The 121,896-nt window shown below is 53.4% G+C and overlaps 4 protein-coding genes across 10 annotated transcripts; 1 reads left to right on the top strand and 3 right to left on the bottom strand.

Annotated features, from left to right (window-relative positions):
• Nucleotides 1-2,799: 2,799 nt before the first annotated feature.
• On the bottom strand, nucleotides 2,800-11,067 carry ISLR2 (immunoglobulin superfamily containing leucine rich repeat 2). 5 transcript variants are annotated; one of them, XM_086711194.1, is made up of 4 exons: nucleotides 10,503-10,601; nucleotides 9,944-10,058; nucleotides 7,757-7,863; nucleotides 2,800-6,300 (listed from the first exon to the last, which is right to left on the bottom strand). In XM_086711194.1, the coding sequence occupies exons 3-4, from the start codon at nucleotides 7,851-7,853 to the stop codon at nucleotides 4,052-4,054; spliced, it is 2,346 nt and encodes a 781-aa protein (XP_086567320.1). In that variant the 5' UTR covers nucleotides 7,854-7,863; nucleotides 9,944-10,058; nucleotides 10,503-10,601; the 3' UTR covers nucleotides 2,800-4,051. The 5 variants fall into 5 exon arrangements, with proteins under 5 accessions (XP_086567320.1, XP_086567322.1, XP_086567319.1 ...); XM_086711196.1 differs by lacking the exons at nucleotides 9,944-10,058; nucleotides 10,503-10,601 and adding an exon at nucleotides 10,924-11,067; XM_086711193.1 differs by lacking the exons at nucleotides 9,944-10,058; nucleotides 10,503-10,601 and adding an exon at nucleotides 8,474-8,873.
• A 13,425-nt stretch (nucleotides 11,068-24,492) lies between these two features.
• PML (PML nuclear body scaffold) lies at nucleotides 24,493-62,342 on the bottom strand. Its single transcript, XM_086711188.1, has 9 exons — nucleotides 62,062-62,342; nucleotides 59,496-59,962; nucleotides 44,522-45,102; nucleotides 43,222-43,292; nucleotides 36,986-37,123; nucleotides 36,333-36,591; nucleotides 35,227-35,279; nucleotides 26,791-26,941; nucleotides 24,493-25,729 (listed from the first exon to the last, which is right to left on the bottom strand). Exons 1-9 carry the CDS (start codon nucleotides 62,194-62,196, stop codon nucleotides 24,954-24,956), a joined length of 2,631 nt encoding a protein of 876 aa, XP_086567314.1. The 5' UTR covers nucleotides 62,197-62,342; the 3' UTR covers nucleotides 24,493-24,953.
• Nucleotides 62,343-62,350: 8 nt separating this feature from the next.
• STOML1 (stomatin like 1) lies at nucleotides 62,351-74,255 on the top strand. Of its 3 annotated transcripts, none has more exons than XM_086711191.1 (7): nucleotides 62,351-62,491; nucleotides 66,261-66,367; nucleotides 67,296-67,445; nucleotides 67,754-67,981; nucleotides 71,981-72,176; nucleotides 72,647-72,859; nucleotides 73,328-74,255. In XM_086711191.1, the coding sequence occupies exons 3-7, from the start codon at nucleotides 67,317-67,319 to the stop codon at nucleotides 73,519-73,521; spliced, it is 960 nt and encodes a 319-aa protein (XP_086567317.1). In that variant the 5' UTR covers nucleotides 62,351-62,491; nucleotides 66,261-66,367; nucleotides 67,296-67,316; the 3' UTR covers nucleotides 73,522-74,255. The 3 variants fall into 3 exon arrangements, with proteins under 3 accessions (XP_086567317.1, XP_086567316.1, XP_025774756.1); XM_086711190.1 differs by lacking the exon at nucleotides 62,351-62,491 and adding an exon at nucleotides 64,547-64,770; XM_025918971.2 differs by lacking the exon at nucleotides 62,351-62,491 and adding an exon at nucleotides 64,549-64,770 and having other exon boundaries at nucleotides 67,754-67,957.
• A 19,378-nt stretch (nucleotides 74,256-93,633) lies between these two features.
• Nucleotides 93,634-117,967, bottom strand: LOXL1 (lysyl oxidase like 1). The gene is made up of 7 exons (XM_086711187.1): nucleotides 116,481-117,967; nucleotides 102,346-102,454; nucleotides 99,452-99,589; nucleotides 98,816-98,972; nucleotides 97,900-97,995; nucleotides 96,130-96,245; nucleotides 93,634-93,974 (listed from the first exon to the last, which is right to left on the bottom strand). The coding sequence occupies exons 1-7, from the start codon at nucleotides 117,628-117,630 to the stop codon at nucleotides 93,968-93,970; spliced, it is 1,773 nt and encodes a 590-aa protein (XP_086567313.1). The 5' UTR covers nucleotides 117,631-117,967; the 3' UTR covers nucleotides 93,634-93,967.
• Nucleotides 117,968-121,896: the final 3,929 nt, after the last annotated feature.

The following is a 121,896-nucleotide window of genomic DNA, read 5'->3' as shown; positions in this document are numbered from 1 at the left end:
AAAGCAGCCACGCCCACTGCCTCCTTGCAGCCTCTCTTCTGCGGTCCTGTCCACAGCTCCCTTGCAGTGTGTTCAATAAACTTCTATCTCCTCTGTTCTGCCTCAGGTGGATTCTTTTCACCTCCCGCACCACTGGGTGCCACCCGATCATCATCCCACATTCAGGGACCCTCATCTGATCGGCGCAGACACGCCATTTAGACACCACACTCATTTCTGGATAAGCACGAGTGGAGGTCCTGCAACCACCTGACGAGGGCTCTGTAGAAAAGAATTGAGCCTCGGGGCGCCTGGGTGGCGCAGTCGGTTAAGCGTCCGACTTCAGCCAGGTCACGATCTTGCGGTCCGGGAGTTCGAGCCCCGCGTCGGGCTCTGGGCTGATGGCTCAGAGCCTGGAGCCTGTTTCCGATTCTGTGTCTCCCTCTCTCTCGGCCCCTCCCCCGTTCATGCTCTGTCTCTCTCTGTCCCAAAAATAAATAAACGTTGAAAAAAAAAATTTAAAAAAGAAAAGAATTGAGCCTCAAATTGGCAAGTCTTCAGGGTCCCTTCCAACCCTGGGATTTTATGAGACTCTCTGAGGAAGAAATCAGGGAGAAGAAGGAAAAAAAAAGAGAACAGAGAAGAGAGATGGGGAGGAAATGGAAATAAAATTTGAAAGAGACGGGAAGGAAGGCCAGAGGCTGGAAACCATTCTGTTCCTGTGCCGAGTTAGTACAGAAAGAAGCTGGTAAGAGCCTGAGGGCGCTGGTATCCTGACGGGCAGTCAACAGAGTCACAGCACCCTGGTCCTCCACCTCCAGCACCCACCTATTTCTGTCCTGAGAGCAGAGACTTCGGGCCTGGCCTGGCCCTGAGAGCACAAGGCCCAGCTGAGCAGCATATGTTCATCCAGTAGGAAGCCTGGCCCAGGACAAAGGAGGGGCAGAACTCTCAGCCACTCGGCACATCCTCTGGGGCACTAAGGATCCTAGGGGATCTGCAGGAAAACCCCCAATCCTCAGATAGAGAGGGCAGGAAGGATCCCTTCTTTTCCCTCTCCCTCCATACCCATGACCAGACGATCGGGTTAGACCAAAACTGCTAAGCACTCATCCGCCCAGTCAGGCCTCTGCCAAACGCAATCATGTGGGTGGATTCCTGAACCAGTTATAGAAATTGGGCCAGTCCCTGCCCCCTGCTCAAAGGCAGCATTTTCAAGTAGAACAAAGCTTTTACAATAAAAGATTGTATTTCTGAGGGGCGTCTCTGACACAGTGGGGTGAGGTGCAGGGGCAGGGCTCTCGAGCTGTCACTCTTCAGAGAGGAATTTTTCTTGGACACAGGTTTGCCAGTCTGAGCGGGCAATCAGGGCTCTGGCCCTGGGAAGTATCTCAGCCACAGCCTCTGCCAGGAGACAGGCTAGGATGGGAGACAGGGTGTCTGGACCTGGGCCCAGTCCCCAGCCTAGACTGGTCCAATTAGGAAGACTTAATACTCACAGACAGGGTGACGGAGGAAAAGAGATCGGAAGCTGAAAGAACAGAGAAGCTGAAAGAACTCTTCCTTTCCTCTTACACCTCCCTTCCTGGCCACTCCCTGTTTGGGGTGGGCGGGGGGGGGGGGGGGGTGTCGGGGGTTGAGATTCAGCTGAAACACAGTCAGCCCAACCCCAGGACTGTAGGCTGGTCAGGAGCACAACACGCACTCTTGATCCCTCTGTTTCTTCCCCTGTTCTCCACACAAGAAGCCTCATTTCTAGGACTATTAAATCAGTGTGCTTTCAACCCTGATTCTACATGTGCACCCACCTCAACCCACCCCGAGAGACTCACGGACCTTGTCAGTTGTCCATCGTTCACTGAGTACCCCCTCCCCAAACACATGCACACCCACAGGCACCTCCTCCCCAAACGCATGCACACCCACGGCACGCACTTGGCAATGCACACACGGCTCCTCCACTAAAGGTGCCAACTTGTCCTGTGCAACCAATCCTGCCTGGTTTCCCCTTTTCTGCTCTCCACCGTCTGCCTGCTCTGTAGTTTGCGTTATTTGTGACTTCTTTTGTGCCAGCCACAGCAGTCTGGCCCCTAGGAATGCCCCCACTGGCTTCTCAGAGAACTGAGGGACTGGAGTTGAGACAGATATGAGACAGTCCTCTCTCTCTCTCAATCTCTCTCTCTCACACACGCACAACCACACCCCATCCTAGTAAAAGTGTCAACCCATGGAGGATTTTGCACCTGCACAACACCCTCATGCACACACCCCGGGGCTCCCTCCTGTTCAGTCTGCAGAGACCCACCCCACCCTCCCCGCAAGCCCTCTCCATTCATTTCCAGCCTCCCCCATCCCACGTGGTTTCTCCCCCTCCATCCATCCCGGAGTTGGAGGCACCAAGAAAGAGCAGGCGCCGGGTGTAGAACCTGGCAAAATCACAGGACAGTCAAACCGACAGGCAATCACACAAAGGATCCCAGTGAGAGGATCCAGGGGCTCCTTCCTTCTGCGGTTTCCTCCAGCAACCCCCCCCCCCAGGCTTCCTTCCACTGTCCCGCGACAAAGAGTCACCGAGCCCAGTTCAAATCGATTGCTTTATTGACTGTTTACATACAGACGCCTTTAGAAAAGGGCGCGGGCTCCAGGGGGGCTACTCCGCCCCGGGCCGCACTTGTGCTGCGCTTCGTGGACAGGGGCGGTCTCGACGCCCGAACCCCCCAAACCCAATCCCGACGTGTTCCTTCAAGAACGAAAAAAGTACCCCCGCCCCAGTCGCCGCGCCGCGTCCACCCTCCCATCCCCTCCCTCTCCGCCCACCTGCCTGCCCGCCCGCCCCCCTACACTACAAGGTCACACTTTACAGAACACAGACTTCTCCTACAGAGCACGCTCGTCTAGGACTATACGCCAGGCAAAAACTGTTCCTGTGGAAGGAGGGGCGGGGCGGGGAGACTGGAGGACCTAGGGGCTTTTCTCCATCCGGATCCCGCTGCGCTGTCACACGCCAGCTTTGTGCGAAACAGGGTGCAAGCGCTCAAGACAGACCGCGTCCAGGAGGCCGCAGTGGGCTTCCTTTGTCACACTCCCCCACCCCAGCCCCCGCCTCGTCGAACCGAGGTCTGGGCCACGTGCCGCAGCGGAAGCGGAGCTGTCGAGTGCTTGGATCTCCGAAACCCCCAACTCACCCACAACGAAATTCACCCGGGACCAAGCCCACACTCTTCTCATTAAAAGGGAGGGCGGTTCCGCGGCGCTTAAGTTAGCAGAGAGGGAGAGAGAAAACGGATTTCCCGCCCCCCCTCCTCTCAAACACACCCAATTTTCCCAGAGGCTGGGAAGGGAGTGTTAGCACCAGACCCGGAGTGTCGTTGTCCTTTGGAAAAAAACAAAAAACGAAAATATGAAAATCAGAGTGCGCAGCTGAAAGGCGCCCCAGGCACCGGGCTTGGCTCCAGCTGATCAGAAGCGGATGGGGGGGGGGGGGGGGAACAGACGGGTTTGTTTCTGAGTCGGAAGGGGGCTTTGAAACTAAAACTAGGGAGTTGCTACGGAGTCCTGACTTCTGGGACGTGCACCCCGGAAAGGGCGGAGTAGGGGTCCAGGCAGGACCCTACAGCGGTCCACGAAAGGGACATCTGCTGAGGGTCCCAGAATGACTCCCTGCCACAGCGTTACCACCGGATGTTTCCAACGTCTTCTCCCGTTTCCTGTGGTTCCAGAGCCCACGGTGGGGCAGGCTGCAGAGCAGATTTCGCAGATAACAATTGCGGTGGGAATGGAGAGGTGTGGATTTCGCTTCACAGTCCGTGGGTAGAGCTAGTAACCGTGCTTGCGGTGGTAATGGAACTGAACCCACAAGGACAATGACAGTAGTGGGTGGCCTGGGACTGCTGAAGTCGCCCCACTCCCCACCAGAAGTCCCCAGTAGTGAAGGTTGGGTCTGGTAAAGGGGCGGAGTCAGTGAAGGTTGCGGGTGGGGGGTGGGGAGGCTTACGTCCTGCCAGCCCTAGGCTTCAGCTCCCAGGTACCCTAGGTGGGGGATGGGAATGGGCGGGCCAGTCAGGCTGGGGGTTCAGCCTGCCGTCTGCCTGTAGTTGCCATTAATCTCCTGGGCGATGTTGACCGCCTCGGCGCCCAGGGGCAGCCGATCACTGTATTCAGAGCCCGCCTCGAACTCCTCTTGGTTGGCCTTGGACTGGGACTCCACCAGCGAGCAGGCCGCCAGGCTCTCCTCCCTCTGCAGGTCCCCACCTGGGTCCCCCTGCTCCGCATCTTCATCAAGGCCCTCCCCGGGAGTCTCCTCGGGCTCCACGATGTCTGCCTCACCGCCTGCCGGGTAGCTTTTCTCGGACTCGAGGTAGGACGCACGGGGGTCAAAGTCTGCGGCTATGCGTTTCTCCATGGGGTCAGGGGCCTGGGGCCGCAGTATAAGACGATAGGGCTTACCCGGGTGTTTGGCCAGCAGATGGCAACAGGCGGCGCCCAGCAGGGGCACGGTGGCCAGCACCAGGAGGAACACGCTCACCGCCACGATAACCAGCAGCGAGGGCAACTCCTTCTTGGTGGCAAACACCACTTGCACGTGGCAGGCCTCGCCTGCCAGCGCCAGGCACACTGAGTAGTTGGTGCCAGGCCGAAGGCCGCGGAACCAATAGGCGTTGACGCCCTCCTCCACTCGCGACCACTGTACAGCTGCGCCGCCCCCCGCTGGGCACAAGTAGAGCAGGCGCAGCGGCCGCCGCCCCGGCCGCCCGGCTCCCCCAGCCCCGCTGGGCCCAGACCCCCAGCGCGCCGCCAGCGGCGTCAGCTGCACCCGAGCCTCACGCTCCGCCACGTCCAGCGCGATGACGCCCAGCTCAAAGACGTGCTGCTTGAGCTCTGCGCTCTGATTGAATGCGTGGTTGGACACGTACCGCGAGGGGTCCCCGTGGCCACAGCGTTGCTCCTCCACCGGATCTGCAGAGACCTGGTCTTCTGCTTCCTCTCCCTCACCTGCCTCCTCCTCCTCCGGCCCCGCCTCCGTCTCGCCCAGGATACTAACCCGGACCAGGCCTGGGCCTTTGATTTTGCCCTCGGGTTTGGAGGGTAGGACGCTGTTGCCCCGGCCTTTGGCTGTGGACTTGCGCTCAGAAGTAGGGGCCTGCCCATCAGAGTCTCCCCCAGAGCCAGGAGCGTGTTTTGGGGGCCCAGAAGCCGCCACTGCCACGCGTAGTGACGTGGAGTTGGCACCCAGCTCGTTGTAGGCCCGGCAGGTGTAGACACCTGCTTCCTTGGCACTCAGGAGCGGAACCAATAGGGAACCGTTTGTGAGGGCCAGGAAGCGTGGGTTGGCTGGGGGTGCGGGCCAAGCGGGTGCTGGAGTCGGGATTGGGGCCTCCGTCTGCGTTGGCCCGTCCCCATCTCCTTCCTCCTCCCCGTCTTCCGCCCCATCCGCATAGTCCTCCCCGCTCTGGACCGGAGGCTCTAAGACCACGGTGCCACCCGGGATCTGAAGTTGCCATTGCAGGCGGGGCGTGGGATGTCCTTCCGCGAAGCAGTGTAGCAGGAGCGCTAGGCCCGCGGGCCAGGGGCTGTCCGGTGCCTCAGGCGGTGGTTCAGCACTTAGACGCACGCTGGGTGGTGCACAGGACAGGGCGGGCAGGCGGTGCACCGGCACCCCCTGCAGCGCGGGAGGCGAGGCGCACGCGATGGAGTCGGGCTCGGGTAACGAAACCCTGGTGCTTGCGGCCCAGGCCTGCAGCCACACAAGGCTGCAACCGCAGTGGAAGGGGTTGTGATAGAGTTGCAGATGTGACAGCGCGCTTAGCGCGTCGAAGGTGCCAGGGGCCAGTGTACGAAGGCGGTTGTTGTTGATGCGCAGGGAGCGCAGGTCGGGCAGCGCACCCAGTGCGTCCCGGGGCAGCGAGCCCAAGCGGTTGTGGTTCATTTTGAGCAGCTGCAGCGCGCTCAGGTTACGGAGGTCGCTCCACGGGAAGCTGGATATGAGGTTGTGGCTTAGGTCGAGGTTCTTGAGCTGGCTCAGCACCGCCAGCGCGCCCGGCTCCACCGTGCGCACCTCATTGTGCGCCAGCCACAGCGACGTGACCTGCGTGACGTCGGCGAAGGCCCCACGCCGCAGCACGGTGATCTTGTTGGCCGACAGACTAAGCGTGGTCACGTTGGCCGGCAGTCCTTCTGGCACCTCGCGCAGCTCCTTGTAGGCGCAGTCGGCGAACTGGTGTGCATACTTGTCCACGCAGGCGCACGGCTCTGGGCAAGCTGCGGCCCCTCCTAGCAGAGCCCAGGCCAGCCACAGAGCCCGCAGGCGCACCATCGCGGATCCTGCAGATGGAAGCGGGGAGGGGGGGGGGGGGGGGAGAGGGGAGAAAGTGACTTATGAGCCCCAGCTTTCCTCCCCTTTTAAGCGCTGCCTCCGCAAACCCATCTAGGGCAGACCCTGGGGTTCCGGTAATCTCCTCTGTGCGCAGTAGTCTCTCTCCCACACGAATGGGGCTCAATGGAAATCTCAGGATTCAATGCATGCTCTCTCAGGGCCCTGATTTCCGTTTCCAGCGGATTTATGCCTCGCTTTCCACCCCCCTACTTGCTCGTTCAGTCTAGCAGTGGTTCTTCCAGAGGCTCTGCAGCTCACCTGTCTGTCTGCTCTGGGCTCTACCCTGGCCCCGTGTGATTCTGAGCCTTCGTTTAACCCCGTGAGGAGGATACACAGAGAAGGCATTTTTGTCCACGACCTGTCGTCCTTCCTCCAACTCTTTGTCCCACGCACAGCACTCTCGCGCACACACCCAGACAGCACACAGCAATACAAACACACGCTGGGGCACCGCCATCCAACCGCAAACTTTTACAGGGTTCACAACACATTTCCTAGCACAAAAACACAAAGACATGGACACACTATACTCTGGAGACCTCATTGTTCTTTCAGCTGAACTTTAACATCAGGACAGCGTTTTCCCTTGCGTGCTTTCCTGTTCATTGTGGGAGCTGACAGACACAAGGACACATGTCCTCACACGAACTGACCCACACTCAGGGACACAGGCGCGCACTTGCGCACAAAAGCCCTCCACTGAGACTGAAATCCCAGCGGATGGGCAATGCCCACCACTTGCGGTGGGTGGCAGGAGATGGGACCCCTGGCAGCAGACTCACAGGCCCCCCCTCCGTCAGACACCAAAGCAGCCTGCCCTGGGCTGCAACTCCCTGGAGGGGCCAGCTGAGGTTGCTATGTCAACTTCCGACTGAGGAAGGAGATCCTCCCCCAGGCAGGGACCTTGAGCTTTGAGGGGGATGTCACTAAAGATTCCCTTTCCCGTCCCCGAAGAACGCAGGCGAGGCGGCTCCCAGAGGGCATTGGGGTCCCGAACCGAACCGACAGGTCATGGGGGCTGCCACTAGCTAAGGAAGTAGGAGACGGTGTAGGATTCCGCCCCTTTTCTGCAGCTCCACGATGCCTGAGCAACCCCTCCCCACCCTGCAAAATCCTTCTTATCCCCAGCCACACAAACCCACTTAACGCAGACCACCCCGCCCCCCACCGCCCCCCCCCCCCCCCCCCCCCGGCTCCCCTCTAGGGCTCCTGGCAGGTTGGGCAGAGCCCCTCCCACCCTCCCGTCCTTAGGAATCCAGGTTCCCCACGCCGCCTTTGGTCCGGGGAGAGGGCCCCTCCCCACCCCTCCGTGGACTCCCCCTGACAGCGCCAGCGGGGTATGGCACCCTAGGCGGGATCTGCCCACACCGGGGTCGAGCTTGTGGGGCGGTCTCCGCGGCTTACCCGCTGCTGACTCTCTGCGCGCTGCCCTCGGGCTGCAACCCCTTCTCCAGACTGATGTCTCTGCGCCCAGACGATTGCCCAAGGGCGCTTTCCACATCTGTTGCTGGCTGTGGAAGACAGGGGAGGGGCAGAGAAAGGGACAGGTAATTGTGGGGACTGCCCGGGCCCTGAGGTCCTGCTTCAGTTTCCCTTTCGCGTCTGTTCCCCCACCCCCCGCCCCCCACCAGGTCTGTCTGGCCGCAGACTGAACAGAGTCCTCGCGCGCTCCCGGGCGCAGCAGGGACGCGCACAGCCTCTCCCGCCTCCCGCATCGCCCACATTTGTTAAAACCTTAGAGGCTCTCCCCGAGGCTGAGACGCGTTGGTCTCAAGGGGCGCCCCCACACCCACCGCCCTCGTCTGGGCTCTTCCCAGTTCACCGCACACGCATAACCCGCGTCCCTCCGCACTTACACATCTTGCAGGCATTGTCCCTGTGCCTAATCACACCGCCCCCCCCCCGCCCCAGGTTCAAACACATTCGTACAGACACACGCAGACCTTCACACCCTCCGCCCAGTCGACCTTCACATGTTAGAATTGTCCCTCATCCTGTAATAATAACCGAGTCAATGTGTTGAGCCGTCCTTGCGTTCACACTCATTTTCAAAGGCACGCCTTCACGCGGGACACTCACCCTCTCCCCCTCCCGCGCGCACACACATTCACGTTCACTCACCCTCACTCGCGGGTCCCGCCAGGGCCGGTGAGCTTCGCTGCTAATTGAACGCGAGCCGCTTTTACGCCCCGCAACACGTGAGACAAACCATCTTTGAGGAATTTGGGGGAAGGCAAGAAGCACGACTGAGGGGGGGGGGGCGTGTCTTTGCCTTTAAACTCTTTTTGCAAATGCGGGCTGTGGCACAGAGAGACCAGGAGTGAGTAGGGACCCGCTGAGCTGCGCGCAGCCGGGCTCGCGCGGACCCTTCCTTCCCGCACTCCCCTCCCCACTAGCAGCCTCCTCCCCGAAGCCACGTTCAACACGATGCATAATTGATAGTGTTAGCAGAGCGCCTCACCCTCCCTGCTATTTTTGCCAGGATCTGGGTGGATGCAAGCCCTGGTCTCCCCCGCCCCCCACCAGTCCAACCCGAAGACTGGAACGCACGACCCCGCGGGGCGCGCGGGGAAGCGACGCCTCCTCCCCAGCCCACCGCCACCCTGCCCAGCCTCTTAAGCCCTACTCTTTAAGTCTCATCTTTTGTAGCAAAACCAGCGCTTGAAGCCCACAGCCCCACACGCCTGCCTGTGCGCCCCGCGGGGTGCGGCGGGTGTGCGGTATCAGCCTCTGCCTCCGCAGAAGGCTGGCCTGGGCGCACCCACGCGCCTCGCCCTCAGGTCTTGCCAGCCACAGGCGAATGGGGCACCGGGGCTGCGGCAGACCGAAGCACCACCGAAAGGGATGGTTACAAAACGTCCGCTCCTCCCGAGCAGTGTGGGCTGGGTACTTAAGGCCCGAGGCTCTCTCTCCCCGTCCCTCCCTCGCCAACATCTTCACAGCCTCACCACCAAACGCGCCGTCAACCCCACACACTATCCCCCGATGCCTCCGCGGCCCGCCACCGCCAGCATGTCTCACACCCTCACACAACAGCCGGCCTCGGCAGATTCGAATACTCGCTGTTCCCGACTCTCGCTCCCTGTCTCTGGCGAAACCCCGACATTTCTTTTAGCGACGAGGAGGCGGAGGCGCAGGAATGTCGAGGCATTTGGCTGAAACTCGATGTGTGTCTCCCGCACTGCCCATAGCAGCCCTGGAGACAGAGTTGCTGGCCAGAATCGAGTAAAGGGGAAGGGAAACAGGCTCCCAGAGACACGCAAACGCCCCCCACCCCCCCACCCCCCGCCTCTTTCCCCGGTCCTTTCTGTAGACATTGAGCTCTCAGGGCACACGCGGCCCCCAAGCCCGTACCTCGGGCCGTAGGGTTCTCTGGCGGTGGGTCGATGGCGCGGGTTTGGGGCCTCTGAGGAGATCAATCTCCTGATTTGAGTGTTGAGCATTTTAATGAGCTAGGGAAGTGGGGAAGAGAGACGCACGAGGAGCGCTGCAGCTAAAGAGACCACCCGACCGGGCGTTCCGAGGATCCTTTGTAAATTAAATATGAACGGACTGGCGCACGCCTACTCCGCATCCCTCCCCCTCTCTTACTCTTGCGGCCGCTGCTGGCGGCGTAGCGGGCTGGGACCAGACAGCTCGTACGGATCAGAATTTAGAACCCAGAACTTCACTCCACTTCCTTGGGTCTGTGGTCCCCACGGACGACCTGGGGGGGGGGGGACACAGGGGAGCTCTGAGAGGGGAGGTGTCTTCAAGGAGGGTGGGAGGGTGAGGGCACCTTGACCCTGCGGTGGACACTGCGACGGCCCCCTAGTCTGGGGATGAGTCCCTGCGGTTGGGCCAGGGAGTGGCGCGGCTGGCTGGCCAGGCACAACCTCTTTGTCTGCAGAGCAAGGGGTGGGGGTGGGGGGCGGATTGGGAACGCTGAGGGGGCCGTTCTGGGAGCCTCGGTCCTAGAAGAGGGGTCTGGGAGGCCAGGGACCAGTAGCGAGGAGGGAGAGGCAGGCCCGGGATGGCGGGTCCTGGAGACTTGCTCGGGCCGGGGAGGGGGCGGGGGCGGGGGGGGGGGGAGGGGCGCCTGCCCTAGAGGCGGGGACCGAGGCTGCGACTCGGAGGCGCAGAGCTTGTGGAACCCCGACCCAGTTTTCACCTCTTTTTCTGGTTCTTTATGCCTTCGTCGAGGAGGCGGACAGGTAGGCAGGTGGGCAAGGGACAATCTGGAAGCGCTGATGGACTGGAAGACAGAGACTGGAGAGTAGAAGGGAGAATGGGCTCGCTTATTCTTTGCGGAGAGCTTCCCAGGACCGCAGGGACCCGCCCCTCCAGCGTCCCAGGAACCTACCGGGCCCACGGGCCAAATAAGACCCCTTTTCCTTGGCTCACTTGCCAGGGATGCAGAAGCCCGGAGAATTTGGCAGAGAGACAGGGCTCCAGGGGCCAGGAGGGCGCCTAAGGATGTGGTGGCCACCCAGGCGAGGGCGCAGACTCCCGCGGGCCCCTGCGACTCCCGCCCACTCTCCAGCAAGCGCTTTTGTTCCCCGAGCCTACCCGGGGGGAAAGACAACCCTTACCCCCGCCTTCGACCCCGAAGCGCCCAGGGCCTGCCCTGGCAAAGTCCGCCGAGGCCTGGGGTTGGAGCCACGACTCCAGGATCAGCCTCCGGGCTCAGCTAGGAGAGGACAGCGCGTTTCGCCCGGCGCCGCCCGGGCGCGCAGGAGCAGGTCTGATGTCTATACTGTTAATAATGGTACAGTTACTGAGGGGCTGGGGAACCGGGAGCGAACACACCACCCCCGCCGCCGCCGCCCACGTCTTTGATCGTTAAAGAAACAGGCACCTAATCAGGTGCGTGGAAGTAGGTGTGGGTGAAGGAGGGATTTTAAGGTTCTAAGCCGCCAGAGGGGAGGGCCCAGAATCGGAATCTGTAGAATCCAGGCTCAAGGTTTTTGACCAGGTTGGGGTCCAGACCCTAGACAGACGCAGGGGCCAAGAGCTGTGGCTCCGGGCAAATTTTTGCGAACCGACTTCTAACTTTGACTTTGCGGACCCGGACGGTCCGGAGGGTGGGGTGGGTTGAAACCCAGTGGATCCCCGTAGTCCCTCTCCAGGCTCTGTCCCCTCTTGGTTTCTGTCCCAGGCCTGGTTCGTGAGCGCCCCCTGCTGCACACCGCTGGCCGGTGCAGAGGCTGGGGCAAGGGCGGCCGGGGGCCTGCGCCGGGAGCGCGGAGGCTGGAGCCCTGCGCTAAGACGTGCTCTGTCCCGGGTTCGGTGGTCCCGAGGCGCAGTGTGCCGGAGTGGGGCAACGCTTACCGAGGGCACCGAAGCTTTCCTTCTCATGCCCACCCAGTCTACGTCCCCGGAATCTGCAACCTCCTCTCCCCTGCCCAATACGGACACAGCCCCCGCTTCGCACCCCATTGTGTTTCCGGCACCCAGGGCACAATAGGCACCCTTTGAATACTCGTGTAAGGAGTAGGCCCTGGCACGAACCGATGCTCTTAGTTCTGGGAGGAAACCGTCCTGTACGCCTCCCTCGCGGACAGCGCCCCCACCCCCACCCCCAGCACACACACCCTGGGCAGGGTGAGCGCTTTCTCTCCGAGAAAGCCTCTCGTAGGAGGGCTCTAGAGCACAGTCCTTAAGTCTTATGACTTTATCTGGGCCTAAAATGTCCGAGATCTGAAAAAGAAAATCTATTGGCTCTAAGAGGAGAAAGAAAACTACGAAGTAGGAAGTAATAGATGTTTAATGAAATGTTCAGGACAGGTAACATTGTGCAAACGCTTCCATTCCAACTGCATTGAGAGTTGTACGTGCCCCTGTATTTAGGGAGGCATGTGGGTGATTTAAGGGATGTGGGAAGGTCTCGGAAAGTCAGAAAACCAGGGCCCAGAAGGGCATCACCTACCCGCAGCATAGCGGCCTCAGGGGATCCCTCCCACAGCTGCACTCCAGCCAGAATCTCCAGAACACTCCCCACTCCCATCTTTCAGCTGTCCCCTTGCCTGCCAATACGTTCTTACCTCTCTTCCCAAGAAGCTGCTTTCTCTTTCTAATTTCCAGCAGAGAGCTCACCTTTCTGGGAAGCCAGTCCCTGTTTATAATGCCCCCTCCCACCTTCTCTCTCTCCTTCCCTTCTTGCACACTCTGTGTGGTGGTTAGGAGGAAAGGTATTAGCATCAGACTCCACCACGTACTAGCTGTGTGACCTTGGCCAAGTTACTTAACCTCTCTGTGCCTCAGGAGGAAAAGGGGCTATAAATAAGAATATCTACATTATTGGGTTGCCCTGAGGATTAAAGGAGTCAAGGCATGCAGTTCACTGAGTGCCTGGCACTTAGATAGCACTCAGAAATGAGCTATTATTTTTTACAACATTAGCCATCATTATTGCCTTCCAGAGTTGGGTACAAGTATAAAGAGATGTCTGCTCCACACGCCCCTACGTGCTTGTGTCCTTCCTGCCTCCCCCACAGGGAGAAGCAGCCCCCAAATGTCTCTCTAGTCCCTGCTCCCCCTACATACCATGGCATAGGTAGCGATCAGAATTACTACTACCATTTGTAAAGATGTCTAGTCTCATCTCAGATACTTAAAACTCGGATTCTGATGCCTGTAGCTGTCACCAGTGTGCCTGTTTGGAAAGAGAGACCAGCAGCTGCAGCCCTGGTGGAAGGTTTTTAATTAAAACCACAATCTGTTTAAGTATTTATTGGGCTCTGTGACTTTAATTATTTTCTAGGGAAAAACAAAAAAAAAAAATCTACATTTGCATATGGGAAGACTGTTGATTTCAGAGGAAAGTAGCAACCTGTGGCAGTTTGCTGGAGGCAACTGGGAGGAATTCCCTGAATGGTTCAGATGCGGCTCGACATTATTAATAATCTGGGATCCGGTCCACGACCTTCCTCCTAGTGCCTTCATGAAATTAGCCTAACGTGCTGGCGAGGCCCTTCCAGTGGCATCTCCTGTAATTAGCTGGGCCTGTGCTTGTCTCTGTAAAGATGGGGATCTCCTGCCTGGAGGAGGCAGCATGCTTAGCTATTCTACCGCCCAGGCAGGACTGGTTCTCCCCAGCGTGGGGGGGGTCTCGGGCCTCTGCAATAGGGTGAAGCAGGGAAAGGGAGGACTTCCATCTGCGGATAATAAACGTCTCATCTCAAAGTGTTTTAAAAACTGTATGTGTATCATCTCACAAGGAGGGAGGGCTGGCTTTAGGGCTGGTTGATTCGGTGGCCCAGACTCAGCCCCTCTCCTCTGGCAGCCTTAACAGGGCTTCTGCTTGAGACTTGTGTTCCTTGGTGCCCTTGGAGGGCTTCCGCAGCAGCTGGGGTAACATGCTTAGTGGTAACAGACTAGTGGAATAGAGAAACTGGGTTCTCCTTCTAGAAGCCACAGCCTCTCCTTAGGCCTTATGGACAGCTGTTGGCTCAGGCCTTCCCAACTGATAAAATGATCACTGGTAAAGGGAATTGAATTGATTGGCTCAGAGTAATCAATCATCTAGCCCGGAAATAGATGTTGAGGAGTCAACCCCAAGATTATCCACAGGCGAGCAATCCCCTTTAAGTAAAAGTGCTGGGGAGTTGCGTGATCAGAGTAATCTACTATTGTGTCAAAAGGAATTGAGCTGAAATGGACCATACTTGTAATAAACCATATTAGACATTAAACCATATTCGACACCTTATCTGGAGGTTAGACCAGTCTATGTCTACCATCCGTGACCACGATCAGGGCCCAGTGTGTGACCAGGATGAGGGAGGTCTCTTGGGTGGGTATACATACAAACTAGAGAATTCTGTGCTTTCACAGAATTCTTGAAAGGATAAAAATTTGTTCTTGGAAATGCCTGTGCTGGGATCCAAAGCTATTTTGGGAGCAGTAGAAGCTTGAGTCTTCAGTTGGATATTTATGAGCAGGAGATGTTTATGAACTCAAAGATGTTCCCACATGACTTCACATGACTGAACATGTCACCCGGTCCCATGGCGGAGAAGAGTGGCACTTTACTGTCGCGGTGGAAAACAGGAGGACGAATTGTACCCTGGCCTTGGGAAGAATGTGGAAGCGGTGCAAAGCTTCCAGCTTCACAAACTCGATTGTGTGACCTTAAGCAACTCCTGTCCTCTCTTCTTCAGGTCTCTGTGCTTGCGAAGGTAGGAGAGTAGGCTGGACGTGCTCGGGGGGCCCTTCAACTGCTGCTGCCCTCTGAGATGCTGGCTCTTGGATGCTGTGGCTTTAGAAGAAGCCAGTTTGCAGGTTGAGTTGGAGCATCTAGGGGGCCTCTGCCGGGGCTTCCTTTGGAAAGTCTGGGGACCAATGCTTGCCCTCTTCCTCATGACCCTGGGTGGCTTCTTTTCCCTCCCACCACACTGCAGCTGACTCATCAACATGGTCATCAGCACACTTGGGCCCAGGAGCAAACCCTTTCCCCCAAACTGTTGTGCATTGCTCTGAGGGCAGGGGGAGTCCTCTCACTACAAAACGTATCTTGAAGGCCCTACACACAGTCAGATTCAGGGGATGTGTGTGTGCACGCACGTGTGTGTGCAACATCATTAGAGATGAAATCTGATCACTGAATATTTCGGGAGCCTGGTGCATAGGCCCAGGAAGAAATGGCCAAGGCTGCCAGGGGCTCCCTGACTGGTGGGGTCATGTGGAAGGAAGACACAACTCTTCTTGCAGTTCTGGCTACTTCTCTCTGCTCTGCAGCCCCGAGTTCTCCATTGCCTGGTGCCATCAGTGGAGAGAGGTCACGGTGAGCACGTATTCTGAGACCCACCTGAGCTGCGCATTGGAGACCCCAAGGGGCAGGGCTGGGGTGGGGGTTGGGGCTCCTCCTCCTTTATCCTCCAGGCTGAAAACTCCTGGGGGGGGGTCGCCCAGAGCCTTCTCATCTACCGTCCCCATCAAAGCCGGAACAGCGCACGATAGTGCACATGGCAGCATAGAATAAACGGAATTTCCTGCTATCTTCAGTCTCACTGTCAACAGGCTCTTCGTTTGTTTTTGGAGATGGCTTCCGAAAGCAGAGCTGAGACCAAGATTCACGCACAGGCCGTGGATTGTGGAAATTTCTTCACAGAAACTGGCAGGGGAGAAGGGAAGCAGGAGAGGAAGGGGAGGAAGCCAAGCCAGGGTGTGATTTCAGGAAGTCGCAGCCTCAGCCTGATCCCAAGGAGCTCTAGGCAGAAGTCACACATCAGAGTTTGTACGTGTACTGATTTAGGCAGGGAAGCTCGGTCTTCCGTCTCTGGTCTCCATAGATGCACAGCAGTCAGACATTGACTAGGGGTTGCCCCTAGGGGGGGCTGTCCCCAGGCACTTAGGGTTCTCTCTCTCTCTCTCTCTCTCTCTCTCTCTCTCTCTCGCCTGTGGGAAGTCAGCTCCAGTAGCCCAAGGGCAGGCCTAATGTGAGCTCTCAGAAGACACAGAAGCCAAGGGATGGGCACACAGAAATGGATCTGCTATAGCATTCATTCTACAAATAGGAATGAAGCCTCCTCGATGTTGCCAGGTGCTGTGCTTGGCATCGGTGCAGCTGTGAACCAGGCAGACGCCGTCTCCGCCCTCCACCACCCAGCATGTTCAGGACTCCTTAGGTGTGTGAACTTTAGGGCTTCTGGCATCCCAGGACAGGCTCCGTCTGCTCCAGCAGGTCACCTGGGGCCAAGGCTAGAAGGTCTGTGATCCCGCACCTGTCTTAGAGGAAGGATAGACAGGGAGCTGTCCAGAGTCACGGATCATCAGAGCTTGGGGCCTGTAGGTCCCCTACCCCAGCCCCTTCATTTTATTGGAGGGAACACAGGCCAAGAAGTAGGTCACAGCAGGTGGGACTGGGAAATGCTCCCAGCATGCGACTTCTCTGAGATGCCCTCCCAGGGCAGTCTGGTCAAGGGCAGGCCGAGCTTGGTGGCCAGTGCTGACCTTGCTGGTTCACAGGAGGCCCTTGGGACTCTCAGGCAGATGTGGCCTATCTGATGGCTGTTTCTGGGTGGGAAATGTGCCTGCACTCAGGTCTTCTGTATTGGCCCCCTGTACCCCCCCCCCCCTCCAGTGCTCATGGGCCCCAGTAGCAGAACCCTACCCATGTCTGGAAGAGACGGAGGCTGTGCCCTTCCAGGCAGCTGGCTGGGGCAGAGATTTGGAAGAAGGTTAGCCCACCCTCCGGTGGGTCTTGGCGTGTCCATTTCTGCACCCAGGTAAGGCCAGTTCTAACGGCCATGTCTTGGGAACAGCCAGGCACAATTCAGTGTAAGGGGGTGCAGAGCGGGAGACCAGGGAGTAGGGGGCTGACCCTGCTTTTCCACTGACTTTCTGGGGGACTTTGGGAAAGTCTCCCTCCCTTCTCCATTTCAGTTTCTCTCTCCATCTGCCTGTCTCAGCTGAGACAGGAGCTTAGATCTGTCACATTCTTGCTCTCAGCTTGTCCCTGCCAAATCTAAAAGGGAGAAGCATGCTCAGTGGCCTCCCAGGAGAGACAGCCCCCTCCTGTAGTGCTCCACAGTGTCCTCTTTGAAGTGCCCCCAAATAGGTTTTCCCTGCGAAGCCAGGGACCGCCTCAGCCTCATCTCCCTGAGCCCTTATCTCCAACCCCAGCTGGAAACTTGATGTATTTATTTGCTTCTCCCAGGACCTCTTCTGTCCAACCCACATCTCTGCTGGTGCTGCAATGTGACCTTCTTGCAGATGGCTGTGTCTGGTAGCCAGGTGCAGGCCGAGGAAGGAAGGGACAGCAGTAAATCCCTCCATCTTTCCATCTGCAGGGTGACCCCACCGTTGGGGTAGAGGAGACAGTTGTGGAGGCTTGGAGAGGTGGAGACAGAATTCTTGGGAGAAGTAGTGGGGACAGGGTCTCTCAGATCTTAAATGGACTAGAAATCATCCGGAGAAGGAGAGGGAGAGGGAGAAAAGGGAGGGAAAGAAGGAGAGGAGGGGGAGGGGCCTGAAAGGGGAAGGGAGGAGGGGAGGGGGAAGGCCGAGAGAGGGGAGAGGAGGAGGAGGGGAGGAGGAGAGGAGGAGGGGAAGGCAGTGAAGGGAAGAAGCCCACAGGGCTTTGTGGGGTCAGCAACAGTGCCGTCTCTAGGGCGTTGGAGATACAGAGTTATTTTTTGTTGAGCATTGCCCATTCACAGTTTAGTCTTTATGTACATCATCTCATTTAACCCTTATCATTTTCGAAGTCTGTATTATCACCCCCAATTTGCATATGAGGCCACAGAGGCTAAGTAGCTTGCCCAAGGTCACACAGCAGAGCTAGGATTATGAATCAGGTTCCTCCAAAGACTGTGTCCTAACCACCACCCTGCACCCTTCCCCACTCCCAAGCAGACTCACTGACTGCTCCATCATGGGCCCAGCCTCACCCATCCTCTGCCTCCTCCTTGGTTGGTCTAATTGGCTGTGGAATCGGTCCATCCTGGTGTCAGCCAGGGCTTGGTGGCTCTAGAACTCCAAAAGAGGGTCTGCGAGGGTACATTCTATCCCCAGGCCCTCTGCGCTCAGTCTGGTCAACAGTTTCAGGCGATCAGACAGGTGGACTGGGTTTCACAATATCTCCTCTCACACTTGTTTGGCTGGCTAGCTTTGTGGAAAATTTCTGTGGTTAGCTAGCTAGCTTTTGTAATCTGCTTGGCTATCAAGTTTGGGATATTTATATTTATAAACTGACTTTAGCATCGTCCAGGCAGCTGGCCTTTAAAGAATTCCTCAGGGCTGAGTTTAAGGAAGTTCCTTGAGCCAAGAATGAAGGAATTTTCCCTTCACTTGTCAGCAAATGCATTTTGTAAGGGTGGGCAGAGACCTTTTAAACTTTCTGTTTTGTTTTTTTGAGAAGGGGAGTCAGGTGAAATTCTAGACCCTTCTCTCAATAGATCACCATAGGCATCTACTTAATTCAAATCCAAAGGGTCTGGAGCAGACACCTGGATTCGAACATAAAAATAAATGATGGTGTGGGGCGCCTGGGTGGCGCAGTCGGTTAAGCGTCCGACTTCAGCCAGGTCACGATCTCGCGGTCCGTGAGTTCGAGCCCCGCGTCAGGCTCTGGGCTGATGGCTCAGAGCCTGGAGCCTGTTTCCGATTCTGTGTCTCCCTCTCTCTCTGCCCCTCCCCCGTTCATGCTCTGTCTCTCTCTGTCCCAAAAATAAATAAACGTTGAAAAAAAAAAATTAAAAAATAAATAAATAAATAAATAAATAAATAAATAAATAAATAAATAAATGATGGTGCTGTCCCCATTTTTCCCCTAGCCCCAGACTCAGCCACTAGGCCCAGTCGGGACCGAGGTTAACCCAAGGAAGCCTGTCCAGACAGACCTTTGCTCAAGTTTGTTTCCATCTCCCTGCAGCCCTTTCCCACCTCATTCCCACCTGTGAACTGAGCCACAAGGAGGGGTTAATACCACCCTCCTCCCCAAGCCTTCTTACCTGCATTGTAACCGGGGCTGGCGCCTTACCCTGAATCATGCATTCTCAACAGGAGAAATATCAACCCGCAGAGGATGAAAATTGGCTCAAGAGGGGCACATTAACCACTTTAGATATTTCAGTGGCTTCTGACCTCCAAAGGACCACAGTACATAAACAGATATACCATACCTGTGCCTAAGGAAGAAGTAACATTGTTGCTATTTGCAGATGATGTGATTTCTTAATGTAGAGAATCCTGAGGAAACTACAGGGTCTCTATGGTATTAAAATTTCATTGGGGGGGAGTCATGACTGGGAAAAAATATGTTTAAAAGAAGCTCTGTATGGGAGAAATAAAAAAAAAAGAGAGAGAGAGGAAGGTTTGAGAAGCACTGGCCTTAAAGAAAAAATTAGGATAAATTCAAGCACTGGGAGCAGAAGGTTGGGATATTAGCCTTCTGAAGCTTGAATTTTTCATCTTGTGAGACCAACAGACCAGGAGGGTACAGGAAGGAGAGGGCGGAGAGCTGCTCACCACCCCCAGCGGCAGGGCAGTGCACCCGGCAGGCAGCCTCATGGGCACGGGTCACAGATGGTGCCAGTCTAGACACAGGTGCCCTGCTGGGCAAACCCCAACTCTGCAACATACAAATTTAATGACTTTGAGCCTGGTGCATGACCTTCCTGCCCCCCCCCCCCCCCCCGCCCTGTGTTCATCTGTAGAAAGACGGTGATGATGTCACGGCAGAGGGCCACTGGGAAGGCTCCATGAGGTTACCTGTGCTAAGTGAGAAGATAGTGTTTAGCACGTAGTTACCTTCCGGTTGTGTCAACTGGGGGCAGTATTCACCTGCTCGTGCTGGAGGCTCTCAGTCCTGGATTGGACCATCACTGTGCCTCCCCTATCCCTGGGGTTCGGTGAGCTCAGGTAGAACCCCTGTGGGGTGCTTCTAGAAGGGGATGCTGGGGAGGGAGGCAGACCACACTTAGGGTGCCATATGAAGGGGTTCTCAGAAGCTCCTGCCCATCTGTCCATGGTCTCATGGACTCTTCAGCTGCTCAAGTGACAAATCCCTGTAGCCTCAAGAGTGACTCTAATTCCTTTGCTATTGGTTCTTAACTCCATTGCTAACCTTCATCACCAAATGTGCCCCTAAATTTGATATTAGCCCCAAATCCTAACCTTAGGCCTGACCCAACTTCTAACTCCACCCCATCCCTACCCCAGTTCAAACCTGGGTCCTAACCTTAGCTCTAACCCTCATCCATAACCTTCACCCTGATTCCACCAGTATTTCCCGAAATTAAGTTCCTCCCTTCCACACAAGTTTTGCTACATCTGTGTTCCTTCTGAGATTGTAGTTACCTAATATATGTTCTTAAATTAGGCCTTTAAATAATCCCAGTTTTGCGTTATTCTGAGCATCTATATTCCAGAAATCACGGTTTTGATATGCTGGTCATATTTTTTTCTAATAGCTGTTAACAGAAGCACAACATGGTTAACGTTTTTGAAATGTTTTTCCACACACCATCCACCTAAAGCTACCTCCCATACCACCGGAAGTGCAGGGGGGGCGCTCAGGGAAAGACTGAGCTGCTCGGAGCCCAAGCCCCACGCACCTTCACTCCCCACCCACGTGGAGCCCAGCCTGACTGCGAGGCCCGGCGGGGCTGCAGCGCCCCCTGCCGGCCGAATCTGGGAGCAGCTCTAGCTCGGCTCCCTTCCCTCAGGGCGGGGTTCACCACGTGCTACTTTCTCTGACTTGCCATTTGGTGTCATTAACTGTGGAGTTCCCCTGCGAGGAGTGAAGAAAGGTGAGAGAAGACCCCTCTACTCTGGACTCAGGGGCTGGGGACACCTAGGGTGTGGGGTGCAGACAAGCCTGAAGTCAGAGGATGCAGGAACCTTGCAGGAGGTGTAGGGTGAAGGGTAAAGTCTGAGATAGGGAGAATTGTCAGGGTTGGGACTAGGGGTCAGAGTGAGTGTGGGGGAGGAATAAGGATGAAGTGTGGCAGCCGGGACTGGAGGAGGAGGGAAGGGGGAGGGCGACAGCAGGGCCAGGCACCAGCCGGGTGTTGTGCAGGTAGAAGGAAGAGCAGGCTTGGAGTTAAAGCGGATTTCTGAGGGGCTCCTGGGTGGCTCAGTCGGTTGAGCAACTTACTCTTGGTTTCGGCTCAGGTCATGATCTCACGGTTTGTGAGTGCGAGCCCCTTGTGGGGCTTTGTGCTGATAGTGTGGAGCCTGCGTGGGATTCTCTGTCTCCCTCTCTTTCTGTCTCTTCCTCGTGTGTGTGTGCGATCTCTCTCTCTCTCAAAAATAAATAAACTTAAATATATATATAATATATTATATATTATGTATTATTATTAAATATATATTATTAAATATAAACATAATATATTATATTATATAATTAAATATATACATAATATATAATATATATACATTATACATATATATTATATAATTACATATATAATATATAATACATATATATTATATAATACATAATATAATATATATTAATATAATATATAATAATATATAATATATAATATATATTAATAATATATAATATATAATATATAAAATATATATTAATATATAATATATAATATATATTAATATATAATAATATATATAATATATAAGATATAATACATGTATATTATATGATATATAATATATAATACATATATATTATATAATATATATTATATAATACATATATATTATATAATATATATAATACATATATAATACATATATATAATATATGTATGTGTGTATATATATACATATATATGTATATATATGTATATATATGTATACATATATATGTATGTGTGTGTGTATATATATATACATATATATGTATATATATACATATATATAATATATGTGTGTGTGTGTGTGTGTGTGTATATATATATACACACACAAGCAGATTTCTGAGTGATGATGTTCCTGGGAGTGTGAGCCCTTGGATCTCAGAAGGAGGCCCTGGAGCAGGCAGAACTGGCCATGGCTGAGCTGGTTTCTCTGCTTCAGGTGTGTGTGGTTGAAATCCCCCATTTGGCTGTGTTGGGGACACAGAGCCACCCACTTGTCAGCCACTGCAAGGTGGACTCCCCTGACTACCTTGGACCCTAGGACCCCCCACAATTGTCTGCTCTGTCCCAGATCTTGTTCTGTATTGCCTGAAGCCAAGCCCATGCATATTTTTTTGCTAAGATCTAATATCTGTTCATTTTTATAACTCACGAAGCAGTAAAGCTGTCATCTTGGTTGTCTGTAAAATAAGATCTTATATTTGTGTGGTTCTTCACATATTACATTGTTTTTGAGGTTTATTTCTTCTTGAGGTGGGGAGGGGCAGAGAGAGAGGGAGATGCAGAATCCGAAGCAGGCTCCAGGCTCTGAGCTGTCAGCACAGAGCCCGACGCGGGGCGTGAGCCCATGAACTGTGAGATCATGACCTGAGCCGAAGTCGGACGCTCAACCGACTGAGCCACCCAGGTGTCCCTGTGTGGTTCTTCACATATTAAAAAGCTATTTGCACATTCTCTCATTGGTTCATGCAAGCGCCTGTGAGGTAAAAATGATCTGTATTGTCCCATTGGATAGAATTGGAGCCCAAGCCTCAGTGAGTTTGACATACCAGACCAGTCAGAGGTTATGGAGTGAGAATTGAAAACTCAGTGAGTGCCCTGGCTTCCAGCCCAGCAAGTTCATGGTTAGTTGACATGGATGAATCTGAGATAGCATTCAAAGATGAAGCACAGGGGACACATGTGGACCTGCTCTTAGAAGCTAAAACTCCAGGGCCGGAATCTGGTCATCTGGGCCAGGTAGGTGGGGTTACGGGTGATGGCCTGTGCCGTGGGAACCCCTGCAGGTACTAACGTGGATTCCATTTGGGACACCCCAGACAAGACAGCCCGGACAGCGACACATTAATTACACATTGCTAACATCCTGGGCTCCCCTCCCTCTTGTTAAGGGTTTTACCACCTGTGACTCTGGGGACACAAACAGGGGTGTGAGATTACCCGGCAGGGGGCAGAGGTGCCGTTCTTACAGATGCTGGTCTCTGGCTCCTGACTCCCTCTAGAGGGTAATTCTTGAAACTGGCGCCTCTTTTCCTCCATGTGCCTCTCCTTTTGGGAGAGGATCCCTGACGGGCCCACCCTGGGTCTTCTCTTTTGGAATGGGGGCGGGGAGGGGCTCACAGATGTGAGCAACAAGGAGCTCTGGGCTCTGCTAAGCCCTGACAGGACTTCACAAAGTGCAACTCCCCCATGTTCGGGAACCTCCGCCCCCCCAACCCCCGCTCCCCGCCCTGCTTTAACACAGACAAGAAGCTGCTCAGTGGCTCCCGGGTGGGCTGAGCAGAGTTTGGTGCCTCAGACTTTGAGCATTCACATCTTTATTAAAGGCTGCATAAATGGAGAGAGGGCAGAAGAGCCCTTTGTTATAAAACCTGTGGTCAACTACATCTGCAGATGGCAAGCACGGGAGGGGTGTAAACCAGCGGGCACTGCCTCGTTCGGGGGGAGGCCGAGGGAAGAAAATACGAGTGGTGGCCCAAGGGCTGCCTTGCAATTGCCAGGATGGTCAGCACAGCCAGGCTGGGGCCCAGCCTCCTCTTCCCCTCACCCATCAGCCTGTTCCCACAGCTTTTGAGCCGGCCCTAAACACGTCAAAGCTCACGGTTAGAGTTGACACTCCCACTGTGGTAGCTGGTTCCCATGTGATCCTTTCGTGGATCTATCTCCAGGGCACCCAGCGGACGGGGGCTGAGGTGTGGGCACACAGACTTCACTCCTGTGAAAGCTCAGGCAATAGGGGCAGGAGGCCCTGGGCTGTGGCCCAGCGGCGGGAGCCAAGGGAGGGGGAAGGGAGAGGAGATGGGGAGGGACAGTGGTTCTGCTAGTCAGAGGGAAGGCCCTGACCTTGCTGTGTTCTGCTGCTGCCCTCTGGTGTGACCACAGATTGAGGACCTTAGCTTAGGTTAGGGCTGAGAGCTAGGGTTTAGGTTGAAAACCATCTTGTCCACTGGCTCGGTGGCTGCCGTCCATGCCTAAAGTCCCAGAATGGAGAAACTGGAATGGGAGCTCTGAGCCCATCTGGGCCAATTGGCCCATTTTACAGTGAAGACACAAGGGGTCATTTCCTAGGTCACAGTGAACGTGCCCAGTCGGGGCCAGGACTTTCTCTGCTGCTCTTTCGGGAAGCAGTCTATCAGAGCACTGGTTCTTAGCGGGCATCAGAACCAGCTGGAGAACATGCTAAAACAGCTTGCTGGGCCCGCCTAAGAGATGCTGATCCCAGAGGTCTGGTGTAGCGACTCTCAGGGGATGCCAACGCTGAGGGCTCCTGGTGTGTGTGGCGGGCAGCCCTGGGCTAGAGGACATTCCTAATGGGGCTGAGGGGGGTGGTACAGAGAGAGCAAAAGCCACACTGAGAGGGGCTGATGGCCTGAGGACCGAAGAGAAAAGCCCGACTAAAGGAGAGGCGTCTGGGTGGCCAGAAGGCAAGAAGCAAGCTTGGAAGGGTCAGACTCTGGAAGGTGGGACAGACGTGGGGCAGCAGATTCTGTCTCTGCAGACACAAGGCCCCGTGGGGATGAAAATGCATTTTTATCCCCAAAGGAGAAGTGACCAGGGAGCCGGCCTTCAGACAGGCAGGTGGTGGGAAAACCCAAACTCATGATGGCGGTTTGGTTGAGAGGCACTTTGGGTGCCTGTGGGGTGTCGCCGGCAGGCAGTGTCCACGGGGGCTGTTGGCAGGTCGCCCAGGGCAGTGGCCGGGGTCAGGGAGGAACTGCAGGGACACTCGTGGAGGCGGCGAGTTGGGTGGCTGGGGGCCTTCTTTGCGTAAAACCTCCCTGGTTTTGGCTCCTGGAGGAGAGGGGCCAGGTGTCTGGTGAACCAACCCACTGGTGCTCCCAAAGCCGGAATGGGGATTTGGTGGCCCCTGGGGGATTAGGACTTGGACTTAGAACCTTCTCTGTGGGGCTTTTCGAGAAGGGGAATTTGGTCCGGGAGAACTGATTCTGGACCAAATGACAACTGCGTACTGGGGCCCAGGGCCTGGAAATGCGGTCATGGGTGGGGCCTGCTCAGGGGCCTCGTCCCTCTCGGCCCCCCTGAGATTCCAAGCCGGTCATCGCCTCCTCTCAGCTCTGTTGGGGCGCCTTTTCTGCCAAGCTGTGGCCAGCGATGCCTTCTGCCCGTGCCATGGCGGCCTCCTCCGACAGGCCTTTGAAGTAGCTGCTCAGAGCCTGCAGGTTGACAGCGCGCTGCATGGGGGGTGACGAGGTGGTCTGCAGGCTCAGGTAGCGGCTGTACTTCTTCAAGCCCCGCTCTGGGTCACGGCGGTGTGCGGTCAGCAGCTCGGTGAAGCTCACGTTGTGGAGGGCCAAGAGGCGGGCCTCGGCCCTGAGCAGGGCGGCCGCCTGCACCAGGGGCTGCAGGGACGCAAAGCACTGCAGGCTGCTGAAGGAGTAGACGTGCTGGGCCAGCTGGGGGCCCGGTGAGACCTCGAGGAGGCGGCACAGGTCTCGCATGGCCAGCACGGCGGCCAGGGCGCTGCGTTCGCTCATGTTTCTCGCCAGGTAGGTCTTGGCCAGACTCTTGAGTTTGAAGCTGCTGGCCCTGGGCACGCGCTCCCGGATGAGGGGCAGAGCGGCCAGGAAGCCCGAGATGACCTCCTGAAACTCCCACAGCCTGTTCATGTCCTCCAGGGCCCGGAAGAAGTTGGGGAGGCCGGGCCCCCACAGCTTGTAGCAGGCCAAGATGGGGCGGCGCATGGAGCCCAGGAAGCCAAGGAAGTGCTGCAGCCCTACCTCCAGGGAGACGGCCTTGGAGTAGATGCTGAAGAAGGCCTCGGGCTGGATGAGCACGCGGAACTCACTCTCCCGGTTCACGGCTGCCAGCTGGCTAATCTTCTGGGCTGGGCAGGAGAGAAGGGCAAGGTGAGGCCCCAGGGGCGGGGTGGGGGGCCCAGGGCGGGAGCAGTGGAAGCTCTAGGACCCCACCTCGGGGCCTGCTGGCAGGACCCAAGCGTCAGCCTCCAAATGCAGCTCTATGCTGGCTCCAAAGGGGACAGGGGTCAGAAGGGGAGGGCGGGCTGCTTTCCAAACACCCCCTACTCACCTGGTGGGAGTCCAGCTCCCCCCTGCCCCCCTGCCCCTGTCCCCAGCCCCAGAGTTTGCCAAACAGTTTAGATCCAGGTCCCTCCTGTCCGGCTTCTGTTAGCCTTACCCGCCTACACTCGGGACCCTTTGTTGTTTCCACCGCATCCTCTCCCCCCTGCCCCAGCCTCCAATCCCATCGTCGCTGAGCCGAGATTCCCAGCCCAGGCAGACAGCACACCTGCCCAAACTACTCCACTCAGAACATGGCTCACAGCTGGCCTGTGAGGCCTGGGAAGGACTCCCCTGTCCTAGGAAAACCCACTACTTCTGTCTGGCTGGGCTGGCCCCATGCTGGGTCTGTGCCACAGGGCAGGCCGGAGCCTTCTGGTTCGGGGAAGGGCATTGCGAGGCCAGGGTCAGCACCGTGGAGAGTTGAGGGGCTTCTGGGAGAAGGGGTCATCTTTCTCCGTGACCTGGGCTTTGTCGGCCTCCCTGTGGAATGAGCTCTGTACTCAGAATTCTGCAGCCACAGCTTAAGGCCTTGCTTGGATCGCTGGCCTCCTAGCAGTGACTTCCCACATCGTGTTCTGTTTACAAGTGTGTTGCCAAAGGTCTCTACAGAAGCGCTGGTCAGGGGTGAGCTCACGGATGCACCTGCCTCATGCTTTCAGGCCCTGGAAGTCCTTATTCAGACAACCAAGTGGTACACCTGGAGTCCCAGGGGAGGCTGGGACTCAGGGACTGCCTGCTCTCTGGCTGCAGTCATTGGCCAGAGCTCTGGGCTCTCCCGGGCCCAGAACATAGCTCTGCCTGCACCTACTTCGGGGGCTCAGAGACTAAGCTAGAAAGGGGTGGGGGTGGCCACTGGAGAACCCACTTTCACTGTCAATCTTGAGGTCAAAGAAAACCAGGGGCCTGTCTTCTGCTTGGGGGTCGGCGAGGCTCTCATCCAGGACCCTCAAAGAGCTGGGACCCTCCAGTTGGAGGTCACTGGACTCGCTGCTGCTGTCGTCCAGCTCCCGGGAGGACTGCAACACAGAGAAACCAACAGGTCAGGGGCCCGGAGGGCGAGAGGGGGGCGTGTTGGCAAGGTGAGCATGTGCCCACGGGCCGGTGTGCGTGTGTGATGTGAACGTGGGAACAGGAGCAAGCTGGTATGGTGGGGGGGGGGGCATCCGCACGCACATGCGGGAGAGAGGGGAAGGGGAAGGTGTATATCCGTCTAAGCAAGTGCGTGTGCACGAGGATGTGTGCGTATGAATGGATGTCAGTGTGCATGTGCACGTGCGAGGGCCGTGTGGGAACCACCACGTTTGTGAGTAGGGGTGAAAGGCTGAGATCACGCAGACGAGTGTGTGCGAAAGCACGAGCATGGGAATGAATGCAAATGCCAAATGTGTGTGTGCACATCGGGTGTGAATTTATGAACCTGTGTTGACAGGTGTGTGGGAATGTGAGCATGTGTGAGTGTGCACATGGGCGCATAGCGCCAGGTCTGGAAGCTCAGGGAAGGGGCCAGTGCTCTGGTGGGCAGGGCCGGAGGGGTCTGCTGCTCCCTTCTCTCTGAACAGACTCAGAAGAAACACTTCTTGGGACGGGAGGAAGGAGCCTCATCTCAAACCTGAGGTTTCTCTGGAAGGGGCCAGGAGCTTGGCTCTTCTTGTCCCCATAGCCAGCCAAGGCTCCAGTGTCTTAGGGGGACCGCTCGCCTCAGGAATGCCACATCTGGGTGGACACACGAAGCCTGGAGGCCCTCTGTCATTTAGCATCCAGGAGCCGGCTGCTTAGGGAAGCCTCAGGCCCGGGGCTCCTCTAGCCTGGGCACCCAAGGCCCTGTTCTCACCAGCACCAAGGCAAAAAATCTGAAAGGCCTCAGGGTGGGGGAAGGGCTCTGTCTCCGTGAGCCCCAAGGGGCTGCGGCTACAGAGGGCGGTAGAGGCTCATCATCTGCAAAGCTGCCAAAGCCAGCCGATGTCTCGGGAGGCCTGCTCAGAACTGCCTGTGAATGCCACCTGTGGACGTGAGCCAGAGACCAGGGGGAAAGGACGTGGCCAACATCACACGGCCAGCTGGGAGTACTGCTGGGACAGAGTCCAGAGCAGCCCTCGGGTCTTTCCTACTTACAGACTGCCTCACCCGGGGCTATCTGAAGCCTCCAAGGATGAACGCTGGCCTCTGGCTAATGTCCTTGGCTCGGCAGGTAATAAGCATGGGCCTTGGCCCTTGTATTCACCAGGTGAAACATTTTAACAAAACTTCAGCCAAGAGCAAAGTCCTTACTAGCCACAGGTAAAATGTGCTGGTTTTCCCCAGGAGTGGCCGATTTTCACTTCATTGGCTTCTCATAGCCCTACCCCAGGCTCACCAGCTTCCTCCCGGTCACTGATAGAGAAAGACATTCACTATGAATCTGTCTAGAGCTGGTCTTGCTTAGAGAAGCCTGGAGTTCGGGGATTCTATACATAAGGTCCCAATAAAAGTCTTCGTCAAACGCCTCGCATATCTGGATCCTCGATCGGCCACGCGTCAAAGGTTTATTTTGCAAGGGTTGCTCTGCATCTTCTGTCTCACTGTGGCAGCTCCCTTTCCTCCCTGTGAGGAGCCTTCTCCAGGAATCTTCCTCGAAGTTGCTAGACCAGATACTCCACCTTCTTTCCTTGAGGGAAAACCCAGCTGGTTTTTATCTTCAATCTTCCAGACATTGCCCTTGCACCTGGGGTGGTGGAAAGAGCTGGGCTCTCCTTGCTGTGTCCTCCCCCGGACTGAAGAGCTGTCCCTTTGGCTGAGGCCTCTCTGTCCCCACCGACATGGCACCCGGAGCTGTCTCATCTTCCTTCCTCTTTTGGCTCCCAGCATGACTGCAAGAGCCCGTGCAGTGGCCCTGAGTTCTTCCGCCTGCCTCCTTCCTTCTGGAAAGTCTTCGCAGGCCTTAGAGCCTTGGTCACCTCTTTGGATATCTTCTTTCAAGACTTGAGCTCCCAGGACAGCAACACAGCTGCATCTTTGGGCTAGCTCCATTTCCATACCAGGTTGTTTATTTTTTTAAAGTTTATTTACTTCTTTTGAGAGAGACAGAGTGTGTGAGCGGGGAAGGGGCAGAGAGAGGGAGAGAGAGAATCCCAAGAAGGCTCGACACTCAGTTCAACGTGGAGCCCTATTGTGGGGCTCGATCCTGCAACTGTGAGATCACGACCTGAGCCAAAATCAAGAGTCAGTCGTTCAACCAACTGAGCCACCCAGGAGCCCCAACCAGGGTCATTTATGATGGCCATCAGAATCTCATTTTTACGCCCTCCCATTGCCCTGGGGTCATTTTCTCTTATAGTGGCAGAATGTCTTTTGTCCTGAACTTGCTGAAGAACTTGGTGGCTCCCTTAATAAAAGGACACCCCCTTTCTGCTGAGCTTGTCAATGGAGAGAAGGCTGGAACTTCCAGCTCTGACTCCTCTTCCTTTCTGATCCTTCCTCACCCTTGGGGCTACTGCACGGAGATGATCTTGCCAGCACGCCTTCCACTCAACTCCAGCCAGCTGTAAACCCCACTCCCTCTCCCTGCCTTACGTCCCAGCAACGTGGCCAGGAAGTGCCTGCATGCTTAAAAAGGACTGTTCTCAAGACCCAGGTTTAGCAAAAGGGCAATCAGCATGAGAGGCTCTGGGGCAGGAAGGCTTTCTGCCCCCTGCTCACTACCCGAAGCCCTATGTTCCAATGCCCATAGCGCTGCCCGCTGGGCGAGTGTGTGGGCGGAGAGTGTAGACGGAGAGGCACAGAGACCCGGGCCCAAGCCAGGCAAGGGCCTTTTACTGGAAAAGGCTTGAGATGTCCTGGGAAGGGAAAAGGAATGGTGGCAGAAGGCAATGGAGTGGGGAAGACTGGAGCCCGTGTGCTCGGCCTGGAAAGTGAAAAGTGGGGAAAGCTCCAAGGAAGTAGGGAGCGGACACAATGGGAGGTGAAAAAAAGAGGAAGAGGAATTGAAGATGTTCTGCTAAGAGCTGGAGGAGTAGAACTCACTTTAATATTCTTTAAAAGATGCAAGTAAATAATAGGATTCATTTCTCTCTTTTTTTTAAATGTTTATTTTTGAGAGAGAGAGAGAGAGAGAGAGAGAGAGAGAGAGAGAGACAGACAGAGCATGAGCGGGGGTGGGGCAGAGAGGGAGACACGGAATCTGAAGCAGGCTCCAGGCTCTGAGCTGTCAACACAGAGCCCGAGGAGGGGCCTGAACTCACAAACTGTGAGATTGTGACCTGAGCCAAAGTCGTCCGCTTAACCAACCGACTGAGCCCCAGGATTCATTTCTTTATTATACTTGGTTAATGGACTTCTTTGACTGCAAAAGTGTGCTCAGACCGAGCCACAGAGGACCTGGGAGTTTCTCAGGACCCACATGTAACTAGGATACACGTGCAATCTGGCTTGTGAGCTTTAGTTCACTTGGATTCAACACAGATCAACTTAGCAGGGCAAGGGGATTCCACCTCCACACTCCACGTGGCAGGCTGCATGGCCGTACCAAGCACACCCATACGGCTGGCTTGACATTTTAATCACCTTCCCCAAGGCTACGTCTCTCTGGGAAGATCCAGCACCCCCTCGCCCCCGCCGGATCATATCCCAGTATGTACAGGGCACCCCCATTCAAGGCTGATACACACAGATGACAGATATACAACTGAGTCCCCCCATCCGGTGGTTCTCTCTTTTTTGGCTGGGCATTAGCAGCCTCAAAAAATCCAGATGCCCAGGTTGCACCCCAGACCAGTTCAATTACAATCTCTGGGGCAGGGGGAGTGACACCCAGGAATCTGTCGTTGGTAACCACCCCCCCCCCCGCCCCACCCCGCAAGATTCCAGTGCGCAGCCAGGGTAGAGAACTACCGTCCTACTGATTAACTCCATGTTTGGGCATCGGCCACTCAGGAGCTGAACTCTGATATTTGGCATCCAGTCGCCTGAAGTTGTCTCTGCAGTGCCCGACATCAATTCTTATCAAGAGTCCCCAAGTTCCCGAGGGACTTCCTAAGCACCCACTCTTAAACAACAGCTGGGGTCAGTTTGGCAACACACACAGATTGCCCTTTTCTGCAGACACAAAATCCCAGCTCTTGCAACGTCCGGAAGCCCCGCGGTACCTCATGCGTGTCCGTGAGCCGGACCATCCTGTTAGCTAGCCTATGGCCCCTGCTGCCCCCTGCGCCAGGCCCTCGGGGGACAGGGCTCCCATCTTCTGTTACACACACTCACCAGCATCCCAGCCCCTCCCCCGGATCGGTTGTTTCCCACGGGCCCCTCCTCCTACTGCTGGTCACCACTGCCACTGCAGTCAGGGACTGTCCCCTCCTGCTTCCTCTTGGTCTTGCTACTGCCGGATAGTGGGGCGAGTCCTCTGTCACAAGAGTAGCTGAGAGCACCTATCTTTTCCTGCCTTGGACCCTAACCCAGGGCCCAGGGCAGAGGCACTGCTGACCCACCCTCATTTCCTAGGATAGTCCTCACCCCAGGCCTCCACCATCAGGCCTGGGTCTTGCCCCGCCACCCAACAGTGGCACCCCCACCGCTTCCGGCAGCGGCAGGGGCTCTTACAGAACACTCTTCCCGCACCAGCCGTCTCTCCTGGAGCCTTGCCCACCTTGCCAGGTCTGCACCAGAGCCTCCAGGCGTGTCTAGCTGCAGTCTGGGACACTTGGAAAATGTGCTCTTTTTGTAGGCCAACTTCCACACACGGGAGGTGGGATGAAGGCCACGGACAGGAGAGGACATGGGTATGTGGGAGCCCGGAGCACCTTGCGGGTGTCACCCTGCTCCCCACCCAAACCACTGCGGGTACTCTGGGAGTGCCAGGGGTCTGGAAGGGAGCACAGAAGGTGGGTGAGAAACGCATGGAGGGGACCTAATTTGTTTTGTTTTTGCATAGATGTTTTTTAAAGCTTGGGACACATGATGGTTAATTTAAAAAATGTGTGTCTGGAGGCACTTGGGTGGCTCAGTTGGTTAAGCACCTGACTCTTGATCTCGGCTCAGGCCGTGATCTCATGGTTTGTGAGTTCCAGCCCCGCGTCGGGCTCTGCACTGATGGCCTGGAACCTGCTTGGGGTTCCATCTGCCCTTCTCTGCCCCTCACCTGCTTGTGCTCTCTTTCTCTCTCCAAATAAGTACATAAACTTAAAAAAAAGAAAGTGTGTCTGAAGAACTAAAGAATACCAACACAAAAGCAGTGGTCCTCTGGCCCTCCCCACTCCGGACCTGGTCTCCACAGGTGAGCAGCTGTGCTTCTAATTGTTTTAACTCTTCACCACCTGAAACACACTCCCTCCTTCCTGGAATAATTCAGACACAACCTGGCGACCCCCTACTGACAGCTGAGGATCAGACTGACACCCCGCCCCCCACCCCCAGCAGTGCTGGTTTCAGTTTCTGCGCCCAACTGTCGTGAAGTGTGGTGAGACTACTGGCATTCCGATCCTTTCTCGAGCTTTCCATCCCAGACGGCTACCTCCACCCAGGGTCAGTTTTGTTTGATGAGGTTTAGGGGATGGAAAGAAGTGCCCAGATTTCAGAGGAATTTAGAACATGGCTTAAAGGGAAGACTGAAATATTGACTGGTGGTGAAGAATAATCGAAAGAGGGGCATCCAGGGCGGCTCTGGGGGCCTTGGTTTCTGTAGCCGGGCAGACGGTGTGACTTAACGGAGAGGAGAGGAAGAGAGACGAGTGATCTACGGGACACCCGAGTGCAGACGTCGGAGGGCCACTGGCTATCCTGGTCTGGCAGCAGGAGTGAGCGCCGGGCACCAGCAGTCTGTGGGCGCTAACTGAGGCCATGGGCAAGGCTGAGACCATAAAGATGGGCTGCAGCCGGAAGAACAAGGTGGAAAGGAACAGAGACCTGAGAGGAGGGTGAGGAGGGGTGGCTGGAGCTACTACAGGAGCTGGGACAGGGAGGGCAGGGGTCCTTGAAGTACCGGTGAGCTCAAGGGGCAGGAAGCTGTGGCCAGAGTCCCTGCGGGCCAGCTTTCAGTATGGTGAGGTCCAGGGGGTGGCCGTGGGGCTGGTGGCTGCAGTGGGGTGGGACAAAGACCCCAGAGAGGCCAGGGTGCTGGATGTTGAAGTCCCCCAGAAAGAAGGCTGGACCTGGCTAAAGAGAGGCCACCTGGGAGGCGGGTGCTGGAGCCTCCCCTGTGTGGGGGGAGGCAAGAGGAGGTGTGAAATGATCTGGGGAAAGTGGGGTTCACCTCAAGAAAGGCACAGAGAACCTGACTAGATGGTGGGACCGACACAGTCCAGGAGGCACAGAAGGCCTTGACCCGCCTCCCCACTCTGAAGCTCACAGGGCGTTGGAAAGAGAGGACATGGTAACTCCACCAGAGAACCAAGTTTCAGTGCAGGGAGGACACAAAACCGCCTGCAGAGAAGAGCTAAGTCCAGCAGGGAATGTGATGGTCATGGAAGAAGGGGTTGCCAGGGCAATCTTTCAACAAATATTTATTGAGCAGCCGTATCTGCCAGGTCCTGGGATCGACACATTCCCTGCCCTCATGGGCTTAGGTCCTGGCAGAGGCCCAGCGGAAAGCCTCGGGGTGGTGGGATGGGGCAGCTGGAGGGGCAAAGGGAGATAAAAGCTTCCTATTTTGGGGCAAAGAGGCCTGGGGATGTGAGGAGCGGGCAGCCTGTATCTCAATCATGCCCTTTCAGGTGAAGAGGGCTTACATCTCCCTGACGGGTCTGTGCAGCCGCTCCTTCCTTGGTCCGCTCCTTGACCACGATGCACAGAATGCCTACTGTGTGCAGGGCCTTCAGCGAATGGGCCAGGCTGGGTGGTGGGGTGCAGGAGGGCCAGGGAGCAGGAGCCAAGTGAGCGAGTGGCCACGCGGTTCCAGGAGGACGGTGGCCACCAGCTACAGAAGAGGGAGGTGCTAGGGGTTCTCAGAGGCCTGTCTGAGGGGGGCCAGGCTGGTGGGGGGTAGGGGGGAAGAATTCGAGGGCAGGGGGCTGGGAATGCAATTGGAGGCACCTCCAGAGGTCCTGGACGGGGTTCTCCACGGGGGCGGTGTCAGAATTCCCAGCGGGAGATCCTGCCCTAAGAGTCTGGGGTGCTCTGCCTCCCCCCACCCTTCCTGAGAGAGGTGTCAAGCTGGGAAGCCACAGAGAGAGGAACGGCAAAGAAGCTGTTGAGCCACTGGGCTATGTGGGGGGAGCCCCGGAAGGAGCGGCCAAGGGAGCGCACTGCTCCCCGTGCCCGGCCGCGTTGACTGATGGCCCTCTGGAGGTGGCAGGGACTCTCCTGGGGATCGGCAGGATGGCTGGGAGGCCCTGTGGCAGCAGGGGTGGTGGCCTGGACTGCGGGGGGAGGACACGTCCACATGGGGTTATAATACACTTTGAGGGGCAAGTGGAATGCGCGGTGAAGACGGGGGGTACTCTGTGCTCTACGCGACAGGAAGCTAGTCCCGCGGCGGCTGCGGACGGCAGTGTCCTCCCGGTGACTGGCGGGCTGGCTGTGAGGATCGGCTTCAGGGACTGCAGGTTGTTCGGCGGGATGTTGGGGAGACCAAGCCGGGGGGCGGCATGCACCATGGGGCAGGCGGGGGGGCCGGCAGGGGTGGTATGCTCCTGGTGCTCTTGGCAGGGGGTGGGCTGGCCAGGAGTGTTGTGCAGCGGTCTCCATGCGCTCCATGCACTTTCCAATACAGAACCTCAGACTGAGGGCCGGCAGGGACCTCAGAGGCACCCAGTCCAACCTTTCCCTCTGTTCAACCCCCCTTTCCCCACCTCCATTAACCAACCTCCAGGGACAGAAGGGTGCAATCCACAAAGGTACTCGTTCCATTGTGGGATGCCTTTAAAGTTCTTTCTTATCGAGTGAACGCTTGCCTGTTTGGGCCCTGTACGGTGCTGCCCGTGCCCTCACACCCCTGCACTGACCCTCACTGGCTGCGATTAACTGGGGAATGGGTTCTTGCCCCCGCTCCTCATTGAGGACTTAGAGGTCAGAGAAAACATAAGGAAGCTCCAGACAAAGGCATTGGCTAGTTCAGAAGAGAGACAGGGCTCTGGAAGGAAGCACTCTCTCAGCATTTCAGAAGAGTATGTATGGTTACTGACGCCTCCTGCCCTGGTATAGAGGGAGGGCTGGGCTGGTTCAGGCCCGCAGCTGGCATTTGGAGACTGTCCTCAGGACAGCACAGAACTCACTGCCTCGCTGGAAAACTCCCCAGGCGCAGGGCAAGTCTAAGAGTCACCTGCTGCGGCTGGGTCTCCTGGGACCCGGAATGGGGGGAGGCAGGAGTCCAGGGCTGAACTTCTGGACCACTCACCGAGTTTTCGGCATCTGAGTCTTCCGAGCTGCTGATCACCACGACGCGTTCCTCTGAAACAGGGCAGAGGAGACAGAATTAGGCCCTGCCAAGATGCCCACTCAGTGGGGCCCAGGTGTTCTGTGAGAATCCCTGTGGGCCAGTGGATGGGGTGGGCGATGTGTGCCCTATAGAGGGGGATGTGAACATTCACCAAATGTGCTAGTATGGATCTGTTTATTCAAAGAGACTTTCTGTCACTGCCCACTGTGCCCTGTACGTGAATACTTAATTCAGTTATTGGTCCTGAATTCAGAATCTGTTCCCTACACAGGCAGCTTGGCAAAAAAGCAGCTGGTTTGTTTTGCAATCCTAAAGAAGCACATTGGTTTTTTCCAATTCTGTCTCATGAGCTGAGATGTTTGAATTAAAAGCTACTTTATATTTGGTTAATCAAAACCTTTTGATTACCAATAGCATTGTGAGCAAGGAATGTCGGTCAGGGCTCAGTGTGCAAGCAGGATCAGGGCTCAGTCTGAGACCTAGAATGAAAACAAAGGGGGCCTCTGGGTGAAGCAGATCTAGGAAGAACTGTCTTGACCATTCCAGAATTCTATCAGTTGGCCTCAACTCATGCCCAAGAACTCCCAGTTTGGTGGTGTCCATAAAAGGTATCTAGGACAAATGACGTACTTTAGCCAGGTGGCCTTTGCAGACAAATTTGGGAAGTGATGGGTGTGGACTTGACCCAAGGTCTCTCTGGGAGCATGCCAGGCACTCACCAACAGAACTGCCTGGGGAGACCCACCTTGTGCAGAGGCACAGTGCTGGGCGCTGTATGGGTGCGTTCGGGGAAGGGGCTACAGACTGTGGGTTTTAGCCTCTTACGGTCCCCACACTGGAATCCCAGCAAATCACACGGTAAACTGTATCCAATCTTATCCCCCAGGAAAACCATGGGCTTTCCCTGCCCCATCTGGTGGCAGCTGAGAGCAGGACACACAGGGGATGCTGTTGGCTTTGGGCTCCCTGGGTGGGGTGAGGATTTGGGGGAAGGGTCCCACCCTACCCAGCCCCTGGAAGACAGCACGTAGGCCTCAGCCTCCGCTGCCCACCCACTTCCTTACCTGCCTCCTCAGACTCGCCGGTCACGTGGTTGCTGTTGGGCGGGAAGACCTCGTTTCCGATGATGGGGCTTTCAGGGCTGCAGGGCCCATCCAGGTGGGGTGGCGAGACTGCCTTGGAGGTGCTGGGCCTGGGTTGCTCGGGGGAACTCCGGGCCAGCCGTGTCTCCTTCTCCTCCTCAGACTCCATCTTGATAGCCTTCCTGGGGCACTCGGTCTGGCAGGACTTCCTCTTCTGGGGAGTGACTGGGCTGCAGACCTCCTATGCAGTGGGGAGTCACAAGGCCGGGTTAGCAGCCTTCAGGGGTGCTGGGGTGGTGGGCAGAGATGTGAACCTGGGTGGCAGGGACCTGTGGCCCACCCCCTTTGCTCCTGCTGTCGCCTCTGCTCTCTGCCACGCAGATCGTGTCTCTCTCCACATAGGAAGACCCCTGGGCTGCCACGCACACTGGCCGTCTGCTGACCACTGACTCTGCTGGCCTCTGCCTGCCCTGGAGTGGCTCACGCTTACAGGGGAGCTTCCTGGCAGGGCAGCCAGGAGCAAGGGAGAGAACAGCGTAGGTGCTGACTAAGGCCTGGCTTCTCAGGTGGGAACCTGACTGCCTGGTGGGATCTGGGCCTCCAGGTGCAGAGGCAGGGGGCAGGGAGAACCTTACCTCTCTGCAGGAGGCGTCTTTGATGGAGTAGGCATGTATTGGCACCGGGTGTACCCCGGGCACCGACTGTACCAAAGCCACGACTGGGGTCTCAGCTGGCCCTGGGGCCTGTGCCTGGGCCCTCTGCATCTCCTCTGGCTGCGAAGTCCAGAAATAAGAGAGACAGAAATGAGCGGGTGGCAGGCCCAGGGCTGAGACCCCAGGCCTGGGGTCAGCCCAATCCCCAGGGCCTCAGCCAGCCACAGGTGCAGGCTGTCCAGAGCCTCCCGGGGACCAGGAGTCCTCCTCACACCCTCCTTCTGACCCTGAGGTGCTGGCATCCAGGGGCACTTCAATTCCTGTGCATCCTAACAGAGCCAGGAGGTGACTGCTGAGATTACACGGGACCAACCGCGCCTAAAGGTTTGCTCGACAGCTAGCTCCGGGTTAACAAAGCGCTCGCTCCTGGTGGCAGCAATTCCTCTACAGCTGCAGAGCTGTAACAGTGAGGACACCCTTCCACTGAGCTGAAACCCTTCCAGGGAACCTCCCTGTGACCTTCACTCTGCCCCTGGGCCTTAACTCCCCCTGGGTCAGAACAATTACACACCTTGGCCAAATCCCTTAAAACCCCTCAGCCCTCAGTCCCCCTCTGTGAAATGGGAATAATATTAATATCTGTCTCACAGGATACTGTGGATGAAATGTGTTACCACAAGTAAAGTGCCTAGAAGAGCACCCAGCACTCAGTAAGTGCCACCGATGATAATGATGCTAAATACAGTTTTTATTGCCACTCTGAGCCAGGCATAGTGCTAACTATACATAAACCCACCCCAAAACGGACTTGGGCTGGTTCTTCAAAAAGTTAAACACAGAATTCCCATATGATCCAACAAGTCTTCTCCTAGGCATGTACCCAAAGGACTGAAAACAGATGTTCAAACAGAAACCTGCACACAAATGTTCACACCAGCCCTATTCACGACAGCCAAAAGGTGCACACAACCCAAAGGTCTACCAGCCTCTGAGACATCAGCCAAATGTCTAAACAGCCCAAATGTCGGACAGTCATACAGTGGAATTTTATCCAGCCATAAAAAGGCATGAAGTCGGGGCACCTGGGTGGCTCTGTCGGTTAAGTGTCAGACTTTGCTCAGCTCGGGTCATGATCTCGCAGTTGTGAGTTTGAGCCCCGCGTCGGGCTCTGTGCTGACAGCTCGGAGCCTGGAGCCTGCTTTGGATTCTGTGTCTCCCCCTTTAACTGCCCCTCCCCGGCTCATGCTTTCTCACTCTCTCAAAAATAAATAAACGTTAAAAAAATTTTTTTTAAAGGCATGAAGTTCTGTACGTCAACATGGATGAACTTTGAACACATTACACTAAGTGAAAAGAAGCCAGCCACAAAAGAATACATGTTGTGCGGCTCCATTTATATGAAATATCCACAAGAGCTGAGTGCATAGAGACGGAAAGCAGACTGGAAGCTGGAGTGGGGGTGGGGGCGGGGCAGATGTGGAGTGGCCGCCTCACGGGGACAAGGTTTCCTTTCGGGGTAATGGGAATATTTGGGAACTAGATGGGTGGGGTGGCTGTACAAGATTTGGAGGGTGAAATGTCACTGAACTGTATACTCAAAAATAGTTAAAACGGAATTTTCCTAGATGAATTTTACCACAATAAAAACAATTATAGTTAAAATAACGAAATAGGGACCATCCTGTGATTATTGCCAATCTACAGAGAAGGGTAGGAGGCACAGAGGTGAAGTGACTGATTTCCCAAGGTCATATACCTAATGAGGGTCTGGACCAGGGTTTGAGTGTAGTGTCTTTGAACTGGTGGTTCTCTTTCCTGGTCACTGTCTCTCTTACATCCCCCCACACCGCTTTTCTCTATACTGTGTGAAACGGAAGCATCCGCTGGGCAGTTCACTGAAAATAAGTGACGAGTGACCTGGGAAGTGTCCCTCCGAAAGGGGAGGCCCAGACTCTGCCACTCCTGCCTGCAATCCTGACCCCTTGCTGCCTCCAAGTCTGTGTGTGCCCAGGAGATGACCGTGAGCAGGCGCCTGCAGTGGTCCGTGTGGTGAGGGAAAGGAAACAACACCCAGCTGGAGAGGGCGCTTCCTCGAGCACAGCCACGCTGGACAAGTCAGAAGCTGGACTTTAAGATCAGGAAGCCAGGGATAGGCTTTCCTCACAGGGGAACCCCAGGAATTAGCTGGCCAAACCTGGGCTGGGGCAGGTGGGGGAAAGCCCCACGTGGCCCCATCGTGCTGGGACCGGAGCTCGACGTGGGGCGCTTCTTGGTATCGAGCACTTTGATGTGGGCTCCCAAATCAATTGCTATAACGGACTGACTTCCTTTTCCCCTCCCTCTCTGGGTTTCTTTCTCTTAACATCTTTATAGAAAGGGAGGAGAATTGTCTCTCTGGATCAGAGTGTATCTGGGGGAAGTGGAGAGAATGGAGAATCTCCTTAAACTTTTTTAAGTTTATTTATTTATTTGAGAGACAGAGAGAGAGAGAGAGAGGGAAAAGCACAAGTGGAGGAGAGGCAGAGAGAGAGAGGGAGACTCCCAAGCAGGCTCCACAATGTCAACTCAGAGCCTGATGTGGGGCTTGAACCCAGGGACTGTGAGATCATGACCTGAGCGGAAGTCAGACACTTATCTGACTGAGCCACCCAGGCGCCCCTACACCAGTGTTTTTCAGACTATAGTCTGTGACCCATTGGTGAATCATGAAAGCAATCCAGTGGGTCACGACCAGCATTTTTTAAATTATGCAGAATAGTATAGAACAGAAAACCCATGTAACAAGGGTAATTTACTTTGCAAAACCTCCATCTTAGCTATAGTTATGCATGTGTATGTATATATACCGTAGATATAAAATATATTTCTTTATAATGGGTAGTGGTCAGAAATTTAAACCACGTCACACCCATTAGGATGGCTATTAGTGAAAAAAGTGTGGATGAGAAGGTAAAGAAATTGGAAACCCATGAAGTGCCTGGGTGGCTCAGTGACCGACTTCAGCTTAGGTCATGATCTCATGGTTCGTGGGTTCGAGCCCTGCATTGGGCTCTACGCTGAACACTTGCTCAGAGCCTGGAGCCTGCTTCAGATTCTGGGTCTCCTTCTCTCTCTGCCCCTCCCCAGCTTGTGCTCTGTCTGTCTCTCTCTCTCTCTCTCAAATAAATGTTAAAAAAAATTTTTTTAAAGAAACTGGAAACCCTGTGCACTGTTGGTGGGAACGAAGAAGGGCATGGCCAACTATGGAAAATTGCATAGTGACTCCTGAAAAAATGAAAAATAGAATTACCAGATGATACAGCAATTCCACCTCTATGTAAATTTTGTTACGTATATTTTATCACCATTAAAAAAATTGTTTAAAAAAGTTGAAAAGGTCCTTTCATGTCTGGATCTACAAATCACTGGTATGTGAAAGACCCTCTTTCCAGAAGGGCAACAAACTCCCTGAAAGTGGGCCTGGGATTCTCTGCCTCTGTCCCACCCACGATGCCCTCCTTCCTGTGTTAATGAAGCAGGGGACAGACAAGAAGGCTCACTAAAAAAAAAAAAAAAAAAAAAAAAAATCATGATGCCCAATTTGTTGTTTGGTAGCTTTAAAATGTTTTATTTTTTTCCATTCAAGTATTATAACGTCATGATGCAAAGAGTCTACAGGAAATGGAAGAAAGATGGCCCCCAAGCTGGGGAGTTCTAGTTAAGGCTGTTGCTGTGTTTTCTCGTCACCTCTGTGCAGATACATGACTGAAATGAAAGTAAACCAACAGTTTCAAGAGGGATCCAGTGTTGGGGCGGAAAGCCCAGCTCCTGCCTCCTAAGGCAGGGACATGGGCCCGAGAGTCGCCTTTCTCCTGGCATAGCTGAGCGACCGTACTTTCTCCAGGGACTGCCCGGCCACGCCTGCCTCCCTGGAGCTGCTACACCAGCCCTTTGCACTCACAGAGTGAGACGACATCCTTCCCCCGGCTCCCCTGGCCTGCCTGCCCCCTCCTCCAGCCTACTACCAAAGTGAAAGCAAGAGGCTTTGCAGAAAGAGCATTCTTCTGATGTTCCAAATTCAAACTACTTAGTAGCGAATGGTGAGAGGTCACATAAAGACAAAGACCCGGAAGAATGCCTAGACCTCATACAAGATAGTACAGGGTCTCTTGCCGTTCATGAACCAGCAACTGGCACGTGGAAGACAGCCGAGCTCTGTGGACCTGGGGCACCTTCCCCAACTATTTACAGGATTTCTTTGGGGGACATTATTCATCCTAGCATTGTGATACCAAAACAACCTAAATATGCATTGACAGGGAACTGGCTAAATAAAACATGCTACATCCATTCACTAGACTGCTATGCAGACACAAAAAGACATCAGGAAGCTACCTACCTACTGAAAATGTAAGAATTCCAGAATACTTTGTGGGGTGAAAAAGCCTGGGGCGTAATACTATGAACATAGGGTAGTATGCTACCTTTGTGCAAAAACAGAATGGAAAATGGAATTACCTGTAATCATATTTGCTTGTAATTACATAAAGAAATTCGGGAAGGATATGTAAGAAACAGAGACAGGTATATGGGCATAAGAAGTGGAAAGATAGGGACCAGAAGGGAGGGAGACATGATATGTTACTTTCTTTCTTTTTTTAAGATCCAGATACCGTACGTGCAGGATTTGGGCAGTAAGGTGCCATATGTAGGGTGTTACGTGAAAATATTGGATATGCACAAACACAGTCTTAGTTTGCACAAGAAATCTCTGTGATGCTCAGTAATGGAGAGCTCAAATGAGAAACGGGGTGCAGAGAGATGTTGGGGTGTCCCCCCACCTCAAAGCATTGGTTCTCAACTTAGCTACAAATTATCATCACCTGGGGATCTGAAAAAAAAAATTAGGTACAATTTATATACAGTGAAATGTACAAACGGTAAGCGTACAAATCAATGGATTTTAAGAATCGAAGTGTAGTTGACATATTTATCATTCTATGTTTTTACTTCTGACCGTGTGATTGTATTACTTCAAAAATATAATAAAAACGTCCTTTTTTACTTTTCAAGCTACATATGTGGGGATGCAGGACCCAAAGCAGTTAGGAGTCTGCTTCTAATCCTATCCCTAGCTTGCTGTGTCATGTGGCCTGGGGTTGTCACCCTCTCTCTGGGCCTCAACCTATGCAAAATAGAGGGTTAGACTCCATGCGCTCTCCTAGCTCTAAAACTCTCAGTTCCTAAATCCTGCATTCTCCAGGAAGTCTCTCCAGATTGCCTCTGCCTACAACAATCTCTCTCCCCCAACGGCCATACATGACAAAGCTAGGCTCGCCACCTGACCGCTACCACCAGAAGACCTGATTTCTGTGGAAGTCTGATCAGTCCTGGACCCACACCTTTGACAGGCAGACACAGGCAGACCCAGATGACCAGGACGTGGAGGAGACCAGACGCCTAGTCCAAGGAAGGATCTCAGGAAGCTTATCCCAGAGGAGCCATGCATGCAAGCACTTAAGAGGGCAAGCCAAAGGGGTACCACTGCATTTTCTCCCAGGGAAGCAATCTAAGGGCAGTCCAGAGATGGGGGTGGCTGTCTCAAGCATGAGTGAGCTTCCTGTCCTTGGGAGGTGTGTGTGTGTGTAGACAGCCATAGGTCAAGGGTGCTGTAGAGGGAATGCCGACGTTAGAGGGGGTATGGACACCTCCCAACCCTGAGAAACTATGATTCTTGCATATATGCTGGTCACACCAATGAAACCCAACCTGCTGGGACTGAGGTCTGCCTCCTGGCCCCATTCTCCTCTCCAAGAACCATGTTGGGGGCGGGGGAGAAGTGGGGAAGGCCTCCGTGTTGATTCCAGGAAAATGCTCACATATCTAGGATGGGGGACAGGGTAAGGGAGATGTCATCTACCACCATCTGTCAGGGCCACCCACCAGTGACCGCTTTCTTCACCTCCTGTCCATCCCTGGTTCTCACCCCTCTCAAATCTATCAAGTGCTACTTTGGCATTTAAGATCTCAGAGCCAGCCAGTTCACCTGCCCTTCCTTTACTCCTTCCCACCAAAAGCTCCAGTCCGGCCACTTGCTGTCCCTCTCGGGCACTCTCCCCTCTCTAATGCCTGCAGACACAGGGGACAAGACTCAGGTTCCTTCCTGACACAGGGGAACTCTGAACCCGTTTGACCTGTGGGACCATACCACCTCCCCTTGAGACCTCAACTCATCTTACCAGGTCAATGTCAGAAGAGTCCCTGGGAGTGCTGACAGCCTCTGGGCTGGCCCTCCTGTGTAGAGCTGCATCTGGAGAACACAGAAAAGGTCACAGGCAAGTCAGGGACATCCCCGGTGGGAGGCATCTTCGCCTGGGACAGTGACAGAGGAAATGTCTCTGCTGCTTTTCCTAGAGACTCATTCTTCAGGGCCTCTCACAACACTGGGGCAGCTCCATGGAGGGGCTGTCATTTGGAAGGAGAGCTCCCTGATTGCAGTGAGCATGAACCCAGCCAGAAGGGAGAGGGTGGCATTAGAGAGTGCAAACCCCAGGTGCATCTCTGTCCATCTCTCGGCTGCCACCGAGGCACAGTTTGGTGGTATGAGCCCACAGCCATCAGCTCCAAGGGCAGGCGTGAGTGACTGAGCCCCCATCACTGGCACTTGCCCGGATGCCTTCAGATTCTGTTGCCACCCACCTCTTTCCCAGTAAGGGCATCCTCACACCAGCTATTCAGAGCTCAGATGTGAGCCTAGAGATTTCCTCAAAGAGCTGTTAAAGGTTCCTCACCTTGGAGGCCCTTTGGGGCACCCCCCTCCCCTTGGCGTCCCTTGAAAGCCCCGATGACGTCACCAGCTCATACAGAGCTGCTCCAACTCCTGGATCTGGACTGCAGAGCCAAGCACTGCCTCATTCTCCAGCTACGTGATGTGCTCCCATCTTGCCCCAGTTGGACTGGACAACTGCTGAGGTCACAAATTGGTCTGCTCTCCACTTCCCAAGGGCCCACAAAGGTAGGCAGCTGGTCCAGACAGCAGGCCATGCTGGAGGCGAAGCATCTCCTCCACTGAGGCACAGTATGGTTTCTGGTAAACACCCAACCACTCCAGGGGGTTTTCTCAGTCCCCTTCTGCTCTAACCTCACGTTCCAGTTGACTTCTCTATTGCTAGACAGGAGGCTTAAGAGAATTTCCTGAAGTAGTTATCCCTTTGGGGCTAAAATGATACTGTGTCTGGTTCTCAGTTTAGTAGTTTCTTAATTCTCCAAGGGTCACAAGATCACAGCTAATCCACAGGGCCCTGTAAATTAGTAAAACGTGACCCCTCTGGAGGGCTGCAGATGCACGTCAGGGCCTCCTCTCCTCCTTATCCTGTGCTCTGGAATGTACGATGTGAGCAAATCTGACTTTAAACAAAAACAAAACTAAAAACAAACCCACGGCTTCCTTTTCTGCCCTGTCTCCCCCAGGGAGAGACAGCAAGGCACAGGCCCTTAAATGGTAAACAGGTCGGCCACAAGGGTGGCTCGGGTGCTTACCCGTCGCCTGAGTGATGCAGGAGACGAGTCCCTGCAAGCGCACTTTGAATTCGTCGAAGCCATCGGTGCGCACGGCGGCTTGCAGGTTCTGGGGCTCCTCCTGGCGCAGGCGGCTGAGCGCCTCTCGCAGGAAGCCGTGCATGTCCAGCACCTCCTGGTCAGAGGCGTAGCGCTTCATCCTCTGCACCAGCGCGCCTCCCACGCGGATGCGCTGCAGCACCGCTTCCAGGTGGCCCAGCTGGCCCGCGATCTCATCATAGCTTCGCTGGTACCGCGCGCTCACTCCCTCCAGCAGCTCTTGCTCCTGGGCCAGCACGTGCGCTACCACCTGGCGCACGCGCGCGTGGATCAGCTCCTCGGTGTCTGCGCGCATGCGGCCCAACTGGCTGACAGCCGCGTGCATCTGCGCGTGCGCCGCGCCAAAGGCGCGGTCCTGCTCCTGCAGCGCCTGTGCCATGGCGTCCAGCTCGTCCTGCCGCTGCTGGATCTCCGAGCTGATGTCGCACTTGAGCTCGCTGTGGCCGCTATCCAGGAGCGCGCACGAGCAGCACAGCGGCTTGGAGCAGCCTCGGCAGTAGATGCTGCAGACACACAAGGCCGGCCTCAGTTAGGGCTCTCCTGCTTCTAATCCCTTTATATTTTTGTTATTAAACTCTTTTTCAAAAATTACAAAACTTTGAATCATGGTAGGTCCCTAGGTTCGTGCTTTTCTCCATTCAGTTTGTGGTCTCCAAACTACCCATAGAGCATTAGAACGTAAAAAAGTTACTTAAGTAACGACAGCTAGCCTCCAGTCGTGAAACAAGGCACAGATACACAGATTGTCTCTCCACACCGTTTCTGAATTTCCTTTCCCCGCCTCCGAGGCAACCAGGTGAGCACTGGGGTGCATCCTTCCACAACTGTCTGCTCAAACCACTTTACACAAATATCCAGACTGCTTGCAGGATTTTAAGGACTTGATACATTTCATCCCCTTTCTTTTTAAAGTTTACCGGGTACGTGGTGCATGGTGCGTGGATGGCTCAGTAGGTTAAGCCTTGGACTTTTGACTTCGGCTCCGGTCATGATCTTGGGGTTGGTGAGTTCAAGCCAGCAGTCGGGCTTTGCCCTGACAGCGCGGAGCCTGCTTGAGGATTCTCTGTCCCCTCTCTCTCTACCCCTCCCCCACTCGTGCACACACGCTTGCTCTCTCAAAAATATCTAAACTTTAAAAAAAGGTATTAAAGTTTATTTATTTTGAGATAGACAGTTTGGGGGCGGGGGGCAGAGAGGAAGGAAGAGAGAATCCCAAGTAGGCTCCACACTATCAGTGCAGGGCCCAAGGAGGGGCCTGAACTCATGAACTGAGATCATGACTTGAGTCGAAATCCAGAGTCAGAGGCTTTAACCTACAGAGCCACCCAGGTGCTTTTACATTTCATCCCATATAATCCTCACTAGAGTTTCTGAGGGGAGAATTATTGCTGTTCTCATTTCACAGATGAAGAAAGGGAGACAATCAGTGGTTAAATAATTGGCTCAAGTATCTACAACAATTTTGGTGGGTTGATGTTCTTAAAAAGAAAAAAAAGATCATGCTATAAAAGATCATGAGTAATGTCTTTGTACCTTCCTCCTCTAATTTAACTTTTCTTCAGGACATTCCTCTAGGTCTAATAAGTATAGATCTAATGTATTCTCTTTATAGCCCCCTTAAATTCCACATTGTACCACAACTGATCCAGTCATTCTCCTGTTAATGGACATTCTAGTGATTTCCTATTTGTACTTTGTCAATATGGATAAAGCTTTATGTGGCCTAACACATGGATGCTTTTGTTTCTATGAAATAGGTTACAAAAAATAGGAATGCTAAATCAAAGGGTGTGCATTATTTTCATTTACTTAATATATTTTAGCTAGCACTTGCACAGCATTTATTATGTATCAGACAATATTATGAGTATTTGAGAAATATCACTCTTTTAATCCTCCTAACAATCCTACAGAGTAGGAATTATTATATCCCCATTTTAAGGATGAGGAAACTGAACAAGAGGTACAATAACTCGTCCAGGATCACAGTTGGTAAGTGATAGAGTCCAGAGGTCAAACTGTAGGAGGCAGAATAATGTACTAATTCCCAGAACTGGAGTATGTTAACTTCTATGACAAAAAGGACTTTGTATATGTGATTAAGTTAAGGATCTTGGGATGGGAAGATTATCCAGGTGGACCTAGTGTAATTACGAGGGTCCTTATAAGGAAAAGGGGAGGCAGGCAGGTGTGAGGAGGAAGACGTGATAATGGAAGCAGAGGTCTCGTGCTATCCTGCTGGCTTTAAAGATGGAAGGGGGTCATGAACCGAGGAATACAGGCAGCTTCTAGAAACTGGAAAAGGCAAGAAAATAGATTCTCCCCAAGAGCCTCCAGCAGGAACACGGCCCCGCCGACATCTTAATTTTCTCTCAGGGAGACCCATTTCAGACTTCTGACCCCCAGAGGTACATAGTAACAAATGTGTAATGTTTTAAGCTCCTAAATTTGTGGTAATTTGTTACAGCAGCAATAGGAAACTAATATAAAAACCCAGCCAGCCAGGCGCAAGTCCATGCTCTGAAACACTATAATGCTGCCTCTTCAAATACTACCAGGAAAATATTGTTAGTTACTTCCCCAGAAATATTGCTATCATCTGTTATCAACAGCAATGATAATAAGTCAGCCCACCTGAGGCCAGGAGAGAGGATCTTAGCTGGAGCCACTTTGGCCTCAGTTAAAGATCAACTTGTCCTGGAACTGCCAGCAGAGACTGTGCTGGCCAACCTGACTCCAAAATTGTGGCACGAGGCACTGGTCCTCGGCTTTGTCGGCTCTCAACCTCCCCAGACCACCGAAGAGGGCAAGGCTTCAGAGCTCGAACCTCTTGATCAAATACAGGAGATTTATGCTAGGCTAGCTGAGGTTTCCTGGAGAGCCCAGAGCGTGAGGGAAGCATGGGAGTTGCCACTGGGTCAAGAGCACTCAGCAACTCCAACATGGGGAAATCTGATCTAAGTAACAGAGACTCATCACCAAGAGGCAGGGCCAGTGACTGAGGTAAGGGTCAACTGAAGCAGAGGGCAACTGTGGATCTGACCTCAGCTCTGTGCCCTTAGCAAGTCACTTAACCTCTTTTTGCCTCTATCTTCTATCTGTAAAACAGGGATAACCCCCACCTCATATGGGAATTCTATAGAGGATCAAATGAGAGAAGTCCTACATATATGTTCTCAACAAAGACTGCGATCATTATAATTGACTGAGATATTAGCGCTCACCAGTGATACCATTAACAAGAAATGCTGAGCAATTATGAAAAGAACTAATAACCCTACAGAGGGCAGTTTGGCAATATCCATCAAAATCACAAATGTATTTATCCTCTGACCCAACAATCCCCCTTCTGCGTATCTATTCTGTAGCTCTACCTCAACATGTACAAAATAACATCTGTACAATGCAACACAGTCCATAATGGCAAAGAATTGAAACACGCTAGGCAAACAGTTGCATAAATTATGATACAACCATACAATGGAATGCTATCCCAGCAATTCAAATGAAAAGAATTATGGAAAAAATTCCCAAGCTCTCATTCACAAACAACAATTTTCAAATGCTCAAAAAAAAAAAAAAAGTAGACATACTTCTAACAAAAAATATATACATGGGGAAAAAAGAATTCCACTGAGAAAGAATCTAAAAAACAGAAGAGTGTCTCAAGGCCCCAACTGGAAACACTAAATAAACATCACGATATCAATTCTCTTCAAGTTCAGATAAAGGTTTAAAGCAATTTTAATCAAATTACAGATGAGAGTTTGAAACTTCACCAATGGATTGTCAATTTCACAGGACATAATAAACAGATCAAATAGTTAAGAAATTTTGGGGAAAGGGCACCTGGGTGGCTCAGTCGGTTAAAAGCTACCAACTCTTGGTTTCTGCTCAGGTCATGATCTCAAGGTTCATGAGTTCGAGCCCCATGTTGGGTTCTGTGCTGGCAGTGCGGAGCCTGCTTGGAATTCTCTCTCTCTCCCTCTCTCTCTGTCCCTTCCCTCCCCCTGACCCCGCTCACGCGCTCTCTCTCTCTCTCTCTCTACTAAATAAACTTAAAGGGAAAAAAAGGAATTTTGGGGAAATCAGTGTCAGAAAGGGGAATTTTCTCTGCCAGATAACATAGGATAGAACTACCATTATTTTAAGAAGTGTGTGTGGCACTAGTCCAAGAGTAAAAAGGAAGGAAAATCAGCAGAACAGACCAGATATTACTTATCTAGGTCCTGGCATCCGTATAAGAATGTGATATTTTATAGAATAAAGAAAGCATCCCACACTAATGGACATTAAACAATTCCACTCAAAAATCAGAATCGAGAAAACCGGCTACTGCGGTGGGGAGAAGCAAATTAGGGCTTGTTTCACATGTGATGCCGCAATACATTTCCGGTGGGTCACAGACTTAACTATGAACCATAACACCATAGAGGTGTGACAGTTGACTACTGATGATGGTAAAGACCTTATAACCACTGAAGAAATGGAAGAAATCATACACTCAACAGATGCGACTACCTAAAAATTCAAAACTATGTATTTTTCAGAAAGACATTCACAACTTCCTATCGTGAGAAAAGCAAGTTACAGAACTATCTGCTTCTGTTCAGTTTGGTTTATGTGATTATAGAGACGGCAGGAAGGAGAGTAAACAGTCTATATTGATGGGAGTTACTTCTTTCTCCCTCCCTCCCCCTTTTCATCTATTTAGATTTTCCCAAAATTTCCATAATCAATTCTAAGTGAAGGAGTTTGGACTTTAAAGAGGAGGCAATGGAGAACCCTCAGAAAACATTCCATCTAGGAATAATAAAGCTTTTCCTCTTCTTCCCTGACATGTATTGTTTTGCTTGTCCCTTTATGACTGTTCAGTGAATTGACTATGTCGTTAATATTTTAGTTAGAAGCCTCAACATGTTTCCTGGGTTCTCAGTCTCCCTATCTGAAAGCTGCCTATGTCTTAAATTGCCATGCCAGAGGCCATGTGACAGCAGGAAGGATACGGGTCCTGGAGGTGGACAGCCTTGGGCCTGAATCTGAGCCCGTCTGATTCCTAGCTACAAGGCCTGGAGTAAAATACTTTCTCTCGAGTCTTAACTTCCCTGTCTATAAAATGGGGATAAATAAGAATGCCTCTCATAGACTGTTGCAAGGACAAAGATGGGCTGGTGTATGGGAAGTCACCTGCACAGTGCCAGCGACACATTGGACATTCTGGAGCCATGCAAGAAGGGGAGGCATTAACTACACAGGTTTGCACGACAGGGATATTAGCCCTACTGTTGGTAAGTCAACCTCTCAACCTCAGACAGTACGGAAACATCATATTGAGTGTGGTCTCTGGGCTGTCCCCTTCCCACTAGGGTCAGGCCAGCCCAGTGTAGCCACACCTCCTGCTGAGACCAGAGCGGTATGCCACTTCTGCTGTTCTAAGAAACAGGGCTGGGAAATCCAGGAAGCAAAAATCCTATGAAAATGGGACCCGTGGAGGAGAGCTGGCCCCAGAGCAGGACTCCAGGGCAGGGCCCGGCTGGTCTGAATGGGAACTGAGAAACTCTCTACTCTACCATGCTCACTTCCAAGAGAGTGACAGGGAGCTTTCACTTTGAGGGAATAGCAAAAGGAACAGCCTCCTTTGGAAACTCAAATTATTGGCTAGAGGGCAATTAAAGGGATACATGTGTCATTTACATACAAATATGAATGCTTTCAATCAGACTGGTTTCCTGCTCTGCTGGGAAACAGAGTTGAGGAAAGATTTCTGAAGCCAGGAAAAGAGATGGGTAATTGCAGAGCCTGGGATACTTAGAGCGAAAGCATTATTCCTATTGACTTCCCCTCCTCCAACTCTTCATTGGTTGAGAAGCTGGTGACAGAGATCGGAGAACCCAAGGGCTCCGAGAGGAAGACACCAGAAAGGCAGCAGCGAGAAAAGGTAAGAGGCGGAAGCTTTGTCTGTTTCTCACACCCATCTTCTGCCAACCCCACAGCCAAGAATGAGGAAGAGAAAGTTTGTGCTTTTCCTTCCCCACTCTTTTCTTTTTTCTTCAGACTGTCATGTAAGTCCTAGTTAGTTAACATACCATGCAATATTGGTTTCAGGAGAATTCAGTGGTTCAACACTCACATACATCACCCAGTGCCCATCAAGACAACTGCCCTCGTTTAATGCCCATCACGCATCTACCTTCCCCACTCTTTTCTAGGCAGGTCCCTGCTCCCAAGACAGAGGGCTGGCGTGTCCATTATGGCCCACTGAAAGGCCACTCAAGCCAGAGACCAAGAGGGAACGTCAGATACGCGCCCCCCTCCAACCACTTCAACAAATCACTAACTCTTGCTGATTCTACCTTCATTTACCCTCTGCCCACAAATAGTAAATACCAACTATGCACAAGCATGGCACTAGGATGTAAAGACGACCGAGGTAGAATCCTGGCTCCTAAATCTGTCACATGAGTTCCCATTGCTACACACCTTTGTTCTTGCCTCAATCACAACTTATCTCCTTTGGCATATCCCCTAACAGGCTTCCCTGCCTCTGGTCTTTCCAATCAACCCTTCCCGGTGCCACCAACACGGTATTTCTAAAATGTGATGATCGTCATACGCTGGGACCATTGCAATGACCCCCCTCAGAAGTAGAGTCAAAACAGTATCAAGTGCAAGACATTTTTAAAGCATCACAGAAGCTATATGTTAATAAAGGAGATTTGATTTTTGGAACAGAGTTTTAGATAACTTGGAATTCACTGCATTTTATCATAATGGACTACAATTATACAACATTGAATGTTAGCGAACAGTGATGAAGTAGGGATTTACACGCCAGGAAATGTTGCAAGGCAGCAAGACAAGGTTTATCACATAGATGAGTACAGTGACTACAAACTATTTAAATCTGATCTAATTTCAGTAAATGAGATGGCAAAAGAGATGGAAGTAGCTAAAACAATCGGTTAATTAAAGCCATGAATAAGAAAAACATGATTTGATTAAGTTAACAATAAACACTGTTTATCAATCAAGTGACACATGGCATAAAAAGGCAGCTCTTCTACTTGGCTATACCAGTCTTGAAATGCTTTTCTAACTCTAACAGCTTTGGCAGAATAAATCCAAATTGTAAGAGATGCCAAAGCGGAATTTGTTACAAAATTCAAAGACTAAAGTTAATCATTAAATGTTAATGACTCTGGTAAAATAGAAAACAGGCAGTAAATCCTTACGTGCAACAATTTTGATAGTCTCAAGTACTTTTACTACAATGTGTATAAAATGATTTATCAAACAAATCAGTTCTCCCCAAATCATAGCAATACTGTTAAGATTATGAATCAGAAAAACCCAAGAAATAATACTAATACATTATAATACTAATGGCAATAGAGCAAAAAAGAGTACAATGAGGAGGAAAAAAGAGAAGGAGTAAGAAAATTTCCCTGTAATAAGGAGAATTTCTAGATTGAAGAAGTCTGCCAGGTTTCAGAATTGGATACAAAATGCTCAACACCAAGACAGTTTGGTTAAATTAATAAACTTCAAGAATGAAAATACCTTTAGGTATCAAGACAGAAAAAGCAAATAAATTTGGCCTCAGACCTCTCCTCATGAACATTTGATGCTGGAAGACTACGCAGCAAAGTCTACAAAATTCTAAAGGCAACAGTGTAACCCAGGTATATTATACCCAGCCAAGATATCATTTAAACAGAAGAGCAACTGATAGACATTTTCAATACTAAGAGATTCTAGGAATTTAGACTGCTTACTGACAACATCCATCCAATTAAGAGCTGAATTGAAATAAAGAATTTATAGGAACGAATGCTAAAGTACAAGGGCCAGGGCCACGCATGAGAGCCATTTTAACATAGAAGCAAGAGAGATAGATGGGAGTGGGCCATCCTGATCTTTTTCAGCAGAGACTCTAGCTACTATTGTCTAAAATGGAAATGTTTCATTAAAACCAAACTATAATAACTACAACCTCTTAATGTCTTAGTATTTTTTTTTTTTTTGCTTAGTCTTAGATATTTTAGGAAACATTTTACAATGAAGAAATATTTCTTTGAAGTTTAGTAAAGTCTAATTTTACTTCAGTAAAATTTTTCTTCAGTATCTTTTTCTTCTGCTAAAGTTAAGGAAAATTAAATTTATCATTTCTTAAATAGCACGCTTTCTTTTAATAATCCACTTCTGAGGGGAAAAAAACACTCGAGTTCTAAACAAGCAACTTGCAGAATCCGTTTTTGCAACTCAGCCCAGTTGTTAGTTGAGGACTGCCTGCCTGTAGTGGCCAGCAGTGCCAGGAAACGCACACACAGTTTGTAGTCAGGAAACCCTCTACCCCATTTGGGTCTTGGCTCAGACAAGTTCTCCCAGTTGGGTTAGCTCCCATTAATGCATTGGCCTCTTGCCTCATTTATACAATGGGAACAGTTCTCTCTTCCTCAATAATCTTTCAAGAAGGCATGAGAATTAAGATAACAGCCCAGGAAAAACATCTCAAAAGACAGATAAGTATTAATAAAAGGGATACTCCAACCAGAAGAGCCCATTCTCTGCCCAGGTTGGAAAAGGGAAAACGCCTCCTGCTGGAAAGGGACTGCCCAGGTTCCAAGGAGTTGGGAAGCTTCATCTGAGGCTGGCTTCAAACCTGTCGCCTGCATGGATGGGTGTCTGATCCAATCAGAAGCATACTCAGACTAGGCTTAGAATCCGGGAAGGGATTCTTGCTCTCTCCCACTGGATTTGAGAATGAGGGTGTGTACAAGGGCCTCTGGAGCTGCAATCATCTGGCAAGCGACAGGAAGAAACCCTTCTGTGAATGGGGCTGACTTGGAGCAAAGAAGGGTCACAAGAAATACAGAGAAAGCAGGTCCTGTTGACATAATATGAATATCTAATCAAGTAGGGTCAGAGGCTGGCCACAACCCTGTTCACTTCTTACATAAGCCATTCATTCATTTTTGCTTAAGAGACTGACTAAAAATTTGTTACTAATTTACACGTTTGTTTTCGTTGTATCTCATACAGACAAACCTCTTCAAGGTACACTTCACATGGCCCTCTTATCTACGCATTCAACCAAATCTACCTTGGGGCTCCATGCCCCCCACCCCCATGAAAGGAAAAGCAGTTGCTCTTGGCTTGGCTCAGAAAACAAGTCCCCTGGGTGAGTTCATAGAAAAACTTGGAAATGGATTCCTTGTGCCCTAACTCCTGGCAGCATCCTTCTGCTTGCTCATGTGGTGCTTCTGGGTCAGCTTTCAACCCCGGTAAGATCATCAATCCCCAAGAAGACGCAATTTACTGATAACTTCACAGAGGGTACCAGGAAGGCCCCAGACAGGGCTGGGCCAAGGAGGCCAGCCGGACACCGAGGGTGCAAACGAATTTCAGGAGGCACTTGCTTGGTTCATGAGGGCAAGGGGGCTCCTCATAGTTTGCACCTGTGGCATCTGGCCTTCTTCCCCCACCCAGCCCTGAGGGGGAGTCCATGAGGTCCATGAGGATGTCTTTTCCATTTCCTTCTCAGCTAGCAGCCCTTCCATTCCTTGTCCCCAGCTTTGCCACTGCGACCTGTCCGTCTCTGCCCTGAACCTTCCCCTGGGCTGTCCCGCCTGCTTCTCCCTGTCCTCTTGTGAAATCATTCCAACTTCTGGCCTTGGGAACTCTTTTCCCAGGTTATGGTCTCATCACACCTTTCAAACTGGACTAACAGATCTTTTGTTTTTTCCACTCAACTAATCCAAATGCTTTCTGGCTATAAGCTTTGATGCCTCTGGATTAATTCCCCCACCCCATCCGGCCAAGCTTTGGGATCTGACACCCAGATATGGGACTCAGTTCCAACTGCTGTCCTCGACTCAATATTACTATTGGGCAAAAGGCACTCCCCAGCAATCCCAAAAATGGAAAGGTTGGCGGTCACCTCTAACTCCAGGTGAGGCAGGCCCTGGTAGTGTGAGATTTGGGCCCCTTCCCCATTCTTCCATCTCCGCATTCTTGCAGACCTCACCCCCATCTGTACCACAGCCTCAGTCTCCTAATGGGGCTCCCTTTCCCCTGGTCCAGGTCCTTTGCTTCAGTTTCTGCTAGGTACGTATGCCCAACAGCACAGTGGTCAATCTCCTCAAATGCTTTACAGAATGGGGTGAAATAGAAATAAGTATGCAGCCAAAGAAACAAATACTGGGTCTCCTGGCTCCCAAACTTACCCACTTCACAGAACCACAGTGCAGGGAGAGGATCTGACCCTCCCACCCTCTGCCTTAACGCCCATCAGTGGGCTTCCAGCAGAGCCCCCCCATAGGGTCCCTCTCAAAGTGTGTTCTATAGACTGTTCACTGGTAAAACAAGAGTGAAATGCACGAAAAAGGAACAAGCTGAGAATAATCTATGTCCTAAAATTTTAGGATAAAGTTCTAAATCCTCTAAGCCTCCCACGTCTGACCCCAGTTCCCTCTTCCAGCCCCTGCCTTCAGGCATACCCTTTACTTGCAATTCCTGAAATGCAGCCGACTGACTAGTGCCTCTGCCTTTGTACAGGCTTCCTGGTCCACCCTGTCCTGCCCCCAAGGCCGTTTCTCCTTTCTCAAGTGTCAGGCTAAATGTGACACCTTCTTGGAAGCTGCATACGCCAGTCAATGCCTTTTCGAAGATGACTCACTTTTAGGCCTGCGCTCCTCCTGCCTTCTGTCCTTAACAAATGACTGAGCACACATCCCGATGTCAGCCCAGTGCGCATGGGGATACTGGCAAGGGAACATGTAAGATAGCAAGGTAGAAGACAGTGTGAAAAGGGCAATTATCCAAGCTCAGGGTGAGCAGATTTCCTCCTGGCACTTTCTAGCCTTGATGGTTAGTTGCAGATCTGGTTCTTCCACCAGACTGCGACCTCGCAGAGGGCCAGGGCTGTATCTGTTCACATTTATACCCTAGCACCTAGCAGACTGCGTGCCACATAGAAGGAAGTAGGAAATGTACTCCACGCAGGGCGCCTGGGTGGCTCAGTCGGTTGGGCGTCCCGACTTCAGCTTGAGTCATGATCTCACACTTTGTGGGTTTGAGCCCTGCGTCGGGCTCTGTGCCGACAGCTGGGAGCCTGGAGCCTGCTTCCGATTCTGTGTCTCCCTCTCTCTGCCCCTCCCCTGCTTGGGCTCTATCTCTCTCTGTCTCTCAAAAATAAATAAACATTAAAAAAAAAAAAAAAAAAGGACTCCACGCCAGTGGTGGAAGTGGTGATCAGGATCAATGCCAATGGCCCAGGACAGACATTCCCAGGCTGAGTTCTGAGTTTAAAGCCACCTGTGGTGCTGCTCCCCAACCAGAGTCCTAAATCAGCTTGGTGTCAAAGGACGGAGTGGCTTGTGACCGCATTGTGACCTGAAGAAAGCTGTGGGTTATTTATGGCACTGAAGTTTTGTGCAGAAAAAACAAGTTGAGTGTTCCCAGTAACTGCTAGCAAATCGTGAAAACAGTGTGAATCGTGAGTGTCTGTGTATGATTTTTAAGCAATACGATCAGGTTTTTGAAACCATCCACCTTGCTCAAGGGATGGGAATCCTATGCTCTTGGCTGGACCAGCCCTGCCCATTGTACCTGGACAGAAACCCACCCCAACCCCTACATCAGAGGTGGGACCACTTGTAAGCCACTAACATCTTATTTAGAAATAAGAAAGGGGGTTGCATAGTTACAGGTATAAAAGAAATTTTTTAATTATGAAAGAACTTAGGATGAACTGGAAAATTTTCAGAAAATCTGACTCAAGATCCAAAACAGACCAATACCAAGGAAAAAACCCGACTCTTCAAAAAAAGCACCAGTCTCAGATAGTTTCTCAAGAAACTTCTACAAACCCCAAATTGCTTATGTTCTTGAATTGTTCTAAAGCAGAACAGAGAAATTATAGGAACGGGATTTTAACGTTGACTGTGTACTTAATATGTGCCAGGCACTGTGCTAAGCAATTTACATGTGTGTGTATGTGTGTGTATACCATGTTCAAACAAGCTTACAAATTCACTGAAGGAGATTAGTAGAAAATGGATCAAAAAACGTAAAAGAAATCACACATATTCATAAAAATTGATCACATTTAGGCTATTTAGGCTATTTAGATAATAGCCTAAATAAGACAGTATTAAATGGAATCTAGCTATGAATTAAAATAATAGTATCAGGACCCAATAGGGTTTTTTCTCCTGGGAATTGAAAAAACGGCTCAACATAAAGAAACATACTTCTGTATAATTCATCACACTGAAAGGTAAAAGGACACCTTCACAGAATCAAAGAACACCCATTCCTGAGTTAAAAATAAAACAAAATAGCAGCCACAAAAAACTTTGTAGTAAGAGAGAAGCGGGAGGCAACTTTCTGAATGTGATTTTGTCAAGTTACCCAAGGAAGCCAATAATAAACAGTGTACTAGAATGCATAAACTTTCTCATGAAAGCTAGGAATAAGATAAAGTTGCCTTTCCTGACCACTTCTTCGCAGTATTCAATATTGTTCTGGCAGTTCTAGCTAATGAAACAAAGCTACAAAGAGGAAATGTGCATAAATACTGGAGAGAAAAAGGTTTTTATTACTTGCAGATGATATGATTGTTTACCTAGAAAATCCAAAAGAATCAATTAGAAAACCTTACAAAAAGGAAAGAGCTCAATCAGATGGCTAGTCTAATACCAATATACATGAATCAGGAGGCCTAGAGCATGTTAATGATGACCAGCTAGAAATTATAATGGAAAATATTTTATTCACAGGGTTATTAAACATTATAAATTAAACTATAATTTAAAAGTTCAAGAAGTATGTCAATAGCACTATAAAACTCAAAAGATATAAACAGAGATGAAGCCAACTCCCCCCAGATTTAATAAAATCCCAACGAATATGTAGGTTCTGAAATTACATAAACTGTAGGAACAAAAGAAAAGCAAAAATGAGGAAGAATGGGAATTTAATTTGCCTTATCAAACATGAAGCTAGCTACAGCATTCCCTACAGCAGTAAGGATTAGCCAAGGAATAGTCAGATCATTGGCCCAGAACAGATATTTACAAACATACTCATGATTACTTGGTTATTTAGTAGAGCATTAGAGGGCATTTCAGATCAAGGCAAGAGTGGATTATTCAATAAAAGTTGTTGAGAGAACCAGCTTTCCATTTGGAGTGAAAAGCAAAGTGAGAATCCTACTTTATACCATGCAGAAAAATAAATTCCATACAAATTAGAGATTTAATTATAAACACAAAACCATGAGATTATTAAAATAGAATATAAGAAAGTATTTTTAACATTGGAAGGGGGAAAAGTCTTTCCTAGTATGATTAAAGCCAGACACGGTAAAGGAAGAGACTGATGAACTGGATTTTATAAAACTAAAAACTTAAACACAATACCTCCTAGGAAAAGAAATGACAAAAGTCAACCTGAGAAAAACGCTTGCCCAGCTACTGGTTCTTGCAATTTAAGAGACTTATTTCTGGAAGGAAAAACACCAAATAGGTAAAGGACCTAAATAGGCAATTCACAATTGAAGAAAAAACAATGGCCAATACACATATAAAAAAGTCACTAAACCTGAATCTTAATAACAAAGAAATCCAAATTCAAGTTGATATTATCTGTCTGCTGAGGAACCTGCAGGAAATGCATTCTGGTAGTGCAGGTGTAAAAGTCCAAGCAGGAAGCAAGCCACCGTGAGGAGGGATGCAGTTCTGAGTGTGTCCCCTATGGGCAAAGAATACCTTCACTTTGCGGATCCCAAGGGATCTACAGAATCTTACAGAAGCAATCTATTGGGAGTGGGGAGAGTTCACATTCATATGCCACCTTTTTGGCTAAAAGAGGGGAAATAAGAATGTATAAGACTATATACCCCTATCTATCTGTGCATATACTCCCAAAGAAACCCTGGAAACATTCAAAACTGGTAACAATGGTTAACTGTGGATGGGGGAGGGAGGGAGAGAGAAATGGTAGGAATTAAGCAGACAGGGACAGAGTGGAAAGGAGACTTGCCCCCTCTCTTTATAAATTTTGTGACTTTTTGACATACAAATGTATTATCAAAAATACTGAGGGGCGCCTGGGTGGCGCAGTCGGTTAAGCGTCCGACTTCAGCCAGGTCACGATCTCGTGGTCCGTGAGTTCGAGCCCCGCGTCAGGCTCTGGGCTGATGGCTCAGAGCCTGGAGCCTGTTTCCGATTCTGTGTCTCCCTCTCTCTCTGCCCCTCCCCGGTTCATGCTCTGTCTCTCTCTGTCCCCAAAATAAATAAACGTTGAAAAAAAAAAATTAAAAAAAAAATACTGAATTAAAATCCTATGCTGTTTAATAAAAATAATTTTAACTGGATTCGATAGGGTTTTTTCGAAATAGACATCCTGAGATAGTACGGTGTTATAGTTTTGCCTTTTCGGACAGAAACGAACTACCTGCATCTCATCTAGAATCCAACTCTATACCCTGACTCCATGGCTGTGATATGGAAAATTCCACTGTTAAGACTTTCTAAAGGCAGTTTGGTAACAGGTATCAAAGTATAAAATTTTCACACCCCTTCACCCAGCAATGGCATTTCCAAAATTTATCCTGAAGAAATTATTGGATGAATTTGTAAAGCCGACTCTGCAGCTTTATTGATTACAGGGGGGAACTGGAAACGATGACTACCCATTTGTAGGAGATAACAGAAATTGCGGCCATGGCCACAGCACAAATGCTGCCGGTCTGAGGACCACACTTTGAGTTGCAGGACCCTAGAAGCTCCTCATCTCACGTTCCCAGCTATGTGCCTCTCTGGATCTCTGCTCCCTGCACCTTCTACCGGTATCTTGGATGTGCCACCCCACCCTGGGCCGGCCGGCTCACCTAGTCAGCATAGGGGTGCGGTGGTTGGGGTTGGAGCAGAAGATGTTGTTGGACTTCCGCGTGCCATCTAGGAACTCACGCACCGACTGGCTGCGGAGCTCTGCCAGGGGCCGGGCCTCGTGCTTGAGGAACCACTGGTGCGCCTCGAAGCACTTGGCACAGAGGAGCTGCTCACACTCGAAACACCAGAAGTCGGCAGTTTCTTTGCAACGGGTGCAGAGTGCCTGCGCGTCCACGATCTGCCGGTACACCGACAGGCGCCGCTGCAGACTCTCGAAGAAGACGTTATCCAGGGCCAGCGAGTCAGAGCCTGCGGGCTCGGGCGCCTGGCAGATGGGGCACTGCGTGCCCGGCGCCCCCAGGCATCCCGAGCACAGCGTGTGCAGACAAGGCAGCAGTTTGGGGCACTTGGCTTCTACCTGGCAGCCCTGGCAGCGCAGGAACTCGAACTCCTCCTCCACGGCTTTCTGGGGGACCAGAGAGGTGGGGGTGAGGCCTGAAATCCAGGAGTCCCCACCCACCGCACCCACTCCTGTGGCTGCACAGAGTCCCATTCCAGGCAGGATGATACAAAACCGAGGCTTACCAGTACCCCACTCCCCCACTCACTCACACCTTCCAGCTCTCCCTCCACAGTTTACTGAGCAGCCCCTAGGCCCTGAGATACCCGGATGGATGGGATAAATCCCTGCCTTCAAGGAACTCAGTTTAGAAAGGAGATACATTAAAGCGTATCTCATAGGACATCGTATAAAGTGCTTAATACAGTTTGGCGGCTCCTCAAAAAGTTAAACGTAGAACTACCATACAAACTCAGAAATGTCATTCCTAGATGTATTTCCCCAAAGAACTGAAAACAAGTACCTGAACAGATACTTACGTGCACACCCATGTTCCCAGCATCATTAGGCACATTATGCACAATAGCCAAAAGGCAGAAATACCCCAAGTGTCCATTGATAGATGAATGGATAAACAAAAGTGTCTACATGTGCAATGGAATATTATTCAGCTTTAAAAAGGAAGGAAGGGGGTGCCTGGCTGGTTCAGTTGGTAGAGCATGTGACTCTTGATCCTAGGGTTGTGAGTTTGAGCCCCATGCTCGGTGTAGAAGTTGCTTAAATATAAAATCTTAAAAATTAAATAAAATAAAAAGGAAGAAAATTCTCATACATGCGATGAGAACCTTGAAGACATTATGCTAAACAAAGTAAGCCAAACACAAAGGGACAAATATTGCATGGTTCCACTTTCTAAATTAGGCAAAGTCATAGCAACAGAAAGTAGATTGGTGGTTACCAGGAACTGGGAAAAGGGGGCAATAAGGAGCTATTGCTTAAAGAGTACAGTTTCTGTTGGGGGTGGTGAAAGAATTCTGGAAATAGAGGGTGGTGATAGTAACACAACATTGTGAATATACTTAATACCACTGAAAGGTACACTTAAAAATGGTTAAATTTTTGGAGCAGCTGGCTGGCTCGGTTGCTGGAGCATGTAACTCTTGATCTCAGGGTTGTAAATTCAAGCCCCACGTCAGGTGTAGAGATTACTCACAAAAATAAAATCCTTAAGGGGCGCCTGGGTGGCTCAGTCGTTAAGCATCCGACTTCGGCTCAGGTCATGATCTCGCAGTTTGTGAGTTCAAGCCCTGCATCGGGCTCTGTGCTGACAGCTCAGAGCCTGGAGCCTGCTTTGGATTCCGTGTGTCCCTCTCTCTCTCTGCCCTTCCCCTGCTCTCTCTCTCTCAAAAATAAAAATTAAAAAAAAATAAATCCTTAAAAACATGGTAAGTTTTATGTTATGGATAGTTTACAGCAAAAAAAAAAAAAAAAAAAAAGTGCTTAAAACAGTACCTGGCACGTGAGGAGTGTTCATAATTAAGTAGTATTACTCCTAGTTTTAATAATGCAAATACCGCAAGAAGGTGCTTTCATGAAAGGGAGCCAAAGGGCCTGGAAGAACATAGAGCAAGTGATGTAAGTAGCTCCTTTGGGGGAGGAGGGGAGCTGGGGCATTTGTCCGGGAGAAGACTGAGGCAAGCTTCCAGGAGGAGGACCTTGTGGATGGGGGCTGTGCTCGAGGGGTGTTCCAAGAAAAGGATCCTGGAGGTATCCTAGCGGAGAAACCACCACAGGAGCTGTGAGGCCTTAGCCAAGACACTTCTCTCATCCGGGCCAGTTTCCCACTTTCTGATCTGGGAACTTGGGTTTTGGTTTTCCCACACCTGGGACATGTTCCTGGCTCCAGAGGCCTGCGCAGTAGGGCTGCTCCTGCCATTCTCCCTAACCTGTGGACCTTCATCTGAGGCAGGAGCTTAGGAGGCAAAGCGCCAGCGTGGTCATTTTGCCCCCTGCTCCTGGAGAATCACAGCCTGGAGAGGCTCCCCTAACTCATCCTGGTCTCACTTACCCCTACCCCAGCCAAGAGGGTCAGGACCCAGTGCCTGCTTTTCTCTCTGTGTCACTCTTTGAGGTGCTTGGCCAAGTTGCCCTCTCCCTTCCCACCTCTCCCCGCAACTGACCAAATCAACAAAGCCTAAACCCCATCTCCCCAAACCCAGTAGTACCTCCGTGGGGCTGTGGCTGGGGCTGGGCTGGTGGTCTTCGGAGACGGACTCCGGGGGAGGCATGGTGGGTGTGGGGGGCAGTGCGGGGTCTTGCTGGGGACCCGGAGATTGGGCGAGTGCAGGCTCCCGCTGCATGGATCACAGCACAGTTTCGATTCTGGGTTTTGAGCTTGAGGGGCGGGAAGAGAAGCGGAACGAGAAGCAGGCGCCAGAGGGCCAAGTCTCCCGAACCCGTCCGAGTCTATCCGTAAGGGGCGGCGCCCGCTGAGAGCCCGCCTCCCGAGAGGAAGTGAGACAGAGCGGAGGGGCGGTTCTAGGGGCGGAGGGGCGGCTCTAAGGGCGGAGAGGCCGACTTGGGGGATTTGAAGACACGCCCAGAGCCGGAGGACGGATGGAGGAGGAGAGGAGAAGACGGTTGGCTGACCTGGGGGTAAGGGAATGTAGCAGATCTGAGCTGGAAAGGAGGCAGCGCCCTCCCTCGGCTTTGAGGGAGGGCCAAGGGGTGGGGACAGAGATGAGCCACAGGTGGCCCTGCTTCGGAAGAACCCCAGGTCTAGTGGAAGAGCAGTTACCCAAACAGAGGTTTTCATACACTAGTGGGACTGGCTGGAAAGGAGATCCTCGGCTGGCACTTGAAGGAACGGGGAAGGAGGGTGGGTGGTCGCCAGGACTTAGGGGCTGGGGGAACACTTGAACAGCACGTGCAAAGGCATGGAGGTTTGACACAGGAGAGCCTGTTTGAGTCATGTTCAGGTTTAAGAGGGGACCCATGGGCAGCATCAGAGCCAAGGAGATGGACCAGTTCTGTGAGCAACAAGAGAGTGAGTTTAGAACCCAGGAACATGACCCAACATGGATGCTGGGACGGGCACTCTGACAACCGGGACAGGTGGCCTGATCTAGGACAACGGCTGTGGGATGCAAAGGAGGGATCTGAGTTAGAGACACTGGGAGGACACTGAGTGGAGATGAGGGGGGACAGGATGATGCCTTGGGTGGCAGTTGGAAAGGCTGGTGAGTCTGAGGCAGTGGTGGCAGGCTGGCAAGGGGGAGAGCTGGTGAGCATATATGAAGACAGCGAGAAGAGAGCAAATCAGCTCTTGGCCGAAGGAGAAGCGTGCCAGCTCCCAGCTGGTGAGGGGAGAAAGCACAACTCCTCACTGGGTCAAGGGCCCTGGCTTTCAAACATCAAACCATCCCAACCACTGTGCCACCTGCTGTGTACAATTCTGTGCTCAGTTCCAGCTTGGAGCAGACTAGGGATGGTGATAGGATCTTGCTCTTGTAAAGCTTATCGTCTGGGGTGCGTGGGGGAAAGGGAATGGCGGGGAGACCCAACTTCCTAGGGACTATGTGAGAGGCCTCAGGGGCCTACCCTAACCTTCAGCCTGATCAGTACCCACCAGGGCTTTAGAACCAGGCCATCAAACTAGGACAAGCCAAAGATGGTGAAGCAGCATCTGCAGAAGGGACATGGCTATGGCTGGGGTGTGAAGGGCCTGAGGAGGCAGGACTGGCATGTGGCTGAGACAAAGAAAGTTGTATTAATTTTTTTGCTTACTCTTTTTTTTAATGTTTATTTATTTTTGAGAGAGAGAGAGAGAGAGAGAGAGAGACAGAGTGTGAGTGGGGGAGGGGCCCAGGGAGACACATGCACAGAATCTGAAGCAGGCTCCGGGCTCTGAGCTGTCAGCGCAGAGCCCAGTGTGGGGCCGGAACCCACGAACCTCAAGATCATGACCTGAGCTGAAGCCGGATGCTTACTCAACTGAGCCCCCTCTTTGCTCACTTTGAAAGACACCCCGCCCCAACACCAAGTTGAAAATCAGTGCTTCTCAGAGTAAATTCACCATTTGCATTTGGATTTTCTTGAGCCATGGAGTGGCAAGTTACCTCTGGATCAAGGGGTGTGCCATTTCTGGACCTCTGTGATGCTCTCTCTGGAGGGCCTGCCCCAGGATGGTTTATGCTCTCCCCTTCTTCCTCACTCTGCTGTACTCCCTGAGGTCTGCACATGAAATTTCTCTTTTTGTGCCAAAGTTCAGGCCCTCCTGCCACACCGGGACCACAACAAGCTGGTTACGGCTTTATTCAACAAGTCTGAGATCCATTCTGTGCCGAGCACTGCTTGCTGGGCTGTGGGGACACAAGGAGGAATAATTTGCTCACCAGACCCTTAAGAAACCCTAATTCTAGATAAGACACCCCCACACCCACACGCACCGCCACCTCAGTATGTGAGTTTGCAGCGGGAGTGCTGAGAAGGCTGGTAGCATTTCCTTGATTCTGGAGTTTTAAACTTCGGCTTCTGAAAACCCACTCACAGAGTTCACCTTGCCTTCCTGCTCCTTTTCCAAGGCCGGGCGAGAGCAGAGAGGCAGGGCTCCAGCGGGTTCGGTCCTCCCGGCGCAGGGGGCGCTGTGCGACGGCGGGAACGCGGCCGAGCTAGCCTCCTCCTCCTGCGTCGCGGCCCGTGAAACCGGAAGCGGCGGCCTGCCGGGGGCGGGCTTGGGGAGCGGCCGGCTGCGCTTGCCGGGCACCGCGCGGGGGCGCGGGGCGTGCCCCAGTCAGGAGCCATGCTCGGCAGGTCCGGGTATCGGGCGCTGCCCTTGGGGGACTTTGACCGTTTCCAGCAGTCGAGCTTCGGCTTCCTGGGCTCGCAGAAGGGCTGCTTGTCCCCGGAGCGGGGCGGCGTGGGGCCGGGGGCCGGTGAGTGGCCGCCCAGCACAGCGGACCCGGGGCGGGGACCGGCCGGCACCCTCTGGAGTCAGCCGGTCTGGTGCCCTCGCACCCTAAGAGGAGGCACAGAGTGGCCACGATGTGGAGAAGGGCCTGGACCGGGCGTTGGGATGCTAGCGCTCCTCCGCCCCCCACGTAGGGCTGCTGGGCTGTTGCCCCGGAGCCGTCTTATTTTCTAACAGGCCTCACCCCCTGATTTCTCCTCTCGGCTCTTATCAGCCCTCTAAGCCTGGGAAGGGATTTCAAATCCCCATTTTGACCAGAAAGAACCCGGGGTCTAGGCATAGGAGGTCACCAGCTCACTAAGGGCACTTGGTGGCAGAGAAATGGCAGAATCTTCATCCCAGTGACTACTTCTGGATGCCCTGAGCTTAAGCATCTACCTGTTTCCTGATGGATAGCGACAGGAGAAAAAGGCAGGCCTTCAGCTGCCTGTTGTGTCAGCTTTGGTCCTCTTTTGCTCCAGAGCCTTGAGTGTTTCCCTTAGCCCCCGCCGGGGTCAGATCCCACATGCCTCAGTCTGAAAACCGAACCCTCCTGTAATGATAGCTGACCCTATCCCAGGGTTTCTTTCCTGCAGTAGCCACAGGGGTCAGAGCCAGGCAGTATCCTGGGGCCTGGAGAGCCCAGAGGACATGGTGTTCCTGGGAGGTCTGAGCAGAGGCTCCTGTCTGCCTCTTGTCCAGCCTTGGCATGGGAAGGAGAGCAGAGGATAATCATCCTAGATTCTGGGGCTTTCTCAGCGCCACTTTTCATTCTGGGCTCTTGGTTCTCCAGGGGCCAGGGCCTCTGTCTCCGCTGAGCCTATCTTCCTAGTTCCCACACCCCATCCGAAGCTGCTTCAAGTGAAGCATTCAGTAGTCCTTAGGGCATTAAAGGGGGTGCATGGTGAGCCTGAGAAGAGAGAACATCTTCCCTGTCATCCATGGCTTCTGTTGAGCCATTAATGCTTTATCCCTTTAGGCTAAGGTATTATCTGCAAAAGGAGGCCCTGAAAGCACGCTTCTGGGGCTGATGGTAGAGGAGGAATGTTTTATACCACCAGCATTCAGTTCAACCCAGCACAGTGTGTACAGATGCCCAGGTGCCCCTGGCTCTGTGCTACACATGGATGGCAGGCTATATCAGACAAGGGAATTGGTCCAGATACCCAGAGAGGAGAGCGTCACATGGATGGCTTCTCACATCTAATGGCTGTTGCTTAGCAGAGACTAGGCCTTGTGGGAGCGGGACTCAGACAGATTAGTTTTGATGTGTGGGAGGAGGGAACATCCTTAACTAGCATCTGGTTAAAGATCCGGGAGTATTAGGCAACGGAGAGCCCTGAAAAGGAAAGAGCTGGTGAAGGGGGGGTGGTTGGAGGTGGGCAAAAGGTGCCCTTGACCAAGTTCATTCAGCCTGCCGCTATCCTGCCAGAACCAGTTGGCGTTCCTTGACCGCCTCTGCTCTCTTGTCCCCAGATGCGCCCCAGAGCTGGCCTTCCTACCTCTGCCATGGCCTCATCAGTTTCCTGGGGTTCTTGCTGCTGCTGATTACCTTCCCTGTTTCCGGCTGGTTTGCCTTGAAGGTAAGGCTGGCCGGGTTACCCTCAGGGTGGTTGGGCTGCACTGAAACCTTTGGCGTTGTTAGATGAATTCCCCATCCTCTGTCCACTTCCCCTGAATATTACATTATCACCCCCCGATGAAATGGGCTAGTCAAGGATGGTTCATTTGCATCTTTCAGATGAGGAAAGTGAGGCTCAGACTTGCCCAAAGTCATACTGGGCGCCAGTAAATGGTCAGCAAGCCTTCCCAGTTTCCCAAGTCCTGGGGTCTGGACACTGGCTTTATGGTACACACAGATATCTTTGCCATACGTTCCTTTGTTTAGGTCAGGCTAAAATCCGAAATGAAAAACACTCAACTTGGCCCAGCAGGTAATGAGTAGTAGGAATTCAGGCCTGGTTCTCAACAGGGCTGGTGTAGAGGGGAAAAAGATGAACTATAGTTAAGGATCACATCTGAGAGCTGCAGTGAAGGTGGGAGCCCAGGAAGGCCTTGCTCTTTGTGTGACCCTAGGCAATAATAGTCAACTTTTCTGGAAAGCCTTTGGGTTTGGTGTGGTCTGGAAGGAAGCCTTAGAAGGTCCTAGATCCTGGTCCTAAAACTGCCACTGAAACAACTACTGTGTGACCTTGGGCAAGTCACTTTGCCTCTCTGGGCCTTCATTTCTCAATTTGGACATATTTACTTCTGAAATTGGGAAAGCCCTTTGCTTGGGGTTGGAGTCATTCAGAACTACATCCAAATCTTGCCTGTTTCACTCGGGGGCTCTGAGATTTTTGAGTAAGGCATTTAACCTCTCAGAGCCTTGGTTTTCTCTTCTAAAAAGATCTAAGGATAACTGACACCAGCCAAAGCAAGGGAAGAGAGAGGCAAGGGAGGGACCCTGCCGGACGTTGTTGCCTGCCTACACTCAGCATTTTCACCCCTTTTCCTCGTTCTCGTGAACAGATTGTGCCCACCTATGAGCGGATGATTGTGTTTCGACTAGGCAGGATCCGCACCCCTCAAGGGCCTGGCATGGTTCTGCTCCTGCCCTTCATTGACTCCTTTCAGCGGGTGGACTTGAGGACACGAGCTTTCAATGTCCCTCCCTGCAAGGTGAGGGGCTTCTTGGCTCCCCTGGACAGAGGGAGTGGGGGCTTGTGCAGAATGTATTGTGGGAGCGGCACCTTGGTGTATGAGTAGCCATCAGGGGTGGGGTCGGGGGAGTGACCAGAAAGTCGAGGATGGAGGTTGGAAAGATATCCTTGCTTCGTGTACCTAACACCATGCACTTGGGGACATGATTTTCCCCTTCAGGAGCTGGGTCCCACGCGGGTGGGTCAAGCTGGGTGGTCTCAGTAGGCCTGACCTGCCTGCAGCCCCAGCCCTTTGAGTGTCCCCTGTCTCACGTCCTCCCCCAATAGTTGGCCTCTAAGGATGGGGCTGTGCTGTCTGTGGGGGCCGACGTCCAGTTCCGCATCTGGGACCCAGTACTATCTGTGATGACTGTGAAGGACCTGAACGCAGCCACGCGCATGACAGCCCAGAATGCCATGACCAAGGCCCTGCTCAAGAGGCCTCTGCGGGAGATCCAGATGGAGAAGCTCAAGATCAGCGACCAGCTCCTGGTAGGCAGCTCTCACAAGGTAGAGGTCAGCGGTGGGCACGTGGGCCTGGCTCTGCCTGCCAGGGCACTTTGAGCAAAGCACCGGATCACTCTGGGCCTCAGTTTACCATATGTCCTAACTTTTGAAGAGCCAGTGGTCTGGGTGGGACTGTGAGTTGAGGAACAGAAGACGGGTGCAGACCAGAGTGGTCTTGGGCGAGCCCATCTTAAAGAGGCAAAGGGGCCCTGGAGGGGAGTGGCCTGCCAGAGATTCCTGGGTCCTGCCTCACTGCTGGGGTTTTACCCTGCCGTGCCCTGCGGGCACTGCCAGGACCACACCGCGCCTCACAGGCAGGCGGGAAGGTCAAAGGAGCAGGCCTCCTGCCAGTCACCTTCTGGGGACTTCTGTGCTCGTGTGCAGCATGTGCATTTTGGGGGCCTTGTGTTCCTTGTTCAGGACAGAACAAAGGGACGTCGGGACCTGGGGACCTTTTTCCTGCCTCTTCTCCATGTGTGAGTAATTATCTATACCAGAATTCCCCTCATGTCCCTTCTATGACAAGATGGGGTGGAAGTGAATACACATGTGGCAGCACGTCCCCTGCTCCCCATGCTTACCTTGTGCTTTGTCCCGTGTCCCGGTGGACCGTGGATGAGGTTTCCCCTTGTTCCCCTTGGCTCTGTTTTACCCCGGGGACTTGGGGTGAGAGGACAGGAGGGGTGGGGTAACGCCAGTCCCTTCAGGAAGTGAATCAACCACGTGAGTGAAACTCCTCGGGAAATCCTACTGTGATGGTGACTGCAGCTGTCACATGCAGAGCATTTTCTAGTTTACAAGCCCCTTTGCCTGCCCAAGTGTAGCTCTGCTTTACATTTTGCTGCGAGAGGGCCTATTATTACTGTTTTATTTTGGAGGGAGGAAACTACAGGCTCAGAAACTTTTTTTTTTTTTTCATGTTTATTTTTGAGAGAGGGAGCATGAGCATGGGAGGGACAGAGAGAGGGAGACACAGAAACCGAAGCAGGCTGCAGGCTCTGAGCTGTCAGCACAGAGCCCAATGTGCGGCTTAAACTCACAGACCCCGAGATCACGACCTGAGCCAAAGTCAGACGCTTAAGTGACTGGACCACCCAGGCGCCCAGGGCTCAGAAACTATTTGAGATGCCTTCTAAGAGTCACAGTCAAGGGCAGAGCTGGCCTAGAGCCAGATCACCTGCCCTCTCACCCCCACCCCACCTCCATCTTCTACAATTGATAACAGTTTTTATTTATGAAACCACATGCCATTTTAACGTGCTTTTCAGAGCAGAAAACTGATCTCAGTCATTGCTGTCAGGAGCAGGGTAGGGGAAGAAGCCAGAAAGCCAGGCATGTTGTGCAACAAAGCCAAAGAGAGGCAGTTTGGGGGAGTCAGTCCCACACCAGGATGTTAGTCATTTAGGGCCTGTTGCCCAGACTGAGTTGGCGCCTGGTAGAGTAGGGTCAGGGCCTGTGGTTAAAACGAAATCCCGAGAAACCCAGCATGCCTCCCCAAAGCCCTGGGTCAGGCATAAATGTCTCATTCCCACTCGCCTTTTTGCCTACTTCTCCCCGGAGGGGTGCACGCTCCCCACTGTCCCTTGCCAGGCCCTCCCTTAGCTGCTTGCTCACTCTTCCTGCAGGCCGATTGCTTCCCCTTCACCGCCCACCCACCCCTTGTCCCTCTGCCACAGCCTCGCCTCTTGCTCCTGGGGCCGGGGGCGGGGAGGGGCAGATGCTCCAGGACAAGAGCCCTTTCAGCACCTCCAGCGTCACCCCTTCTACCTCCTCTTCATAGGTGCTATTTTCCCTGCTTCACTGCCAGCTTCCTCAGAGACTCCGCCCTGCCAGGGCGGTGCTCTGGGCCCAGGGCTCAGCTCCTGCCTCCGCTAGTCCTCCCTCCTCCCCTTTCTGTGTGGGCAAAGGCTCATCCACCACCCCAGCCCTTACTGGCTCCCACCTGCCTCTCCCCTGCCCTTCAGCAGCCGGTCCTCAGTTTAGGCTTCCTCCAGGCCCCTAAAAGAGACAGCCCCTTCTGCTAGCTCTGGGGCGTTTCTCAGTCCTATGCTCGCTTCACCTGGCAGTAGCCTTTCACTCTGTGGACCCTCCTCCTCTCACTCTCAGACCCTCTGCTTCCCTTGGCTTCCACTATTCCACAGTCTGCTTGTCCTCCTTGCTCCCAGCTCACTGCGTTACTCCTTGTTCTCCTGCCCTTCAGTTTCCAAGTTTCTGGCGTTGGCCTCCTCTTGTCTGGGACGGCCTGGGAGAGCTCGTCCACCCGGGCTTTGTGCTACCTCTGGACACTATTTACAATCCTCTGCTCTAGCCCTACTCCTGTGCCCGGGACCCTATTTATCCCCAGTTTATCCCCTGTTGGACACTTGGCTCTTCCATAGTTATCATCCCTCCCCTAGCCACCTCCAAATCTGTGTCTCCCTCTGTGCTTGCTGTCTAGGTGAACACCTGCACTCAGGATCCACACGGGAGCCCACACCAGAAATCTGACTCCTCACTGCCTTCCCTCATTGCACATCCAGACAGCCACCAAGCTTACTGGTTGTTTCTCTAGTGTCTTGCTGTAGCTTTATATAGTTTCCGGAGTTGTGCTCTGTCCTCTGTGTACCTTGGCTGCACAGCCACATCTCTGCCTGACAGCAGATCCGAATCGCTTCTGCCTGCAATTTGAAACAATGTCTTACCTGGACTCCATGCCTCCACCTTCAGCCCCCTTCAATCCAGTGTCCACACAGCAGCCAGGAGGATCTTCCCAACAAGCAAGTCTATGACCTCCCTGCTAAACTCCTCTCTGGGGCTCCTTGCGTGTCAGAATAAATCCAAGTGAACCGGAGCAATCCACCCTGAGCCCTCAGCTATCTCCAGTCTCCCAGCCCACACCTGATGGTCCAGCCTAATGCACCTATGGTTACTCACACTTCCTCAAACATTCCAGGTTCTCCAGTCTGGGCTTTTGTACATCCTGTTCCCATTGCCTGGAAGAGTCCTTTTGGGGTTCCCGGACCCATTTCCAATGTGGGGGAAGGGGGTTCCCCCCACACAACACCAAGCAATTTTTAGACACCAGTAGAATGTCCAAGAATTCAGCTCAATTCTGACACTATCTATTGGGAGACAGCATCATCAGACCCCATGGGTTGAGGGCTCAGTCCCACAAGACTGCCCCCCACTCCCCACTAAAGATGCCAGTCATAAGCCCCAGGCCATTATGGTGCTTATGACCAACCGGATACAGACCGGAGGTTCCAGTGACCTTCCCGGGTTCTTCTGCTAGAGCGGCTCCCAGAACTCTGGGAAACACTTAATGTTTGCCAGTTTATTAAAAGATACGATAAGATGTATGAATCAACAGCCAAAGAGATACACGGAGTGAGGTCTGGGGAAGGGGCATGGAGCTTCCACGGCCTCCCCAGACACACCATTCTTACCACCCTCCTGGTGTTCACCAGCCTGGGAGCTCTGGAACCCAGTCCTCTTGGGGATTTTATGGAGGCTTCTGAGGACTGAAAGTTCCAATTTCTCCAGTCACATAGTTGGTCCTCCTGGCAGCCAGCCCCCACCTTTGGGTGGGGTCCAAAATCACCTTTGCTATCAGAACCAAAGACACCTTTATCACTTTTCTCACAGGCAATTCCCAGGGTTGTAGGAGCTGTGAACCAGGAACAGGCCAAATGTATAGAAATATTTTGATGATTTAAGTGATCAAATGTATATTTCTTACAAATCATAACATTGCAGCCCTCCTTTCCCGTAGGCCCTTTCACCGGTTTGACTCCCCTCCAACCAGCACCCATGCTCCCTCCCTGGACCTCCAGGGCTTCAGGCCCTCTCCAGGTTGCTCACCACCAGCTGCGCACTGCTGGGTTGTAACGGCTCTCAGCCTGTGTCCCCGGAGGAGCTTGGCCCATAGGGAGTTGTCCCGGGAGGCTGTGGGGCCTCCGGGCCAAAAAAAAAGATGCTCCCAGAAAGGCTTGTTGATTTAATTCCATTTCTCCCCACACTTTTTTCCAGCTGGAAATCAACGATGTGACCAGGGCCTGGGGGCTGGAGGTGGACCGAGTGGAACTGGCAGTGGAGGCTGTGCTCCAGCCACCCCAGGACAGCCCAGCGGGGTCCAGCCTAGACAGCACCCTCCAGCAGCTGGCCCTCCACTTCCTGGGAGGAGGCCTGTCCTCGGGGGCAGGAGGTGCCCCACCCCCAGGGCCAGGTGAGGAGCCCCGGGGGAGGAACTGGGCGGCGCTCAGCCAGGCTCTCAGCTTGGTGTCCTGCCCAGGCGGGGCTTTGCTGCTTGTTCCCTTACGGAGTTCGGCACCTGTGTGCAGTGCACCCCTGCCCAGCTGCTCAGCCAGCCCCGCTGGTGAAGCGGACCGAGCTAAGCAGCAAGAAGAGCCCAGGGACCTGAGTGTGTAGAGGCCTTCGGGAGCCTCTGTGGCAGGAAGTGACCGCACCTGGGAAAGAACTTGACTTTCAGGGCTGGAGTAGCTGAGAAACAGGCTCTGGGGATTAAGGCTGAAAACGTAAGGGCTACTTCTTAGAGGAGGAAGCTGAACTCAGGCCTGAAGGGCATATAAGAGGAAACTGCCACGAGAGGTACAGAGGTGACACTGGTCTTGACCTTGGCAGCACACTGACTTTCTTCTCTCTGCCTCCTTCCCCAACCCTGTTGGCCACGCCCAGCGGACACCTTGGAGATGGTGAGCGAAGTCGAGCTGCCTGCCCCTCACGGCGGCGCCGGGCCCAGCCCGAAGCAGCCTGTGGCCGAGGGGCTGCTGACGGCCCTGCAGCCCTTCCTGTCGGAGGCCCTGGTCAGCCAGGTCGGGGCCTGCTACCAGTTCAACGTCCTCCTGCCCAGCGGGACCCAGAGCATCTACTTCCTCGACCTCACTACAGGTGCCACCGCCTTCCCCGCCCTCTCCTTCACACCCACCTCCCACCCCGGTGGTCCTTTTTTAAATTGCCCTCTGCTCCTGCCAACAGTTTAGTCAGGGGCTCAGACACCATGCGCAGACAGCGATTATCCGGGCCTTTGTCTCCCTGCCCTGTCCTGGCCAGCGGCACAACCTAGACAGCCGAGCTTCCTACACCAAGAGCCCCACACATAGTGCAGGCCCACTGCACGCCAGGCTCTCTGCTGAGCATCGTGTGAGCTCAGCTACTTCTCACCACGAGCCTCTGATTTCGGGATGATCAGCATCCCTATTTCACCAGTTTAGAAGCTAAAGCCCTGAGTGGTCACACACACTTAGAACCCCCACACTTTACTACTTTCCACTCCCCCCAGCGGGACATGCTAACCCCGTCTTCCCCCTGCTGCATAGCTGTCCCTCTACTAATACTCAGTTTTCTTTCCCTGCACAGGGCACGGGAGGGTAGGACACGGGGTGCCTGACGGCATCCCTGATGTGGTGGTGGAGATGGCTGAAGCAGACCTGCGGGCCCTTCTGTGCAGGGAGCTGCGGCCCCTGGGGGCCTACATGAGTGGGCGGCTAAAGGTGAAGGGCGACCTGGCCGTGGCCATGAAGCTGGAGGCTGTCCTCAGAGCCCTGAAGTAGCAGCCTTGGCTGACTGTCCATAGCCCAGCCCCAAGTCTGGCATCAAGCCAGGGGGGGCATCTGGGAGGAGGAGGCACCGGTGCTGTACCTTGGATTGTTGAAGCCTTGAGAAGTTTCAGCCCCAGCCAGGAGCCAATGAATGGAGGCTGGCAGACACCAGACTCTGGGAGAGACTAAGTCAGGCTGCCCTGCCTTGCTCACCTACAGTGGTCTTCTGAACAGGCCTTTGCCTGTCCTGGTCCCCTGCTGAGTGCCCAGCCCCGAGCTGAGTACACAGTGTGATGACAAGAGAGCCAGGCCTGCTTTGCTCTGCTGGCTACCTGAGTGGAGAGGCAGGGCCCATAGAAACAGTTTGACCATAACTGGTTTGGTCCCAGTGTGAAGGAGCAAAGCATGTGGCTCAGGTCCAGCTCCAGAGTGGGGATCAGAGATGTGGAGTCGGGGAGAAGGAAGGCAGCCATCAAGAGGTCACTGCATGGCAGGGATTTGGGGGTTGGGCTGGGCCTGCCTTCCTGGTTGCAGCCTAGGCCCAGGCTGCTGGGTGGTGGGGATGGAAAAGCGTGGGGCCTGCTCTGCCGCCGGCCCTGCTCCTGAAGACGTCTTGACTAATCCGCCAGCTCCGTCTTGCATGCTTGACGGGCTGGGGCCCAGGGCAGCATGTTGGAGAGCCCTGCTGTTCTGTGCTTTTTACCAGAGGTTTGCAAACCACCAATAAATGTGCTGTTTACAACGTATTGGAGAGAAGTGGGGACACGGGGGTGGGCTAGGGGGCTCCCAGAGGCCATTTCCCTGCTGCCCCCCCTGGGCAAGGACGAGGGTTTGGAGGCTGACACACCCTCAAGGTACACTTGAACCACCCACAGTTCCCCTTCCTGCCAAGGGTTTCAAAGACCCTGGGGCAGGTGCTGGGCACTCTGTTCCTATTTAGGGTAGAAGTTTGCCAGGAAAGAGAGGGAATGGGTGTGTCAGAGCTGGTGCTGCAAACAACCTCCTGAGAGGCAGGGTGGGGGTTCTGATCACATTCAGGAGCTGCTGTCAGCTCCCCTTGTTACACCGGGTCACTGTTCTCCACCAGCACAAAGGAAGGAAACAGAAGGAACTGGGCCTGGAGGCCTGGCCTGGGCTTTCGCCCCGGGAGCCCAGCCCGGCTTTCTGCTCCAGTGGTCCAGCCCAAACCCCAGGGACCCCAGAGAAGGGGCCTTTTACTTCTTCAGCCCTAAGAAATGAATCTCACTTCCTGGAAAGGCTTATGAAAAAAAAAAAACAAAAAACAAAAAAAAAAAAAACCACAGAAATCCGGACCTCCCCTTTTGAGAGCAGCCTCAGGCTTGTCCTCTGGCACCAGGCCTTTCCCCTCGGGGCCCTAACCAGCTCCCCTGGCACCAGGCTCCGTCCAGGTTTCCCCTCGGTTCCTGCCAGTGCCTGCCTTTCCCTCCTCCTGTAAGTCCTCCCAGCATAGACTGCGTGGCCTTCGGGTTCAGGTTTTAGCTACAGGGCCCCAACCTGGAGAGCCAGAGCCCCCGCTGGCTGCCCCTGCTCTGCCGCTGCCCCTCACCTGGAGGCCACCCCGCTAGCCAGGGCTCTCTGTTAGAAGCCTTCCCTCGAATCCTTCCTCTCCCGGTCAGCCACCCTTCTGGCACCCCTGAGGCCTGGTGGGGCATGGGCCTCTGCTCTCGACTGGGCCCCCTCTCCACTTTGGGGCCGTCATTATGGCCCTTCCCCACTGTGTCACTGTCCCTTGCATAAGTGCCTGCTCTCCTTGCCGGACCTTGGCCTTCATGAGTGAGCTATTTACCTATTCCTTCCACCACTGCTGCACACAGTGCACCAAGAGTTTATGGGAAAGCCCAGGCATCTTCCTCAGGAAAGCTTAGAGGAGAAACTGAAACTCAGGTGTTCTTTGTGGATGTGTGAGGATCAACAAAACATTTACAGGAAATAAAAACTTTTGGATGTCTATATAGGTGGGGGGTAAGGCCCGCCATTAATCCCCCCTATTGAGGGGAACTCATTCCTGGGCCAGAGTAGCACTCCAGGAAAGCGAGCCCATGGATTCAAGAACGCTGGGCTTCAGAGGGCTGACATGACCTTGCAGTCCCCAGTCCCCAGGGGAAAACAAGGGGCACTTATGTGAGGGAGGAGGATGTGAGGAGGGAGGGAGAAGGTGTCGTCAGAGGAAGCTTCCCTGAGGAGGTGATGCCCTTGCAGCCACAGGGCAGGGGTGAGAGAAGAAAAGAGACGGGGGCAAAGCATTCCACAGAGGAGAAAGCCCCCGTCGAGGACCAGATGGTGGAGGCAGCTGAGCGCCTCTGATTTGGGGAACTGGAACCTAAAGTATGGGGGTGGGTGGGTGCAGAGATTTGGGGGCAGGGGGAATAAAAATAGTAACACTGTACCAAATATGTCCCCGCACTGAACTAGACACTTGCCATATATCATTTTTCCCCTCAAGATAACCCTGTGAATAATAATTAAAATAACTTATGTTGACGTATTATTTTGATGTTATTTAAAAAATAAGTTAATTTTAGGGGCGCCTGGGTGGCTCAGTCGGTTGGGCGTCCGACTTCAGCTCAGGTCACGATCTCGCGGTCCATGAGTTTGAGCCCCGCGTCGGGCTCTGGGCTGATGGCTCAGAACCTGGAGCCTGTTTCTGATTCTGTGTCTCCCTCTCTCTCTGCCCCTCCCCCGTTCATGCTCTGTCTCTCTCTGTCCCCAAAATAAATAAACGTTAAAAAAAAAAAAGAAATTAAAAAAAAATAAAATAAAAAAAAAATAAGTTAATTTTGGATAGCTAGTACCGTCACGTTCAAAAAACGTTTTAACTTTTAATTTTTTTTTTTTTTTTTTTTTTTTTAAGCGAGAGATCGTGAGCAGGGCAGAGGGGCAGAGGGAGAGAGAACATCTTAAGATCCTAAGCAGGCTCCACGCTCAGCGCAGAGCCTGACGCGGGGCTCGAACCAACGACTCAGGGATCATGACCTGAGCTGAAATTGAGAGACGCTCAACCGTCTGAGCCACCCAGGCACCCCCCAAATTTTTTTAAGGATTAAAAAGGTACACTATTAAAATTGTCCTTCATACTCCTGACTCCATCCATGTATGTCCTTCCTCCAAACAGGTATCCCCTGATGCTAGTTTCTTGGTTATTTTTCCAGAAGTTTTTTTTTTTTTTAATGCATATACAAGAAAATCCAAATATATAGCCTCTAGATTTATTTACTTATGTATGTATGTATGTATGTATGTATGTATTTATTTATTTATTTCAGAGAGAGAATGCAAGTGGCGGACGAGAGAGAGAGAGAGAGAGAGAGAGAGAGAGAAAGAGACTCTCAAGCAGGCTCCACGCTGAGCGTGGAACCCAGTGCAAGGCTCTTTCCCACAACCCTGTGATCACGACCTGAGCTGAAATCAAGAGTCAGACACTCAACCGGCTGAGCCACTCAGGCACCCCTCTGGCTTTTTAAAATACAAATGGCAACATCAAATATAATGTTGCTTTATTCACTTAACATTACACCTTAAGGATCTTTTCATAATAGCACACACAGACTTTTCCCACTGGGTTTTGTAGTTACATATGATTCCATAATACGGGATGTATCATAATTTATTTAATCTGTCTACATTGATGGACATTTAGATTATTTTGTGTGTTTTTCTATTCCAAACAACGTTGTGATAATAATCTTTAACATACACTATTTTGCGTGTGGTTAAGTTTATCTGTAGGATAAAATTCCAGAAGGGAAATTCCTAAGTCAAAGCATTTGTAGTTTAATAAAAATTACCCAAATGCCCTTGCTAGGGGTTGTTCCAATTTACTTTCATCATTAGTAAGAGTGTGCTTTTCCTCATAGTCATGCCAACACAGTGTGTTATGAAATTTTTGGATTTTTTAACAATCTGGTTAGGTGAAATATTGCATCTCAGTGTGGAGTTTTTATTATTGTTCAATTGTTTACTGCTCTTTAACTTGGATTTTCAGTCCCAAAAAAAACACAGGATTTTTGTTGTCTTCCTCCAGCAATTACTTAAATAAAAAAAAGTATAATGAAATGCGCCCATTTTAAATGTAGTGCTTGATGTGTTTCGACAAATGTGAACACCGTGTAACCATCAGCCAACACAATCAAGATCTAGAACATTTCCATCAACTCGCAAATTCCCCCATGCCCCTTTCCCCTATCCCTTTCCCAGGCCGCCACTGATCTGCTTTTCTATTGCAATGGATTAAATTCCACTTTTCTAGGGGAGCCTGGGTGGCTCAGTCCATTGAGCATCTGACTTTGGCTCAGGTCATGATCTTGTGGTTCCTGAGTTCAAGCCCTGCATCGGGCTCTGTGCTGACAGCTCAGAGCCTAGAGCCTGGAGCCTGCTTCGGATTCTCTCTCCCTCTCTCTCTGCCCCTCCCCTGCTTGCACTCTGCCCCTCTCTCTCTCTCTCTCTCTCTCTCTCTCTCTCTCAAAAATAATAAACATTAAAAGAAAATAATAGTAAATTCCACTTTTCTAGAACTTCTACAAAATGGAATCACACAGCACATTCCCCTCTTGTGTCTAGCTTCTTTCTCTCCCTGTAGTGTTGCTGAAAGTCATTTGTATTATGTCTATCTGTGGGTGGCACCTTTTTCCTGTATGCTCCTTCCACTGTGTGGATAACTGCACAATTTACTTATTTGTAGTTTTCCATTTTTGATGATCAAACAAAGCTCCTTTGAACGTCTATATACAACCTTCTGTATGGACATATGTTTCACTTGGGTAAACACTTAGAAGTAGAATTTCTGCCAAACCAACTCCAGAGTGATCATGCCAACACTTGGTAGTGTCCATCTTTTTAATGTTAGCCATTCTAGTGGGTGTGACTGATGATGCCGAGCCTCTTTTTATACGCTTACTGGGCACATGTCTTCTTTTGTTGATATCTTTATTGGAATTGCATTAAATGTGTGAAGAAACGCATCAAAAATCACAATGTGATATTGAGTCTACTGCCCCATGACCGCAGCATGTTTTTAGGTCTTCTTCTGTGTTCTTCAGGAATTTTACAATGTTCTTCATATTGGTCTTGAGCATTTCTTAAGTCTATCCCAAAGGACTTTATCTTTTATGATACTACTATAAACAAGGTCTTTCCTTCCATTTTAATATCTGATCAGGATGCAATTTACTCTGTAGGAATTTGGTGCCTCATTGACTTAACTGTATTTCTAGTTAGATCACTTCATCTTCAGCACCCAGTCACCTACAAGTGTTAACTTTATCTCCTCCTTTCAAGGCTTTGAGATGCTTTCTGTTGTCTAATTGCATTGGCTGGCATCAAGGTGAGTACTTTGAAGATGGGAGTGAGAGATTATTACACTGAGAGGAAAGATCTAGTAAGAAGAGAGAAAGAGGGAGGGGCGGGGAGGTCCTAGAGGAAGAGAAGGAATGGGACCTGAGCCCGATGAGGGGATTAGCAGTGGACAAACAGAGTGACCCCTTACCCTGAAGAAAGAAGGAGAAAGTAAGGGTGGGGTAAATATCTGGGTGAAGGTGAAAAAGAATCTCTAGTTGGCCCCACGTGCAGCCTGGGTCTAACACGTGGGTAGGAGTGGCTGGTGGTAAGATCTCAGTCGCTGAAACATGAAGGCCCTGGCGGGTCCCCCCAAAACCTTGCAATGAGAATGATGAAGAGGTGGGCCTTGGGGAGACTTGTGTATGGGAGATGGGAGGGATGAAAGCTGGGAGGAGAACACTTCTGGCTCATTCCGGTAAGTAGTTCTTGGAAGGGAGGGGAGGGGGGGAGGGAGAAAGCAGAGGATAAAAGGGGGTCATCTACCACAGTCCTCCTTCACCGGGAGCTATTCCCCTAGACTGAGACTCTGACTTGTCTTCACTGACTTTCCAGAGCCTGGGACAATGTCTGCCGCACTGGTTTTTAAAACTCACTTGTTGGGGCTCCTGGGAAGCTCAGTCGGTTAAGTGTCCGACTCTTGATTTCGGCTCAGGTCATGATCTCACAACGACATGAGTTTGAGCCCTGCATCAGGCTCTGCGCTGATAACACAGAGCCTGCTTGGGATTCTGTAACCCTCTCTTTCTGTCCCTATCCTACTTGCTCTCTATCGCTCTCAAAATAAATAAAAATAAACTTTTTTTTAAACGTTTATTTATTTTTGAGACAGAGAGAGACAGAGCATGAATGGGGGAGGGGCAGAGAGAGAGGGAGACACAGAATCAGAAGCAGGCTCCAGGCTCTGAGCCATCAGCCCAGAGCCCGACGCGGGGCTCGAACTCACGGACCTCGAGATCGTGACCTGGCTGAAGTCGGACGCTTAACCGACTGCGCCACCCAGGCACCCCAAAGATAAACTTTTAATAAACTAACTGTTGAATGAGGTGGAGTAGTATTAGATATGTTGAGGCAGATATTAGGTATGGATGGCAGAAAGAGAGAGAGAGAGAGAGAGAGAGAGAGAGAGGGAGAGAGAGAAAGGGACTGAGAGGTACAGACAGGCACAGACAGGGAGAGGGAGACAAGAACAAGGAGAGACAACAAAGTTGGGAGACCAGGACAGAGAGGGAGCAGGAGTCAAACTGCTGTGCCCTGCCACAGTGGTGAAAACAAAGCCATGCAGATCACCCTGGAGGGGCCAGAGTCACCCCAGAGAAGAAGCCTGGGGCCTGGGGACGACACCCAGGGGCCTCTCTGGTCTCTCCTCTCTGAAGGGAGCCCACAGAAGCCCAAGCATGAGCTTGTGGCACCACCTGGTGGCGATTTGGGAGATTGCTGGTTTCTTTAATCCAGAAGCTGCTTTCAAGGGGAAAGGGATTTTAGGGGGCAGTGACACAGCCTGAGTGGAAAGCAAATGAAGAGGGGACCAGAGCCTGGGAAATGTACACCTCGCCTGACCACACACACACACACACACACACACCATGTGTACCAAAGGCCAGGGTCGGTTTGTTGGAGAGAGTGGGTAGGGAGTGGGGGGAGTGGTGTTGGAGTAGGAAGCGGGGAGGACTTGGCCAGGAGAAATCGGGGAGGTTGACTAGTGTGACCAGGAAACTGCAGATCATAGAGTTAAATCTGTAAAGTGGGGCTAATTGTATCAAAGAACAATTTTAAGAACTTAAACATTTTAAGAACTTCCTAGGATGAAGTACTATCACTTTTCAAAGTTCCTCCCCAAATCAATTATTAAAACGCACAGAATTGCCACATTAAATATAACACATTTACTCTAAAATAATACGAAGTGAGGGGCGCCTGGGTGGCTCAGTCAGTTAAGCGTCTGACTTCGGCTCAGGTCATGATCTCGCGGTTTGTGGGTTTGAGCCCCGCATCGGGCTCTGTGCTAACAGCTCAGAGCCTGGAGCCTGTTCCGGATTCTGTGTCTCCTCCTCTCTCTGCCCGCCCCCCACCATGCTCATGCTCTGTCTCTCTTCCTCTCTCAGTAATAAATGTTAAAAAAAAAAAATAAAATAATACGAAGTGATTTTTGTAACTCTGCCTTGGAAATTATTTGGCTAAGAGTAATTCATTTACACTATAATTATCTGCGAATTCTCTGCACTCTTTGGGCATTCACTTGCATTCTTGAAGTGCTTGAAGAGTTTTAAAAAATCTAATCTACAAATTATTTCGAAACGTAATGAAATACTTATGAACACTACATTTAATAATTAAAGAAGTTGACAGAATTAATGACATAAATTAACAACTGATGACATTTTGTAGACGTTTCATTAAACATTTATTAATTTGGGCTATTGTATGTTTTGCATTTGGGAGCTGGGGCTTTTCTAGGGCTTTCAACTTTTATGCAGGTCTCCAAGCACGTGAGAAGGGCCATACATGCCTTGGGAGAGGGACTGGGATATTCTAGAACAGCAAGGCAGTCAGGTGTGGCTGGCGTGGAGACTGGGGGAAAGTAGGAAGGGATGAGGCTAGAGGGGAAAATGGGGCCAGGTCATGTAGGGCCTTGTAGGCCATCGTGAGGACTCTGTGCAATGGGGACTCACCGGAGAATTCTAGCAGAGGAATGTGAGAGACCGAATCTACAAACTGACAATGGCCAGGCTACATATAAAAACAGAACTCTGACCTGCAACCTGCAGAAACCACCCCCCCCCCTTTTTCTATGATAACCAGGCCAGGAAGCCAGCCTGCTGTGAGTCGGGTTTTTGAGACGCCAGACCGGTATCTCTGGTGACAATCCAGGAAGCCAAACAATAGCTTCTGTAACAACTGGCCCCAAATGGTCAGAACTTGATGCATAACTGACAGGTCCCCACTTTTTGTCCTTCCTTCCAACTTAGAGTCAACCAGAAAAAGCCAAGCATGCACTCCTAACCAATCACACAGGATGTCTGACTTCTGGTCAGCCCACCTGTAGCTTGCCTATGCCAACGGCCTTCACTGGGGGCACACCTGAGGCTTCCCCATTTTCCACCATCAAGCCTTCCCACTCCCCTGCTTGCCTTTGAATCTCTGCCAGAACATAAGTGACGGTGGCTGACTCCCTTCCAAAGCCGGCTTCCCATAAATAGCCTTTGCTTTTCTCCTTTGGTTGGTCTTCATTTATTTCCATAAACGACAGAAATCGCCTTCCATTTTAAAAGTTGCTCTTTTTGAGAACAGGCTGTATGTAAAAGCGGGAAGACCCATGAAGAGGCAGTTGCAATAATCCAGCCAAGAGATGATAGTGGTTTGGACAGGCCTGGTAACAGGGCAAGTGACTGGAAGGGGGTGGATTCTGGCTATATGTTTTTTTAATTAATAATTAATTAATTAATTAATTATTTTTGAGAGAGAGACAGCATGTGAGTAGGGAAGGAGCAGAGAGAGAGAGAGAGACAGACAGACAGAACGCAAAGCAGGCTCCAGGCTCCAAGCTGTCAGCACAGAGCCTGATGTGGGGCTCGAACTCACGAACTGTGAGATCATGACCTGAGCCGAACTGGGACGCTCAACCCACTGAGCCACCCAGGTGCCCCTATATGTATTTTTTTTATTTTGAAGTAATTATAGATTCACAGGAGGTTGCAAAGGAATGCACAAAGAAGTCCTATGTACCTGTCCCCCCACCCCCCTCTCCATCTCCCATAACCCCAGCACAGTAGCAAAAACAACAAATTGACATTGGCATAGTGTAATTTACTCAGATTTCACTGGTTCTATGTGGACTCGCTTGTGTGCGTTTGCATGTAGCTCTATTTAATTTTTGTCACAATGTGAGCCTGGAGTAACCACCACAACAATCAAGATGTCCAACTGTACCATTGCCATGAGGTCCCTTGTGTCACCCATTTTTAGCCACATCCCTCCCTTCCCATTCCTGACCTCCAGCAGCCACCAATATGCAGCCCTGTAATTATGTTACCCACAATTGTTACATACGTGGGATCATGCAGGATGTATTCTTTTGAGACCAGCTTTTTCATGCCATGTAATTCCCTGGAGATTCATCCATATTGCTGCATGTAACACTAGCTCATTCCCCTTTGTTGCCAACTAGTGTTCCACGGCAGGGATGTACCAGGGTATGTTTAACAATTCACCTGGGTAGTTTCCAGGCTTGGACATCTGGGTAGTTTCCAGGTTTGCACTATTGCAAATGAAGCTGCTTGGGAACATTTGTGGACAAGTTCCTCCGTGAAAATAAGTCTTCGTGCCTCTAGGATAAATGCAATTGCCAGGCCGTCGGTAAGTGCATTTTTAGTTTTGAAAGGAACTGGTTATATTTTGAAGACAGAGCCACAGGATCAACCTGACGGGTTAGATGCGGGTGGGAGAGAAAAGACAGGAGTCAGGGAAGGTTTGAAAGAAACTTAGCGCAGTGCTGGGACACGGTAAGGGCTCATGTCAACTAAATGGCAGTTACGCCAGAGACAGCAAACACAACGCACACTGTGGGGAAATGAGAAGTGAGATACTGGAGGCCATGGGCACCGGGGAGTCACTCAGAGGACACTCAGGGCATGGAAACCCCTTTGACTATCTGCATGTATTAAAAGCGAAAGAGAGGAGTTCGGCTTTCTCTCGGGATGCAGAAAGCCACAAGAGAACGTCACTTCTAACAAGACAGAGCCAGATAATCTGCAAACTGAAAGTTTAAAAACCCACCAGAGGGCTGAGGTCGTTGTGAGCGACCAAGAGAACTGAACTCCAAAGAGTGAAAATTGCCTCTTAGGAACGACAGGACAGTTGGCCTCGGGAGCTCAGGTTGGGGGCGGGGGAGCGCCCCGCCTTTCCCAGGAAGCTGATGGAAGGCCGAGTGGGAGGAGCAGGAGAGGGGAGAGACACCGCCCCCCCACCCCCCCACCCCCGCACGTGCAGGAGGTGATTGGCTGGAGGGCAGTGCCTGCGACGTCTCTTGTTTCTCAAGGAGGTTGTCTCTAATAAACCACTTCCGGTGGGGCTGGTTGGGGGCGCAGCCGACTCTGATCCAGGGCTGCTGGAAGAGAGGCAGAAACTACGATCCTCTGTTTCTGGGGAGGATAAAAGTCCACGCCGCCTCTTGCCTTTTGGGAGGTGCAGGAACCTCTCTTCTAAGTCCCACCGAGAGACACGAGGTGAGGGTCAGGAACACTAGCAATCTACCACTGGGGGGGGGGGGGGGGGGAGCAAGAACACGCGGAGGGACGACTCAGCCGTTGGAGGCAGGCAGGGACCTCTGAAGGCTGAAGGTGGAACACCAACAGCGGGGGGTTGGGGGTGGGGGGGGGCGGGGATCCCTCGCAAACCCTAGGCTGTGCCTCCAAGAAACCCGCCCTAAATATACAGACCTAGATATTAGGGTAAAAGCAAAAGAATGAAAAACAGACATGCCATGCAAACACCAATCCAAAGAAAGATCAAGTGCCTATACTAAGACAAAGCAGACCCCAGAACGGAGAATAATTCCAGGAATAAAACACATAATGATAAATGGGTCAAGTTCATCAGGAGGAAAACCAACCTCAGGGTGGACAACAGACCCCCAGGGTACATATAATTACAACGGAAAGAACTGAAAGCAGAAATGGACAGATCCACTTCTCTCTGAATACTTCAAAGAACGAGTGAGTAGACAGAAAATCAGTCTGGATGGGAATAACTCAAATAACACTGTTAACCAACTAAACCCGACTGACATTTATAGGACACTCCACCCAACAACAGTGGAATACACATTCTTTTCGAAGCACGTGGAACTGGACCAACATTGATCATATTCTGAGCCATAAAACAAAGCTCAACAAATTAAAAATAATGAAAATCATACAAGTATGTTCTCTCATCATAATAAAACTACAAATCAATAACTGAAAGACACCAGGAAAATGCCCAGATATCTGGAAGTTAAACGATGTATTTTTTAAATAATTCATAATTCAAAGAAGAAACCATGAAAGTCATTGGAAATATTTTCATTAAATTAAAAATAAACACACACAGCCTGGCAAAATTTGTGGGACAGAGTTTAAAGCACTGCTTAGAAGGAAATGATAGCATTACGTGTTTATATTAGAAAATGTAGAAGAATATGTTGGGGTGACCTAATTTAGATAGAGATTTCTTAGATAGAACAAACAGTACAATCCATTTATAAAAAAAAGATTGTATTGGCTTTCACTAAAATTAAAAACTTCTGCTTTTCAAAAGGTACTAGGAAGAAAATGAAAATACAAACTCCAGGTTGGGAGAAAATATTCGCAAAACACATAACTGATAAAGAACTTGTATCCAGAATAGATAAAGAAGTCTTCCAACTCAATAATAAGACAGGCCATTTAAAAATGGGCAAAGGATTTGAAGAGAGACTTCATCAAAGATGAGATATGATGGAAAATATGTACATGAACAGATGCTTACCATTATTAGCCATTAGGGTATGGAAAATTAAAAACATAATGAAATACCAAATACAACTACATACCTATTAGAATGGCTTAAAAAAAAAAAAGACGGGGCGCCTGGGTGGCGCAGTCGGTTAAGCGTCCGACTTCAGCCAGGTCACGATCTCGCGGTCCGGGAGTTCGAGCCCCGCGTCAGGCTCTGGGCTGATGGCTCGGAGCCTGGAGCCTGTTTCCGATTCTGTGTCTCCCTCTCTCTCTGCCCCTCCCCCGTTCATGCTCTGTCTCTCTCTGTCGCAAAAATAAATAAACGTTGAAAAAAAAATTAAAAAAAAAAGACAATACAAAGTTCTGGCAATAGCCACTTTGTAGAGCAACAGTGACTTCGGAAAGCAGTTTGGCAGTTTCTTGTACGGTCAAACACGCATGTATCATATGACTCAGTAACCTCATTCCTAGATGTTTACCCAAGAAAACTGAAGATGCGTGTCCACTCAAAGATCCGTATGTGAATGATAACAGCAGTTTTCTTCATAACGGCCCCAAACTAGAAATGACCCAAATATTCATCTTCTGGTAAATGAAAAAACAAACTGTGGTCCAGGGGATGGAATACCACTCAGCAGTAAAAAGGACCAAGCTGTTGATACATGCGACAGCATGGGTGAATTTCAAAAACATTATGTTGGGGCACCTGGGTGGCTCAGTCGGTTGAGCATCAGACTTCAGCTCAGGTCATGATCTCACGGTTGGTGAGTTCGAGCCCCGCGTGGGGCTCTGTGCTGACAGCTCGGAGCCTGGAGCCTGCTTTGGATTCTGTGTGTGTGTGTCTCTCTCTCTGTCCCTCCCTCGCTCGCACTCTGTCTCTGTCTCTCAAAAATAAATAAACATTAAAAAAAAAGCATTATGTTATGTGAAAGAAGACATACAAAAGGCCATACACTATATAATTTCATTTATATAAGATTCTAGAAAAGGCAAAAACATAGGGGCAGAAAACGGATTAGTGGTTGCCAGGGGCTGGAGGTGGGGGTAGAAAATTGGCCACACGGAAGCATGAGAGAACTTTCAAGGTGATAGAAATATTTTAGATCTTGATTGTGTGTGTGTGTGTGTGTGTGTGTGTGTGTGTTTTACAACTGCACATACTTGTCAAAACTTATCAAACAGTACACCTAAAGTGGGTGAATTTCACTGTATGTAAATTATTCCTTACTATATCTGCATTAATTTAAAAGTGAAAGAGACAGTTGCTGTGAATCAGAAACAAGGTGGCCTTTGATGTCACATAGCCTGTAAACAGAGTCCTGCACCTTCTGGTGGCCTCCAGGTACAGTGACAGTTTGTTTTCTGGCTAAGAAGCTCCCAGACATCTGGGACCCCAGACAGAGGCCAAGGTCCGCACCTCTTGTCCAGCGTGGGTGCACTGCCAGCTGGATCAAATCCCTTGGGCCCAGGATTTGGTTGCCCAAGTCACCACAGGCACTGTCCCCAAGTTTTTTGGGGGTATGTGTCTTGATACCTCAAAGAGGGGAATTCCATCAAGACTTGATTATTTAATCAGATGTTACCAAGCCCAGCAGGGAGAAGGCAGAGGACGTAACCTATTTAAAAGCAAACAAGCAAAGACCTAAGAGTTTCTCGAAAAGAAAAAGAAATGACAAATTATCAACCTCACAGGGTATTCCAGCTGACCACAAGTTTCTAGCAAGTAGCAGTAATTCAAGTGTAGCCTTTTTGTATTTCTGCGGGCTTTGCATCCTGTCTCTGCATCCTGCGAGGGGCAGTTAAGAGTGTAAGGGAATGTTGGGTCCCTTTTGTTTGGACCCAGATATTAGGGTCCAGTTTAGCCCCAGCACAGAGCAGGGGTGTGGGAAAGCATGCCAAACACCCGGTGTTGGATAACTGTGGGCATCACTGACTGCAGTAGAGAACACGATAATACGGGGTTCTGCTCCAGGACTTTTGTATCCAGTGCCAAGAATAAAACTGGTCTGTGGTTATTCATCATGAGGGCGGGCAGGGTGACACGGTGATCTTTGTCAGATTTCTGTGTCAGGATTATGTTAGCTTCATAAAATCAATTCAGAGGCATAAAATCTCTCTGTCGTTTCCCCCATATGCTCTGGAAAAGTCTAGCCTAGAAATGACCTCCTCCCCTAGTTTGAAATAACTCATTCTAAAACGCTCTACCGGTGGTGTCTTTTTTAGAGATGACAGCTTGTAAAATTTCTTCTGCGGTGACTGGCCTTTCACTCACCGAGCCAATTTTGGCAACTTGCAAATATATTCCTAGAATATTATTATTCAATGTTGAAACACTAATTAATAAGTGTGGAGTTGTATGTACTGTTCTCTTAAATTTCAAAAATAATCGCCATGGCTGTGTTAACATTCCCTTTCTAATCTCGTATTTTGTGTTGTTATTTTTCTTGACTGGACTAGTTGATGGTTTGCTTATTTTATTTTCTTAAATGTATTTTGTTTTTATTTTTAGAGAGAGAGAGAGAGAGAAAATGCACATAAGCCAGGGAGAGGGACAGAGGGAGAGAGAGAGAATCTCAAGCACGCTCCATGCTCAGTGCAGAACACAACGCAGGGCTCGATTCTACGACCCTGGGATTATGACCTGAGATGAAAATCAAGAGTCAGACGCTCAACCGACTGAGCCTCCCAGGCGCCCCAATGACTTGTCTATTTTAATTAGCCCCTACCTTATAAGCAATCTATTTATTTATTTATTTATTTATTTAAATGTTTATTTTTTTTTTTTTAAATTTTTTTTTCAACGTTTATTTATTTTTGGGATAGAGAGAGACAGAGCATGAACGGGGGAGGGGCAGAGAGAGAGGGAGACACAGAATAGGAAACAGGCTCCAGGCTCTGAGCCATCAGCCCAGAGCCTGACGCGGGGCTCGAACTCCCGGACCGTGAGATCGTGACCCGGCTGAAGTCGGACGCTTAACCGACTGCGCCACCCAGGTGCCCCGTTAATGTTTATTTTTGAGAGAGAGAGAGAGAGAGAGCATGAGCAGGGGAGGGGCAGAGAGAGAGGGAGACACAGAATCTGAAGCAGGTTCCAGGCTCTGAGCCGTCAGCACAGAGCCCAACGCCGGGCTGGTTTGGCTTTGAGCCGAAGTCGGATGCTTATAACCAATGGAGCCACCCAGGCACCCTCCTTTAAAAAAAATTTGTTTTTAATGCTTTTTATTTATTTTTGAGAGAGAGAGACAGAGAGCGTGAGTGGGGGGAGGGGCAGAGAGGGGGGACAGAGGATCCGAAGCGGGCTCCGCACTGACTGGTGAGCCTGATGCAGGGTTTGAACTCACAGACCATGAGATCATGACCTGAGCCCAAGTGGGACGCTCAGCCGACTGAGCCACCCAGGTGCCACTTCCCATAAAGAGCGATCTAAGTGTGATTTATACGACTTCTAAGAGGAATTTTGCTTTCCTTCTCCCAGCCACTTTTTGAACTGTTGTTTCCAGGAGTCATGATTCCAGAGAGTTGCAGAGGAAGGAGATGAAGGTTTGAACAGTGGTCTGGCTGTGCTTCAAAGCACAGGCATATGGCTTTGGGTCTGGTCCCAGATGTCTTTGAGGATCTGGTGGAAGCCACGCCCCCATCTCCAGAAATGTGCCTGCATTTGAATCCTGGCTCTCTTATTTACTAGCTGGGGGATAGTGGGGCAAGCCACATGGCCTCTCCGTGCCTCAGCTTCCCCATCTGCAGAATGGGAATAATAACGGTGCTGCCTTTATAGGGTCACTGTGAGGAGTAAAGACTAACATTTGTATAGCATTTAGAGCAGAGCCTGGCACATGGCTGTGTTCCAGACGTTAGCCATCATTATCATTTAAATTTTTTTATTAATTTATTTGTTTAATGTTTATCTTAGAGAGACAGAGTGTAAAAGGGGGAAGGGCAGAGAGATTGGGGGACACAGAATCCAAAGCAGGCTCCAGGCTCGGAGCTGTCAGCACAGAGCCCGATGCGGGGCTCGAACTCACAGACGGAGAGACCATGACCTGAGTCAAGGTGGCACACTTAACCGACTGAGCCACTCAGGCGCCCCCCCCCCATTATCATTACTGATGTCCTCCTGCCCTGTCTTTTTCTCCTCCCCTGCCCCACCCCCAGAAGGTGCTTGTGCTTCCCCAAGCCCTTGGCTTCGTGATCGAAGTGGCTTCGTGAACCCAGGCACACACCATGGGGGTGAGGGAAGGTTGCCCCAAAGAGGAAGAGGAAAAGAGGGAGGGATTAGGGAGGACATGGTGGAAGCCGGCAGAGGAAGGGGGATGGGAGACCTCCCCTCCCCCACCCCCTCCCCCACGACCGAGAGATGGGCTGTCCCTCTGTTAGTAGCAAGGACAGTGTCCTGCCTGGGCAGTGCCCTGGGGGGTGTGGTGGACCTCAAGGGACATGGCTGCGTGGGGTCCTTGTGCCCAGCCTTGCAGGAAGCAGGGATGCCCTCCCTGGGGAGTTGTCAGTGGGCCAGCTGGTGCTGCCTGCCGCTGCGGACTGAAGACCTCAGGGCTCCTCCTTGTTGTTCTGGGCCTTTTGAAACCCCTAAAGTAAACCGACTCAGGACATCGGATTTCCCACCCAGTAGCCAGCGGCTCAAAACTAAATTTCATTTTGAAGAATTAAAAAAATAGAAGTGATTCCACACAGCCAGGGAATGTGGAAACCCAAATCCATACCTACTTCCCTTGCCTTGAGTATTTTGAGTGTCACTGCTAAAGCCTTTTCAGGACCTTTTCATTCTCAGAAAGTTCCAGGACAGTTTCCAGGGTGGCGTGTGTCATGTGCACCCTTGGGTCTCAGGTTCTGGCTGCTCTCCTCACCCATACCCCCAGGCCCCAGTGAGCTTCCTGGGGTGCGGGCGCCACCACTCATTCTCCCTGGCCAGCTGGTGCCAACCTTGCCCACGGGGACCATCTGCACGATTCAGTCTGGGGGATGCTGGGCGGCACTTTCCAGAAGTGCCTTGGTTGTTGTAGGTACCCGGATGCAGCCATAGGGAGGAGCAGCTGGGGAGGGCCCGGGCCTATCAGTGGCCACAGGGCTCAGAAGCTGTGGTTGGGCAGCCAGGGGGCTTTGGCCTCTTGTTGTGGGCACGAAGGGGAAGAGATACCCGGTGGGAACTGGGAAGTAGGGCCCCCCACCCCAGGCTGGAGGGGTAGGTGCTATCAACCTCACTCAGTCTGGAATCCGCAGGGCCCCACAGGAACCTCTCTCAGGAGGCTGGCCTGAGGGGTGGCACCAGGCGTAAGATGTGGCCTGGGGCCACCGTGGGTGTTGCGGGATCGGGCTGAGAGACCTCCGATGCAGAGGGGTAGGGGCTGGGCCCCGGGCCCCATCTCTTCAGGGTCAAACTTCAGAGGCTTTGTTTTCGGGAAATCTGTAAATAGCCTCACAGCACCCCTCCCCCGCCCCTTACTGAGCAGTCTATGAAAGCGCTCTCTCTTGAGTCAGTTCTACAGAGGAAAAGCTCCTTGCCTAAACGTCAGAACCAGCTCTGCCGTTCACACTGTGGTTACCAGATGCTTCCATGAGACAGGCCTAAGTGGCTTCTCAAAAAAGGTGGGAATTTTGTGGAGCCGGGGGAGCCAGGACCGGTAATGTTTTCTCCCAGGCCCTGCCCTAACGAAAAAGGTGCTGCTGTCCTGGGTAAGGAACAGGTGTGGAACTGTTCCTCTGGGGAGGGAATGGAGAGAGGATGGAGGCTGTGACTAGTGAGCAGAGGGATCTGGGCCTGAGCAGCTCCATTAGCAGGATTTCATTGTTGCGGGGGGCGGGGGTGGTGAGGGATCTGGGTCCAAGCTGCCCCATTAGCGGGATTTCATCGGAGGCCCTGTCCCTGGCCAGGGTCCACCCAGCCACACCTCCCCCTGCCCAGGGCCTACGGACTGCCAGCCTTTCTGAAGGTTCCAGATGCAACCTGGTTTGGCATCTGATGCCCCCGCTTCAGGCCTCTGTCTGTGGTGTCCCCCATGGCCAGTGATGCCCCAGGCCCTCCCCAGGCTGCAGTCTCTCCCTTGGCTGCCCTGCTCTGAGCCCAGCAGCAGTCCCCAGGCCTGTCCCCACACAGCCTGGGCTTTGCATGGGTCACCTCTCCTCTCCTCCTCTCCCTCCCCTTCCCCACCCTCCCCTCTCTTCTCTTCTCCTGCCCAGTTCGCTGGCAGATGAGGATCAGCACTGGAGCCCTAGGAGCCCAGCCCCTTAGGGCACAGATGGGGAGATGGGGGCCTACCGGAAGGGAGAGTTAGGGCCACAGGCAGGTCCCCTGCCACTTGCATGGCGTCTGCTCTCTGTCCTTCCTGCTTTCCGGCCATGCCCATCCCAGATTGTTAGTACCTAACATTCTGTGGCCTCGACCTAAGAGGAGGCTGAAGGGAAGCCCATTGTGCCTCGAGATGTTTCTAACAGCGTCATCTGAGAGTCGTAAGCTTCTCTGCATGGGCGCTGAGCAAGCCCAGGGTGGGGGGTACTGGGCAGGTGTCCGGGACGCCCTTTGCAACCTAGGTGGCTTCCTGCATGTGAGTGCCTAGATGTGCTGGTGGAGACCCTCCGGCTTTGTGAACCCCCGGAGGGAAGTGCTGAGAGTCATGGCTCACCCACCAGGTCTCCCTTCTTCCCCCCTGGGAGGGGGTTGAGTGCCGAGCTCAGGTGGGGCACGCAAGCATTGCCAGGGACCAAGAGGGACCCTGTGTGGCACTGAGGACCTCATTGACCGGTCAAACCCCATAGCGTTTTCTTGGAATGTTGAAGGATTCCAGGCAATCACCCCTTTCGGGCTCAGGTGGGGAAGGCAACCCTGCTCCTCTTGCTGTGATGCTCCTCAACCCTCTGGTCCCTGGAGAGCAGCAACCCCCCGGCCCCTGAGCACTGTGCATCCCAGGGGCCTTTCTTGAGCTGAAAGCACAGATATACCCCCCCGAACACACCTGGCATGCGGCCCTGGCCTGGGTTAGAGCATGGGTTCCGGCACTGGGTCTGGTTTGAACTCACCCGTGGCCTCAGACAGGCTCGCATTCTGGACTTCAGCCATCTGACCTGGAAATTGGGGACTTTTGACTCTACCTTATAGGGTCCTTCTGTCTGGAATTGGGGACCTTGTCTGAGACCTCCCTTGCTCACTCCTGGGGACACCTAGAAAGGAGAGGGGTGGGGCTGGAATCAGACAGCATCCCTGAGGCATACGTGGGCAAGAAATACAGCAGAATGGGGGGGACCCCTGGATGACAGGCTTCTCCAGCCCCTCACAGAGAGTGGCAGGGTCTCAGCACCCACCCTGTGCCAGGGGAGAGTTGAAGCCTCTCACGGCTCAGTCGGGGAAGGTGGGAGGGTGCAGCCATGCTTCACCCTGTCCTGCTGACTGGGCTGGGGAGTGGTCCAAGGGCTCCAGTGGGCTGGGGCCAGGGGCCAGGACCCTTCTAGAACTGTGTGGCTCCGAGAAGCCCTCCCTCTTCACAATGTCCTTCACAATGTCACCCAGCCAGTGAGCAGGAGAATTGGCCCTGGACCCTAGAGCCCTGGTTCTTGGACCAAGTGCCCTGCCCTTTCTCACTAGTGTTAATCCCCTAGGAAAGAAGGAGGCCGGCAGAAGCAGCAGGTGGCAGGGGCCAGCCGAGATAGCCTAAGGGCTCTTGGGAGGGACAGAGGGGAGGTGCCTTCCTTCTGCTTCTTCCTGCCCGGACTCCCCTCGGCCAAGTAGATTCTTGTCCCTTCCCTTCCTGGGAGATGCCACCTGCCTTCAGAAGTTTCTACCATCTCCCCGGGGCTGTCTCACTAGGTGTGGTGAACACTCTCCTCCCTGCCCTGTGAACTGCCCGAGAGCAAGACTGATGCTCAGCCCCGGCACAGGCCCGGCATTCAGTTGGAACTCAATATGTGAGTAAGACAGTAGGTGGCTGGAAGAGTGAGTGACTGTGGGAGAAAGTGGGGGGGGGGGGGGAGGGATGGCGAGGCTGCAGGAGGAGGGGAGGCAGAGGAAGGAGACCCCAAGGAGGGGTGAGTGGGCTAGAGCTGCCCACCCCATCCTGCCAGGACCCCTCTCTCAGGGATGTGGGCCCCTTCCCACACTGTGGGCTTGGCCTTGGGATAAACCCACGGGGTTTCCACACTGGGCTGGATGCCCTCTTGGTCAAGCTGTGGTCCTGGAAGGTGGCGGCTGCCATTTCCACATTCTGCTAGGGGAAGGAAGAAGCCTGAGGATGTCCCCTGAGCCCAACTTTGCTTTGGCCAGTCCAGCCGGCAGGCCACATGCAGAACCACAGAGTAGAAAAACCTTGTTTTATTCAGCCCGGGGCCTGGGCAATCTTGCTCTGTGGTAAGGCCAAAATACAAAAAATAAAAACCAACCATCGACAAAATAACGTTGTAGAGAAGAGTTAAGTACAAAATTGGGCCTGGCATCCGGAATCCCTGTGGTTTCGGTCTGCGTTTGCTCCCTGAGGCCGGCAGGGAGGGATGCCTGTGGCTTCCAGCTGCCCCTGCCTGTGGGTGGGGGCTGGGCCCCTCGGGGCCAGGTCTGTCCTGGCAGGAGGCTTCCTGGGGAGCCGGGCTGGCTTTGGGAAGTGGGGACATTGGCCGTGTGTCCATCCTCTCCGAGATCAGGATCTAAGGAAAGAAAGAGAACAGTGGTAGGCTGCAGGGCAGGACCCCTCACTCGACTGTCAGCAAGCCCACCTCTGCCTCCCAAGCCGAGGGCTCCCCTTCCACAGCCCAGATCCCTGGGACGGGAGGCCCCAGCTTCAAGAAGAGGGGCTTCATGGACTCACCGACCCACCCAGGGTGCCGTCTCTGCACCACTCCCTCCCCATGCCCCGAGTTCCACAGTGTTTTCTAGGCCATTAGTAGAGCTGCTACTGTCTGGAAACACTTTTTTTTTTTTTTTTTTCTAACTCAGTACTTTTCAAAAAAGCCTCCTTCTTCCTTTTCAGAAACATGAGCGAAACCCACAGGCGTCAGTCCCATGGCCTTTCTGGGAACACTGCGTCCGGCTTCCTGTGCGCTGGCCCGGCCGCCCGCCTGCGGTCAGGGTAGCAGAGACGCTCTAATAAGACCTGAGCCTTTCCAAGCACTTATGTAAAGGGCTTGGAAAGAAGGGCCTCAGCCTTCCCTGGCCCGCAGGCCCCAGGGGAGCTGGAGGGGTGCATGGGGCTGCTTCTCTGTCTGCCCTGCTGAGGGGCCTAGCTCATGGCATCACCAGAAGATGGGATGCTTTTCAATCCACCTTTCCCAGCAGCAGGCAGGAAAAGAGAGGGATGCAGGCTCCCTGCTTCCCTGAGTATCCCTTGACCCCCTTTTTTCTTATGTGCCCCTTCCTTCCTTCCTTCCTTCCTTCCTTCCTTCCTTCCTTCCTTCCTCTTTCTCCTTCCCCAGAATTGCTTCCCAGAGGCTCTCTACCACTGAGATGGCCCCTGAACTGGGAATGGCTGAATAAGAGAGGCCCTGAGGAGGAAGGAGGTCAGAAACCCAGGCCTATGAGAGAGCCAAGTTGCCAGGGATGGGGCAGGAGTCAGTTGTTTTAGACAGACTCTGTGACCTTGACAATTCTGATCAAATTCAATTTATGAGGAATCTGATCTCTGTATTCAACTAGAGGCTGCTGTTCTCATTTTTAGCATATGTGGTGTACTGGGGGTGGGGGTGGGGGTGGTGTGTGTGAACAGTTAGCTTAATGGTAGCAGCCAAGGGTAAAAGGGCTGTATCTAAATGGGCCCTGACTCTGATCACACACTGAGCCTTAATCCTGGTCACACACTGAGCCCTGACCCTGGTCACACACTGAGCCCTAATCCTGGTCACACACTGAGCCCTAATCCTGGTCACACACTGAGCCCTAATCCTGGTCACACACTGTGCCCTGCCCCTGGTCACACACTGAGCCTTGAGCCTGGTCACAGGCTAAACTTCACACCTGTGAATCATTGATAAGCATATGCTGACTCTCTGGGCCTTGGAATCTCTGCCATTTGTCACCCAGCTGATGGCCTAAAGCAACTCCTGGGCTTTTTGTTTGTTTGTTTTTAAGTGGAAAAGAGTTGCTGTGGTCTGATCATTTTAAATTCACATGGGTGGGGTGGGGTTTCTTTGCGAGTTTGTAAGCAGAGGGTCCCTCTGCAAAGTGGCAACTGAGGACCCCGCCAAAGGCTTGGGCCAGAGTGCATCAGCTTCCCCTACGACTGGGCCCAGGCGTGGATGAAAGCTCATTCCAGCCAGTATCAGTTCTAACTCGGGGCTGTTGAACTCAATCCACTTGATAAGGCCACTAACGATTCACTGAGCACCGTTATGAAGGATTCTCCAACCCGCAGACATCAGGCCTTTCAATCTTTCAGTCTCACAAGCCTACAGGGGAAGGGCCTATTTTGTAGTTGCGAAAAGTAGTTCGGAGAGGTGAGGCGAACTGCCCAATGGTCACAGAGCGAGGAAGCCTCAGAGGCAGGACTGCAGACTTCCACCCAATTATGCTGCCTCCTGCTGGTTCCCACCTGGAGCCACACAATCTGGCCCCAGATCAGCACGCCGGGGCCCGGCTTCCACCGCGAGCACTCAGCCTGGGGCTGGCATGGACGAGGCTCCTCCTGCTTAGCCTGTGGGCTGGGCCCAGCCGCAGCTGGGTTTGGCTAGGAAGGTGACTCAAAGCACAGGTATCTTGTGTATTTCATGCAGCCCTGCCTGCCACTCCCTGGCCACCCCGCCCCCCGCCCCCGACCTCAAGGGTAGAAAAGGGGCTGGGGGGGGGGGAGGGTGGTGGGCGTGCACTTACTGGACAATCTTGCAGTTTGTTGTAGAAACATAGCGACCTGTATAGTGAATGTTGCATCTCACCACATTGTTGGTGAAGTCAGACTCCAAAACAATATACTTCGGGTTCACGTGAACCTGAAGAAGAAGGGGAGCAGAGGGCAAAGGGACCTGGTCAGGGGGCTGCATTTCACCTGGTCATTAGGGAAGGCCCCGGAGACGCAGACAGACAGACGTGGAGGAGACAGACGACAGAAGGATATAGGATGATGGAGGAAGACCCCTCAAGACCAAGAGATACGGAGACAGAGCCACACTGGTGGAGAGACATGGAAAGAGAGAGAGGAAAGAAGAGACAGCTCGTGGTCAAAGAAAACATCGCCAGATCACCCTTATAGGAATGTGGGAAGCTTCCCCGGAGCCAGAGCCTGGGCCAGGTGGGCCCTCCACTGGGCACTCAGGGTCAGAGAGGTTGAGTCACTGCCCCAGGGAACACAGCAGTGAATGGGGGGCAGGGGCTGGGCAGGGATACCAAGGCTGGTCTCCTGAGTCTGAGGCTGGCACCCTGTTACCACCCATGCCTGTCTACATGACCGATGGAAGGGCTGTCTGCTGCCAGGTGGCATCTCCCGCCCTGGAGCTGCAGAACCTGACGCTCAGTGAGATGATGGCCCACCCGTGCCTTTTGTCTGAAGAACCACTGGGACACAGGAAGCCTTCTAAATGTCGGATTAACTGGGGAGGGGGCGCTTCACTGGGGTAGGCTACACCCAGACTAATATTTGCAGAACATGGAAGAACGTGTTACTTTTAAATCCTTTACACTCCCCAAGGGCAGGAATTGTGCATTACTTATGCGGTTCCAGTCCCTACTGCCTGGAACTCAGAGGGTCCTTTGTACATGTCTGGTGGGATGAACCAAGGGAAGGAGAAGAACCCTGGCCCCTGGGTGAGTTGAGCAGAGGGGCCTCTGAGCCTGCTGGGAGGTGCTTGGGACCAGACTGTAACCAGTGGCTTCCGGGTTGCTGTGTTCTGAATGCAGGTTTCCCGGCAGGCTGTGTTCATGCAGGTTAGAGCACCTCCCAAGCCCATCGTCACTGCTCACAGCTCTGTCTTTGCTGCTCTGGGGTGTGGAGCTGCGGGTCCAGGGGCCCTGGTGGAATGGTTCCCCACCTTTGCTTTGCACCTTCACAGAGGAGGCTGACCTTTGACTTCCCCAGGTGAGACCGCGATGCCCAGGCCCCAGCACAGCCTGCATGGATGTACCACATGGGGCTGTGTGTCCTTAACATGCTTTTCTACCCACTCTAACCCCACCCCCAGGGAAGTGGCTCTGGAGTAGCATTCATTGCAGGAGGGGTTCAGGCCAGAAGGGACTCTTGGTCACAGGAGCCCTGGGCTTTGCAGGGGTCACTGTGAGGAGTGGAGGGTCTCTTCAGAGAATGGCAGGGTCCCCTTCCAGATGGCACAAAGCCTGCCCTGTCTGCAGACAGGGGGGTGCACCGCACTTCAAATCCTCTGTCGCTTAGGGAAGACAGTGTCACTGCCTCCTGTAGCATCACCGCACCTGGGCCGAAGGTGCCTTGGTGTCTCTATGGAAAGAGAGGCTCTGTCGGCCTGAGGCTAAGAGCCTCCATGGGGAAGAGGAGACCCCCACTCCAGGTTGATGTCCAGGATGCCACCTCAGCAGCTGGGGGAGGAGGGGGTGCCCCAGTGGCTAAAGCATATCCCAGAGGCAGGGGCACTGAGCACAAGCAATAGTAGGGGGAGTGGCCCAGACCAGGAGGCCCACCTTGAGGACATAGTTCCCGGGCTGCACATCAGTTATGTCAATCCACTGGCAGTCGATGTCCGCGTTGTAAGTGTCATAGCAGCCGGGGCTCAGGCCCTGGGAAGAGGGGACAGGATCAAGGCTGGGGTGCCACCCTGTGCCTTTCCAGCAGTCTGGCCCCACCTTCCTCTGGCCCGGGGTAGCTGTTCAGAGTGGGTGTGTCCCTTCTTTTTTTACATTTTTTTAAAGTTTATTTCTTTATTTTTGAGAGAGAGGGAGAGAGGGAAAGAGAGAGTCCCAGAGCCGGGCGCGGGGCTCAAACCCAAGAACCGTGAGATCATGACATGAGCTGAAATCAAGAGTCAGTCGCTCAACCGACCTAACCACCCAGGTGCCCCAGGGTGTGTCCCTTCTGAAACCAGTGGGTGGATGGACCAGAGAGACAACAGGGAGGTATAATAGCCAGGCGGAAGGGACTGAAGGAGGGGGATGGCTGGAGAGATGGATGGAGGACTGGATGAAGAGACAGAGGGGCAGGACAGAGAGACACTCGGTGGATGTTTGGACAGACTGATAGAAAGGTGGATTTGGGTGGACGACCAGGCAATGGAACACCACGCCATCTACGTTTCGCTGCAATGTTCCTTTCTCTCCTTGGGCAGCACACCTGGGAGGCAATGCAGGGAGGGGCCCAGGCAGGGGAGGGGGTGGGCGGCCCCCACAGGGGAGGGGGCGGGGGGCCCTGTGGTGGCCTGATGACCCGTGAGAAGACCCTTGCTCTGACGGAGCTGAGTGGAGCCTTGGCGCTGACCCATCTTCAGCCTGGCCCAGCTGGACATCGCTCTCTGCTCCCTGGTCCCCTCTGGCCCCACTCCCCTGGGCAGGCTTCACCCCCATGCTCCCGTGTCCCCACCGCGGTGCCCTCGCCTGGCCGGACCTGCGTGTGAGAGGTGCATGCGTAGCGCTTGAGGTTGCCGAAGTCACAGGTGCTGTCCTCCAGGCAGAAGCTGGCCTTGTGGCCCTCGGCTACCTTCTTGCCTGTGGCTGCATCCAGCAGGTCGTAGTGGCTGAACTCATCCATGCTGTGGTAATGTCTGGGGGCAGAGGACAAGAGGAGGGAAAGAAGGGGGCCTAGTCACCCCTGGGCTTCCTGTGACACCGCCTCCTGACCAGTCTGGGCTCCTGGGGCTCCTTGGTTCCCCGTGTCCCTCAGGGCAGCGTCTCTGGGGCTCCCCACCTGGCCAGGTCCCCTGGGAGGGCACCCCCTCAGGATTCCTCGCGTCCTTCTTGGGCTCCCACCTGTACAGCCTCCCTCGGGCAATTCCCCGTACTCTAGACATTTCTGTCCCCCAAGACGGATCCTCCTAGGTCCCCCTCCTGCAGTGTAGCTTTTGCTAAGGAACTCTTGCCCCAGTGGTGGATCCATGGCAGCAAATGTCTCCCGGGAGCGCCTGCCCCGCCCCGAGCACATACGCGGTGGGGGGGGGGGGGAGAGGAGGGGCCCCACCCGGGCCCTCCCACCAGCCCCTGCCCCTCCCCGGGCACCTATGGGGGAGAAGAGGGCCCCACTCACTGGTGACAGCTGTGCCACTCCCAGGCGTGCCGTGGCCGGTGCGGGAGGAAGTCCGCGGCGCCCTGGTTCTTCACTCGCTGGGGGAAGCGGAGCAGCACCCGCACGTCGTAGTCAGTGGCCTCGGGAGTGTAGGCCGTGCTGCAGGGACAGGGTGGGGGACCGGGGTGGGGCTGGGTGCCGTGTCACCAACGCCCAGAGCCAGCTGACCTGTCCCTGATCGTCCTCACAACTGACTCCCTGTACTGAGGCTGGGACTCAGGTCTCTCCCCGTCTCTCCTGACCACACGGGCTTGGCTGTACCCTCCTTTGCGGCTTCCACCCTGTGGCCGGCAGCTGCCAGAGGAGTCTTTCTAAAGCAGCGTCTGGTCTGGCGATGACAATCTCATCTGCAGGTGACTCTCGGTGGGGGACAGCCTCTGGGGGCGGGGGGACCTATCGATATCTCTGGAGGGCTTTTTAAGAATGGCCCATCCAGGAGATTCTGATAAGTGGTCCCTCCTCTGGATGGGGCCCCGGTTGTTGACCAAAGTACCATGTCTCAGGTGCAGGACTAAGACACAGGCTCGGGCTCTTCCATGTCGGAGTCCCTTCACTTTCCCGTTCCTGTCTGCCCTGCTGCTCCCCCACACATCCTGGGTTCCAGCTTCAGACACTGTTTCTCAAAAACGCACTTCACTCATGCTAATCTATACTTTTGCCCGTGCTGTTCGTCGGACCCAGAACTCACCCAGCCTCCTAAGCGCGACACAGGCTCCCTCCTCCAGGAAGTCTGCCTTGATTGCCCCACCAAGAAGACCCTTGATGGCCTGTGAGCTCTAACAGCACTGCCTATACACAGCCTGATGCCACATGCTCCTCTGAGCTAGGTCGGTGTGACTAGGTCCTTTCCCTGACGGTGTGGCTTCTGGAACAACGATCTGCCCTTTTCTGTTTGGGGAGCACAGGTCTGAGGCAGACTGCCTGCTCACAATTTGCTTGCTGACCCCCAATTCCCAGCTGACATGGGCTTCGTGAAAAGAGAAAGGGAGGGGGAGGAGAGGCGTGAGGGACAGCAGCGAGGGGAGGGAGGCAGACAGAGACACACACGTGCAGAAGGGCTGACTGGAGCTCCCCCCCTTCGTCAGAGCACTGCTGATAATCGTCCAGGCCGGCCTCAGGGGCACTCCCCTGGCACTCATTAAGGTCTGGGTCCTAAAGCCAGAGGCAGGAGGTGGCCAGTTGTGGGGATCAGCTCTCTCTGAGAGGATGTCTGCACAACAGGCGGTGCAGGCTCCTGTCTGCCAGGACGTAAGGCCCTTGGCCTTGTCTGGGGGAGGCTTGGAATCTGTCTGTGTCTGGGTTGGAACAAAACATCCTCCTTCCCTCTGTTCAGTTAAATCCTGCCCTTCTGTTCAGCCCGGCACACCGTGGGAACCCATCAGGGTCTAGGTTCTAGGCCCGGCGTGGCCACGAACTCGCGGTGAGACTTGGAGCACGTCCCCTCCCTGGTCTGGGCCCTGCCTGCAGCCCACGCCGCCCGTGATCCTGGAGAGCCCCACCATCCCAGGCCTCAGTTCTCCTCCCGCTCTCTGTGACTGGGTCCTGTCATCGGGGCGGCTGAGGGGCCGCTCTCCAGTGGCCCAGGACAGGGGGCCGGGCTGCCTCTTCCCCAGCCCATCTGGGAGCTCGGGTCTGGGCCCACAGGGTGCTTCATGAAGATGGGATGATAATTTAGCTTTGACTCAAACTCCTCAAAACTCAGCTTCAGTGGACTGCCTTGCAGGCTGTCAGGTGCTCACTGCTGGAGGGACTGGTGACAGCAGGAACACGATCATTATGCTCCCTTCCCAGGGACAACTGAGGGGAGACCAGACCTGACTGGGCAGGCCAGCGGAGTGGTACAGTGGACCTCCTTATCCGCAGTCTCGTTTTCCGTGCTTTTGGTCACCCACGATCAAGGGCAAGACATTCTGGACCTAGGAAGCGGTGGGTGAAGTTACAATCTGGTGTAAGCGTCTCATCCCGTGACAGACAGATAAGGCCTTGTGGTCAGCTACTGAGTGGCAGTGCACTAGCAAGTCCGTAAGTGGGAAAATGTGGACATTCCAAAGGGCTTCCCAGATACTGAAAAGTGAAAGTACGTAAAGACTCCAAAGGGTGGGGGGGAAGGCAGCAAGTAATTAAGAAAAATAGATGTTCTCAACATAGAGAGATGTCAACAAACGAGTCAGGACAATGTAATCTCTAACAGATTCTTTTAGCACAGGGAGATGTCCCCAAAGCATATGTATTTGAACAGAATATTCGCCTTTAATAAATTCAGAAGCAAGGGCTGCAGGAGGCAGAGACGCCCAGGAGTAACGGAGAGTTGGCTGTGCTCACCTTCCGGTTCTTGCAAACCGGTCTCCTTTCCCGGTCTCTCTACTGCCACGCATAACTGGGGCCCCTTTGTCACCCGCGCCCACTGCCCCTGCTGGAGAGCCACACCTGTCCTCCTTGGAGAGGGCTCTGTACTCCTGCCCTCTATCCTGAAGGCTCGTTCCCCCATTGGACTTCCCTGGGTCCTTGTGGGAGCACCTTCTCGTGAGGCAGCTCAGATTGGAAAAGTTTTAGTTCCTCTCTTTGCTCCCCAGTCGCCTGGGGCGACTTCATACTTTCAGGGCTGGAGTGAAGATTAAATGCCCCAGTAAAGTTCCTTGTATAGTGACCTATACAGAAATGCTCACTTGTTCCCTTCTCTTCCTGACTCCCTGCGGGCAGGCAAGGCTCACAGATGAAGAGGTCAGGGTCCTGAGAGGCTCAGAGGCTTGGCCAGGGTCTTTCAGACTGTAGGCAGCTTGGCTGGCATGAGCACAGGCTCAGGGTGAGTCCCAGAGCCTGTCCGGACATTCCATGCTTCATCGTCACCTCCTTACCTGGCCAGACACTTCTCCTCCGCAGCACAGCGCAGAGAGTACAGGTGGGCTCTCTGGACATAAGTGGATGCTTGCACGTAGTTGGGGTCCGGGACCAAGTCAGGGAGACCTGGGGATGGAGTGGGGTAGATGGAGGTGGGGGAAAGAGTTGGCATCGAGGGGTGTCAGGCTGGCCACGGCTAAAGCCCAGAGACCTCCCCAGCCCCAAGCACCCTTTGCTGTTCTCCTTCCTCTACACAGGCTGTCGCCTCCTCCAGGAAGCCTCCCAACCTGAGCCAGGGGTGTGACTGGAACTGTTTCCCCTGGGCTCAGGTGTGGGCCAGAGAGGTGGGGGAGCTCCATGCTGTGGGAGCCTCTGAGCGCCCCCTGGAAGAGCTGGGACGTGAGCGAGGTCTGGGAGGCAGGATAAGGTTTGGTGAGCTAGAGAAAAGGAAAGGGTATTCTTGGCAGGGCGACCAGCACGAACAAGGGCCTGGAGGCAGGACTAAGTTGAAGCAAGCAATTTCCAGACACTGCCTCCCTGTCCTTGTTCCCCAGGCCTCCGGACCCCAGCCTCCGTCTGCAGACAGCTTTCTTCTTGAACCACCAGGAGAACCCTGGGTTCTGGCCCCACGTGGGTCCCAGAGAGCTCATGGGCAGGGCCAGGTAAGTGCTGGTTGGCACAAGTGGGGTGGACAGGAAGGGAAGGGCTAGTGGGAAAACACATCCCCAGAGCAGGCTGCTGACAGGGCAGGATTCTCGGACTGGGCGCCCAGCCCGACCTTCTTCAGGATTCCTTTCTTCCTGCCATCGGCCCCCAGACCTGACCACACCCTCCCCTGTCTGCAGCTTCTGGCCTGCAACCTGAGGGGCCCGGCTTCCTCCCCTGCAGGACCCAGGGAAGTCGGGAGTCTGCTCAGCTCCTGTGATCACTTGTACCCTGGGACATGCTAGAGCCAGGGATCTGTCCACCCTGCACCTCCCCCACGTCTGTGCACAACTTGGTCCCAGGGAGCATAATTAGGAATTAGCAGAAACCAAACTCAGGTGTCTAGACCGTCTCCGCACTGGAATAAAGAAGGAAAGATCTGATCTGGTGCCGGGCGTGCAGGAGTGGTGGGGGCAGGGTGGGGTAGGAGGTGGGCAGGGGGCACTCCAGAGCCTTCAGCTCCATCCCAGCTTGGCCACTGACTTCAGGGTTTGCGCGCCGGGGGCTCTTTGTCCCCTCACCCTCAGGCTTCGGGGATTCTGGCAGATAAGCAATGACATGAGCCTACAGGTTGCTTAGTTTCTTTCAAGCTCTCTGCTCTTGGGGGACAAGTAAGGTACGGGGACTTGAGTCACACAGACCGGATTCCAGCCCCTCTTCTTGCTGCCAAAACCCTCTTGTCAGGTTCCGGGTCCCGAAGGTGAGGCAGACCCTCACACACACACATCCCTTGGGCTCCAGACCCCAGCCCCGCTCACCCTGGGCCTGGGCCTCATGCGGGAGCCTGGTCCAGGCAGCCAGCGTGATCTCACCTACTCGGAATGGAGAGGAAGCTTGGAGCACAAGGGTGGGTGAGGATGAGGTGGCTCCTGGCTGAGGGGGGCCGTCTTGGCCAGCCTAGGTCCCATTACTCAAGCTCCAGGAATTGCCTGCAGTCATTTCCCAAGGGATCCTAGGGCCCTCAAAGCGAGGGCCCACCTCGGTGCAAGCTGGTTCTCGCGCTCTGGTCCCCGGAAGCCTCTGGTGGGGGGGGGGGGGGCGGGGGAGGTGAGGAAGACGGGACTGGTCCCTCTCCCCATCATCAAAGTGCCTTTCCCATAGCAACTATGTGGGGGTGGGTTAGCTGGGCCTGAAGCCTCACGAGATCCAGTATTTGGCGCCAGACGGCCTGCCTCCCCCACCCCAGGCCCGGTTTCAATAAACAATGCACAGATGGCTCCTCAAAGCTTTTCTGGCCCGACCCTTCCTCTCTAGGCCACTCCATGGAGTGGCTGTGCAGTCCAGGGAAGTTAGAAAAGCCAGCTATGGAAGAGGCCAGAAGTACTCAGGGCCAGCGAGGGCTGGTGACACTCCTGGCCTGTGACTGAGCCCCGACCCTGCTCCTATACTGAGCCCTAATTTTGGCCACACACTGAGGTCTGACACCTATCAACAACTCGGAACCTCAAGATTATGGACTAAAAACTCTGTACTTACAACCATTTTTAGGGAATTGCTTTGACATCATTAATCCTTGTTGGTTATAACTGAGTGGGTGGAGGTGTTTTTTGTTTTTTGTTTGTAAACTTCAAAGCCATGGGGGGAGGGGCACCTGTAGCATCTACATGTGGGGATTCCGGAGGAAGACTAAGGACAGACAGCTCAGAGCTGCTGGTCACAATCTGAGCCCTGGCCCTGGCCCTGGCCACAGGTGACCATCTTCCTCTTACTGTTGAGGAATCTCAGATTCACACGGGTGCCTTCTGCTCCAAGAAGTCTCCCTTGACTGGCAGTGACATTCCAGGCTCACATACTTCTCCTGTCTCCCCGCTGGATCTGTACTGATCTATAATTAGATGTCATCGTATTTACCTGTGTCTACTTCCCTCCAGATCCTGCACTGGGTACCACTCACGCCCTAAGCAGGCAACCCACCATGCTTTGGGGCTGACTAACTGCCCCGTCCCATTGGCCTCTGTCAGGCAAGTTTCTTTAGTGATTAGTGGCTTAATACTTCATATTTTACCCTGTTCCTTGCAAGGCACCAGGGCACATGGAGGTGCTGGAGGGAACCAAGGCTCAGAGAGGGCAATGAATTTGCCCATGGTGGCACAGTGAGTTGCAGCAGCCCTAGGAGGAGCTCCCCACCCCCTCCTAGGGCTCTACTTATCACTGTTTTTATACAAATGAACTTTTTTGAAGTATAATCTATACACAGTCAAATGCAGATTTAAGATACACAGTTTGATAAGTTTTGACAAATGGCATACACAGCGTGACTACCACGACCATCAAGCTAATTATTGTTTCCATCATCCCTGAAAGTTCTGTCCTGCCTTTCCCAGTAAGTTCTTTCCTCCCCCAACCACCCCAAGTAACTATTGATCTGCTTTTCAATCACCTTAGACAGTTATGCCTTTTCTAGAACTTAAATGGAATCACTCCTATTATTTTATCTTCTTTGTTCTAGATCTCTGATCATCACAGGGGTCCTGTGACTCCCCTAACTGACTTCCCCTGGCCATACTCTACCTCTGTCACACTGGGGGAAGCTGCTGGAAAATAAAGTAGCCTTGGGAGCTCAGGCTTGGTCCCCCTATGCCTTTCAGAGGAGGGGATCCCCTGGGAACCCCAGGCCCTTCCCTCAGCTGGCATGTTTCTCTAGGAAGGAACAATGCCTCCTTCTCCTCCTGCTCTCCCAGGAGGCATTCCATCAGCAGTGGGACCTGTAGGCTTGAGATCTCAGCCCCCAAGGGCCGGGACTTGGGGGGCAGCCCATGTGTTGTCACAAGGGGGTGAGGGAAGCCTTAAGCGGGGGCTCGCGGATGCAGGAATAGGGGACTGGTCTGCCGTTTCTGGCTTATGGGGTACAACCAGGCCCTCCAGGCAGGGTGGCCAATGTGGAGTGAAAGACAGTTATAACTGGACCATGTGCTTATCCCCCATCCCCAAAAGTGTGCATTTTAAAAGGAAGTCTCTAGAGAGAGGGTAAGGCTTACTCGGAAGGCAGGAGAACCCTCAGTCGTGGAGATACAATTTTGAGGAGGGCCTGGAACCTTTTATCCAGAATATATGGAATCATGCAACCCTTGGACCCAGCACTGGAGATTCTATAGAGTGGGTTCCAGTGGGAACTTCTCCCAGACACCCCCATTTCTTTAAATGCAGAGACTGAATTAAGCAGAATTCTCATTTCGGAGCAAACAAACCATTATCACTGGTCTACACAAGGCTCCCCCTTTTGGAATAACATTTTTTTAGTGTTTATTTATTTTTGAGAGAGAGAGAGACAGAGCACAAGTGGGGGAGGAGTAGAGAGGGAGACACAATCCGAAGCAGGCTCCAGGCTCAGAGCTGTCAGCACAGGGCCCCAGGTGGGGCTCAAACTCATAAGCTGTGAGATCATGACCTGAGCTGAAGTTGGATGCTTAACTGACTGAGCCACTCAGGTGCCCCAGAATAACATTTCTTTTTAACCTTCATCATCACCCCTGACCTTCAGATATGTCCCTGAACATCTGTGTCTCTGTATAAAATCTGCACCGTGTTGGGGGTGGGTATGTATCCTTAAAGTACATAAATGATACTGTTTCACAGTCTCATCCTGTTTCTTGATTTTTCAGTCAATGTATAAACTTTTAAGATCTACCTAGCTCATTTTTTGTCATTGCTAAATAGGACTCCACAGTGTGCACCCTCCGTGACCAATATGGCCAGTCTTCTGGGTTGGACACCCAAGATGGGGCCAACCATGGAAAGTGTGGCTGTACAGTCTGCCCAGGCTACCCAAGGAGTCCCTGGTCACCAACAGCATCCTGCCTTCTGCTCCCAGGAGGCAGACAGGAGCTTGGCCTCTTACCCTATTCTGTCACAGACTTTCTACGTGACCCGAGGCAGCACTGGGTCCTCTCCAGGCCTCACTGCCTCCATTTATCCAGCTCTGATCATTCTCTATCCTACTCAAGGCCTTTTGGAGCTCTGGGCCAGTCCTGGGCACCCTTCCCCAGAAGCAATGTGCTGACTGTGGGGGTTGGGCACATAGGGATTCAGGCTGCACCAGGGTCTGGGCCAGGGTTAGAGGGACACTGAGTCAGAGGGCAGAAAAGGCCCTTGGGGTAGCTGAAGCCAGGCTGCTGCTCGGCTGGGGAGGGGCTGGGCATAGGTGAATCAGGTCCCAAGGCCATGCTGCAGGCAGCCTTGGAGGGGACCCCGTCAGACCCTCCAGGGCAGGGAAGACACAGAGCCGAGGATAAGGATCTTCTGCATTCCTGCTCTGTCCCTGGAGCTTCTTCTGAGTGGGCATCCAGGGCCCCTTCACAAGGTGCTCTGGACAGTCGGCCATGCTCCCCACCCCAAGCTGACCGACATGCCAGCCTGGGGGAAGCTGAGGCCTGTCTCCCTCTTCCCTGGCAGGACTTGGCTGGGACCTTCTCTGGAAAGACATCGGAAGGCAAGTTTGCCGTCCCATCCAATCCCCCATTGTACAGTCCTTTCCCTTTCCTTAGGCTCAGTTTCCCCATCTGGACTATGGACACACTAGCCTAACCTGCCCATGAGCAGTTTGATGGCTCCCAAAACACTTGGAGATTAAAAGACTTTTCAGGAGCTCTTTGGTCTATTCCCCAGCCTCGGGCAAGAGCCCAAGACCTCTCACAACCTCTACAGACGATACTTCAGCAGCCAGGAAATTCTCCCACTGTCTGACCTAAATCCTTCCTGCTTCATGAGAAATCTGTTCCCTCCTGCTCAGCGGTTCCTGGAGGCTGCCCAGTGCAGAGGGCCTGTGGTTACATTCCTGTCCCTTGCCCACACCTCACCTGTTTCCCTCTTGGCTTGCCCCTTTCTGTGGGTTCCATAAACCTCAGCTCCTTTGAACTCTTTCCTCCCCAGGCCTCCTGCTCACAAGAAGCAGATGAAGGAAAGTGGAATGCAAAATAGCCCTAATCTCTTGAGCCTGGGGCTGGAGGATAAACAATGTCCAGCAGGAACCGGTCAGTGGGTTGTGAAATATGTGTGCAGCAGGATGTTTTGGCTCAGCAGCCAGACTCCAGAGGAGCCCTTAGGTAGGGAAAGCAGCAAGCTCACACAGAGATGAGCTGACAGGCCCTCCGGGGTGGAGGTGGGCAGCTCCCAGCCCTGTGAAATCATCATCTGATAATCAGGACATTAAATTGTCAGGGTTGGTCCGGTGGTGCCACCCCTGTGTGGCGAGCAGGTCGGCGAGGTGGCTGTGGGGTTCGCCACATCCTACCATGAAGGGGCGATCCCGGCCCGGGAGAAGGAGCCACGAGAGCCATAAAGCCAGGCCCAGAGCCTGCAGTGGGTCCCCACTGCCTACAGAATCAAGCCCAGACTTCTCAGGGTGGCAGCTGAGGCCTTTTGTGGTCTGGCCTTCACCGGGCCTTTCAGATCTCATAGCCAGCAGGGTCAGGAGGCAACTCGCTAGCAAACCTGACCTCTTCTGCCCCTGGCCTCTGACACCACGGAATTCCGGGCTTATACACGCACCCAGAGCCTTGCAGGGGCACACAGTCCTCAGGCCCCAAAGCCTACCTTGTCAGTCCTGACCACCGCTCTGCCAGCTCAAGTCTGCTGCCCCCCACTCGACTGGGAGAGACAGTCCTCACTCCTCCCTGCCGCAGGGCCCAACTCCGAGGAGGGGATCTGGGGCTGTGCGTTCAGATGAGTGACAATGGGAACAGGCTGGGGCTGAGCTGGCAGGAGGCGGACATTCACCTTTGGGGAGGTCAGCCGCCTTTCCCTCTGCTGCCTCCCTGCACGCCTCACCCCCTCACACTCTACTCCGTGTGAACACAGCCTCCGCCCCTGCTGCCCTCCCTTCCCCTGCAGGCCGGCGGGGTGCCCCCTGCCCCTACCTCCAGAAGTCTTTGTGGGTGCCTCTGTCCCCTGGGTCCCTCCCTGCCCCTCAGACCCTTCATAGGGACTTGAACTTTCGTCGTTCTTACAAAACCTGCTCAGCCACCGCCTTCGCATCTCAGCGTATGGCAGCTGCGACCTTGCTGTGCAGGCTACACGCCTTTGTCTTACGCCTGGCCCGTCTTTCTCTTACACCCCACATCCGGCCCATCAGCTCCCTCTCCAAAATAGATCCCGAATCTGACTACTCCCCCCCCCCCCCCATCGTTCCCGCCCTGCCTGCCGCTGTCACCTCCGCCTCGATCTCTATACCAGCCTCCTGTCAGCCTCTTGCCGGCCTCCCCACTGCCCATCCCCGCCTAGTGGTCAGAGACCTTGTTTAAATGTCACTGATCAGCTCAAAGCCTGCAGTAGCTCTCCACAGGATAGAGAGTAAAAGCCCAAGTCCTCACAGTGTCTTCCAGGGTCCTGTTACCTCTCTGACCTGCCTCCTATCACGCCCCTAACTCCTGGGCTACTCTGCTGTGAGCAAACCGGGAACACACTTGAACCCCCCTACCCCCACCCCAGGAATTCCTGCCTCAGGGCCTTTGTACTGGCTGTTTCTTCTACTGGAATGCTCTCTTCCTGATTGCTGCGTGTTTCATTCATTCGCCTCCTTCAAGTCTCTGCTCCAATGTCACCTTCCTGAGGCCGACCTTAACCAGCAACCTGCTCATCCCCCCTCCCCCTCCAGATCTTATCAGTGCTCACCACATTCTATTCTTTACCTATTTATTATGTTTATGCATGAAAATACAATGTCCACAAAGGCAACGGTTTTGTCTCTTTCATTTCACTAATGAAGACCCAGCTCTAGACCGTGCCCAGCATGCAGTAAGACAACCCATAAATATTTCTTGAATGGATGAGTTTCCTCATGAGAAACCTGCCACCCAGCTGTGGGTCCGGGGGTTGGTGCACGGCAGGTGGGGGCTGGAGACACGGGTGAGCTAGCGGTGGGCTTGGGCCCCTGCACCCCGTAGCCTGGTTTCTGGTTGCTGGGCCGAGATCTCGGAGGGGACAGGGCTGGGTCTGATGCACCCCTGACTTCTCTGTACCCAGCTCGGGGCCTGGCACCTGTGTGCCCTGGGGAGCACATGCCTCAGTACCTGCAGGGTCTGGCAGCATCTGCCTGCACGAGCAGACTTCATTACCAAGCAAAGGCTGGGACTGACTCCAAAAGTCCTTCCTTTTGACAAAGGATCAGCTTTGGGGTTGGAAAACTCATGGTTCCAGTTGGTCTACAAGCAGGAGGAAGGGTGGGTTGTCTCCTGAGGCTCTGATGGCAAAGCCTTCCCCACCCGAGTCCCTTCCTGCTCTGGCGTTCCGACACCTCATTTCTAGGTGGCACTAAAATGCCCAGTTCCGGAGTGCCCGTCAGCAAGGGGGAGAGGACCCGGACCCAACCCTAGCCCTGTGATCCCGAATGCGTACAAAAAGGCCCTCTGGGTCCGGCTGCCTGCGGCGAGGAGGCTGTTAGGTCAGAGCAGGGGAGGCGACAAGACCCAGCCTTTCCTTCCGGCCTCTGAGCCGACTGCCGCTCCGCAGGAATGCCCGGCACGGGAATTGGAAGCAGGTGTGGGCTGCCTGGGCGGCCCACCCGCCTCCTCCCTCCCTTCCTCTCCTGCCATTCCAACACTGCCCTGGGGAGTTTCCCATGTGTTCCCGGCTTGGACACGAGTGGGGTGGACTCAGGCCGGGGCTGCTGGCGGGGGTGCGGGGGCCCCTTCAGAGATGAGAGGACACTGAGATGGGGGCTCCCCGGGGTTAGGGGAGAAGGAGGAGGGGGGACAAGAGGCCAGAACTCCCAGGTCGAGTGTGGCCGCAGCCTGGTGCCCGTAAGGCTCTGATGACGCCCCACCCTGCTCGAAGGCTGTGTGGGGCCTGCGAACTTGAGGCAGACGTCCAAATTTTGGCTTTCCAGGAGGTGTAGACCTGAGAGAAACAATGGACAAGGAGCCGTACCCTTCCCAGAGAGTCGGCTGGGGTCCTTGGATGAGGGACTGTGAACTTCTCTAGCCTAGTCCTGGTCTGCACCATGGCGGTGATAATACTCTCTACCTCACAGGGTTGCTGGGGGGATTAAATGAAAAAAAAAAAAAAAAAAAAAAAAAAAGGAAACAAAATGCTTAGCGTAGTGTCTGGGGCATAGTCAGCGCTCAAGAAATATCAGCGGCTATTATTATTATTTAGAATAGGAACTGTCTCTTTTTGCAGGGATGGAGGGTTTGAGAGCAGGGGAGAAAGGATGTGGCCTTACGACTGGATGATAACAGAGGAGACAGGAAGTCTGCCTGAGCCGAGGCTGCCTGGGACACAACTTGTTTGTTCCGACACTAGTGACCTTCAACTGCCAAACAGGGAGCAGGAAAAGGACCCAGGTCCCTCTGTTGCCACAGCTCGCCTGAGCCTTTACAACAGCTTCCTCGGCCTGAAGGCTCCATTTCTTCCTGAAGGAGCACCCAAAGCAACCTCAGGGAAGGAAGAAGGGAGGCTGAGCTGTGATTCCGGCTCTACCGGTCACCAGTGATGTGACCTTGGACAAGTCACTTAACCTCTGAGGGCCTCAGTTTACTCATCTACAAAATGGGGATGAATGATACCCAGGGTTGTCCTGAGGATTCATTCAGTGCCTCTAATCCTGAAGCTCCAGGAAGAGTATAAGACACTTAGTGAGCAAGACAGAAGTGCTTGTGAAATAAATGCCCTGGAATCTGCAGTGAGAATTGCAAGGCTTTGTGGACACCACGCCGAGAAGGGACTCTTTGCGTCCAGGGCCTTGCAGATCCACTGTCCCATCTCACCCTGTCACCACAGTGCCTGGAACACAGCAGACAGTCAAATCTCTGTTGAAGTACCAAATGAATGAGTGGATAAATGAGGAGTGCGGGATAAGCAAGAATACATAACATTGTAAAAAATTACGTATGGCCGTTAAGAACCCAGGATGGGACCGCCATCCCGGTTTCACTACTAAGAGGTCGTGTGATCATCAGCAAATGAGCCTGTCACCTTATCTATGAGACGGGGCAAAGAGCAGTAGCTGGCTGGTGGGGCTGCTGCGGGAATGAAGAAGGGTGATGTGCAAAGTGCCCACAAACGCTAGTGCCATTCTCTGTCCCCGGGTTGCAGTTGGAGGAACTGAGGCCCAGAGAGCTGGTGGAGGAGGCCCAGGCTCTCTCCCTGCCCCCCACCCCACCCCCACACCCCACTCGTAGGTGGAGTGTGGGTCCTCCTGGGGTCATCTCCGTGCAAGGCAGAGATGACGGGCTCGGTTTGAATTCTGGCTCAGCGGCACAGCTGTGAGACCTCCCTAGGTCTCAGTTTTCTCATCTGTGCCAGAGGAGCATAACCTCTACCTTTCCAGGAGGCTGTGAGAATGAATGAAATTGCACATTTAAGCCACCCAGCTCAGCGGGTACCCTTCAGCAAATGGCTGGGTTGTTATTATCTTCCCTGCCTTGGGGCCTCAACTCTGGACACTTTCTGGGTAGAGGTCTGCTTCTGTCCTTCCCTGCATTTACTCCAAGCCCTGTGGAAGTAGGGAGGTGACCTGGAGATCGGGAGGTGGCCTGGGGGGCGTGGGAGGGGGTAGGGGCTGGGCCAGGCATTGGGGCTGCTCTCAGGGACTAAGGGGCCCCGTCTGGCTTCCTGAGTGCAGGACGCTAGATGGAGAGGGGAGTGCCCTAGGAACATCCCTGGATGTGCAGAGAGGTGAAACATCCAGGTTGAGGAGCAGCCCAGTTCCCATGGGACTGTGGGGGCGTGAGACAGGGAGGAGAAAAGGAAAGAGATGCCTCTGGTTCTAGAGCAATAGGCTGAGGCATTTAAGTTTTATCCTGAAGGCCTCCGGGAGTTATAAAACTCTCTCGAGCGGGAGAATAATACGGTCAACACTGCAAGGATTTATCCGCCCCACATGTCGAGGGACTGGCCAGGGACAGGCTGAGAGCAGCCCCAGCTTCCTCCTGGGCTCTGATTGGCCATGCAAGGACAGGGACGGAGGACGGCGCCAGGCAAGGCTGGCACAGCCATCAGCGATGCCCCGGGAGAATGGCCAGGGAGGCGGCTCCATGTTGCTTTCACAGGGTTGCCAGGGCCGGGGAATGAGGCCGGGGCTGGAAAGGGGAGGAGCCCTGTGAGAAGAGTTGTGGTTTTCTGGGACCAGGAGTCAGCTTAGCCCAAAGACCACCAGCTCAGAAAAGCTGAGGCTATGGGGAGGCAGGAGCAGAGAAGAGGGGCTGGGAGAGGAGGGCCTGGCCACGGTGAAGGGAAAGGCAGGGGCCACAGCTGGGCCCGGGAATCCACCAGTCACCCTCCAGGCCTCTGCGTGGATTTGCCGAGAGCCAGGCGAAGTATGTGACCCTCTCTGGGCCTCTGTTTCCTGGTTTTCTCTCCAGTTGCAAGTTTCAGAGTCAGAGACAATGGTATTGCAGGAGGCCTGGGCAGCCCCAGGCCTGGGTGGGAGGGAAGAGGGTGAAGGCGCCAGAGGAATAAACCGGGCTCTGGACAGGCACTTGGAAACTGCCCAAACATGGAGGGACGTGGGCGGTGCGCACATGTGTTTGGTGTTGTGAGGACACATCCACGCCCACACACACACAAGCTGCCAGCACCTAGCCTCAGACCCCTGGGTGTGTGGCCAGGAGGAATGAGGTCAGTCCCGGAGAATCTGCCCTGGACTCCCACACCGGGCCTGGGGGTCTGATCTCAAGCACAAGGCTTGGCCTTCTCTTAACTGGGATTTTCCATGGTCTGGGCCTAGCAGGGTGGGGAGGGGGAACCAATGATCGGGGAGAAGGTACTGTTCCCTCTTTGGCTTCTCAGTGAGCCCCAAACTAGCCTGTACCCTCCTTCCCCCCAACTCCCTCCCACCATCCCCTCCATGACTAGGGGAAGGAGCACCTGGAGGATGCTGATGGCCATCGCTTGCAGCAATGCATGGGTACCTCCTCCTCCGGGAAGTCCTCTCTGAGCCCCCAGCCCCTAACTGGGGAGGCCCCTTGTGTGGGCCCCCCCTAGCTCATTCCTCTAATGCCTGCCCAACCATAGCACTGATGTGTCCCCTATGCTATGCCTCCCCCAGAGCACGGCCTGGATTGGATGCATACCAGCACACTGGGCGCCTGGTAGTCTACCTTCAGGGGGAAATGTCTTTAACCCCAAATGAACTGTGGGGCTCAAGAGCAAGACCAGAGGCCCTGATAAGCGCCAAGCACCCCCAGTCCAGACTTGGCCTTGCCCTGGCCGGTGGCCTCTGAACTTTAAGAACTGTCGGGCCAAAGAGGGGGCCCTAGAAAACACACTGGCTTGGAGTCCCAGGCCTGACTCTGCCAGCAGTTCTATGGCATCTGAGGTCTCAGTTTTCTCCCCTGCCCAGAAAGTGGGGCACTTCTGGCTGAGCCCCACTCTGAGGTTGTGTATTCTAAGAAGAGCCACCGGTGAAAGCTTAGCTCCCTCTAGATGGGATGACCTCTCCTCCAAGGAGCTCTAGGAGCAAATGAGGCACAACTATGAAGCACCCTGCTGCAGGATGGTCCTGGTGAGGACCAGCTGTGTGTGAGGCTACGCTGGGCAGGAGGACGTTCGTCATCACAGAAGTCCCCCGCCGCCCCCGGCTCCTGTCCTGAGCTCCTGCAGGTTCTCGAAGTGGGATTCAGCACCCAACTTGAGTGCTATGCCAGGGATGTGAAGGAGTGGGTGCTACCAGTGTGGACCTTCCTCACCCCTAGCCTTGGGCTCCAGCTGCCCCTAGGGAGACAGAAACCTTACCTCCACCCCCAAGAGGCAGCCTCTCACCCAGGTCAGTGTGGCTGGAGACAAGACAGCAGTCCCAGTGCTGACAGAGCCAGAGTAGCAAAGGCTGGCGGAGGGGGGTGGGCGGTGTACCTGTGCCCCTGGGCCCTGCAGGGCTCAGCCCTCCCCTGGTGAGTCCCACGCAGCGACCTCAGCGCCGAGCAGAGAATCGGGGCACCGACTGCCGCCTCAAGGAGGCAGGCCAGGGTTGCGATGTGGACACACAGGGGACTGCATGGAAAACCTTGACCAAAGCTGACTTTGGACTGGCAGCTACAGAGGCGGAAAGGGGGAATTCTAGGACAGCAGAAGATGGGCCAACAGTCAGCTAACCTTGGCCAGACCACAAGTGGGCCCTCACCACAGTAGCCTGCCTGCTAAGAGCATGTGTGGAGTTGTCCCTCTGAAGAAGGAAATCTGCCCCTTCGCTGTGTTCTCACGTACAGACGGCTTGGGCCTTCCCTAGACTAGGTCCTGTCTTCACGTCCCCTCTCCCCCCAAAAGATGCCAAAAGGGAGGCCTGTCGGCAGCTCCCTCCCAGGAGTCTCCCCCACGCCCAGGACTAGAGTGAGCCGAGCGAAACGAGTGAGACACTGGCCTGGGCGCCAAAACACTCAGGAACCAAGATGAGTAGTATTTGAGGCAATACTTTTAAAAACCAAAGCTAGTGCCAAAACATCTGTGATGAACAAAATATCAAAAGTTTAAATAAAGACGGGATCAGTATTTCTGAGCTTTCAGTTTGCCTCAGGCTCCAATAGGGCTTAGCATGGCACCACTAACTCTACTTAAAGGCTGGATATTTTGTTCATCACAGGTTTTTTTTTTTTTTTTTTTTAATTTTTTTTTTTTTTCAACGTTTATTTATTTTTGGGACAGAGAGAGACAGAGCATGAATGGGGGAGGGGCAGAGAGAGAGGGAGACACAGAATCGGAAACAGGCTCCAGGCTCTGAGCCATCAGCCCAGAGCCCGACGCGGGGCTCGAACTCACAGACCGTGAGATCGTGACGTGGCTGAAGTCGGACGCTTAACCGACTGCGCCACCCAGGCGCCCCATCACAGGTTTTTTTTAATGTTCGCATTATTGTTGATCTAAAAATGCCATTAAAATATTACTTTTCTTGATTACTGAGTTTTTTGACATCCTCTTAAATTTTGCACCCAGGCCAATGCCTCACTACCTCTCTAGTCTGGCCCCGGCCGTGTCCCTCTGAAGGAACTCCTGTCATCTAGTCTGGACTCTTGCCTAGGGGAAGGGCTTCCTCCCTAACCTCCTGCTCAACCAGGCCAAGCTCACAGATGCTAGTGCCTGGGACCTTGCCACACGTCCAGGGGCATCCCCTAGGACCCTGCTGACCCTGAAGTTTTCTGATGTTGATGTTCCCTGCTTCACCCTGTGTGGCTGGCTCAGGGGCATCTCCAAGGGTGCCCTGATTGAAATGAGGGAGGGCCAGGGAGAAGGGCTCCTTCCCTTTGTCCCCAGATGACCCAAACCAGGTCTGGAAGGTGCCTCCTCCCAAAGCCTGGCCTCCAGCCCCTACCCATCAAGCCAGGGTCAGAGCCCAGGCCTCCCTGGTCAAATGCTGCCACTAACGATGAGAGGACCCGGGGAAGGTTGGGAGGTGAGACGCACGGTGGCTGTGGAATTCCTTTCTTAGCTCAGGGGAGGCCCATGGAACAGTTCCGCCGGCCATGACCGTGACCGATCGTGCCCCCGGAGGGTGGGCGGCGGGGCGCGGAACGGTACTCACCGCGGCCGTTCTGGTTGGGCCGGTACACGCTGCCCACGCTGAGGCGGCCCTGCTGCGCGCCGCCGCGCTCCCCACCGGGCGGGGGCGCGTCGGAGCTGCGCACCGGCAGGTAGGGCGGCTCCAGCACGCGGAACGGGGGCTGCGGCTCCACGGCCCGCGGCGGGACGTAGGCCTCGGGCGGCACGTTGGCGTAGGGCGGGTACCAGCCGAGGCGGGGGTCGGCGGCGTAGGCGCCGCCGCCGGCGGGCGGCGCGTCGGGGCCCGGGTCGGGGTAGGGCTGCTCGAAGCCGGCGGTGCCCTCGTGGTACAGGCTGTGCGAGTAGCGGCGATCCAGGCCGTCGGCGGGCGGCGGCGGCGGCGGCGGCGGGGGCGGCGCGTAGGGCCTCTCGGGGGCCGGGTAGAAGGCCTGCGGCGGGTACTCGGGCTGCTCCTCGCCTCCGCCGTACTCCTCGTAGCGCGCCCGCGGCTGGAAGGGGTAGATGACCCCCGCCGAGGCCACGGCCGCCGCCCCCGCGCCACCGCCGCCGCCGCCGCGGTAGTACACGTAGCCCTGGTCGTAGGTCCGCGACGCGGGGTCGTAGGTCTCGTACTGGCTGACGAAGGGCGCCTGCGGGTAGGGGAACTGCTGAGGGAAGGAGGGCGGCTGGCGGTAGGTGGTGGCGAAGGCCGAGGCCGAGACCGAGGAGGCGGAGCCCCCGTGTCGTTGCTGGGAGACGGAGGTGCGGACCCGGGCCATGCCAGTGCTGTCCCCGACGGCCACCTCGCGCCAGTTGTCGGGCACCTGGCCGAAGCCGAACGGGTGCCGCGCCTGGCCGCGCACGGTGTCCGAGCCGACGCGCCCTGGCAGGGGCAGCGACGGGGCTTGCCGACGCCGGGGGCCTCCTTGGCTGCGCCGCTGCGGGGCCTGGGGTGCGCCGGCTAGCAGCACCCGGGAGCTACTGTCGGTGCGCTGGGGCCCGGCCGGCACGTACTCTGAGCCGGAGTTGAGCAGGCTGTACACCTGCCCGTTGTTCTCCCACTGAATCAGCTGCCGCCAGCGCCCCGGGTCCGAGCCCTGCCCCTGCCGCGCCTCCTGCCCGTGCACCAGGACGCAGAGGCAGGCGCCCCACACCAGGGCCCCCAGCTGCCAGCATGCTCGGGCTACAGCCATGGTGGCCCCTCTGCAGAGGCCTGGTGGACCGAGAGGCTCTCAGGAGTGTACTCCTGTACGTGCTTCTCTTCCCACGGCCTCGAGGACAGGACGGCTCCTTGCCTGCCCCAGCTCTAGCTTTGTCCATCCTGGCCTTGTCCCGAGCGGGACGGCTCCTCCGATGACAGCATTTCGAGGCCAAGGGGTCAGGGCAGGGCAGGGGCGGTGCCCAGGGCTGCACGAGGCTCTCTGCAGGGCACCGGACAGGCAGGACTGCCTGGGGGCCTTACATGGCCAGCCCGGTACTGGCTGGCCGCTGGGCTGGCGCTTTCCCACTCTGAATGAATAAGCAACAGGCTGGGAGCGTTGGGAGGTTTCGGGCAGCCTGGTCCGCCTGCTGGGGCCTCCTCCGCGGGGCCCTATGGCCCGCCGGCTTTTAGCTATGTTGCCTGTCCCACAGCTGCTGTGCTCCCTCAGTCCCTGGAGCTCCTAGCCAAGCCACAGACCTGCCTCTGAGGAAGGGAATGGAGCAGGGAGTAGAAAGGAGCCTCTGGGGGTGTGTGTCTGTAAGTGGGGCCCTGGCAGGCGGAGCAAGGCTGGGGTGTCTCTACCACTATGGCCATTTCTCCCTGCTTTGGACCCAGCATCTCTGGTCTCTTTGGGCTTGAGCCCCTGACTCCTGTCCACTCCAGCCTCTCCCCAGGACCTCCAGAGCTCCCTTTCTCCTAAGTCAGTGCTAAGAGACCCCCTCCTTGTTGGTGGGCTATTTGGGGACATGCTGAATTTTGGACCCCAGGTGCACCTCAGTTCCTTGGGCTGAGTACAAAGGGGCTGGAGCTTTAGCTTTTTCCTTCTTGGGCCTTACTCGCCCAGTCTATAGAATGGGGGCATGGCCTTGTGGTGAGCAGAACTTGTGAAATCCTGGGAGAGGTCAGCTTCCCACGCATCACCTCACTCGAAGTTTCGGTTCTGTGTCTTTTGAGTCAACATAGCCTGGCAATAACCTGAGTGTGCACGTTGCTAAAAACGAGACCCAGGGGCTATCTTTGACATGAGATAGGAGGCCTTAAGTGCTGTCAGCATAGAAAAGCAGAAAGAGGGATTCAGGGGAACTAGGCCCGGTCCTGTTGCTGTGATTAAGTTGCTGGGTCATCTTGGGCAAACCTCTCTCTTCTCCGTTCTGATCCAGTTGTCACATCTGATCCCTGGAGAATGAGACGAGATGGTCCTCAAGAGTGCTTTGGGAGTTTCTCTGTCCTCTCTGAGGACAGCAGAGCTGGGAGGTTCCAGAAGTTTGAAGGTCTTAGCATCCAAGAAGTCACCCTCTGCAAGCCTCCTCTGGGCTGCCTTCTCCAACTTTGCTCCTGAACTGAAGGGCAGAAATTTCCCTCCTGTGCCTATACACCACCTAGGAAGAACTTGCCCTTAACTTGGCCCCTGCAGATCCTCCTCTACTTTGGAAACTCCTGGAGCCCCCCTGGGGGAAGATGGCCAGTGTAGACATTCCTGGGGGGGCCCTGGAGCCCTGGCCCCCAGCATTCATTCACCCATTGTGCTGTGCCTCGGAGTGGGGCTTGATTCAGGTGACTTCTGGCATCTGTTTACCCTCCTGATCCAGCCAGCAACCGATGGACATGGGCCCCTCAGCAACCCTGCGTGGGGTTAGGCTTCATACTCCAGACAGGACCGAGTCTGATGCCGATGCCGAGCCAGGCTCACTGGGGGCCGGGACCTGGAGGGTTAAGCCTTTCCTGCCTCCTGCCTGCCCCCTGCAGTGCTGGCCCCAGCTGCTTGGAATCCCTGGGGTCCTGTAGGGCCCTCCCGCCAGCCAGAAGGGCAGCAGAGCCAGGAGAGGAGGAGGAGAAGGAGAAGTGGAAACAGGCCTCAGGGTACCCCCAGTCAGGGAGGGGAAGGGAAGGGAAAGGATGGAGGGTGGACAGAGGATGGCTGTGAGGTAGGGGAGCCCCACTAGCCAAGAGTGGAGAAGGCAGGACCCCTCTTCTAGAGCCAGGCAGCGTGCAGGGGCTGCCTCAGGCGTTTGGGGGCTGTGGGGAGATCAGGGCACAGGCTATCGTGCTCGGCTGGCCCCTGCCTCGGAGCCAGCTCTTGGCGTGAAACCCTACCCAGTGCTGGCTCCTGATCCTTTTTTTCTTAATAAGGTCGGATCAGAGTGAGTCAGAGGAGCCAAGTTTCCTGTTAGGCTCTGTTGGAATAAACCCCGCTCGGAACATAGCTTGGGCCTCTGCGTAGGTCCTCCGGGCCAGGGCTGTGGCCCTGCTGGCCATCTCTGCAGAGACCAGAGAGCTGGGGTCCCTAGGGTGACCCTGCTGGGGACCTGGCCTGGCCCTCGGCCATTCCCTGGAGAAGCCTGTTAAACTCAGAGCTTCAGCCTTCATCTGTCTCTTGGGGGTGACAATACCTTTCTTGTGGTCGATTTGGTAGGATGAAATGACATTATGAAAAGTCCCCCAGGCACAGTGCCAGGCACGCGGCCACCATTTTCTTCCTTCGGCACCTCCCGAGGGTGTTCCCCCTCCCCCCATTTTCTCTGTCCCTTTCCTGTTTTTATCTGTCTTCAGCATCCTTCCTAGTTTGGGGCTGAGTGCCACCCCTCTTCTTCCCTCCTCTCCACTCCCTCCCTCAGCCTCCTTCTCCCTTCCTGTCTGGATCTGGGAGCCCAGGGGAGCCTGCCTGGCTTCCCCTCTCCAGCCCCAGGGCCAGGCCTTGCCTCAGTAGCTGGAGGTGTCCTGGCATCCTTCGACTGCAACTTTCAGAGTGGCCGTCTGAGAGAGACCTGGGCGGGCTGTAGAGGGTGCAGAGCTTGGCTCCAGGGAAGGCCTTGAGTCACCAGGCTGGGCTGGGCTGAGCTGTCTGGACCTGAGGGGGTGGGGTGGGGGCTCCTGTCTAGGTCCTGTCCTTACAGGCTGGGATTCACACCCACATTTTTAAGATCTAGCCATACGGTTGAGACGTGTTACCAGTCCCTGGCACTAGGAACCAGTCTCAAGGGACCTCGGAGGGCTGGCGATGCAGGGCTGGAAGCTCGTTGAGAGCGCATGATTTCACTAAGCACTTACTATGCTCTTGGATCTGGGTTGGGCTGCTCTGTGGCTGGGGCTCTCTCATGGAGCAGTTAGTGTCCCGTGATCCTGTGATGGAAGTCCAGGTTCTGGAAAATCCATGCAGGAGTGAGAGAGTGTCAGTCCTGACCAGCAGAGGGGAACAGAGAAGGGACCGAGTGTGGGACGCCTCACTGCTTTGTAGAGGCGAGGAGGCCCATTGTGGGTCCGAATGTTTCTGTGATTGGGGGGTAGGGATGTGTCCCACACAGGGCAGGGCCTGGTCTCCCCCTCCTCCCTTCGATATCTGACTGCTGAGCCCAGGCCCTGGCACCTGGGCGGGCAGCTCAGGAAAGGGCATTGATGGGATTTGTGTTGAATCGGGAACAGAAGGCCCAGCCCAGCCAGCCTTGGACCACGAACTACATGGCGCTGCCTCTGGAAAGGGGGCTGAAGGAAGTGCTGAACGAGGAGGCCTGGCGAGCTGGCACGGAACTTGCTGACTCTGCAGGGAGAGGACCACCGAGTGACCATTGCCAGCTGAGGCCTGTGCTCTCCGCTCCCCAGCAGCCACATCTGGCGCAATGGTTGGGGAAGCAGGGGGGCTTTGGTCCCCAGAGCCAGGCCAAGGGAGGGGCCCATGGTGGGGACTGGGGCCCTTTGGTTTGGAGTGTCTCTCCTCAGGGCTGGAACTCTGGAGAAGTCCGGAAGCGGGGGGGGGGGGGGGGGGGGGGAGGGGAGGGGGGGAGGTGAGGTCAGGACCTTTGTGGGGGGGGACAGATGGGGTGGGGGTGGGGGGAGGGAAGGAACCCATCCTTCTCTAGGACCCAGGGGAATTCAGTAGCCCTGGCCGCCTCCCACTCGGTTTTCCCTCCCAGCTCTCTGGGCCCCTTCCCCTGTGGTTCCCTGGGGAATTGGAAATACCAGAGCTGAAATAACAGTCTGGGCACAGAGGCAAGTCTCCATGGAGGCAGGAAGCCCCCTAGATCCCCCTCAGCCACCCGCCTGGCCATCTTCTGGTTTTCCTGACTTTCTCCCCCTCTCAAGAGGCAGTCGGGGCTGCGGCCTGCTGAATGGGTAACCTTGCCTGTTCCCACCCAGACCCCTCTGGCCCAGGACTCCGGAGCTGGTAGAGGCCCAGCTGATCCTCAGTCCAGGAAGGAAGAGAGGGGATCTCATCCCGGGGCCTTCCTCAGTGAAGGGATTGTGCAGAAACTGCCGTCTGGGG

The sequence above is a fragment of the Puma concolor genome, chromosome B3 (genome assembly GCF_028749965.1).
Source record: "Puma concolor isolate L17-30 chromosome B3, mPumCon1.1.hap2, whole genome shotgun sequence".
NCBI classification, from domain to species: Eukaryota; Metazoa; Chordata; class Mammalia; order Carnivora; family Felidae; genus Puma; species Puma concolor.
The sequence above is the reverse complement of the archived record's forward strand: the minus strand, read 5'-3'. Positions and strand labels throughout refer to the sequence as shown.

Coding starts and splice junctions, on each gene's coding strand:
- ISLR2 (XM_086711192.1), bottom strand. CDS start 6,809: ATGGCGGTGCCCCAGCGTGTGTTTGTATTGCTGTGTGCTGTCTGGGTG. Junction 6,301..6,610: donor AGCCCAGAGCAGACAGACAG/GTGAGCTGCAGA, acceptor TTCCATCTGCAG/GATCCGCGATGGTGCGCCTG.
- STOML1 (XM_086711190.1), top strand. CDS start 64,638: ATGCTCGGCAGGTCCGGGTATCGGGCGCTGCCCTTGGGGGACTTTGAC. Junction 64,771..66,260: donor CGGCGTGGGGCCGGGGGCCG/GTGAGTGGCCGC, acceptor TCTTGTCCCCAG/ATGCGCCCCAGAGCTGGCCT. Junction 72,860..73,327: donor CTTCCTCGACCTCACTACAG/GTGCCACCGCCT, acceptor TTCCCTGCACAG/GGCACGGGAGGGTAGGACAC.
- LOXL1 (XM_086711187.1), bottom strand. CDS start 117,630: ATGGCTGTAGCCCGAGCATGCTGGCAGCTGGGGGCCCTGGTGTGGGGC. Junction 98,973..99,451: donor GAGTGGCACAGCTGTCACCA/GTGAGTGGGGCC, acceptor CTCTGCCCCCAG/ACATTACCACAGCATGGATG. Junction 96,246..97,899: donor CCGGGAACTATGTCCTCAAG/GTGGGCCTCCTG, acceptor CTTCTTCTTCAG/GTTCACGTGAACCCGAAGTA.
- PML (XM_086711188.1), bottom strand. CDS start 62,196: ATGCAGCGGGAGCCTGCACTCGCCCAATCTCCGGGTCCCCAGCAAGAC. Junction 45,103..59,495: donor CGCACCCCTATGCTGACTAG/GTGAGCCGGCCG, acceptor GTGTGTCTGCAG/CATCTACTGCCGAGGCTGCT. Junction 25,730..26,790: donor CCTCAAGATTGACAGTGAAA/GTGGGTTCTCCA, acceptor TCTCCTGCCCAG/CCCAGAAGATTAGCCAGCTG.